Source organism: Pseudophryne corroboree, chromosome 1 (assembly GCF_028390025.1).
Source record: "Pseudophryne corroboree isolate aPseCor3 chromosome 1, aPseCor3.hap2, whole genome shotgun sequence".
Classification (NCBI taxonomy): Eukaryota; Metazoa; Chordata; class Amphibia; order Anura; family Myobatrachidae; genus Pseudophryne; species Pseudophryne corroboree.
In genome coordinates this window covers 105,121,870-105,266,048 of record NC_086444.1, presented here as the reverse complement: position 1 = coordinate 105,266,048, position 144,179 = coordinate 105,121,870, and the positions used below count along the sequence as shown (strand labels likewise).

Here is a 144,179-nt window from a genome sequence, read left to right as displayed (position 1 = left end):
CTGCTACCTCTCCACCATGGCCAAGACCAGAGAGCTGTCTAAGAACACCAGGGACAAAATTGTAGAGCTGCACAAGGCTGGGATGAGCTACTCGACAATAGGCAAGCAGCTTGGTGAGAAGAGATCAACTGTTGGTGCAATTATTAAAAAATGGAAGAAATACAAGATCACTGACAATCTCCCTTGACCTGTGGCTCCATGCAAGATCTCACCTTGTGGGGTATCAATGATCTTGAGAATGGTGAGGAATCAGCCCAGAACTACATGGGGGACCTGGTCAATGACCTCAAGAGAGCTGGGACCACAGTCACAAAGGTTACCATTAGTAAAACACTACGTTGTCATGGATTGAAATCCTGCAGCGCCCTAAAGGTCCCCCTGCTTAAGCCAGCACATGTACAGGCCCGTCTAAAGTTTGGATGATCCAGAGGATGATTGGAAGAATGTAATGTGGTCAGATGAGAGCAAAATCAAACTTTTTGGTATAAACGCCGGGGGTCTGGCTGCCCGCGGCTCCCCGTCTCTGGTGCTGCCCTCCCCAGCACTGCCCGCTGGGGGTCTGGCTGCCCGCGGCTCCCCATCTCCCCGCGACTCTCCCCCCATTCTCCTCCACTTAGGTCCCAAATCTCAGTCCCACATTTTTTCATGTCGGACTGAGATGGTCGGAAACGGGGCCAAATCCTGTCAAATTTGGCCCCGTTTCCCTCAAAAGTATGTGAATCGGCAGCTATACCGCCGATTCACGTACTATTCGACAAGTCGAATTCACAGACTTGTCGGAAAAAAACAGCTGGGATTGAATAGGTTGAATCATGATTCGACCTTAAAAAGTCGAAAACTGACGTCTTTTCGACAGACGGCAGCTTTCGACACCAATTGAATATACCCCTTAATAGGCACACCTGAAAAAAGATTCATTCATTTTGATCACCTATATCGATCATACATTGTTTGTATGTTAACTAGATAATAGTGAAACGCGTTAAGAATTTATTGTTGTCTAGCTGAACCTTGCCCTTTTTACTTACTCTATGCATTCACTAAGAAACCATTTATTTCATGCTAAGTTATAACGCCCGGGATGCTCTGCATTCATGCAGTGATACTGATTCTGAGTTGGACGAATGTTTGTATGGATGCAATTTTCGAGTTTTGAGCACACAGCACATACGCAGATGTAAATTTACAAATACGGAACCTGTCCAGATTTGTCTTTCTGTGAAATGGGCATTCCGGGTCAGGAACTGGGTAGCGACAATGCGACCACATGGCATTTTTCTGACTTGTGGGAGCATCGGGAGCATGTAGCTTGTGTTCCATGCGATTCTGAGTCCTGCACATGGAGAAGGGAAGCCTCTTTCTGTCAGATATATTGAACCTAGCATTGGCCTGGTGCAAGTGCCACTACTAAGAGTGAGTTACGGAGGTTGGCGTAGCTTCTGCTTGTACAGCACATTAGGTGTACGGAATCTCACATTAGCATACGGTACTGTAGAAAATCAGATTTCTGCATCTACCAGTAAATACAGACACTTTGCATCCGATTCACAATCACCCCCAAACGTGTGGATTGGTGAATTCACACAATGGCAGCACATTGATGTCAAAGCAGCATGGGCAATATTACACACTGTAATGGAATAGGGTATCCGGTCTTTAAGTCGACAACACTTAGGTCTACACTCATTAGGTTGACCACTATTGGTCAACATGGTCATTATGTCGACATGGTCACTAGGTCGATATGGCAAAGGTCAACACATGAAAAGGTCGACATGAGTTTTTCACTTTTTTTTTTTTTTTTCATACTTTATGATCCAAGTGGACTACGATTGGGAATAGTAACCTCCCGAAGCACGGCAAGTGTAGCAAGCCATGCAAGGGGACACGAGGGGTCATTCCGAGTTGATAGCTCGCTAGCAGTTTTTAGCAGCCATGCAAACGCTAAGCCGCTGCCCTCTGGGAGTGTATCTTAGCTTAGCAGAAGTGTGAACGAAAGGATCGCAGAGCGGCTACAAAAAAAAATTGTGCAGTTTCTGAGTAGCTTCAGACCTACTCAGCGCTTGCGATCACTTCAGACTGTTCAGTTCCTGTTTTGACGTCACAAACACGCCCTGCGTTTGCCCAGCCACGCCTGCATTTTTTCAAACACTCCCTGAAAACGGCCAGTTGACACCCAGAAACGCCCACTACATGTCAATCACTCTGCGGCCAGCAGTGCGATAGAAAAGCTTCGCTAGACCTTGTGTGAAACTACATCGGCCGTTGTGAAAGCACGTTGCGCATGCGCATTGCACCGCATACGCAGAAGTGCAGTTTTTTTGCTTCATCGCTGCGCAGCGAACATTTTAAGCTAGTGACCACGGTGCACTAATTGGTGTTCCCAGTAACTTTCCAAAGAAAACGACACCATCAAATAATTTTTTTTTATTCATGTCGACCTTTTCCATATCGACCTTTTCCAGGTCGACCTAATGACCGTGTTGACCTATTTCATGAGTCGACCTAGTCACTGCCGACCAATAGTGAGCAATCTAATGACTGTCGATCTAGTTACTGTCGACCCAACGATCCACACCCATGGAATCAGGAAGGACAGAAATGCTGTATAAAGTCTTTCATTGAATTATGCATTTATCTTAATGCTTTACATATATAAAACATAAGTTTGGGGGTTTAGCAACATTACATTTTCTAGAAAGTATTTTGGGTCACAGTATTAAGCTCAAGCAGCTGTCCTAACCTTTATTGTCACACCAAGGATACTCTGTGAATTATTTATTACTTTCCATGAATAATTACATGGGGAGGCCAGCAAAGTGCTTGAATACATTACGTCTCTCTCTCTCAAGTGTCTACGAATATATCTGGAATGTCAATATACAGTAGGCCCTATGTTGCCTTCACGTATAAAGTATATTAAAAAGAAGACACACACTTGTTTCAATGTGATATTTATAGCTTACATATTGTCAAGGTGTAAAAATAATCTGTTCCTTTTCCCTGGACATTCTGAATCCCTGATTTGATTCTGCACAGTACATTTTCCTGTTCAACATACATTTTATTTACTCAAAGCGCATTTCTTTAATTCATAAGGCTCTTCCTTTTCTTAAACCGTCATATATATGTATTCAAGTGACTGGGATTTGACGTCTCTAAAGCCCACAACTGCTAGCACCGCAGTTTACCACGACAAATATATACAAAGAGAAAAAGAGATAGAGGCAGAAGATGCTATAGGATTGTAAGAAGAGAAATCTAAAATATAACCCGCGTGAAAACACATTTGTATTGCAAATCTTTACATTAAGCTTTTCATACCATGGATGATTTTAGAGTTTAAAGACCAGTTATTGATTTATGGAATCATATTTATGAATATTAATATTTAATATATCATATATGGTATTTAATATATGGATATATTTAAATTAATATGCGTTATCATATATATCTGCAAATATATTATGTCAGGCTTACAAATTAATTGGCTGATAAATATATGCAGTCCTTATATATATATGACTTATGAAATTATGAAGTTAAGATTCCTTAAAGAGAGTTCAAGCTTGAATATTACCGCTCTTTTTATATGATTCTTTATTTACAGGCAGATCAAATCGTACAGAATAAGATATACACAGTAGTGATATATATACTAATTATAATTATATATGCTTCCTTCGTTACATAACATAAAACAACATGACATAAGTTTCACAAACAGTTTCAATTGCTAACATAAAATGTATACTTGCAAGTTAAAGATTGCCATCCCAAGAATCATTCCTTCTGCATGTTCTCCATGACTTCTCCTCCTGACTGACTTCCTTCCTTCTCCTTCTTCTTCTCCCTCTCCCTCTTCCTTCTAACTCCTAACTACAAGTCTGGTCCTTTTATCTCATATTTTACCAATTCAAACTATCATATTCTCATAGTTTCCAATGGAATAGGTAATTATAGGTTTGTCAGATTCCAAGGTGTAATAAAACAAACATTGAACTGGGCTGTCGTGTCCTGTTCACGGAGGCATGGTGTCATAAAAGTGTGGTGTCCACACTGCCTTAAGCAAGTATAGTATTGTAAAATCTGGAATGTCTTTTCATCCAAAGTTCTGTTGTATTGACAAGTTTTCCTGGGGTCGGTTACACAATGTTTTATCAATGGATGTGATCTCTTTTCATAGTAGTTAATTTATACTCCCTAGCTTTTAACCTTCACTGGACAATAGACAAACCAGTAGATTCTGATCTACTGTAAGCACACCTGTGAATTCCAATGACCAACAGAGCTCTGTCACATACCTATTATCATTTATGGCCTAATACCTTTTCTCTACAATGACTCTTGATCTTACTGTAACCTCTCTGGCCTTATTTATGACTAGAGCAGAATAAACCTGTTCCCTACACTATTTTTTACCATCTTGCTGTAAAACACAAATATACAGTATATCTATATAAACACATACACAAACCTAATCTCTTAAATCAGCTAAACATTACCTCATACATTCAAACTTATTTCATATCTATTCCTTACTATATATATCCAGTATACTGTCCACTATGGTAACATCGCCTATTTATAATGAATTATATTTTGATTCAGACAATATCCATTGCCCTAATATTATACTAAGTGCAGACAATTACCTATAAGGCAACAGTCGCCCCCTTGTGGCCATGAGAAATTCTTTTGATTGGCCACACATTAAACTAGCGTAATTGCTTCCAAATACATTTCAAAATATTCCTTCAAACATAACTTTCGTTGTAACCATAATATATACCATAAGTGTAATAATAATAACCATTATGATTTTAAAAATCTCTAAAAATTCTTAGCTTACCTAACCTTATTCTACTTTTAACTAAAGCAGACAAAACTGAGGTTTTTATTCAGTATTCATGAGGAAAACTAATTTCTACAGACATTTGGAATACCATAGCCCAATTGTAGACCTTTTTTCTGTATCTGGATCAGTACGTTTGGACATTTTTGCTGTTCTTGTATGTAGCAATTTACTGGGATAAGACTGTCATCTGCGTGGTTTGCTTGCAATTGGAGATGCCTTGCGTTTGCATTATGGCCTTGCGTTTGCAACATTTGCACCATTACTAGAAGTAGAATTCTTCGTAGCAGCTGCTCCTTTGCTTGCCATTTCGCTGTTTGAGGCAGAGGGCTGTGTACGTCGAGTGCTGTGTCTTGAACATTCAGTACTTGTGACGACCCTCAGTAATAGTAATAGTCTTTATACAGTCTTTAGCAGTTCTGTTTCCTTTGCGTTTATCCAATGCCGCAGTTGTGACCAGTGTCCATATTGCTTTTGCACAAACAGGTTGTGATTTTGAATAGAACAGGCATATATGAAACAGTCTTTTTTTTTTTTTTCTTTCTTTCTTTCTTTCCTTGCTTGTTAATAGTAGGTCTTAATTGTCTTCGGGCAATAGTACCACAAATGGCTGTGAGTAGTACACCTACTCTGTTCTGTATTTCCTCACTGAATAAATTACCATGCAGTCTTAAATCTCCTTATTCTACCTTGTACCTATTTATACATCTCAATCTTACATAAACTTATACCAGTTTAACCCATATAAAGGCGTTTTCTATCCTACCTATATTTTGACTAATAATTATTTAAAATGCTTTTGATGTGTATATAGTAACATCCTATCAATACAATAAATGAATATAATTTTGCTTCAAACAGATATTAAATATCATTTAGGAATGGCTTTAAATATATCTAATTCCATCCAATATTATTTTATATGCAGCCATGTGCATATACAGTGACCCTGTTATGCTACAAATAATTATCTTAGACTTGTGACAGTCTTTATTAAGAGAATTATTCATCCCACTTAATAATCTCGGCCCAATTTGTTATAACGTGGTATACCATCCTGTATTAGATATTTAATTACTTTTGAAGCTTTTACGAAGGAAGCATAGGTAGTATCTATTGTGTAATATATAAAAAAAACATAAAATATTTACAAGGTATATATGCAATGATATAAAATATATCTCAGACAAATGTTTACATATATGTGATTAAGGTATATGAAGGGATGAGACAGTTCTGTATAATCACAGTGATGAGATGTGCTGTACACTGTTGTGGGAGTGTACATGTAGTTTGAAAGACAAGTAATGATTACTTGTGATGAAAGGGTTAATGAAAACCTTCCCCTTTCTTGTGAAACTGGAAAACTCCTTGAGGATTTGTCCATATATCAGTCTTTAGGGATGCTATGTAGATTTTGCTGGATAGCAGCGATGAAAGGGTTAATGAAGACCTTTTCCCTTGTAAATTGGAGTCTTTTTGGAGTCTTGCACCATTCTGTATACAGGTTGCCAGGATTACTATGAATCAAACAAAAATACATACAATGACTATCACAGATATTTATACAGTGATTTAACATAGCTTGCTATGCATTCTGTCCTATCTGCTGCATGTTATCAGGTACAGAATTTACAAATGTGTCTTTTAACGATTGAATAACAAACAAACAATTGTTTCTGGCCTGTGCCAATCTTTCCTGTCACATTGTGTGTCAATGACAGCACAATTGTCGCTGCAGATATGATGCAGGTTTAATTTGGAAACTGTGGCTGTTTGAACATCAAAGCAAACAATGGCTTCATTGGATCTAACAAGTAAAGGAATGATACTACCGTATTCACTTGTGACCATACTCCCTTGTGATGCAGCCTGGTCCCAGACTGTCTTTAACCATAGCGTTTGCTGCTTGGTGTGGCTCCTTAGTTTGGAAGAATCTTGGAGCTTCTGAAAAAACCTACTTTTGTGGGGAGAGAAACTTGTTAAACTTTGCCAAATATGTATTGCAGGTCCCAGGGCTTTCTGTCTTTCCACACCTGTAATAAAATGGTTATGGCACCAGGGCATAAAAACATTTTCATCCTGGTGATCCTTTTTGTCATTGTTAATTGGTGTGTGGTTTGCAGAATGACACTCTGCATGTGGTCTCTCTGAGAGCATGCAAACATTTGCACCATCACTAGAAGTCTCTGAGTGCTCTGTGGGGGTTACATAAGTTTGGGAACTTTGTTTGTAAACATGCATTCCTGAATTAATTTCATGGATTTTCCCTTTAAACATGTTTCCAGGTGAATACATTTCAAGGTTTGCAACTCTGGTTGCCATGGGAGTTTTCACCATGGGGAACTTCCCCACCCCTGTGTGCACTGTACTGCTGCTATCAGTGTTTAAATCTGCTGACAATTCACCTTTGCCTAAGGGCATAACAAATTCTTCATTTACATTGGGAACTCTGAGAGTGTATTCAGCAGAATACTCATAATCTGAGTTACAATGATCTTCCCCCTTACTAGACACAGTATAGGGGACATCTCCTATTGCTGCTACCTCCTTTACATTAATGTGCTGTCTGATGATAGACACATCCGGCACATTGCTACTTTCTTCCTTTACCACAGAGGCTGTTCTGCTGGTGGTCTGTGTGACCATAGCAGACTCCATGCGCTGCACATTGATGCAGTCCTGCAACATGTAACTTTCCTTAATTTTAGGATCTTGACTGATTAAGTCATTTCTGACTCCTGTAGACTCTGTGTACAGAGTTTCACATACCTCAACACTATTCCTGTTTGGTGTTTCTATCTCAGCTTGCTTGCTGGATGTTATCTCTTCATCAGAGATCTTGACAATTTGATTACAAACTGTCAGGCTTTTCGCTTCTGCCCCAAACTTTTTCTGTTTATTTTTCTGTTTAAGGGACTTAAATAACGAATGCATTTTTGCATTAATGGTCAGGCACGCCTTACGAAGACGTGAACCTGATTCTTCTTTACATTTCTGTTTGGCTTCTAGAGCCGCAGTTCTGCGCATTTTTCTAAATGCTACAGAAAACTTTTGCATTTTTAAAATGCTAAATTTATATATTCTTTGTTTTTAGTACTGAAGGTATCCTCTCCTTAAGATTGACCGGTGTCTTAAGGTTAAACTCTAATACCTGGTACATTTATACATTTATTTGGAAATACTCTTTTCCACTGTGCACATTTTCTATTCTAGGCCTTTAAATTCTTTATTCTCATTTGTAACCTATTCCACTGTGATCTTGTATTTTGCCAGCAGGCTTATAGCCTTTGGTGCTGCTTCCTAATAGATATTATGTTAGTTAAAATAACGTATATTGCACTAACACATTTATCCTAGGTTATACAGAATACAAAATTGACATTACACAATGGTAATAAATTTTCATAGATACATCCCCACCGTGATTCTGCAGATTTGGTAGCCAGCTTATAGCATCTGCTACTCCTCATAAATATTATAGATCAGATAATCAGATTCAGTAATAACAAGTCCAATTCGTGGTCGCCAATATTGATTTATGGAATCATATTTATGAATATTAATATTTAATATATCATATATGGTATTTAATATATGGATATATTTAAATTAATATGCGTTATCATATATATCTGCAAATATATTATGTCAGGCTTACAAATTAATTGGCTGATAAATATATGCAGTCCTTATATATATATGACTTATGAAATTATGAAGTTAAGATTCCTTAAAGAGAGTTCAAGCTTGAATATTACCGCTCTTTTTATATGATTCTTTATTTACAGGCAGATCAAATCGTACAGAATAAGATATACACAGTAGTGATATATATACTAATTATAATTATATATGCTTCCTTCGTTACATAACATAAAACAACATGACATAAGTTTCACAAACAGTTTCAATTGCTAACATAAAATGTATACTTGCAAGTTAAAGATTGCCATCCCAAGAATCATTCCTTCTGCATGTTCTCCATGACTTCTCCTCCTGACTGACTTCCTTCCTTCTCCTTCTTCTTCTCCCTCTCCCTCTTCCTTCTAACTCCTAACTACAAGTCTGGTCCTTTTATCTCATATTTTACCAATTCAAACTATCATATTCTCATAGTTTCCAATGGAATAGGTAATTATAGGTTTGTCAGATTCCAAGGTGTAATAAAACAAACATTGAACTGGGCTGTCGTGTCCTGTTCACGGAGGCATGGTGTCATAAAAGTGTGGTGTCCACACTGCCTTAAGCAAGTATAGTATTGTAAAATCTGGAATGTCTTTTCATCCAAAGTTCTGTTGTATTGACAAGTTTTCCTGGGGTCGGTTACACAATGTTTTATCAATGGATGTGATCTCTTTTCATAGTAGTTAATTTATACTCCCTAGCTTTTAACCTTCACTGGACAATAGACAAACCAGTAGATTCTGATCTACTGTAAGCACACCTGTGAATTCCAATGACCAACAGAGCTCTGTCACATACCTATTATCATTTATGGCCTAATACCTTTTCTCTACAATGACTCTTGATCTTACTGTAACCTCTCTGGCCTTATTTATGACTAGAGCAGAATAAACCTGTTCCCTACACTATTTTTTACCATCTTGCTGTAAAACACAAATATACAGTATATCTATATAAACACATACACAAACCTAATCTCTTAAATCAGCTAAACATTACCTCATACATTCAAACTTATTTCATATCTATTCCTTACTATATATATCCAGTATACTGTCCACTATGGTAACATCGCCTATTTATAATGAATTATATTTTGATTCAGACAATATCCATTGCCCTAATATTATACTAAGTGCAGACAATTACCTATAAGGCAACACAGTAAATACCAAAACTGTGTGGGCCTTTGTCAGGGAGCAGATAAAACCAAAATACATACATTACTTTTACTTTTCAGATTAGTAAAATTTAAAAAGATATTTCCTTTGTACTCCCCATTTCCTGAGCAATTTTAAACAGAAAATGATATCCAAAGAGCAACTAAGAAAATAATATTGTAATATTTGAGCCAGGGGAGTAACTAGAAAGTTTTGGACCACCAGTAACATTCTGAAGGTGCCCCCAATGCTTCTAGTGATATGCCTCTTTATGCCTCATACTAGTGCCCTAGATCATTTTATGCACCATAGTAATATCACAAGTCATAATAAGTCCCACAGTAGTTCCCTAGTTTATAGTATATATATATTCCCACAGTCAAATGCAGGAGGCATACCCAGATTAAGGGGGGGAGGGGGGTGCAGGGCATACTATACCCCATGATAATGTCGATATTATCTTAAACCATAAATTTGCGTAATGAGTCCCGTACCGTGTACGGACTCTGCATACAAATGCCGCGCTGGGGCTACAAAGTACACGCAGCGCGTACACACGCAATTAATACACTTTAAAACCTTATACAGTTAGGCAATGTAATACACTTTAAACCCTAGCAGGGAAAAGAGGACACAACACCGATTTGTAGTTAATCACTGGGTTCCGACACCACAGAGTAATATTTCTAAAAGGGGGTTAACAATACAAATTATGCACTACAATACAACAGAGTAAATGGCTACAGTCAATGTACATACGTGGGAATATTCGCCTGCGCCTCCCGGTCCGGTCCTCCGCTATCAGGTAGATAATGTTAAGAGTCTTGTGACTGGCCAGGCAGCAACAGGCTTTTTATACAATACTTCCAAAAGCAATACAATGGATACTGTAATCCCTTTGTCCATTGGACACAGGGATGCATCTTTACAGTACAGGAGAGGTCATAGGTTGATTTGAAAAGGTGGGCGATGTTTTTCTCAACTGCTCTTGTGGGTGGTCTCCTCTGGATTCCCACCGCATACATAATATACAGTAAATACAGTTTATATCTATATTCTGCTTCTGCACATAACTATACGCAGGAACATGCGATCTTCCTCAAACCAACACCGGAATGTTACCCTTAAAATACCCTACAGCTGGATACCAGACACCACCTTATAACCTTAGTCTGTCCCCTCCTATCATGCAAAGGTGAATCCCCTTGTTCTGGAATCATTTAAACTGTTGATACTTGCTGATGTGGTGCAGGGGGACTATGTGTACAATGTGCACTATTTGGATTAAATATGTAATGTTATGATAGCCTTCCATGCGTTCACAAACTCCGCCGTAAATACCCACACCACGTGCAGGACCGCGGGAGCGACCATACGCAAATTGTGGATATGTGCACGCACGGCGGAACAAGTGCACGTGCAGTGGGCATGTGTGTGTATTTTATACGTGCTGCGTGTTCTGTAATATTTTCCGACTTTGACAGTCCACCCTTTGGCAGTCAACAATAACTGCCACTATCTAATCACTAAACAGAAAAATATCAATACAATATCTGCAAACGATTGGATGATAGGAGGAGAGTTGTAGGTGGGAAATGTATGACCTAGTGGGATAGTAAAAAGCATGTATGTATGAATCCATGTCTGAGGGGCATGTATCATCGTGCCGTATATGTTCTAGATAAGCTTCTAGGTATTGCGAAGTATACATTAAATCCTTCTTATCCCGTATTAAGGGTCTGTAAGTGGGCCAACAAACACTACCGAGCTCTTTTCGGCTTCTTGTTCCAACAAATGGGGTGCACATTTAGTTGATGATACATGGAGGGGGAACATATGTGAGTGCTAGTATATGTGGATATCACCTGTTGACTATGTGTGTCACTAACTGGAGGTTGTAGAGATGAAGATAAGACACATATTTAAATACATTCACATAACATTTTCATAATCATTCTTGGGTATGGTCGATGTCTTTCCGGATCGTTGTATCTGGGCAAAGGGGGAGACAAAGGAAAAACGGGTGAAAGAAACAGGCCATGGAATTCATTTGCAATCATGTCTTATCAAAACACTGTCTCTATGGATGGGTCGTAAATTAAATCTGCTGCTGTAACAATGCCCCCGCTCCTTAAACTCATCAAATTTGTGCCGTGCTTGCGCCGCGTTAGAATTCGAACACACCTAAATATCAAGCCAATAATTATGACGACTCCCAGGATACAAAGGAGAAACTTTCCTACACTCATAATAACATTTTGAGCCCACTCTCCTAATCCTGAGAACCAATTTTGTGGGTTCAACCATGAGACCCAGCCGGTCAGCTCATTACCCACAGCGGTCAGGGTAAGGTTGTGTCTCCTCCGGAACTCCCACTTCAACTGCAATATATCATCCATCTTTTGATCGATAATCTCTGTGGGGTCGTCAGTGCTGTTTGTAATATACGTGCAGCACTTCACACCATATTGAGTTGCCAAAGTGAAACAGTACCCACCCGTCACGGCTGTGACATAATTAAGGACCATCCTCTGCTGGATCAGTTCTGTCTTATAAGCTTGTAACTCCCTACCCGTATACCTGAAGGTGTCGTCATACATCTCAGTGATATTATCTATCAAGTTTGCTAGCGCATGGATATACCTATAATTTATAATTCCTCTGGCAGTACGGGTGATGTCTAATGCGAGAAGGAATTGAATCCCGGTGGATTCGTGGATCAAATCAGAGGCTACGTGCTCTGTCCTCTCTATGAGGTGTCTCTTGACGATGTGTTCATAGTGAGTATGAGTATAAGGAGCCTGAGCACTGCGGTGAACATCTTTCATCTTATCATGGGTTATGGTCATGACCTCTAGCAACACTCTTCCAACATAACACAATCCCTCTGAGTTCGTGGCAAGCCACTTATACGCCTTCCTCCCACATATGAAATAGGCATCATCGGGGAGAACATATGGGACAGAATATGACATTACCATATTACAAACTTTCCAAGTGAAAAACCCAATCCCTAGTTCTCCCATCTGTTCAGTACAAGTATCAGGCTGGATGATATAAGCACAGTACCCTGGTGATACTTCTCCAACCCACATGGTCTTGCTTCCTCGAGTATACCTATACTGAAAATACCTTCCACTGTTGGCTATTTGGCGTACAAGTTCAGAGTCTATGGGTATCCTATCAGCTCTGTGCGAAAAGGCCATGGTCTGGTTATTCCATGTCACCTCCCAATTTCCTGGTTTTCGGTAATTGGAAATGTTGAAACACACTAAGGATCTATCTACATGATACTGGTGGAGCTTCAAACTAGGGGGCCTAGAAATATTAAATTTCTTGTCCACCGGTCTCCCACCCCGTAATTCGAGTACCTCATCTATTGCTAAATGGTACGGTACTAATCCTGACTTGCTCTGACCTTGAGGTACTTGTGAGCACACCCAGCATTCTGTCTGGTTTAAGACCTTACCCACTAGTGAGTGGTAATCACTCAATGGATGACGGTCCATGTTGATATTAAGGCTGGACTGACATCTCTGGATGCACCCGTCCTCGACTATGTTCTCACAATTCCTACAAATGCAATTTTCTTCAGCCTATAACCCTTCACAGTGCCTCCGAGCTCCCTGACTACCAGATCGCTTTCTGATACTCGCCTTTGCTCGAGTGATGTGTTGCTCTTGAGATTCTACAAATCCATCCTCGCCAACAGAACTCATTCCAGATCCTTTCTCGACCTCTCTGGGACCCTCACCAAAACAGACTGTCCTGGCCAACAACAGGATTAACAGGAAAACCCGGATTGCAGTCTCTTGGGGTAAGTCCATCTTGTTAAAGGAAGAGACGGGAAACAAGAAGGGGGAGATAGGGAAGGAGAGAAGGAGGGTAGTGGGAGATGGAGAAAATAATAATAAAAAGAAAAACTGGTGCGACAACCGCCTCTGGTCTTGTTGTTCTCCGCGCTCAGGTGCTGTGACAACAGTCCTGCCTCTCAACCTTCCCGGGACAGACACTCCAGTGATACGATGTTCTCTACACTCTGCTCTTTGTCACGGGTTCTCTCTGGGTCAGCGACCTTCTTACAGTGGGATGAGTGGACCCAAGTCTCTCTTTCGGCAACCTTTAATGCTGTCGTGCTGGTTAGTAAGACTTGGTACGGTCCTTCCCACCTGTCAATGAGGCAACCTGAGCGTAGAAAATTTCGAATCATTACATAATCCCCAGGTTCAATGTCATGACAATTACTGTTCGGTAGGTCAGGAATCACCAGCTTTAGATTTCTGTTTTGATTCCTCAGCTGCTGGCTCATCTTAACCAAATATTTTACAGTCACTGCGTTATTGCATTTCAAATCATCCTGGGGGTCTATCATTACATGGGGTTGTCGACCAAAAATTATCTCAAAGGGTGATAGGTTAAGGGGGGACCTGGGTGTGGTTCTGATGCTGTACAATACTAGTGGCAAAGCTTCTGGCCACAACAATCCAGTTTCAGCCATCACTTTGCTCAGCTTGTTCTTAATAGTGCTGTTTACTCTTTCCACCTTCGCACTCGCCTGTGGGTGGTACGGAGTATGCAGCTTGCTATTAATTCCCATCAGTTTGCACATAACCTGAAAGACTTCACCTGTAAAATGGGTACCCCTATCGCTTTCAATTATTCTAGGGATACCATATCTACACACAAATTCTGCACAATTTTCTTTGCAGTGAACGTAGCAGTATTTGTGGCAGCAGGGAACGCTTCTACCCAATTGGAAAACACATAAATACAGACTAACACATATTTTAAATTCCTACAGGGTGGTAACTGTATGAAATCAATTTGTATTACCTGAAAAGGGCCGTCTGTCAGAGGGATATGGGATGGTTCTGTTGGTATTGACTTTCCAATATTCTTCCTCAAGCAAGTAAGACATGTCATTGCTCTCTTACCCGCATGAGAAGAGAATCCTGGCGCACACCAGTAGGCTCTCACCAGCTTACACATACCCTCTTTACCCAGATGAGTCAGACCGTGTGCCGCCTCAGCTAAGCTTGGAAGATATGCTCTGGGGGCCACTGGCTTACCCTGTCCACCTGTCCAGAGTCCTGAGGACTCCTGGCCATACCCCTTTGACCTCCAGACCGCCTTTTCCTGTGGAGAACACAAATTTGCATTTCAATTAATTTTTGTGTGTTGATTGTGTTGAATGTCATCAGTGATGTGATATCTGTTTGTATGGGGGTTCTGGCTGCTGATTTAGCAGCTTTGTCTGCCCGGCTGTTACCAAGTGAGATTGGATCTTGGTTGTAAGTGTGTGCTTTGCACTTGATAACAGCCATTCTGTCTGGTTCTTGTATCACTGTTAGAAACCTTTTTATGTGGGATGCATGCGCTACAGGTGTGCCAGCTGCCATCATGAAATTTCTGAGGCGCCATAGGGCCCCGAAATCATGCACTACTCCAAAGGCATACCTAGAATCTGTGTATATATTGGCTGACTTACCCTTGGCCAATTCACACGCTCTGGTTAGGGCGGCCAGCTCAGCAACTTGTGCTGAGTGCGGTGGGCACAGGGGTTCAGCTTCTATGATACCTCTGTCATCTACGACTGCGTATCCAGTGCACAGGTCTCCCGAGTCCGTCTGTCTGTGGCAACTACCGTCAGTGTAAAAAGTAAAATCTACGCCTTCCAGTGGGTTGTCACTAATGTCAGGTCTTGCAGTGAAAGTCTGGTTCAGGTATTCCATACAATCATGCGTGTCAGTGTCTGCACTAAATCCTCCTTCACCATCATTCTCATCCTCCACCCTTTGTGCCTGTCCAGGCACACCTGGCAGATAAGTTGCAGGATTTAGTGCGCTGCATCTCTTTATGGTGATGTTTACAGGGGCCATGAGTGCTAATTCCCACTTTGTAAACCGTGCCGATGAGAAATGTCTGGTTTGGGCGGAGTTCAGTAAGGCTGACACTGCATGAGGTGTATGGATTGTCAGGTTGTGTCCTAACACTACATCTTCGCTTTTACTTACTAGCAAAGCTATCGCTGCAACACTTCGCAAGCATGTGGGGAGAGACCGCGCTACGGTGTCCAACTGTGCACTGTAGTAAGCTACCGGCCTGCTGGCATCACCATGTCTCTGGGTTAGGACACCTGCCGCACACCCAGCACTTTCCGTACCGTACAATTCAAAGGGTTTCCCATAATCTGGCATGCCTAATGCAGGTGCCTGTGATAGGCACTGTTTGAGTCTCTCAAATGCCAGTTCGGACTCATCTGTGTGCGAGATCCGATCTGGCTTGTTCGAAGAGACCATTTCTTGCAAAGGTAAAGCCAGTATGGAGAACCCTGGGATCCAGTTTCGGCAGTACCCACACATTCCAAGAAAGGTGCGGATCTGTTACTGGGTTTGTGGCAGAGTCATGTCGCGAATCGCCTGTATTCTATCAGCGGTGAGGTGTCTAAGTCCTTGCGTCAAACAATGTCCCAAATATTTTACCCTGGTCTGTCAAAGCTGCAACTTATCCTTTGAAACTTTGTTTCCCGTATTGGAAAGGTGAAACAGAAGCTGTTTCGTGTCTTTCAAGGACGATTCGAGTGAATCAGAACACAGCAGTAAGTCATCTACATACTGTATTAATACTGATCCGCTCTCAGGTTCAAAGGATTGTAAACAGTCATGCAAAGCCTGGGAGAAAATACTTGGGCTATCAATGAAACCTTGGGGTAGGCGAGTCCAGGTGTACTGTACTCCCCTGTATGTAAATGCAAACAGGTATTGGCTGTCAGGGTGCAGAGGGACCGAAAAGAAGGCAGAACAGAGGTCAATGACAGTGAAAAATTTTGCAGTAGGGGGAATTTGCAGGAGGATGACAGCTGGATTTGGCACTACGGGGAATTGGCTCTCAACTATCTTGTTTATCCCCCTTAGATCCTGCACTAGCCTGTAACCCCTCACCCCACTCTTTTTCACAGGGAAGATGGGACTATTGGCAGTGCTGGACGTCCTGACTAGGATACCCTGTTGTAGCAAGCGCTCTATGACTGGGTATACTCCTAATTCCACCTCTGGCTTCAGAGGATACTGAGGGATTTTTGGAGCTATCCTACCATCTTTTATTTGCACTACTACTGGAGCTACATTCGCCATCAATCCAGTGTCTTGTCCATCTTTGGGTCAGAGGGATCCCGGTATTTGTGAGATCATTTCCTCTACCTTTGATGGACACCTGTCTTTAACAGCAGAGTGTGACATTAGCCTTTGTGGGGTGTCTAACATATCCTGCACTTCCTGAACGTGATTCTCGGGTATATCCAAAAAGACACCCTCAGGAGTACAATATATGACACACCTCATTTTACACAATAAATCTCTCCCTAGTAGATTAGTCGGAGCCGATGCAGCTAGCAAAAAGGAATGCTTGGTCTGCAAAGGCCCTATCGTAATCTCCGCAGGTCTACTCAAAGGGTAGTGTTGCACTACTCCTGTTACTCCCATTGCCGAAATTGTTTTACCCGTGGTTTTCATACCTACCGTCGAATTTAACACTGACCTGGCCGCCCCTGTATCTACAAGAAAAGGTAATGATCTACCAGCTACATCAACTGTGACCTCAGGTTCACTACCAAGGCTAGCAATCAACTTCACTGGCTGCAGACTACAGGTGTGGCCCAACCCCTATTGCATATTGTGACCCTTCCGCAGTGCACTGGCAGCTACAATATGTGAGGGGGGTAACTGAGAATTTTCGGAGGTCTGCCAGTCCCTCCTAGGTGGGTACCTCCTTGTTTCCCCTGCATGTGGCTCATAACTTCTCCTATGCGATCCCTGATCCCAATTATGTTTATTATAGTGTGGTTCATATCCTGGTCTAGGGGGTCGGTATACCTTATGTGTGTTTGTATGCTTACAATTCCGTGCAAAATGTCCTTCCTTCTGACAGTTATAGCATACTACTACACGTGACTTACCATCAGGGGTCTGGGGTTTTGGCTGATGCGGTTTTGTTGTAAGAGCATTTATACTTACTGTCATCAGCTTATCCCCCTGTGACTCCCTGTGCTTAATGACGTTCCGATCGTGCTCGATAGGTGGATTCTCTTCATGCAGCCACGAGATACCTCTCCAGTTAGGTAGAGTGGTTTGTACCCTTGTTCTTAATGTCTCTTTTAAACCGTCCATTAATACTGACACAGCTACCTCCCTGTGATGGACATTGTCCTTAATGTCCTCGATCCCAGTGTATCTAGCCATTTCCTGCAGTGCTCGGTGGAAATATTCAGATGCCATTTCACCTTCTTTTTGTCTTATAGAAAAGATTTTATTCCATTTGACAACAGTAGGGAAATATACTCCTAATTGCAGATTGATTTGTCGTACATTCTCCTGAGTGTACTCATCAGTGAGAGGTACTTCTGCACCTAATTTACAATCAGTAATGAATTTTGCGGGGTCAATATTGGAAGGTAAACATACTCGTAGCACTGTTCGCCAATCTTTGTTTGTGGGTTCGGTGGCGTTACCTAACTCTTTTATGAACCTCTGGCATGCGACTAGATCCTTTCTGGGATCGGGAAATTCTGACATAATTGCCCTCAATTCTGTCTGGGACCAGGGACAATGCATAGCAATGTTCCTGATGGGAGTGACGCCCTGAGCGTCAGTCTTCCCATTGGGGACTGCGATCACCCTGACAGGATTTAATTCAATTACGTCGTTTTGAGTTGACTTCACAATCTGAGGTGCTATTGTTTCTGCATAATGTATGGTACCGTACTTACCTGTGGACACGACCTCACTTATCCCTCCGCTAGGGGGCCTTACTACTGCTCTTACTGGTTGGGCCGTGCCCACCTGAGTATTCTGTATGGTGGCTGCTAGAGAGAGTGCCGATATCGTGCTGGGCTCATCTTCTTGCTCACAGTCCTGAGGAAAGTTTAAAATGGGATACAACTTGCAAGGGTTAGCGTTAGTACATTTATCATCTATACTCTTATCGGATACCAATATGCCAGTCTGTAGCCATTTTCTCCCCCACAATATACGGTGGTAGTGGTGCGGTTGCCATCATTTTCCTGCTAGGTTTGGAACCTGCTGCGTGAGCTAATTCTCTTTGCATATCGCCCTCTTGCTGCCATAAGTTTAAACAATTTGTGTGTCTGACCCTTTGTTTTCGGGATTTTATCAGACATATCCTAATCCTTAAATTCTGCAATACCTCTGGTTCAAAACTGCCTACCTTAGGGAATGGTTCCCTATCTCCCGCAGTCATACGTTCCCATTCATTGCACAAAACCTCTGTGTGTGGTCCATACTTCTCACACATTATGAACCTCGCTGACCCCCTGGGCCGCGGTATGTCAACCTGAACCCTGGCTGAACGTCCCTTACTTGAGCACTGGCCCCCATATTTTGTAGGTATTGTCCTTTCGGCTAATCCCACAAAAAAAACAAAATACTCAATATAAGGCAACGGTGAAAGCTCTCCGAGCGCTCTTCACCCGCTCACCGCCCACGTTGGCCAGTACTACCATACACTGTCAATAGCGAAGGCAATGTACCCAACTTAGGGCCCTATGTAACCTCTATTTACTGGAAGTTTCTGGGAATAACTTACCCTTTCCAGTAAATATCAGTTGTTGGAGATTTCCTGAGAGAGACCAGCGAAAACTCCCTAAACCTTTATTATACACAAATCACGCTTGCGTATGCTATTTACAGCGCTAATGATACCGCGATATTATGCAAAGTTAGTAAAAAGGGTATCACGTTGCGCTAAATATTGCACCCACGAACGCGCGGTCCAATCGCACAGCGTATAGGTACTTGTTACTTATCCGCCGTACGACCACTGGAATCGATTTTCAGGCTGAGAAACCTCAGCCGGAGCGTATAAAAAAAAACTAAATGGGTAACCTTCGCTAACCCCCTGGGCCACGGTACTCTAAACCTCGCTGACCTCCTGGGCCGCGGTACTCTGCTGCCTTGCTCCTTTGTACTTCAATCTATATTAACGTGAGTCAGCTGCCTCACGCCACCAAGTCTCCACTCACTTGATGTACCACTCGACGGGATCCCGAATTCCCTGGGTCCACTAAACCTTTATTACGTTTGCTCACTCACGTTCGTTCACTCAAATACACTTTGGTTTTTTCTGTACAGAAAATTATCTTTCATTCAGATAAACAGCTTTAGTACCAGAGGCAATACAGTAAAAATGGTTTTATTTAAACTAAATCTTGGAAACCGAGCAATTTGTGCTAATGTAGCATGGCTACTGTCCCGCCCCTAAACTGAACAATGCTATTGTGTAATTTGTACTTAGCGGTCGTACCCTTACGCACGTTGCGTAAACACGCGACCGTGTGTATGTCTTTACGTTGCGTACGCAGTCCCGTCCTTTGTCCGAGACACGTGTACAGAAACCGTACGTCCGCAATAGTACAAATCCCACACTTCTATAAATGTAAGCGATATTACCTATAATCGCTCACTTAACACAACACGGTTTCTTTCTGTATAAACCTTTTTAACTAGGCCAAACTGTGTTTGTGTTTTACGTTTACTTCCTTAATATTCATTCTATATTTTAATTAAATAGCAACAAATTTCTCCGCACAGGTTTAAATTAATCTAGTAATCAGTACTTATGGCAACAATGTGAGCAGGTATACAGAGTACAGGTGTACGCTTGTGTTGTGTGCGCATTTGGCGCCAAACAGAAATTCACAGACTTTTTAAATAGCTTTGCGTATTTACTTTACGAGTCCCACCAGCATCCCTACAAACCATGCAGAGCAGACGCCATCTAGTCAGCAATAAAATAGGGTTTCCAGTGTATCCTGCGGCCAGAAAAAGGTTTACGTAGGATACCTGTCCGCCCTTTGCTGATAGATAAAGTCTGCTTTAACCTGCTAGGCTGCGGGTATGTGGAAAAACCGGACGATGCCCCAATTGATAATGTCGATATTATCTTAAACCATAAAGCTATACCTTTAAACACACGTTTACCATGGAGCCGCTACGGCCGCTAAACTTAATATTCACTCTACGTACCTTTTACGCTATTTGCGTAATGAGTCCCGTACCGTGTACGGACTCTGCGTACAAACGCCGCGCTGGGGGTACAAAGTACACGCAGCGCGTACACACTCAATTAATACACTTTAATACCTTATACAGTTAGGCAATGTAATACACTTTAAACCCTAGCAGGGAAAAGAGGACACAACACCGATTTGTAGTTAATCACTGGGTTCCGACACCACAGAGTAATATTACTGAAAGGGGGTTAACAATACAAATTATGCACTACAATACAACAGAGTAAATGGCTACAGTCAATGTACATACGTGAGAAGATTCGCATGCGCCTCCCGGTCCGGTCCTCCGCTATCAGGTAGATAACGTTAAGAGTCTTGTGACCGGCCAGGCAGCAACAGGCTTTTTATACAATACTTCCAAAAGCAATACAATGGATACTGTAATCCCTTTGTCCATTGGACACAGGGATGCATCTTTACAGTACAGGAGAGGTCATAGGTTGATTTGAAAAGGTGGGCGATGTCTTTCTCAACTGCTCTTGTGGGTGGTCTCCTCTGGATTCCCGCCGCATACATAATATACAGTAAATACAGTTTATATCTATATTCTGCTTCTGCACATAACTATATGCAGGAACATGTGATCTTCCTCAAACCAACACCGGAATGTTACCCTTAAAATACCCTACAGCTGGATACCAGACACCACCTTATAACCTTAGTCTGTCCCCTCCTATCATGCAAAGGTGAATCCCCTTGTTCTGGAATCATTTAAACTGTTGATACTTGCTGATGTGGTGCAGGGGGACTATGTGTACAATGTGCACTATTTGGATTAAATATGTAATGTTTTGATAGCCCTCCATGCGTTCACAAACTCCGCCGTAAATACCCACACCACGCGCAGGACCGCGGGAGCGACCATACGCAAATTGCGGATATGTGCACGCACGGCGGAACAAGTGCACGCGCAGTGGGCATGTGTGTGTATTTTATACGTGCTGCGTGTTCTGTAATATTTTTCGACTTTGACACCCAGGCCCCCTCTGTCAGGGGGCCCCCTGGCTGGAGCACAATGACATCACTAGCTCTCTTTCTTGTGCAGCAGTAGAACCAGGCAGTCAGAATGTGAGCAAGACAGTATGTAGTGCAGGCAGAGACACGGGAGTATCAGGTTTCATGAGCTACAGTAGGGATGGAGCTTCCCAACCAGAGGAGAGCTAGAAGGGGGGAAAGAGCTGTAGGTAACTAAGGGATCCCAGCTCCTCCTAATCCCAGCATGTATCCTGTATAACCTGTTATCTAATGAGAGCATTTGGGTCTAGAGCAAGACACACACAGAGAGTCCTCCTGAGTCCTGTCCCAGTGTGTAAGTAGTACAGAGGCAGTATGTGTATTTTAAGGTTATTTAAGTTGTCTCTGTTCCACTACCAGAAAACTTTATAAAATAGTTGTCTCTCAATAAGGTGGAGCTATAAACAGTAACCAGACATTATTAAACTATTAGTTTAAATCTACTGTAATATACATCATTGGCTTAATTGTAATATATACAATCCATACCTTCCAACATGACCCATTACAGCAGAGACAATGTGCTCTCTGCCTGGTCTTCCCTCTTAATTTCGGATTGCAATCACCTGTCTTGAAATATCTTTCTTATCAATAGGTGAAACAGGTGACGCCTATTATGTATTAAGAGGGAAGTCCAGGTAGACAGCATTTTTGGGGTTATGTTGAGAGGTATGCACAATCGAATAAACAATCCCAATTCACCAGGGCCCCCTGTCTTAAGTGCCCCAGGGCCCCCAAAGGCTTAATCCGGCCCTGGCAGGAGGGGTTTCCAGTTCCCTGGAGCCATCAGCATACATGCTCTGAGGTCAATGGAACGCTTATAGCATCTCTCCAAGCAGCATCACTACAGTGCTTATTTCATCAATAATGCCAATGTGAGCAGTGAGCCAGACGCAGGAGAGGAGGGCCCCTTAGTATCTGACACCAGCCCCCTTCCCCTGCCTCACTATATTTAGGATACAGATTTTTTACTCAAATTACCCTCTTGCAGTTTTTATGCCATACATTGTTTTATGACTGCTTCTTTCCCTTTGAGCTATGTATTAATAGCATCAGATACAGTTGTGTATATGCATTACAGTGGGAGATAACACAGCCAGGGCCGAATTTAGGGGTCAGGCTGCCCCTAGGCACATTATCGACCCCCCCCCCCCTCTTTCATTATGTCATTGCCTAAATTCCGGGTGCCTGTCCGGATGCCTCAAGCTCACCAAAGCAGCCCCAACCTCCCCCTACTTCTAACTCATGGACCACAATTTGCTGTCCATTGTCTTACCCCCATCATTTGCTAAATATATATTATATAATATATATTTATATATGAGCAAACTTGTAGTTTTTCGCACACGTTTGGTCAAGAAATTATTGGGTACAAGTCCAATATAGTTCAATAACCACATAAACTTTAACCACAGAGAGAGGCAAAGTATAGTGGACAGCACACCATTCAGAAGTGAAAAAAGCTCTTTAATCCATCAAAAAGTTAAAACCAGTGGTGCAAGTGTGCGGGTACGGTCGGGTACGGCGTACTCTTAAGAATTTGGCAGCGGGTATGCCGTACCGCCACCCACACACATTTCAGCGCACCAGTGACGCGCCCCGCCATTACTACCGCCTCCCACTTTAGGGAGAGAGGAGATCGCAGCATGAGCCTCTCCTCTCCTGCCTGACACAGTGACAGTCTGGCGGCCGCGGCGTGCACTGAAACGCCGGTTCGTGAGGCAATCAGAGCTCACGGACCGGCAGCCTATCAGGAGCTGCCGCTGCCGGACTGCGAGCCTTGATTGGCTCCTGGACCCGCACCAGATCTAAAATACGGGCCGCCGCAGAAGACTGAGGGCAGGAGGGGCACATGCTGTGCTCTCCTCTACCCAGCAGCAGAAGAAGAAGACAGTGTGGTGAGTTGCACTGCTGGGGTATATCTGGCACTCTGGGGGCATGTGTATCTGGCAAAGTGGGAGCATATCTGGCACTGTGGGGGCATATCTGGCACTCTGGGGGCATGTGTATCTGGCAAAGTAGGGGCATATCTGGCACTGTGGGGGCATATCTGGCACTCTGGGGGCATGTGTATCTGGCAAAGTAGGGGCATATCTGGCACTCTGGGGGCATATATGGCACTCTGGGGGGAATATCTGGCACTCTGGGGGGAATATCTGGCACTCTGTGGGCATGTATATCTGGCACTGTGGGGCATATCTGGGACTGTGGGGGCATATCTGGCACTCCGGGGGCATGTGTATCTGGCAAAGTAGGGGCATATCTGGCACTCTGGGGGGAATATCTGGCACTCTGTGGGCATGTATATCTGGCACTGAGGGGCATATCTGGCACTGGGAGCATATCTGGCACTCTGGTGGGAATATCTGGCACTCTGGGGGCATGTATATCTGGCACGGGTGGTCTTCAGTATGCCGAATGTCGGGATCCCGGTGCACAGTATACCGGCGCCGGAATCCTGACACCCGGCATACCGACAGCTATTCTCCCTCGTGGGGGTCCACGACCCCCCTGGAGGGAGAATAAAATAGTGTGGCGCGCGTAGCATACCACCGTGCCCGCAGCGTGGCAAGCGCAGCGAGCCCGCAAGGGGCTCCTTTGCACTCTCCACGCTGTCGGTATGCCGGCGGTCGGGCTCCCGGCGCAGGTATGCTGGTCGCCGGGATCCCGAGCGCCGGCATACCGTACTACACCCTCTGGCACTGTGGGGCATATCTGGCACTCTGGTGGGAATATCTGGCACTCTGGGGGCATGTATATCTGCGGTCAAGCTCTGTCCCTGCGATGACACTCCGCAGCATCATCTGGGTATTTTTCGGAAAAAATACCCTGATGTCCTGCTGCGCATGCGCCGCCCCCGCCGACATCACCGCCGCCCGGTCGCCCCCCCTCCCCCCGTCGCGACTACCCCCACGCGCCGCGGACCCCCCCAGCAGATCAATATACTTACCAGTCCAGGGAGCCGGTCCGCGCTGCTCCTGCTGGGCTGCCGGATCCTGTGTGCTGCGGTGAACCCCGGTGCAGTAAAGTGCGCTGCCGCTTTGCAGCGTCACTTTACTGCACCGGGATCACATTGCAGCACATGGGGGATCCGGCGCCTGGCAGCGCTCCCCGGAGCAGCGGACACAGGCTCCCTGGACAGGTGAGTATGGTTTGGGGTATTTTTTTTTTTGTTTTTTTTTCTTTTTACACTCTGATCAGCTTGTGTGTCCATCGGACACACATAGCTGATCACTCTGCCGGGTCCCGCTCAGCTATCTCTGCCAGGGGCAGAAAAAGCTGGGCAAATGCCTCCCTATTGCTGTGCTGCCCTGTGATCTCGGGCGAGATTATCACAGGGCACACTGCAGTATTTTTTCACATTTTTTTTTAAAGTAACTTTGCCCACATCACATTTCCCATTATAAGTAAGGGGAATGTGATGTGGCTTACTAAAAGAAAAAAGTGAATTAAAGGGTTTGAAGCAGTTTTTCATGAAAACTGCTTCAAATGCCCTTTAATACATTCAGGTGATACTAAAATAATGTGAAAACACCCCTTTTTACATTATTTTAGTAAAAATAATGTTGATAAATAGATCCCTAAGTCTGTAGATTTGCAGAATTGTATTGGCATTGTAATTGGTTGCTTTGTTTTGGAGTTATGTTGTGAAACAACTGCCTGCCATTTACAATGCATCACCACTGTGCTCTGGAATATGTGACAATTGGTGAACTCTCCCTCTGCGCCTGCTGGGTGCCCTGCAACATGTGAACTAATAGGTGGTCTGGAAACTGTGACAGTTATTTGCAGCCACCCACTGGGATTTTTGGAGATTCGACTCTTAACGGGTGAAAAGAAGTAAAAGATTCTGCCCAGCAAACCTTTGGTCAGTTAAACAGCTAGTGGTGATGATGATGATGATGATGATGATGATGATGATGATGATGATGATGATGAAATGCAAACATAGGCCCTCATTCCGAGTATATCGCTAGCTGCTTTCAGTCGCAGCGTGGCGATTAGGTGAAAAAGCGGCATTTCTGCGCATGCGTATGGGGCGCAGTGCGCACGCACGACGTACTTTCACACAAAACTATGCAGTTTCAGACAAGGGCGAGCGACACTTTTCAGTCGCAGTGCTGATCGGTGAGTGATTGACAGGAAGTGGGTGTTTCTGGGCGGAAACTGAGCTTTTCGGGGAGTGTGTGTAAAAACGCAGGCGTGCCCGAGAAAAACGCAGGAGTGGCTGGGGAAACAAGGGAGTGGCCGGTCGAACGCAGGGCGTGTTTGTGACAGCAAAACAGGAACTCAACAGTCTGAAGTGATTGCTAGCTAGGAGTAAGTTTCGAGCTGCTCAGAAACTGCACACTCTTTTTTTGTAGCAGTTCTGCGAACCTTTCGTTCGCACTTCTGCTAAGCTAAGATACACTCCCAGAGGGCGGCGGCTTAGCGTTTGCACTGCTGCTAAAAGCAGCTAGCGAGCGATTAACTCGGAATAAGGGCCATAGTTCAAATGTTGACATTACTGTTATGATTAGATGTTGACATTGTGAACATGTCAACCTTATGGCAGTGTTGACATGTTACATGTACTGTACTCTGTCCACAACACACAGTACACGTCGATATATTGTGTGTCAACATTTTAACTGCCATCATAACTTGTGTATCCCCATAAGATATCTAGCATAAGCATAGACACATGTTTACACTCACTATCACTCCACAGAGGCACCATTGTTACTGTGGGTGTGGTATGGAGGGTCGACAGTAACCAGGTCGACAGTGTCTAGATTGACAACTATTGGTCGACAGTCTAGGTCGACAGGTCAAAAAGTCGACATACTTTTTTAATGTTTTTTGGTGTTGTTTTCTCCGTACAGTGGCCCTCATTCCGAGTTGTTCGCTCGCTAGCTGCTTTTAGCAGCCGTGCAAACGCTAAGCCGCCACCCTCTGGAAGTGTATTTTAGCTTAGCAGAAGTGCGCGGCAACAAAAAAAGATTGTGCAGTTTCTGAGCAGCCCCAGACCTACTCAGCGCTTGCAATCACTTCAGACTATTTAGTTCCTGATTTCACGTCACGAACACGCCCTGCGTTCGGCCAGCCATGCTTGCATTTCCCCAGCCACGCCTGCATTTGTATCTGACACGCCTGCGTTTTTCCACACACTCCCCGAAAACGGTCAGTTACCTCCCAGAAACACCCACTTCCTGTCAATCACTCTGCGGCCAGCAGTGCGACTAAAAAGCTTCGCTAGACCTTGTGTGAAACTACATCGGCCGTTGTGAAAGTACGACGCACATGCGCATTGCGCCGCATACGCAGAAGTGCTGCTTTTTTGCCTAAACACTGCGCTGCGAAAACTGCTAGCGAACAACTCGGAATGACCACCGGTAACTGGGAACCCCAATTAGTGCACCGTGTCCCCTGGCATGGCTTGCTTCGCTCGTCATGCTTCGGGCAAGGTGCCTCGCTGCGCTCGGCACAGGTTACCATTCTCAATCGTGGTCTGCGTGGATCGTTAAGTATGAAAAAGTTCAAAAGAAAAAAATGTGAAAAACTCATGTTGACCTTTTGACCTAGAACATGTCGACCTAGAGACCCTGTCAACCTTGAAACCATGTCAACCTAGTTACTGTCGACCAATAGTGGTCGACCTAGACACTGTCGACCTAGAGACCGGATATCGTTACGAAAAGTAGAGAACAGTATCCAGTACTTATCTCTGGAAATGTAAGTAACTGCTACATTGTGTTCCACTGGTGAGCTGGTAACATAATTACAGTGACAACACTGAGCTGCTGCGCTGTAAGGAGGTTTGGTAAGAGAGGATGTAGCAGCGTGATGACACAGAGGGTGTCTCATCCCCACCCTACATCACTCACCGTGACCACACTGTATCCGTGCTGCTGCCGATGCTGCTGGAGCTGGTGCGCTGACACGAGGGAGCCGCGCTGCGTGCACTAGTCCCACTAGTCCCTGACTGTGAGTGTGTAGCCGCAGCCTGCACCGTCCCAGCTCCCACACTGCACCATCAGCATGCGGCTCTGTCTCCCCGGCATCCTGCCTGTCCTCTGCGGGCTCCTGTCTGTGGCTTCCCCGGGCATCACCCCCAACACGGCAGGTAAGTGTCCCCCCTAACCACGCATACATACTGGCTACCGACCTTGCGGGGAGCACTGACCTTGACGGGGGGAGGTAACTAGCTGCTGCTGTGTGAGGACTGCTACTGGGACATAGAGCTCTTACTGGGGGGAACACTATGGGCAATATGGAATTTACTGACATGACCTCGCAAATACACTATAATAATTAATAATATTAATAATAATATCTCTCTCTCTATCATGTTTCTCTTTTTGATATGACTCTATCTATCATGTTTCTCTTTGATTTCTATTTTATTATTATTATTATTATTATTATTATTACTGCTACTAGTTATTTATATAGCTCACACATATTCCGCAGCGAGTTTTCAGAGAATATTTAACCATTCACATCAGTCCCTGATCAAGCTTACAAGTTGAGCTTACAATCTACACATGTACACGCACACACATTCACACTAGGGTTAATTTTGTTGGGGGCCAATTAATCTATCAGTATATTTTTGGGGAGAATATACAACTTCACACAGTATCTATCTATATCTAATCTTTCTCTTTTTGATACAGTATCTATCTATCTATCTATCTCTAATCTTCCTCTTTGTGCTATAACTATCATCTATCTATCATGTTTCTCTTTTTGCTATCTAGCTATCTATCTATCTATCTATCTATTTTTAGCTAACATATCTATCCTATACCGTATTAGGTACAGTATGTATGTATTTATCTTAGCAATGTCATAAGGAAACAGCTGCCTGAATTACCAAGGGAGAATCAGGTAATTATAGAGCTGACAGAGGTAGATTGATTTGCTCACCATACTGGGGGAAGGGCAGACCAGAGGTCGGTTCTAACTCATGCTGCGATTCCCCGATCCAATCCACAGACCGGAAACAGCTGATCCACCAGGGAATGATGTACACATGATGGGAAAGCTCCATGTTTACTGTGTTCACTGTTGAAATGGTAAAACTTCCACAACATCAGCTATCCGCTAGAAAAGCGGTATATTGTAGAAAAGCTAGAAAACGCTAGAAAAGGTGTATATTGTAGCAGCTGCTGGAACACAAGGTCATTCAAGATCTTAAGACTGGTGACTAAGCAAAGCATACTTCATATCTGTCTGAAATTACTGTTCCCTCTGAACTAATCCCTACATTATGTAGGGGTGAGATTCTGACTTTAGTAGTAATATCAGGGAAAGACAACTAAAAGTACAGATGGAGCCATGCTAATCGTGGCTCCGTCTGTGCCTGGGCACTGCAATAGTAGCATCTCTGTGCATTCCCGTAGCGTGGCTAGGCGCTGGATCACCTAGCCGCGCCGGGAGTGCACGTTTGTGATGGAGCTGCTTTAGATGAGCGCTACTCCAGAGAAATAGTCTTAAGTATAATTACCATTGAATAACTTGTTTATATGGGCCATTCTTTTGTAAAAATGTGCAGTTCCAGTCTCATGTAGTGGCATACAGCAGTTGGAACTTACTATGGTTTACACTAGGGCGCTTGTAGGACACAGCAGTTGGAACTTACTAAGGTCTACACTAGACGCATGTAGTGGCACACAGCAGTTGGAACTTACTAAGGTTACACTAGGACACATGTAGTATACAGCAGTTGGAACTTACTAAGGTTTACACAATGACGCATGTAGTGGTACACAGCAGTTGGAACTTACTAAGGTTTACACAATGACGCATGTAGTGGTACACAGCAGTTGGAACTTACTAAGGTTTACACTAGGGCGCTTGTAGGACACAGCAGTTGGAACTTACTAAGGTCTACACTAGACGCATGTAGTGGCACACAGCAGTTGGAACTTACTAAGGTTACACTAGGACACATGTAGGACACAGCAGTTGGAACTTACTAAGGTTACACTAGTACACATGTAGGACACAGCAGTTGGAACTTACTATGGTTACACTAGGACACATGTAGGATACAGCAGTTGGAATTTACTAAGGTTTGCACAAGGACACATGTAGGACACAGCAGTTGGAACTTACTAAGGTTACACTAGGACACATGTAGGACACAGCAGTTGGAACTTACTAAGGTTACACTAGTACACATGTAGGATACAGCAGTTGGAACTTACTAAGGTTTACACAAGGACACATGTAGTGGCAGGGAAGCAGTTTCCTGGCTCTCAGTATCCTGACCAGGGCCCGGAATACCCACTCGGGGGGTGGTGCATGCCACCCCCAGAGCGGGAATAAATTAGTGTGGCGAGTTAAGCGCGCCACCGTGCCCGAAGCGTGGCAAGCACAGGGAGCACGCGAGGGGACACACTGCGCTCTCCGTTGGGATCCTGTCTATCGGGATTCCGGCATCGGTCTTATGACCGTCGGGATCCCATACTGAATCCTAGTGGCACACAGCAGTTGGAACTAAGGTTTATACTAGGACACAGTAAAGTTCAGCAGTAAGATTTTCTTCTACGACTGTTTTTTGGAAAATTCTAATTCACACTGTCTGACTTTATAGAATCTTGTATCATAGGTTTATACAAAAGGAAGCCCAGGTGGCATTTGAGGCCACAGTCCCACCATCATTTTGTTGGACAGTTCTTTCCCATGTGATAGGCAATGTACCCTGGCATTTTTTAAAACAAACATATTAGCTGAATTTTTCTACAGTTGGCAAAAATGGGATCTGGTCAGGATCCTGGTGTTTGGGTTCCCAGCAGTCGGAATACCGACGCCGGAATACTGACACTGTTCGGAATGCCCATGCTGGCATCCCAAAATGGATTGAAATGCTGGCGCCAGGTTCCCAAACGCCGGAATCCCAATCAAGGTCTGCTGAGACTCCACTCTGGTAAGTTGTTGGGAGGGGGTTATGTTTAGGCTGCGTGGGGTGGGTTAAGGTTTAAGATGCAGGGGGGGTTAGGCTGAGGGGAAGGATAGGGTTAGGCTACTTGGTGGGAGGGTTAGGGGTAGGTTTTGGCTGTGGTGAGTGGGAATTACGGTTAGGCACCACCACGGAGGGTTAGGCTGTGGGGGGGAGGGGAGGGGGAGCTAGGGTCAGGCTGTTGGAAAGGACGGTTTGGGGTAGTTTAGTTACCTAATGGCTGTCAGGATCGTGAGCGTCTGGATACCACTGTTGGTATTTTGACTGTCAACATTCCAGGCGCCGGGATACTGGCACCATCCCGGAAAAAATGTTGCATGTGTGTAAAGTACAAATTGCAGTATGTAGCTACATAAAAAATGTGTTCAGCTCTATTTGAGATGCGCCCAGGTAGAATAAGAATCAACATGGTAAATAAACCAAAATTCCAAAACTATATACTGTATATATATAGAGAGAGAGAGAGAGAGAGAGTATACATCGCCACTTGTGAGATGTCTTCTAGCAACAGTATGGGTTATCAAAATTAGTCTATTGGATAGACACTCCCTAAATTTAAGGGCATCAGCTAACCTCTAAAAGTACAGCAATGCTAAGTTATTGTGCAAGTGGAACATAAAACAGGTGGCTAGAGGTATCAGCAACTGAAAATATTGAGGTCATAGAAAAATAGGTTAAAAAGTGGATCAGGTACCCAAGTAAAATTACAACATAGATATTTGATTTCTACAAAAGCAGGATATAAAATATGATAAGACAAATATTTTACATGTAGACACCTAAATATATATATATATATATATATATATATATATATACACACACACACACATAAAAATGTACAATGTATAAGTTATAGGAAATTCTAAAAACTTACATAAAGTTCTAAAGAATAGGAACAACATATAAAGGAATCTAGAGGTAGCTTAACTGATGAAATCTGCATAGACAAAACATGCTAGGCATTCCCTATTGCCCTCCTGCATTGCAGATAAGCTACCTCTAGACAGATAGATGGATAGATGGATAGATGGATGGATAGATGGATAGATGGATAGATAGATAGATAGATAGATAGATACGTACATATCGCTAGCCGGCTCCCTCTCACTTCAATGGGCAGCGTTCACCTGCGCACATGGCTCCTATTAAAGAGAGAGCATGTGTCCGCTACGCTACAGAACGCTATGCCATGGTTTGTATGCCAGGATGCGTACACATCCCGGCAAAAAAACACATCTTTATGCAGTGGTGCAAGTAGAAATATTTTCTTAGGGGTACTGAGTGCCGAAAAATGGGCGTGGTCATATGTTGTGAGGGGGCGTGACAACATGCTGCTAGTGGGAGTGGCTACATGACACTAGCGGTGTGGCCGCACGACAGACCCTTTTTTGGGGGGAATCTGGAGGCAAGGCTGAAAATATATAGTAATCCCTCCAGTATAATAGAAATATATAGTGATACCTCCAGTATTATAGAAATATATAGTAATACCCCCAATTTAATAACAATACATTATAACAGGAAAATACAGCCACTGTCGCACTCCCAGTAACTCTGACAAAGTGGGAGGAGCAGTCATGCTGCCAAGCACCATGGTCTTGTTACTTTGTGGCACATTATAATTGTGGTAATGGCAAAGTGTGTGGGTAATGGCAAATTCTTAAGGGTACTCCGTACCCAAGCGTACCCACATACTTGCACCGCTGTCTTTATGCCAGAGTCTGAAGCTGGCCGCAGGTTACAGGAGAGGCATTGGAAGATGCCTCCATAGGCATAAAACAATTTACGCCATCTAAGGATGGCAGTAAACCAGTGGGGCCAAACTCCAAAAGCTAGTGTAGTACAAAGGCGTCAGCTCATAGTACCCACAGAGAATAATGGGGACTGCAGTCTGCAATGCTAATTAGCCTTCTACAGGAGATTTCTCCTGCAATAGGCTTTTAGTACATAGCACAAATTCATGAAATTAGGCAGAAACCATATTTTCTACATAATTTTATGGGGGTAAAAAAGGCTGATAAATAGGCAGTGCTATTTCTAGACAATTTGTCTCCCATTGCAAACAGTTAATGCCCTTTCACCATATTATGCCCCCTGCACCATATTACACCACACACCGCAAGGCCCATAATACATTAAGGCCCTACATTAAAGCTTCTAATTACTTTTAAATTACCTGCTTGTTGCCAGGGGTTTCATGCTCTGGGTTCCATGCTTGTTGCCAGGGGTTTCATGCTCTGGGTTCCATGCTTGTTGCCAGGGGTTTCATGCTCTGGGTTCCATGCTCGTTGCCAGGGGTTTCATGCTCTGGGTTCCATGCTCGTTGCCAGGGGTTTCATGCTCTGGGTTCCATGCTCGTTGCCAGGCATTCCACACTCATTGCAAGTGGTTTCATGCTCCGACTCTGGGTGTCATGCTCGTTGCCAGGGGTTTATAATGCTTGTTGCCAGGGGTAATGCTTGTTGCCAGGGGTAATGCTCATTGCTAGGGGTGTATACTCACTGGCACCAGGCCCCAGCACTGCTATACTGCTCCCCCTCCTCCTGCCAATCGTACGCCACTCGAGGGGTGGAGTTTCACAAAATGACATCACAACACCACAGCGTCATTTCTTGAAACTCCACCCCCAGAGAGGAGTACTATGGGAGGTAGGAAGGGGAGCAGGATAGGAGCTGACAGGTGCCGCGGCGGGTCCCCCGTAGAATCCCACAGCTCGCCCGCCACTAGAAACAGCACTGTAAAAAGTCCCCATAGTTTGCCACAGCAGTGCTCTTGTCTCTGTGACTATGAGCAGTGCACAGCTCACCTTCAACAAGTTGAGTCCAGTCCTACAGACAACTTAACTTTCTGCTTCTCCTTTATGCCATCCAGCATTGTGACTCTTTTGCAGGGGTGTATTTATAGGACCAAGCGCCCCAGGGAAAGTAAGGGACTGGCGCCACCCCCTTATCTTCCATATTTTCCCTCACCCCCTACCACCATTGCAGACTTCAGGTGGGCCCAAAACACTATACAGTACAGTCTGCAGGTGGGCACCATCAGTCAGTGTGAATGGGCATGTGGTGACAGCAGTTTGCAGATGAGCCCAGGATGCTCATGCTTTGCAGAGTTGGCACTGTGCCTGGCGCTGGGAGGGATCTCAGGGATGCTCACCCCTATCCTCACTGTCCACCACTCTGCCTTCACCCTCATATAGTACAGACCCCCCAAGCCATGAACTCAGCCGATTACCTCCATACTGAAGACCCCCAGTATGGCCATTAGTGAACATGATTCCGCCCAGTCCCCCACATTTGGGAACTCACCACTGGCCTCGCACTCCCTGGGATAGTCCTGGCAGCAGTCCACGCTGCAGCAGCAGTAGGTGTTGCAGTAACGTGATCCCTGTCTGGCTGATGCCAGTACATGTGTTATTCCTTCCCAGACAGCATCTGGTATGTCTGTGCCAGGCACAGAGACACCTCCCACCACAGACATGAATAGCCCATATGGTGCAGAGGAGCGGCCACAGCTGCACCCTGGGACATACAGCAGTGTCAGGAGGTGATGGTGTGTAATATAGGGAGGATGGAGGGGGATAATCTGGGCTGTAGAAAGCTGTGTCTCCATAGCCACGCTGCAGCCCAGCACACAGCAGCGTGAGCTGGGCTGCCACTGCTGACAGGTAATAGGGCGGGGGGGGGGGGGGGGGGGGCTGATTAGTACCAGCTCCCCCAACCTGGTGGACCTGGGGGATAATGCCAACTGGGGAGGCCAGTCCTGGTCTATATTTTCAATCCCAGTATTTGAGATTGGGGGGGTTGTGCCAGGCAACGTCTGCTGAATCATTATCTGGCTGATGCCAAAATCCAGGGTTCGGCCACCCTAATGCACGCAGCTGGGGTAACAATATATATGTAACAGTACTCCCGTTACAAGAGCCTCTGCCAACCAGGATTAAAATGTGCCGCAGTCGGTGATGGAAGGCAGGCTGGAGGCGGTATACAGGGCGGAGAATACAGTTAGCAGGGTCCATGGGTCAGGGCAGACCCACCTGGCAGCAGTTTACGTTGGTTCCCAAGTGCTCGCTGTCACCAACTTCATCTCTGTCTGGGAGGACTCGTATATAGCCGAGAGGGGGCTCTGTGCTGCGCCTGTTTGGAGCCCAGGACTCTGATTGTTTAGTCCTTGGTCACCAGCCTTTTCCACTACTATATGATTCATCATTCTACCCTTTGGTCGCAGGTGACAACACCGGGTGGTGCCCCCCTTCATCAGCCATCCCTGGCAAGTGTCACCTTGGCCAAGGGTAGGTACGCCCCTGCTCTCATGCTCTTACACTTGTTACAAGTCCTCCCTCATTGATGCTGGGAGGAGGCGTCCAATCAAGCCAGGTAGTGGGGACCTCTCTGCAGAGTGTTTAGGTGAGGTCAAGTAAGCAAGGGTCTCTATTCAGCGGGCTTAGGTAGAGGTAGGAGGGCAGGCAAGCATGGGCTTCTCTGCAGTGGGATTGGTTGGAGTGAAGAGGGCAGGCAAGAAGGGACTTCTCTGCAGTGGGATTGGTTAGAGTAAAGAGGGCAGGCAAGCAGGGGCCTCTCTGCAGTGGGATTGGTTGGAGTGAAGAGGGCAGGCAAGAAGGGACTTCTCTGCAGTGGGATTGGTTAGAGTAAAGAGGGCAGGCAAGCAGGGGCCTCTCTGCAGTGGGATTGCTTGGAGTGAAGAGGGCAGGCAAGCAGGGGCTTCTCTGCAGTGGGATTGGTTGGAGTGAAGAGGGCAGGCCAAGCAGGGCCTTCTCTGCAATGGAATTGGTTGGACTGAAGAGGGCAGGCAAGTAGGGACCTCTCTGCAGTGGGATTGGTTGGAGTGAAGAGGGCAGGTAAGCAGGGGCCTCTCTGCAGTAGGATTGGTTGGTGTGAAGAGGACAGGCAAGCAGGGGCTTCTCTGCAGTGGGATTGGTTGGAGTGAAGAGGGCAGGCAAGCAGGGTCCTCTCTGCAGTGAGATTGGTTGGACTGAAGAGGACAAGCAGGGGCTTCTCTGCAGTGGAAGTGATTGAAGTGAAGAGTGTGGACAAGCAGGGGCCTCTCTGCTGCAGGATTGGTTCGAGTGAAGAAGGCAGGAAAGCAGGGGCTTCTCTACAGTGGGATTTGATTGAAGGAGAGGGTAGGAAGTGGGAAATTCCATCTGTGGCATGACTGGGTGCAGGGGGGATGGTGGGAGTCGTAGTTACTGCACCCCCTGTACCCACGGTAGCTACCTCCTTGATTGCAGGTAACCAGGAAGGAGGAAAGCTCCAGGAACCAACCCCATCTGAAGATTACACAGGTTCCCACAGTAAAATTCCAGAAACTTTTGCATTTTAATGAAGGTTTCCATACTAGTATATGGTAATTGTGGACAATATCAGGGCTGCCAGGTAAGCAGGAGAATCCTGTGATGTCTCCTGCATTACCTGTGCAAAGAAACGGTCTGATTCTTCAATTTTGCAAATGTAAGTGAAATATGAGTATTTTCACTTACATTAAGGGCATACTTGCCTACTTTTGAATAATAATTTCAGGGGGATTGTGAAAGTTACAATTATAAGAGCGGATGTGTCCTGCTACATCTGAGAGGCGTGTCATGAAAATGACATATCCAAATGTAAATGAGCTCCAACGTTAGTAAGATCTACTTGTTGAAGAAAAGAGACTGATATTTTGCAGGCTTTGTTTATGTATTGTGTTTAACAAGAGGTGCCATATACTTTATGTGGCCACAAGAAACCTTATTTAAAATGCATGTAGCTGTAGGTTACCACTCTTATCGTAATGCTCTGGACACTGCCAAACAAACATATTTTCAATCTCTCCTCTCTGCTCAAGCCTCTAACCCTAAGTGACTTTTTAATACATTTAAATCACTTCTTGTCCCTCCCTCATCCAACCAACCCACCAGCCACTGTCAGTGCGCAAGATCTTGCTTCCTATTTCAAGGACAAGATTGATAATATCTGAAATTAAATGGTTTGCTCTTCCTCAGCAAGTGACCTGCTCAATTCCCTTCCTGAACCCTCTAACACCTTCTGTTCATTTGATCTTACAAATGAAGATGAAGTATCTGTACTCTTTGCATCTGCCTACTCTACTACCTCTCCTCTTGACTCTATACCCTCACAAATTAGTAAAGCTCTGTCTACTGTGCTCATCCCAACCTTAACTAAAATCTGTAATATCTCTCTGTCTACTGGTATCTTTCCTTTTCTGTACAAGCATGCAGTGATTACTCCCGTTCTGAAAAAACAAAACCCTGACCCTAACTCTCTCTCAAACTACTGTTCCATCTCTCAGCTACCATGCCCCACCAAGCTACTTGAGAGACTTGCATACACTCGCCTCACACGCTTTCTTAACTCCCACAGCTTACTGGACCCACTTCAGTCAGGATTTTGCGCCCAACACTCCACAGAGACAGCACTGACTAAAGTACTGAATAATTTGGTCACTGCTAAATCTAAAGGCCATTACTCACTACCTGTCCTTGATCTCTCTGCTGCTTTTGACACTGTTGACCACTCTCTTCTCATACAAGCACTACAATCCCTAGGTCTTCAGGACACAGCCCTATCTTAATTCTCATCCTACCTATCTAATCGCTCCTTCAGTGTTCGTTTCTCTGATTCCGCCTCCTCTTCGCTACCTCTCTCAGTTGGAGTATTGCAAGGCTCAGCCCTAGGTCCTCTGCTTTTCTCTATCTATACCACATCTCTTGGCAAACTAATCAACTCTTTCGGATTTCAGTACTATCTGTATGTGGATGATACTCAAATCTACTTATCCTCCCCAGATGTATCACCATCTGCGTTGGGCCATTGTCACTGAATGCCTTTCTGCCATTTCATCTTGGATGACATCTCGCTACCTCAAACTTAATATTTCCAAAACAGAATTAATTATATTTCCACCGGCCAATAGTAGTTACCAACCTGATATCTCTATCACTGTTGAGAACTCGCCAATCATCCCTACCCCACAAGCTCGCAGCCTAGGTGACATTCTCGACTCTGAACTGTCCTTTGTTCCCCACATTCAATCTGTCTCAAGATCTTGTTACATACATCTAAGAAACATATCCAAAATACGACTGTATATTACACAAGACACAGCAAAAACTCTAATCCATCATCTCCCGCATTGATTATTGTAACAGTCTCCTGACCGGTCTTCCCAAACATAGGCTCTCACCACTACAATCCATTTTGAATGCAGCTGTGAGGCTAATCTTCCTCACTAGACGTTCATTGTCTGCAGATCCGCTTTGTCAGTCCCTCCATTGGTTACCAGTATTCTACCGTATTAAATATAAAATACTTTTACTTAAATACAATGCTATTAACCAAACTGCACCAACATACATCTCTTCACTCATCTCAATATATCTCCCTTCCTGACCTCTCCGCACAAGATCTGCGTCTCTCATCCACACGCATTACTTGTTTACACTCAAAATGACAGGACTTTATCCGGGCTTCACCCAATCTGTGGAATGCCCTCTAACGCACAATAAGGTTTGCCTCTAGTCTCCAAACCTTTAAACGTTCCCTGAAAACTTACCTCTTCAGACAAGCCTATCAAATTCCAGACCCACCCACATAACCATCAGTGCTTCCCTATCTAATTACATCCTCTCTGTACAGTCCACATAACATCACATATTTTGTCTTTCTTTACTCTCCCACCCTCCTGACACTTGGCCAACATTGCGGGGTGATCATATCATACAACCCATTATGAAGCTAGCAATCTGGTGGACCATTATGCAATAGGTAGCATCTATCCTTGTGTATCAATGCTTATTTCCCCATAGATTGTAAGCTTGCGAGTAGGGCCTTCCTACCTCTATGTCTGTCTGTTTCTACCCAGTTTTGTTTTATTACTGTTGTTCTAATTGTAAAGCGCAACGGAATATGCTGCGCTATATAAGAAACTGTTAATAAATAAATAAATAATCATTGTGCCATATAACTATTGCAGCGCAATGGTACTGATGATCCCATTTCAATGTATGAATCTATGATTTATTCCCCCCCCCCCAAGAATGTAACAGCTGCATATATTGGGGATAAGGTGAAATCAGGGAGATTGATGGTCTATTTAGGGAGTCAGGGAGATTGCTACTATTCAGGGAGTTTCCTGCAGGGTGAGGGATGCTGGGTAACTATGATTAAAGGATGATGAATGGGCCCCTAAATGTGAAATGGTTTGTCTAATATTAGTCTGTTTTATAAGTCAATGAAATATATGAAAATAATAGAGTTAAAATCAAATACAACACAGCCCCACTATTCTATGGAACAATTAAAATACATGAGATTCATACACAACACAGAGAGCATATTAATTATATTGTCACATGTCAGACTGGTAAAGGCAGTGATCGGCACCAGGTGCTGTCCCTTCATGGCAGTGCATCGCTCACCTAAACCGTCAGGTATTTTCCAAGCCATAATAATAAGTTGGACTGTTTGTTTTCTTCATGTGGATCTGGCACCGCAGGACTTGTCTGAGATCAGCTGACCCAATGCTCAACCAATTCCAGTGATCTCCTGCACATGATTCCTGTGCCCTATCAGCAGCCACGATGCCCTATATATCTCTCCCTGGCCACTACTCATTACCAGTATGATTTATGCTGTAGTCTGTCTGCTAGTTCTTGTCTGCAGTATCCAGAGTCTGGCTCCATAGTTCCATATGTTCCATCAGCTGCTGTGTGTTTCTCGCTAGCCAGTTCTGTTGACTTATCCGTAGCCTCCTGTGCATTGTTGAATGCTTAACGTTACAGCCTGCTGTACTGTACCTCATCCAGGACTCCTGTGTATTTCTCCAGTGCCAGCCAATCCTACTGAGCACTATCCATAAGTCTCATTGGGATCAGTACGAGATCCCGGCGGTCGTAATACCGACACCGCTATCCCGGTCGGCAGAATCCTGACAGGGGGGCGAGCGCAACGAAGCACCTTGCGAGCTCGTCACACTCTGCACATTGATTTGTTCTCCCTCTATGGGTGTCGTGGACACCCACAGAGGGAGAATATGTCGGGATTGTGCCGGTCGGGATCCCGGTGTCGGTATTACGACCGTCGGGATCTCGTCCGGCAGGATCTTGACCGCATACCGTCTCATAGTATTGTTTAGTGCTTCAATTCCTGCCAGTCCTGCTTAACATTATTCAGGACTCCTGTGTAAAGCTGTGTATTTCTCCAGTGCAGGTCAGTCCTATCCTGGTGTGCGGAGTGTGAGCTTTGTGCCTGTAATTAGGCAGGTCAGTCCTATCCTGGTGTGCGGAATGTGAGCTTTGTGCCTGTAAGTAGGCAGGTCAGTCCTATCCTGGTGTGCGGAGTGTGAGCTTTGTACCTGTAATTAGGCAGGTCAGTCCTATCCTGGTGTGCGGAATGTGAGCTTTGTGCCTGTAAGTAGGCAGGTCAGTCCTATCCTGGTGTGCGGAATGTGAGCTTTGTGCCTGTAAGTAGGCAGGTCAGTCCTATCCTGGTGTGCGGAATGTGAGCTCTGTGGATGTAATTAGGCAGGTCAGTCCTACCTGGTGTGCGGAATGTGAGTTCTGCGGCTGTAATTAGGCAGGTCAGTCCTATCTTGGTGTATAGAATATGAGCTTTGTGCCTGTAATTAGGCAGGTCAGTTCTATCCAGGTGTGCTGAGTGTGAGCTTTGTGGCTGTAATTAAGCAGGTCAGTCCTATCCTGGAGTGCGGAATGTGAGCTCTGTGGATGTAATTTGGCAGGTCAGTCCTATACTGGTGTGCGGAATGTGAGCTCTGTGGATGTAATTGGGCAGGTCAGTCCTATCCTGGTGTGCGGAATGTGAGCTCTGTGGATGTAATTGGGCAGGTCAGTCCTATCCTGGTGTGCGGAATGTGAGCTCTGTGGATGTAATTAGGCAGGTCAGTCCTATCCTGGTGTGCGGAATGTGAGCTCTGTGGATGTAATTGGGCAGGTCAGTCCTATCCTGGTGTGCGGAATGTGAGCTCTGTGGATGTAATTAGGCAGGTCAGTCCTATCCTGGTGTGCGGAATGTGAGCTCTGTGGCTGTAATTAGGCAGGTCAGTCCTATCCTGGTGTGCGGAATGTGAGCCTTATGGCTGTAATTAGGCAGGTCAGTCCTATCCTGGTGTGCGGAATATGAGCTTTGTGGATGTAAGTAGGCAGGTCAGTCCTATCCTGGTGTGCGGAATATGAGCTTTGTGGATGTAATTAGACAGGTCAGCCCTATACTGGTGTCAGAATATGAGCTTTGTGCCTGTAATTAGGCAGGTCAGTCCTATCCTGGTGTGCGGAATGTGAGCCTTATGGCTGTAATTAGGCAGGTCAGTCCTATCCTGGTGTGCGGAATATGAGCTTTGTGGATGTAAGTAGGCAGGTCAGTCCTATCCTGGTGTGCGGAATGTGAGCTCTGTGGATGTAATTAGGCAGGTCAGCCCTATACTGGTGTCGGAATGTGAGCTTTGTGGATGTAATTAGGCAGGTCAGTCCTATCCTGGTGTGCGGAGTGTGAGCTCTGTGGATGTAATTAGGCAGGTCAGTCCTATCCTGGTGTGCGGAATGTAAGCCTTATGGCTGTAGGTAGACAGGTCAGTCCTATCCAGGTGTGCGGAATATGAGCTTTGTGGATGTAAATAGGCAGGTCAGTCTTATCCTGGTGTGAGGAATGTGAACTTTGTGGATGTAATTAGGCAGGTCAGTCCTATCCTGGTGTGCGGAATATGAGCTTTGTGCCTGTAATTAGGCAGGTCAGCCCTATCCTGGTGTGCGGAATGTGATTTCTGCTGCGGGGTACACTGGGCTCCACAAGGATAGACATTGGGGGTGTAGAGTAGGATCTTGATCCGAGGCACCAACAGGTTCAAAAGCTTTGACTGTTCCCAAGATGCATAGCGCCGCCTCCCCTATAACCCCACCTCCCTGCACAGGAGCTCAGTTTTGTAGTTGGTGCCGCAGATAGTAGGCACTTAACAGAGGGGCTGCTCCTAGCAGCCCTAAAAAAGAGCTTTTTAAGAAGAAAAGTGAAGACTTCAAGGGCTGCAGCAGTGTGTAGATGTCAGGAGACATTCACTGCTGCAGCTCCATCTCTCCCTAGTGGCGCTGTACACTCCCGCGCCCTGGTTGCCGGGTAACTACAGCGGGAGGCTCCGGTTTTCTTCCTGTCAGGCACACACGGCTGGGGCTCTCCGGGATTGCGTGGCCGCGCTTCGGGAGGTGGTGAGTGGGTCCCGCTTGCAGGATTCGTGCTGTATCGCGATCCGGCGCGGTCGGTGGGAGGCGGGCCGTGAGCGCTGGCGGTGGACACTGTGGCATACAGGCGATCCCACTAGATCACCAGGGCATGGGTGCAGGTCAGGTTTTCTCTCTAAACCTTTTTACATGTAGCCCGCAGTACCAGGTGGTTTTGCCAGCATAGGGGATAAGGCTTAGACCTGGAACCCCTCCCCCAGCCCCAGGGCGTCATTTACAGTAAATGTTCCCGCCCGGGAGCTGCATACCTGTCTCTCCTTCACTCCCTGTCAGTGTTTGGGCGCCATTTCTCTCAGCTACACTGTTCCTGGGACTGCTTGGGCAAATCCTCCTATGTAAAGCCGCCTGATAGTCAGCTCTGTGACTTTACAAGACACTTAAGTATTCTACATGTCGTTTAGACAGTGATAGTTAAGAAAGAGTGCATTTAGTCAGGGTTCTCTGGTACAAGTACCCTGTGATACACATCCAGTTCTTACTGTGCAGTGTTATATCTATTGACTACATAGCTATATATAAGCTAGTCCAGTGCAGTATTATTGTTGATAATAACCTCTGCATTGTACAACTGTGACTATATGTGTGTGCATTAGCTTGCTGGGTGAATTTAATTTTGTGTCTCTCACTCAACTTGCTATCCCTATATTCTATAACCTGAGGGGGCTTGGTGCGTCAGGTTTATAATACTGTAATATAGGATATTCACAAGATATTCTATAATTGTATTTTCTCTTACGTCCTAGAGGATGCTGGGGACTCTGTAAGGACCATGGAGTATAGACGGGCTCCGCAGGAGACATGGGCACTCTAAAGACTTTAGAATGGGTGTGCACTGGCTCCTCCCTCTATGCCCCTCCTCCAGACCTCAGTTAGATCCTGTGCCCAGAGGAGACTGGGTGCACTCCAGGGGAGCTCTCCTAAGTTTCTCTGAAAAATACTTTTGTTAGGTTTTTAATTTTCACGGAGCGCTGCTGGCAACAGGCTCCCTGCATCGTGGGACTGAGGGGAGAGAAGCAGACCTACTTAAATGATAGGCTCGGCTTCTTAGGCTACTGGACATCATTAGCTCCAGAGGGTCGGAACGCAGGTCTCACCCTCGCCGTTCGTCCCAGAGCCGCACCGCCGTCCTCACAGAGCCGGAAGATTGAAGCCGGGTGAGTATTAAGAAGAAAGAAAACTTCAAAGGCGGCAGAAGACTTCAGATCTTCACTGAAGATGCGCGCCATTGCTCCCACACATACACACACAGCGGGCACTGTAAGGGTGCAGGGCGCAGGGGGGGCGCCCTGAGCAGCAATATTAACCTCAAGGGACACTGGCATAGAGATTAGATACGGCGGAGGCGGTATATTAAAAATCCCCCGCCAGTATAAATAATTTGAGTGGGGCCGATGCCCGCCGCTGAGGGGGCGGAGCTTGATCCTCCAGCACTAACCAGCGTCATTTTCTCCACAGCACACTGCAGAGAAGCTGGCTCCCCAGACTCTCCCCTGCTAAACACGGTTACAGAGGGCAAAAAAAGAGGAGGGGGGGGGGCACATTTAATTGGCGCAGTGAGTGTAATTATATATATTTATATAAAAGCCCTGTACTGCTGGGATTTTATTCCAGTGTCCGCTGGCACTGGGTGTGTGCTGGCATAATCTCTCTGTCTCTCCAAAGGGCCTTATTGGGGGACTGTCTCCATATAGATATATCCCTGAGTGTGTGGGGGTGTCGGTACGTGTGTGTTGGCATGTCTGAAGCGGAAGGCTCATCTAAGGAGGAGGTGGAGCAGATGATTGTGGTGTCTCCGTCAGCAACGTCGACACCTGATTGGTTGGATATGTGGAATGTTTTAAATGCAAATATGTAATAAAGACACAAGAGATTGGACAAAGCAGGGTCCAGGGATAGAACAGGGAGCCAATCCATGGCTATGACTGTGTCACAGGGCCCTTCGGGTTCTCAGAAACGTCCACTGTCCCAAGTAGCAGACACTGATACCGATACGGATTCTGACTCCAGCGTCGACTACGATGAGGCGAGGTTACACCCAAGGGTGGCCAAAAGTATTCATTATATGATTATTGCAATAAAAGGTGTTTTGCATATCACAAATGACCCCTCTGTCCCTGACACAAGGGTATGCATGTTTAAGGAAAAAAAGCCTGAGGTAACCTTTCCCCCATCTCATGAGCTGAATGAGTTATTTGAAAAAGCTTGGGAAACTCCAGACAAGAAACTGCAGATTCCCAGAGAATTCTTATGGCGTATCCTTTCCCGGCACAGGACAGGTTACGGTGGGAATCCTCACACAAGGTGGACAAGGCTTTAACGCGCTTGTCCAAAAAGGTGGCGCTATCGTCTCCAGACACGGCGGCCCTCAAGGATCCTGCTGATCGCAGACAGGAGACTATCTTAAAATCAATTTGTCACAACTGAGGGCCTGAGCTGACTGGAGGCAGCCTCAGTTGTAGGGGCTGAGGTGTAGTGAAACCTGGGAGGTTGTATCAGACCCCTGGTCATGTAAGTTACACGTAGGAAGATTGCCCGAAAGCGTGACCACGACAACCAAGGTAAAAGTCAATGATATTTATTAGACAGACTCCATGCAACACAGCAGTGATAAAAAGAGAGACGTAAAATCAGCAGTAATATAACAGTTCCTGGGTACTACAGGATGGCAAAGGCCACAGGGCTCTGATAGTATGGGTACAGTTCTTATTGTCCTCAAGATGGAAAGTCCTTACCAGGCCCGATTGTAGTAGTGGAAATAGCCCAGGTTCATACCAGCTGATGTTCCATGGGAAGCTGGACTGCTGCAGATGAAGTGGCTGCTGTGAGTACTGGTTGGAACCAGACAGATGTAGACACGGAGTGGGTGCTGGATGGAACCAGCCAAATGATAAATGAAGCTTGAGAGCGATGAAATGTAAATGATATATGGAGCTTGAGAGCGGTGAAATAATAGTACCGGTGGATAATGGAAATCTGCAGAAATGGTACCGGCACTTTAAGAAGAGTTGATCTCTGCTGGAAGCTGGAATGCTGGAAGCAGGTGAATCTGTAATTGGAGATGGAAGAGTCACAGAGGACTGGAGAGTCAGGCTGCACCGCAGGTGGTAGACTGGAGCGGGTCTCTTTAGTGGAAGCTTGGAGACAGGAGCTGGAACCTGGAAAACAACCACAGGAGAGAGACAGACTGGAACTAGGTTTGACAACCAAAGCACTGACGCCTTCCTTGCTCAGGCACAGGATACTTATACCTGCAGCAAGGAAGGGATTGGCTAGGCAATTATGCAGATTCCATGGAGCAGCGGATTGGTGGAGATTGAACATGTGACAGAATCCAACATGGCTGCGCCCATGTTGGTATTTGGAGGGAAAGTCAGTTTGGTAATCCATGTGGAACTTAGCAGCAATGGCGGCGCCGGCCGCAGAGGACAGGAGACGCCAGACTGATGACTGCAAACTAGAACCACGCGGACGACAGCGGAGGCCGCGGCTGGCATGAGGCGCCACTCTGTTAACCTGTATAATGAAACACAGGAAAGGCGGCGGAGGCCGCGGAGGACGGGAGACGCCACTCAGAAGGCAAACATGGCGCCGCTGTGACAGCGTCTCAGAGTGACAGGAGAGGGATGCAGAATGTGGCCATCAGCACTACAGATGAAATCCGGCCCTGGAACGCTGAGCCAGCCTCAGGAGACATCTAAAAGGCAAGTAATGGTGTCCAGATACCCGAATCGTGACACAATTTATACACATACGGGTGCCTTGCTCAGACCGGCAATAGCGTCTGCTTGGGTTTGTAGCGCTGTAGCAGCGTGGACAGATACCTTGTCAGCTGACATTGATACCCTAGATAGGGATACCATTTTATTGACCTTAGGTCACATTAAAGACGCAGTCCTATATATGAGAGACACTCAGAGAGACGTTGGGCTGCTAGGTTCGGGAGCCAACGCCATGGCGATTTCTGCTAGGCGAGCCCTGTGGACCCGCCAGTGGACGGGTGATGCCGACTCAAAGAGACATATGGAAGTTTTGCCTTACAAGGGTGAGGTTTTATTTGGGGAAGGTCTTGCGGACCTGGTTTCCACAGCTACCGCTGGTAAATCTACTTTTTTACCTTATGTTCCCCCACAGCAAAAGAAAACACCACAATATCAGATGCAGTCCTTTCGGTCGCATAAGTCCAGAAGAGGTCGGGGCTCTTCCTTCCTCGCCAGAGGTAAGGGTAGAGGGAAAAGAATGCCTGCTACGGCTAGTTCCCAGGAGCAGAAGTCCTCCCCGGCTTCTACTAAATCCACCGCATGACGCTGGGGCTCCACTGAGGGAAAGGGCAACACTATATACAGTAAATTTCTTAAGGGACCTTCAAATAGCGCAATTAGTACACGGCAGCCTGAAGATAACCACAATTTCCAAAAGGTACCCCTCCAAAAGCACCCAAAAATTCAAAACAAAGAAAACTGGATAATGGAAAAGGATATTCCCTCAGGATCCTACCTTGAGAAAGACCCGCAGCATCGCGGGTAGAAACGCGTCGGTATTTAAAGGACAGATTACGGATTCCAAGGTGTCTGTTGGTGAAACATCTGGACAGCCGAGACTTTTACCTATTATTTCAGTTCCAGTAGTCTTTTCCGGAGAGACGTTTTGGTAACTGATATACCAACTGCTATTTTTGAGAACTATCTAACACCAGTTCTCTTACATGCTGGTAATTATTCTGGCTGTCTACTTTCAACAGTTCCTTTGGGAGAATTTTTATGTAATTTTATGGATTTGTGTGATATGTGTTAGTGTGCACTATTAAATTGTGATTATACTACACATGAATTGTTTTTTCCTTTTGCATATTGCTCTGCATCTATGAGAAATCAATAAGGAAAGACGGACTTCATTTGTCATCTGGATTCCACCTGTAAATTAAGGAATGTATTATTCTTTTTCCATTATATCTATTATATGGGTTTAATATGATGAGCGCCTCAGGGAATATCCTTTTCTGTTATCCAGTTTTCTCCACTGAGGGAGTCCGCCCCGGTGGGGGCACGTCTTTCGACTTTTCAGCCACGTCTGGGTTCAATCAGACGTGGATCCTTGGGCGATGGAAATTGTATCCCAAGGATACAAGCTGGAATTCGAAGAGGTGCCTCCGCGCCGATTTTTAAAATCGGCTTTACCAGCTTCTCCCCCAGAGAGGGAGATAGTTTTAGCTGCAATTCAAAAGCTGTATCAACAGCAAGTGATTGTCAAGGCTCCCCTAGTTCAATAAGGGAAGGGGTACTATTCAACCCTATTTGTGATTCCAAAACCGGATGGCTCAGTCAGGCCCATTCTAAATCTAAAATCCCTAAACCTGTACTTGAAAAAGTTCAAATTCAAGATGGAATCGCTCCGGGCGGTTATCTCCAGCCTGGAAGGGGGGGATTTTATGGTGTCACTAGACATAAAGGATGCATACCTTCATGTCCCTATATATCCCCCTCATCAGGCGTACCTGAGATTCGCTGTACAGGACTGTCATTACCAGTTTCAGATGTTGCCGTTTCCACGGGCCCGAGGCTTTTCACCAAGGTAATGGCGGAAATGATGTTGCTCCTGCGCAGGCAGGGAGTCACAATTATCCCGTACTTGGGCGATCTCCTGATAAAAGCGAGAACGAGAGATCAGTTGCTGAAAAGCGTGTCGCTCTCCCTGAGAGTGATGCAGCAACATGGCTGGATTCTGAATCTACCAAAGTCACAGTTGCTTCCAACGACTCGGCTATCTTTCTTAGGCATGATTCTGGACACGGAACAAAAGAGGGTATTTCTCCCAATGGAAAAAGCACAGGAACTCCAGAACATGGTCAGAGACCTGTTAAAACCGAAAAGAGTGTCAGTCCATCAATGCACTTGAGTACTGGGAAAAATGGTGGCGACCTACGAGGCCATCCCCTTCGGCAGGTTTCATGCAAGGACATTTCAGTGGGACCTTCTGGACAATTGGTCCGGGTCCCATCTTCAAATTCATCAGAAAATAAGCTTGTCCCCCAGGGCCAAGGTGTCTCTCCTGTGGTGGCTGCAGAGTGCTCACCTTCTAAAGGGTTGCAGGTTCGGCATTCAAGATTGGGTTCTGGTGACCACGGACGCGAGCCTCCGAGGATGGGGAGCAGTCACACAAGAAAGAAATTTTCAGGGGACATGGTCAAGCCAGGAAGCTTGTCTACACATCAACATACTGGAATTAAGGGCCATATACAACGGCCTACGACAAGCGGAGAATCTTCTTCGCGACCTACCGGTTCTGATTCAATCCGACGTCACAGCCGTGGCTCATGTAAACCGCCAAGGTGGGACAAGGAGCAGAGTGGCAATGGCGGAAGCCACAAGGATTCTGCGCTGGGCGGAAAATCACGTAAGCGCTCTGTCAGCAGTCTTCATTCCGGGAGTGGACAACTGGGAAGCAGACTTCCTCAGCAGACACGATCTCCATCCAGGAGAGTGGGGACTTCATCAAGAAGTTTTGCAGAGATAACAAGTCTTTGGGGACTTCCTCAAATAGACATGATGGCGTCACGCCTCAACAGGAAGCTTCGGAGGTATTGTGCCAGGTCAAGGGACCCTCAGGCAGTAGCGGTAGACGCCCTGGTGACACCATGGGTGTTTCAGTCGGTCTATGTATTCCCTCCTCTTCCTCTCATCTCCAAAATATTGAGAATCATAAGAAGAAAAAAAGTGCAAACAATACTCATTGTTCCAGATTGGCCTCGAAGGGCCTGGTATTCAGATCTTCAGGAAATGCTTACAGAAGATCCATGGCCTCTTCCTCTCAGGGAGGACCTGTTGCAGCAGGGGCCCTGCGTGTTCCAAGACTTACCGAAGTTACGTTTGACGGCATGGCGGTTGAACTCCGAATCCTAGCTGGGAAAGGTATTCCGGAGGAAGTCATCCCTACTCTGATAAGGGCTAGGAAGGAGGTGACGGCGAAACATTATCACCGTATCTAGAGGAAGTATGTTTCTTGGTGTGAAGCCAAGAATGCTCCTACGGAAGATTTCCACCTGGGCCGTTTTCTCCACTTTCTACAGACAGGAGTGGATATGGGCCTGAAGTTAAATTCCATTAAGGTACAGATTTCGGCCCTATCTATATTCTTTCAGAAGGAATTGGCTTCTCTCCCAGAAGTCCAGACTTTTGTAAAGGGAGTGCTGCACATCCAGCCTCCTTTTGTGCCCCTAGTGGCACCATGGGACCTTAACGTGGTGTTACAGTTCCTTAAGTCAGGAAAGTGGTCATGTTGTTAGCCTTGGCATCTGCGAGGCGGGTGTCCGAATTGGCGGCTTTGTCTCACAAAAGCCCCTATCTGATTTTCCATGTGGATAGAGCAGAGTTGAGGACTCGTCCTCAATTTCTATCTAAGGTGGTTTCATCGTTTCATATGAACCAACCTATTGTGGTGCCTGTGGCTACAGGGGACTGGGAGGATTCCAAGTCTCTTGATGTAGTCAGGGCCTTAAAGGTTTATGTAGCCATGACGGCTCGGGTTAGGAAAACAGAGACACTGTTTGTCCTGTATGCAGCCAACAAGGTTGACGCCCCTGCTTCTAAGCAGACTATTGCCCGCTGGATCTGTAACATGATTCAGCAGGCTCATTCTACGACTGGATTGCCGGTACCAAATTCGGTAAAGGCCCATTCCACTAGGAAGGTGGGCTCTTCTTGGGCGGCTGCCCGAGGCGTATCGGCATTACAGCTGTGCCGAGCAGCTACTTGGTTGGGTTCAAACACTTTTGCTAAATTCTACAAGTTTGATACCCTGGCTGATGAGGACCTCATGTTTGCTCAGTCGGTGCTGCAGAGTCATCCGCACTCTCCCGCCCGGTCTGGAGCTTTGGTATAATCCCCATGGTCCTTACGGAGTCCCCAGCATCCTCTAGGACATAAGAGAAAATAAGATTTTAAACCTACCGGTAAATCTTTTTCTCCTAGTCCGTAGAGGATGCTGGGTGCCCGTCCCAGTGCAGACTAAATTCTGCAAGACTTGTATATAGTTTTTGCTTACATAAGGGTTATGATACAGTTTTGATCAGTCTCGGGCTGATGCTGTTTTGTTTCATACTATTAACTGGTTCATATATTCCATGTTATATGGTGTGGGCTGGTTTGAATCTTGCTCTTAGATTAACAAAAATCCTTTGCTCGTACTGTCCGTCTCCTCTGGGCACAGTTTCTCTAACTGAGGTCTGGAGGAGAGGCATAGAGGGAGGAGGAAGTGCACACCCATTCTAAAGTCTTTAGAGTGCCCATGTCTCCTGCGGAGCCCGTCTATACCCCATGGTCCTTACGGAGTCCCCAGCATCCTCTACGGACTAGGAGAAAAAGATTTACCATTAGGTTTAAAATCTTATTTTTCTCTGTGATTTTAGTCATCATATCTCTCCTATATCCCTGCTTGTTCTGACTACACTGTGCAGGGGTTTGGGCAAGAGGTACTGTGTTACCTGATATTGCAAGTTATATCGTGTCTGCTTCTGAGGGTAACGGTTCTGGGGCTGAACACACTACCGGTGTTGCTGACGCCACAGATCCCTATGAGGAAAATATAGCAGCTGAGGGCTCTGGTTCTGGGGGCTCTTTGCCCCCCAGTGGGACTGTGGCATTGGGGGTCCATAATGACCCGCCGTGGGCTACTTTCTCCACACTTCTGAATACGCTAGTTACTAAACTAACGCCCCCTATGGGACCGTCAATGCCGGTTCAACCATATGTGGTCCCCGCAGCTAACCCGCCGTGGACAGATAACTTGTCTGCTCAATTGAAGAAATTGAACCAGTCTTTGACTACTAAAAAGTCTGACCCTCGCTCGCCTAAGACCAAGGGGTCCTCTAAGCGAGCTATTACCTCCTCACAATCCACTGCTGTCACTGACACCTCGTCTGATGAAGATGACGCTTACACTGACCCCACAGATTCTGACACAGATGCTGCTGATGGGAAGGGTAGTTCACAAGTGGATGTTCCTGATCTTTTGGAGGCTATTAAGTTGATTCTACAGATTATGGATGATCTCGAGCCATCAGTCCCTCCTAAGAAACCAGACAGGTTCAAGCGTCAGAAGGTGGTTAAACAAGTTTTACCTCATTCTGATCACCTGGTGGATATACCTCAGGAATCCTGGGAAAATCCAGGGAAGAAGTTTGTGCCTCACAAAAAGATGCTGGCTCGCTATCCCCTCGCGCCAGAGCTGTCAAAAAATTGGGAGATGCCTCCTCCAGTGGATTCGCATGTGGCTAGAATGGTGGTTCCCACAGCTCTACCAGTCACTACCGTCGCGTCTCTGAAAGAGCCTACAGATAAACGTGTGGAGGGTTGTCTGAAAGCGATTTACACCCTCACGGGTGCTGCGCAAAGGCCCACTATTGCAGCGACATGGGCTGCAGAAGCTATTGAAGCGTGGGCCCTAGAGTTCGGAAGCTGAAATCTCTTCTGACCATGCTAGACAGTGCTTGTCATATATTGTCACAGCTTCTCACTATATTAAAGAGGCGGCTTCTGATGCCGGTATTCTAGCAGCCAAGGCTTCTACTACGTCAGTCCTGGCCCGCCGGATATTGTGGCTGAGATCCTGGTCCGTGGATCTGGATTCTAGAAAATCCTTGGAGGTACTCCCTTTTAAGGGAAATATTCTGTTTGGGGAGGACTTAAATAAGATAGTGGCTGATTTGGCTACTGCCAAAACTGCCTGTCTGCCAAGTACCGCTCCTTCTGTGCCGAAGGCTAAAAGTACTTCCTTTCGTCCTTCAGGTAAAGCAAAAGGTCAGGCGTACCACAAGCAGGCCCGCACTTCCAAACCTGGTAAGCCGAAGCCCAAAAGAGCCTTGGCTGCCCGTCAGCCAGCTTCCAAGACCGATAAGCCTACCGCATGACGGGGCGAGCCTCCCCCTGGGGGACCCCAGGGTGGGGGTCCGGCTTCTAGGGTATACCCAGGAATGGTTGAAGACCACTTCAGATGCCTGGGTACGGGAAGTGATCACTCGAGGTTACGCCATAGCCTTCAAATACCGCCCCCCTCGCCGATTTTGCCTGACAGACATCCCTTCGGATCAGGTGAAGGCAAAGACTCTACATTCGGTGGTACAGAGCCTCCTGGACACAGGAGTGGTAGTACAGGTGCCTCTTGCTCAGAGGGGCCAGGGGTACTATTCTCCGCTGTTTCTAGTCTCGAAACCGAATGGGTCCTCCCGACCCATTCTCAACCTCAAGGCATTGAACAAGTTTGTGAGAATCTCCAAATTATATATGGAAACCCTTCGCTCTATTGTTCTGGCCTTGGAACCTGGGGCTTATATGGTCTCCCTGGATATACAGGATGCTTACCTGCATATTCCTATAGCAGTGTCGCATCAGCAATACCTGAGGTTTGCGGTTGGCTACCTCCATTATCAGTTTCGGGTATTACCTTTTGGTTTAACCACGGCTCCGCGAGTCTTCACCAAAGTTATGGCGGTGATGGCGGCGGAACTCTGCCATCAAGGGGTCAGGATCCTACCGTATTTCCCCAGAAATTCTCCTATGTCAATTGGATCTGACTGTCCGGTTTCTGCAAGCTCATCAATTGGAAGAAGTCCTCCCTGGTCCCTGCTCAGAGCATGGTGCACCTGGGAGCGCTATTGGACATTCACAACCAGCGGTTGTTCTTGTCTCAGGAGAAAGTCCTGAAGCTTCAGGACAAGATTTGTTGCTTCCTCTCTCGTCCGCAAGTGTCAATACATTCAGCGATGCAAGTGCTGGGCCTCATGGTGTCAGCATTCGACATGGTGGAGTACGCTCAATTCCATTCTTGCCCCCTCCAGAGGCTGATTCTGGTCAAGTGGGACGGCCTGCCTCACCGGATCAGGTCTCATATGATCTCACTGACTCCGGAGGTCCGTCTGTCACTGTACTGGTGGCTCCAGGACCAACGATTGTGCAGGGCCAGTCCCTTCTGGATATCCGACTGGGTCCTGTTGACAACGGATGCCAGTCTAAGGGGTTGGGGTGCGGTGTTGGAGCAACACTCCCTTCAGGAGTCTCTCCTCCCGATCAACAATCAGGAATTGCGGGCGGTCTTCAACTCTTTGAACCTGGCCCAGCATTTAATACAAAACCGTCCTGTTCAAGTACAGTCGGACAACGCCACAACAGTGGCTTACATAAACCATCAAGGCGGCACTCGCAGCCGCTTGGCAATGAAGGAAGTTTCACGGATTCTTCAATGGGCGGTGTCAGGATTCTGTAACTTTGTCTGTCCCCGGAGGGGACACTAGTGGGTCAGTGTAGGAGTGATAGAGGAAACGGGGAGACTGACAAAGTTCCGCGCATGTGCGCTTGATATTTATTATCACACAGGGATAACGGATGACAGGAACAATGAATAATAACTTAATCCGATGAATATTTCAAAAGTCACTGGTAACAAATGAGCAATGAAGATGAACTTGTAACTTGATATAAATGATAAGGCAATAATGAAATCGGATGCAGCAAACGAAACTCCGATATATAACAAATAGCAATCAAAGCACACAGTCTCTGTAGAAGCACACGTCTTTAAGCCAAGCAAGGCCCTAGCAGGAGACAGTTCTAACACAGCAAGTTGTTAAGTGCTGAATGCAATGCACAATGCTAGATGCTGGTAATCAGGTGCACAGGCTGAGTAATGGGAGAACACCTGAAGAAAGTCTCTTACTGCAAGTTGTTGTGGCAAACTGTGGCTGGAGTTCATAGCAAACTGAAGTATGACAACAAGGAAACCACTGGAAACAGGAACACAGGAACCAGGAGAACTTGTACACCGAATGTGACTCGTAGGAAAGCTGGAATGGATGCTAGTACTTGTAGTTCCACAGGAACACTGGAACAGGGAAACAACTTGGAAATGCCAGAAATAGGAGACAGCTGGAAACAGGGGATTGCAGACTGGAACTGGAAACGGAACTGGAATGGAACTGCTGGAACCTGTAGTTCCACAGGTCCAATACACTGGGGAATCTCTGCAGACAGAGGACTGAAGACAGGAGACGCCTGTTCAAAGGATGTGACGCGTTGTCCAAGGCGATGAGACTGAGCCAGGAACTGGAGTTTATACCCCTTGGTGTGTGATGATTGGATGTTGCATCTCTGTGAGAACACACCCCGCTGGATTGGGTGTTGAGATCAGCTGTGAGTTAGCTAAAGCACTGTGTACTCCAGGCTGCAGTAGACTGAAAACTGGAACAGAACTGAACTGCTGGAACCTGTAGTTCCACAGTAAGTGATGCGATGGAGAATGCAGATTCCTGACAGGCGGAATGCCATCTACAGGCCATATCGGCAATATTCATTCCGGGAGTCCTGAATTGGGAAGCGGACTTTCTTAGTCGTCAGGACGTACACGCCGGAGAGTGGGGCCTCCATCCAGATGTGTTTCAACTCATAGTGCAAAGGTGGGGCCTTTCAGATGTGGATCTGATGCCGTCTCGACACAATCACAAGGTTCTGGTCTTTGGAGCAAGGACAAGGGATCCTCAAGCAGCATTCATGGATGCGCTGGCAGTGCCATGGAACTTTCGGCTTCTGTATGTGTTCCCTCCAGTGTCACTCCTGCCCAGGGTAATTCGGAAGTTCAAACAAGGAGGAATCCTGCTTCTCATAGCTCCAGCGTGGCCCAGACGGCATTGGTTCTCAGACCTGCAAGGCCTATCGTCAGAGCGTCCGATTCTACTTCCACAACGCCCAGATCTCCTCGTTCAGGGCCCCTGTGTCTACCAGGACCTGGCCCCGACTGTCTTTGACGGCGTGGCTCTTGAAGCCTCCGTCTTGAGGGCTAAAGGTTTTTCTGAGGCGGTCATTAAAACTATGTTGCGGGCCCGGAAACAGGATTCTGCTCAGATTTACCATAGGGTCTGGCATTCTTACTTTGTTTGGTGCGCATCTAACAATTATGACGCTTCCAAGTTTAGTACAGCCAAACTTTTGTCTTTTCTTCAGCAGGGCCTAGATTTAGGCCTGCGTCTGGCCTCCCTCAAGGTTCATATTTCTGCCTTGTCGGTGCGATTTCAGAGAAAAATTGCGACCTTGCCTGATACCTTTACTCAGGGTGTGTTGTGTATCCAACCTCCCTATGTCCCGCCTGTGGCTCCTTGGAACTTGTCGGTGGTGTTGGAGGCGTTGCAAGAGTTTTCGTTTGAACCTCTGTGCTCAGCTGACCTTAAGTGGCTTTCCCTTAAGGTGGTGGTTTTGCAGGCTATTGCCTCCGCTAGAAGAGTGTCGGATTTGGGTGCCTTGTCCTGTAGTTCCCCATCTCTGATTTTTTACCGTGACCAGGCGGTTCTTCGAACTCGTCCCGGATATTTAATCAGGAGATTGTGGTTCCGGCCCTGGTCTCTCCTGACTTGTCTCCCAAAGAGCGCTCTTTGGATGTGGTACGGGCTCTCCGTGTCTATGTGAAGAGAACTGCTTCTATTGGGACATCTGATTCTCTCTTTGTTCAGTTTGGTTTTCACAAACGTGGCTGGCCTGCTCACAAGCAGACTTTGGCCAGATGGATTAGAATGGTGATTGCACATGCTTATGTGAAGGCTGGTCTGTCAGCTCCTGCTCACATTACGGGCCATTCTACTCGGTCTGTTGGACCTTCTTGGGCGGCCCGCCGTGGTGCGACCCTTGAACAATTGTGCAAGGTGGCTACGTGGTCCTCAGTGAACACGTTCATAAGGTTCTATGCCTTCAATACTGCCGCTTCCCCGGATGCTTCCTTTGGACGCCGGGTTTTTGTGCCCGCAACAGTGCGTCCCCTCCCATAAGGAACTGCTTTAGGACATCCCCAATGTCTATCCTTGTGGAGCCCAGTGTACCCCGCAGCAGAAAACGAGTTTTATGGTAAGAACTTACCTTTGTTAAAACTCTTTCTGCGAGGTACACTGGGCTCCACAAGGCGCCCACCCTGACGCACTTAGCTTCTTTGGGTTGATATGGCATTAGCCGCTGACACTTCTCCTGTCGTGAGAATGTGGTGTATGTGGCTACTAACTGTTGTCGTCTCTTTTCCTGCTACTGCATTGGGCTGGTTAACTAAAAACGGAGCTCCTGAGCAGGGAGGCGGGGTGATATAGGAGGCGGCGCTATGCATCTTGGGAACAGTCAAAGCTTTTGAGCCTGTTGGTGCCTCGGATCAAGATCCTACTCTACACCCCCAATGTCTATCCTTGTGGAGCCCAGTGTACCTCGCAGAAAGAGTTTTAACAAAGGTAAGTTCTTACCATAAAACTTGTTTTCTGTGGCTGTAATTAGGCAGGTCAGTCCTATCCTGGTGTGCGGAATGTGAGCTTTGTGCCTGTAATTAGGCAGGTCGGTCCTATCCTGATGCACAAAATGTGATTTCTGTGGCTGTAATTAGGCAGGTCAGTCCTATCCTGGTGTGCGGAATGTGAGCTTTGTGGATGTAATTAGGCAGGTCAGTCCTATCCTGGTGTGCGGAATGTGAGCTTTGTGGATGTAATTAGGCAGGTCGGTCCTATCCTGATGCACAAAATGTGATTTCTGTGGCTGTAATTAGGCAGGTCAGTCCTATCCCGGTGTGCGGAGTGTGAGCTCTGTGGCTGTAATTAGGCAGGTCAGTCCTATCCTGGTGTGCGGAATGTGAGCTTTGTGGATGTAAGTAAGCAGGTCAGTCCTCTCCTGGTGTGCGTATTGTGAGCTTTGTGGATGTAAGGGGTCGTTCCGACCCGATCGCTCGCTGCGTTAAGCCGCCATTTAGGGGGCACGGTCCGGCCAACGCAGGCGTGGCCGGACCTTTGGGGGGGGGCATGGCGGCTGCGTGACGTCACATGCAGCCGCTGGACCGGGGCAGCGAGAAGGTTCTCCCGGCTAGCCTCAGGAGCTCTGCTGGCCGGGAGTTACTCCTGAAATGCAAAAGCATCGCCGCTGTGCAATGCTTTTTAATTTCTGAGTGGGGGGGAGGGGGGGGGCGGCACTGACATGTGGGGGGCCTAGCCCTGTGCTGTGCATCCCCCCGCATTTCTCAGTACCGATTGTAGCTGTGCAAAATTTAGCACAGGTACGATCAACTCGGAATGACCCCCGTAATGCCATACTAAGATGTTATTTTCCGAACCACATGGAGAAATTGAGAAATAATCTGTAGAAGCTCACGGAGGACTGTGTAAATTAATCAGGCTTTTATAGCTGAAACATAATATTGATTTCCCAGGCTGGGGCTGGAGGTTAAATTCTGAACACAACTAGTATTACAGGAACATGAAATGGAATGAATCCAATTTAATGCTTTGTGAATCCTCACCTAGGTCCGGATCTGACAGCAGAGGTGCCTGTGGAAAATGATGATGGCGATGTGGACAGTTCCGTAGTAAAACACAGCTTATCCATTCCAGGTAAAATGTACTTTTCTATCAATGTAATCCAGGTATCAGATATAGCTCTGATTGTACTGTGATTGCTGTCACAGCTAGTTTGTATAAGTTGTTTTTTATAATGAATAATGTAGACTTTCCACAGGCAGTAATTGCGCAATCTTTAAATATCTGAACACAAAAGAGCCCAAGGGCTATGTTTTAAGTGTAAGTATTAAATTTAATCTCAATGAACCCAGACTGTAAAATATAAGAACTGGTATATACTGTTGTTATGCATGTACATAAATAATATCAAACTCAGCCTTTATATAAGCTAATAGCAAGTTACTATGGAATACCTCCCAAGTTTTGCTTCCCCATGGTCCCTGGGAGGCACGCACGACCCTAAAACGGGGCATGGCTTTGGGTGGGATGGGCGTGGCCTCTGCTGAGTGGGCGTGACATTGCAGCAATTTGGGGGCGTGCCCAGCGCTCCCCGAAAACTGGACAGCTCCGGATCACCTCCCTAGACTAATAGATATTGTGCCTGTGAGCACGGCATCTATTCAGGCATGACTGGCTCTTTTGCAGAGCAGTGGATGATCAAAGCCTCCTGAATTTACCGTCCCGCCCGCGGGACACTGAGCTCACAGGTGGGACAGGCAGTGTCCGGTTAGCAAGACTGTCGCACTGGAATCGGGACAGTTGGGAGGTATGCTATGGGGTAAAGTAATAGGGTGTGAGAGTCAGGTGAGAGATTTTGTGAGAGTTCCCCTGTTTTTTTTTTGTTTTTTTTAAGTGGCAGTCAATTACATGCCAAAACCAGGTTGAGTTTGCCATGTAAATGATTGGCACTTTTAAAAAAAAAAAAACAGGAGAAAGCTTACAAAATATTTGACTTTCTGATACACCCTATTACATTCCCCCTTATATTTCTTTATTATCACCTCCTATTTGAAATTACAATATATATGCGAAAAGCCCTCGCTGACTGACTGACTCATCACTAATTCTCTTACTTCCAGATATGTTAGGAAGCTGAAATGTAACATAGGTATTCTTCAGGGGGGAAATAGTAAAACGACGTAATTAATTAGAATTTTAACAACCTCCCCTAAGGGCATGTACAGGGGGTTTACATAATGATGTCATTACCTAGCGTGGCTTGCGTTGAGTGAACGATAACGCCCAAACGGACAATCGGATCAAAATTTGGATTGCACTTCGAGTACGTGGAATTTAATAAACTACAAAAATAGCCCTGTCACTTTTTACCGTATCTGCTACGGGTGCTCCTCAGGTAACGCCAAGAACCATGGATTAATATTTACTTACTTTAAGACGTCTCAAATTTACATCTCTATAGATTTACCAAATTATTAACACTCATGTATATGAACAACCGTGAAAATCAGACACTGCCATGCGAAGAAACGGGTAGAACAGCTAGGTGATAACCAATAACACTATTTATTTCTATCTTTCTTTGTCAGGCTTATCGTCCCAAGGAATGCAAAAGAATGTAATTATTGATAGCACAGTTCCTGTGAAGCTGGAATGTAATCTACTGAATGACTTCAAAGGTTCCCAGATTAATAATGTCTCATGGAGACATGGAGAGGAACAAATAAGGAGCAATCTTTACATGTACAATAATACAGATAATCAATGGCACACTTCTTATGAGTGAGTATTTAATGTGCACTATGGGGGATTTTCAATTGTGGCTAATTGACACAGGGAAAGTCTATTCAATTAAATAGCCTTTTTTTCATGCATCTAAAATCAGGGTTTAAGGTGCTTAAATTTCCGGGTAAACTGTGGAATCAATGGTTTTTTCCCGTGCGCGAACTACCAATTTTGAATTTGTTTTTTTACAAAATTTACCTTGCAGCTCATGGAGCTACGAGGTTCAGTCCAACATCAGGCATTCATGCGTGGGGTAATCCCTGCTAATTGAATTGCTCCAGCATGGCAAATAGCCGCATAGTAAATCCCAGGGCTTATTGAATATACCCCTATATCTCTGTTGCATCAAATTAACAATATTCTTATGAATTACAGCATACACATAGATTCCCCAGAAACACTAGGGTTTATGTTTTCCAGAAGCCAGTTAAACTACCTGTATATTTTTGGATTGTGGGAGAAAAATGGAGCATCCTGAGGAAACCCACACAAGCATGGGGGAAAACATACAAACTCTAAAACAGTTAGTGCCTTGTGGGACTCAAACCAAAGACCTCTGTTCTGTGAGGAAGCAAGCCAACCATTGCACCACCGTGCTTAGCATTACATTCAAATGGGAACTAGGCTAAACCTAATTAAATGAAGGAAAAGTACAACGTTTAGTGTTACCCTGTATGGGCATAGCTCCGCACCGTCAGTCTCCATAGCAGCATTTACGGGGTGGGGGTGCAGGTATATCCTCTCTAGGCCACCTCTCTGCCCAACTGCTGCCATTGTACGATGTGTGACGGCTACAAGGTCCCCGAGGGGACCTGCAGCCAACCACCTACCTACCCTCCAGTATTTCCATGGTTCACTGGGGGTCATTCAGATCTGATCGATGCTGTTCGTTTTTGCACAGTGGGCGATCAGATCTGAGCTGCGCGTGCGTATGCACCGCAATGTGCAGGCGCAACGGGTGGCTGCAAAGGGGATCACCGGTCAGCAACAGGTTTGTGCGAAGGATCTATTCGCATGGGCGTTCGCAAGGAGATTGACAGGGAGAGGGCGTTTGTGGGCGTCAACTGACCGTTTTCAGGGAGTGTCTGGAGAAACGCAGGCGTGAACAAGCATTTGAAGGGAGGGTGTCTGACGTCAAACCTGGGGCCGGACAAGCTGATGTGATCGCAGCGGCTGAGTAAGTCCTGGGCTGCGCAGAGACTGCACAAAATCTGTTTGTACATCTCTGCTACACATGCGATCGCACACTTGCACAGCAAAAATACCCTCCCCCTGTAGGCGGCGACTATCTGATCGCAGGGCTGCAAAAATCACTGCCCAGCGATCAGATCTGAATGACCCCCCCCCCCCCTGTACACTGCATCTTCTTTCACACAAAGAGGATGATTCTGAGTTGGGAGCTAAGCAAAAATAGAATAAGAAACTGTGCACCGGGGCAAACCATGTGGCAATGGCAGGGATGCAAATACAGGGTACAGTAAGTACTGGCTGCTTTTGCATGTAGCCCACAGCTGCTGGACACTTTTATTGTAACACTGCTACTTAGATTTGAGTTTGAATATACCATACCCAAATCTAAAGGTGCATACACAGTAGGCAATGTGCTCCTCTAGCGACATCCTAGTGTGTCCCCCTCCCGTCTCGGGCCACCCAACGTGGCCATACACACTGGGGGTAATTCCAAGTTGATCGCAGCAGGAAATTTTTTAGCAGTTGGGCAAAACCTTGGGGGTCATTCCGAGTTGTTCGCTCTGTATTTTTCTTCACATTGCAGCGATTTTCCGCTAACTGCGCATGCGCAATGTCCGCACTGCGACTGCGCCAAGTAAATTTGCTATGCAGTTAGGTATTTTACTCACGTTTTTTCTTCGTTCTGGTGATCGTAATGTGATTGACAGGAAGTGGGTGTTTCTGGGCGGAAACTGGCCGTTTTATAAGTGTGTGCGAAAAAACGCTACCGTTTCTGGGAAAAACGCGGGAGTGGCCGGAGAAACGGAGGAGTGTCTGGGCGAACGCTGGGTGTGTTTGTGACGTCAAACCAGGAACGACAAGCACTGAACTGATCGCAGATGCCGAGTAAGTCTGGAGCTACTCAGAAACTGCTAAGAGAGGCCTAATCGCAATATTGCGAATCCGTCGGTCGCAATTTTGATAAGCTAAGATTCACTCCCAGTAGGCGGCGGCTTAGCGTGTGCAAAGCTGCTAATAGCAGCTTGCGAGCGAACAACTCGGAATGAGGGCCCATGTGCACTGCAGGGGTGGCAGATATAACATGTGCAGAGAGAGTTAGTTTTGGGTGGGTTATTTTGTTTCTGTGCAGGGTAAATACTGGCTGCTTTATTTTTACACTGCAAATTAGATTGCAGATTGAACACACCACACCCAAATCTAACTCTCTCTGCACATGTTATATCTGCCTCCCCTGCAGTGCACAAGGTTTTGCCCAATTGCTAACAGAATTCCTGCGGCGATCAACTTGGAATTACCCCCACTGTGCGATATCGCTAGCGATATCGCACAGTGACGTCATGCAGCGTTGAACGATGAGTCCAAATTGAACTGCATGCGCGGCTGACACCGAGGGTCATTGACGACCCGCACTCTGCGCATCGGCTGTCGTCGGCAGCATACACACTGAGCGATATAGTGAGCGATATCGCTCAGGAGGGGGAAAATAAGAATTTACTTACCGATAATTCTATTTCTCATAGTCCGTAGTGGATGCTGGGGACTCCGTAAGGACCATGGGGAATAGCGGCTCCGCAGGAGACTGGGCACAAAAGTAAAAGCTTTAGGACTACCTGGTGTGCACTGGCTCCTCCCTCTATGACCCTCCTCCAAGCCTCAGTTAGGATACTGTGCCCGGACGAGCGTACACAATAAGGAAGGATTTTGAATCCCGGGTAAGACTCATACCAGCCACACCAATCACACCGTACAACCTGTGATCTGAACCCAGTTAACAGCATGATAACAGAGGAGCCTCTGAAAAGATGGCTCACAACAATAATAACCCGATTTTGGTAACAATAACTATGTACAAGTATTGCAGACAATCCGCACTTGGGATGGGCGCCCAGCATCCACTACGGACTACGAGAAATAGAATTATCGGTAAGTAAATTCTTATTTTCTCTAACGTCCTAAGTGGATGCTGGGGACTCCGTAAGGACCATGGGGATTATACCAAAGCTCCCAAACGGGCGGCAGAGTGCGGATGACTCTGCAGCACCGAATGAGAGAACTGCAGGTCCTCCTCAGCCAGGGTATCAAATTTGTAGAATTTAGCAAACGTGTTTGCCCCTGACCAAGTAGCTGCTCGGCAAAGTTGTAAAGCCGAGACCCCTCGGGCAGCCGCCCAAGATGAGCCCACCTTCCTTGTGGAATGGGCATTTACAGATTTTGGCTGTGGCAGGCCTGCCACAGAATGTGCAAGCTGAATTGTACTACAAATCCAGCGAGCAATAGTCTGCTTAGAAGCAGGAGCACCCAGCTTGTTGGGTGCATACAGGATAACAGCGAGTCAGATTTTCTGACTCCAGCCGTCCTGGAAACATATATTTTCAGGGCCCTGACAACGTCTAGCAACTTGGAGTCCTCCAAGTCCCTAGTAGCCGCAGGCACCACCATAGGTTGGTTCAGGTGAAACGCTGAAACCACCTTAGGGAGAAACTGAGGACGAGTCCTCAATTCCGCCCTGTCCGAATGGAAAATCAGATAAGGGCTTTTACAGGATAAAGCTGCCAATTCTGACGCGCGCCTGGCACAGGCCAGGGCCAACAGCATGACCACTTTCCATGTGAGATATTTTAACTCCACAGATTTAAGTGGTTCAAACCAATGTGACTTTTGGAACCCAAAAAACTACATTGAGATCCCAAGGTGCCACTGGAGGCACAAAAGGAGGCTGTATATGCAGTACCCCTTTTACAAACGTCTGAACTTCAGGGACTGAAGCTAGTTCTTTTTGGAAGAAAATTGACAGGGCCGAAATTTGAACCTTAATGGACCCCAATTTCAGGCCCATAGACACTCCTGTTTGCAGGAAATGTAGTAATTGACCCATTTGAATTTCCTCCGTCGGGCCTTACTGGCCTCGCACCACGCAACATATTTTCGCCAAATGCGGTGATAATGTTTTTCAGTTACATCCTTCCTGGCTTTGATCAGGATAGGGATGACTTCATCCGGAATGCCTTTTTCCTTCAGGATCCGGCGCTCAACCGCCATGCCGTCAAACGCAGTCGCGGTAAGTCTTGGAACAGACAGGGTCCTTGCTGGAGCAGGTCCCTTCTTAGAGGTAGAGGCCACGGATCCTCCGTGAGCATCTCTTGAAGTTCCGGTTACCAAGTCCTTCTTGGCCAATCCGGAGCCACTAATACAGTGCTTACTCCTCTCCATCTTATAATTCTCAGTACCTTGGGTATGAGATGGCAGAGGAGGGAACACATACACTGACTGGTACACCCATGGTGTTACCAGAGCGTCTACAGCTATTGCCTGAGGGTCCCTTGACCTGGCGCAATACCTGTCGAGTTTTTCCCAACGGTTTATAATCATGTGGAAGACTTCTGGGTGAAGTCCCCACTCTCCCGGGTGGAGGTCGTATCTGCTGAGGAAGTCTGCTTCCCAGTTGTCCACTCCCGGAATGAATACTGCTGACAGTGCTATCACATGATTTTCCGCCCAGCGAAGAATCCTTGCAGCTTCTGCCATTGCCCTCCTGCTTCTTGTGCCACCCTGTCTGTTTACGTGGGTGACTGCTGTCAAAGTCAGAAAAATATCTCTATACACACTGTCATATTTGCACCTCATACACGTCCGCACTGCGCATGCGTACGCTCTCCCGTGCGTGCGCATACTCACAGTCGCGGGCACCCGCAGGCGCACGGTATGCGTATTTACGGTAGAGTTTATGTGATCGTAGCGTGCGACTCAATCGTTACATATTTTAACTATATAATGTATTTTGTAGATCATGGTCCCTTTGATAGATTCTGAAAGTTTAGTTAATATAGCATGTTCCTGGACAGGGGGATCCCTCTTTGTATTGTACGAAGGGTCTAACAGGAGTCATACAGTGGTGTTTAGTACCCATCGGAAGAGTATTTAATTAGCAATATTCCGGTGTTGGTTTGGAGCGGATTAATCGCTTGTGCGAATAGTTATGGACATAAGAAGTTTATGTCCATTTACTATTATTTGCTCTTACTTAGCCATGCGGCGGGAAACCCAGTTTCCCTCCCACCTGAGCTGTTGGAAATCGTCACAGCCCACCTGTATGAATCAACCTATGACCTTTTGTTATAGTGCGAGGAGGAATTCCTGTGTCCAATGAACAATGAGATTGTAGGGACCATTGAATTGTATTGTGTGTGGGGCATAAATAGACAAGCCGATCACATCCAGCTCACTCTTCAACGGTTATCATTGCTGAAAATCGGGAGCTGGATGTCCAGAGGCGCATGCGATCGTTTCCCCTTGTGCGTAAGTGTTTCTCCGCAATCATATTGTTCTTACTGTTATTGTGGGCCATTTCTCTCTCTTCTCCTCTTTCTCTCTTATTTTCCCTTAAAACATAATTGTATTGTATTGTATTTCCTGTGTAGTTATCTGGTTAGGTAGTCTATGTTATATTGTAGTGTATGACTTGTATTGTGTTAATTCTTTTGCAAGTATATCATTCATAATATATATATATTAGGCGTTGGACCCTAAGCCCAGGTATCTGTGTATTTCTTGTAGTGTTAAGTATTCACAGAGTGTCGGTGACGCTCAAACAGCTTTTAAGTTAATAAGGTTACACTAGGTTGCATCTACACCCTATCTCTACACTAAGGCTTTACAGCATATTACATTGTTTATGGTTTAGATATAAAGGTTTAACATTGTGAGCGTCAGCGCCGCTGGTGATCTCCTCGTGGTCCCGAGCGTCCGCTACGCTATAGCGAATCATTACGTTAGACGGCAGCCAATAGCGTGCCTGCCTGTGATCTCTTGGCCGTGAGCGAACGTGACGCTTGAGCGTCTCGACTACGGCTAAGCGATTGCTACGCAACGAGCGTACCCTTACGGTACTCCATACGTGAATAACGTACAGTGTTCTTAGACCTCATAAAGGGTTTTATATAAGATAAATATTTAGCTTTATCAATTGGCGGCTCGCCCGTCCTTCACATATCTGCACTAGGTAATTTCAGCAGACATTATCCAGCAGCAAAGGGCGGGAGGTCATATTCCTCGTAGTGCTGTTTGGATAAGCGTCTGCTTCACTTAGTAAAGGGTGCTGAAGGAATCCGGGACCGGAGGTAAGAACAAAACGATAGTGTCTTTTTAAAACTGTTTATTTCTGTCTTGCGTACACACGCACGCATATCTGCATTTCTTTTCATTCGTGTATTTTCATATATCACTCTCCTGTTTGCCATTGTATAATTGATAAACGTACTAAGAGAGATTTGCCGCTATTTCATAGTTAAAAAGTAAAGGTAATACAGTTAAGGTATAGAAATACACACAGCTCTACCTAAAGGTAAAAGGAGAGATTGGTGTGGTGTGCGGTAGATGATCGAGGATCATCTACATTGATAAATGTGTTAGTTGTGTTACGGTGGACAAAGATTGGTGTACACGTGTCTCTAACAAAGGGAGACTCGCGTACGCAAAGGCCGACGCACGCAGCGTAAATTACGCAACGGAGCGTCTGGGTACGCCCACGTAACTCAAGTCACACGATAGTGTTGATTTTTAAGTAACGCAACAGGCGATAAATAACGCAACAGGCGATAAGTAGCGCAAATCTATTTTAAATTCGAAATTTAAATTAATAGATCCTTCTCCTAATTTGTAACACATCTGGTCTAAAGAGAAATTTCTGCGCAGAAATAGAAATAGAAACAAAAGTGTATATGTGGTGAGTGAGTGTTTGTTTTTACAATTTTGAGGATTGAACCAAAAGAAATCGAGTTCTCGTGAGGTACATACGTGTAAGTGACATGCACGGTGGCTAGGGAGGCATCCTTGGTTAAACATAAAATTTGAGCATTAGAGTATAGCAGACCAGGAGGTCATACTGTAGCAGACCAGGAGGTCTAGGTACAGCAGACAAGGAAGTCCGCTATAGAGTCCACAGGCACAACACCAAAAAAAAAGGGTTGGTGCAACACCCATATAGGCCATACAAGCTCTTGCTGAAGGAATTCGCAGCCGCAATTTTCGATTCCGCTGGTCGCTCCGTACATAAGATTAGTTGCTTATGTGCTGAACGATTGTACCGCACGTAATTGTGTGCATTAGTAAACCTGACCGGTACTATTTGTGTACGAAGGTCATAAACGCTATTTGTACATTCTAACGTGATTTGTGTAATTTTTTATTTTTTCAAAAAGGGAAGTTCGCTGGTCACTCAGGAACTATCTGACAACCACACCTTTACTGGAAAGGGTTAATGCTCTGCGGATCACACTCACATGTTCCAGTAAACAAAGGTTAATAGGGGCCCTGGGTCGAGTACGCCAGCACTATATCAGTGTGATCAGGTCGTATTGGTCGGCGTGGGCGAGTGAGTGAGGTGCTCGGTAAACTTCACCGTCAACCTATCGTGAATATCTTGGTTTTTTGTAAGGTTCCGTAACACCTGCAAATTATGGGGGCCAGTTGTTCAGGAAGGGGGCGATCAACCTCGGTTCGGGTTGATTCTATAAACCGACCAGTCGGGTCGGCAAGGTACGTAATGTGTGAAAAGTACGGAAGTCACACACAAGCTTTATGTGATGAATGGGAGAGAATGACAGTACATGACGGGGAGAAATTCCCAAGAGTAGGTAGCTTCAGCACAGAAGTGTTAACGAATTTAAGGAGAAGGATATGTCTCATTAAATCAGCAAAGAGACGAATCAAGCATTATGATTATTTGCAGTTGTGGCAACAGGAGGGTGACATACAGAGAGGATTGGCTCAGGCGGCGGGATCTGGCTCGATCAGGAAACTGATAGCCACGGCCCCACCGCCACCATACATATCAGGAGAGAAATTGGTTGCGGAGAATGACGCACTAAGGTGTAACAAACAAACACTTAGCAACTGTGTAAATGTTAAAGATAATGTTAACCAATTAACCAATGCAAGTATTAACCCGTGCAAGTTGTACCCTGTTTTGAACTTTCCCCAGGAGTGTGATCAAGAGGACGAATCGGCAACAATATCAGCGCTCTCTCTAGCAGCCAACATATCAGAAACAACAGTAGGCACGGCCCAACCCATAAGATTAGTAACAAAGCCCCCTAGCGGAGGGACAGGTGAGGTCGTATCAACAGGTAAGTACGGCACCATACACTATGCTGAAACTATTTCACCACAAACTGCAGAATCTACACAGAATGATGTTGTTAGAATTAATCCTGTTAAGGTAATAGTAGTGCCAAATGGGAAAACGGACACTTCAGGAGTCACTCCTGTTAGGAACATCGCCATGTATAGCCCGTTTACCCGAATGGAATTAAGGACCATAGTGTCTGAATTCCCTGACCCTAGAAAAGATTTAGTTGCTAGCCAAAAATACATCAGAGACCTAGGAAACACTTTAGAGCCCAATAATAAAGATTGGCAAGTACTACTAAGAGCTTGTTTACCCTCCAATGTCGACGCAACTCAATTTTTAGCTGACTGTGGATTAGATCAGGATGTACCTCTTACAGATGTGTACAACAAAGATAATGTAAAAAGAATAAGTTTACAGTTAAAGGAGTATTTCCCAGCGGTAGTTAAATGGAACAAGATATTCTCCATTAAACAAAAGGAGTCAGAAACAGCTGCAGAGTATTTTCACAGAGCATTATCAGAGATGGCAAAATACACAGGCATAGAGGACATTAAAACAAACATAAACCATCGAGAAGTAGCAGTATCAGTACTGATGGATGGTTTAAAAGAGTCATTAAAGACTAGGGTACAGACCACACAACCATGTTGGCGAGGTCTGTCTGTGGCTACTTTGATAGAGGCTGCTATTGATCATGACCGGAATATCACCAGACACAGGGAGTCACAAGGTGATAAGTTAATGTCAGTAAGTATACAGGCCCTGACCACAAAACAGCCTGTGTTAATATCACCAAACCCTGTGGGTAAGTCAAACGTGGTAACATGTTATTTTTGTCACAAACAGGGACACTTTGCACGAGACTGTAGATCGAGAAATGTACCAAAATCTTATCAACCCCCTAGACAACGACACGACACACGACATTGGGATCAGGGTCCACAGAGACGGAGTTATGAGCCACATACAGGGGAAACAAAAAGATACCCCCCGAACAGAGACTGGCACGCCTCTGGTAGTTCCCAGCTAACTCCCTCACAAGTAGTTGCTGCCAGCGGGATTCAGGGAGGTCACCATACCCAATAGGGGTGTGGCCATACCTGTAATCTGCAGCCAGTAAAATTGATTGCAAGCCTTGGAAGTGAACCCGAAGTTGCAATTAATGTAGCTGGTAAATCATTAAACTTTCTTGTAGATACGGGGGCGGCCAAATCAGTGATAAACTCGACAGTGGGCATGAGAACCACTGGTAGGACAATTCCAGCCATGGGAGTAACAGGAGTAGTCCATCATTACCCTGTTAGCAAACCAGCTGAGATTACAATAGGGCCTTTACATACCAAGCATTCCTTTTTGCTGACTGCATCGGCACCGACCAATCTCCTGGGAAGAGACTTACTGTGTAAAATGGGGTGCGTCATTTATTGTACTCCTGAAGGTGTATTCTTGGACATACCTGAGAATCACGCTCAGGAAGTGCGAGACATGTTAGACTCCCCATCAAAATTAATGTCACATACCATTATGACAAATAGGACTCCCTCCCAAGTAGAAGAAATGACATCTCAGATACCAGAGTCACTTTGGACTAAAGATGGACAGGACACTGGATTAATGGCAAACGTAGCTCCGGTAGTTGTACAAGTAAAAGATGGTAGGATAGCTCCAAAAATCCCACAGTACCCTCTGAAGCCAGAGGTGGAGTTAGGAGTTTACCCAGTAATAGAGCGCTTGCTACAACAGGGCATTCTGGTAAGAACGTCCAGCACTGCCAATAGTCCCATCTTCCCTGTGAAAAAGAGTGGGGGGAGGGGTTACCGGCTAGTGCAGGATCTAAGGGGGATTAACAAAATAGTTGAGAGTCAGTTCCCCGTAGTGCCAAATCCAGCTGTCATCCTAATGCAAATCCCTCCCACTGCGAAATTTTTCACTGTTATTGACCTCTGCTCCGCTTTCTTTTCGGTACCTCTGCACCCTGACAGCCAATATTTGTTCGCATTTACATACAGAGGAGTCCAATACACATGGACTCGATTACCACAAGGATTCATAGATAGTCCAAGTATATGTTCTCAGGCTTTGCATGATTGTTTACAGTCTTTCCAACCAGAGAGTGGATCAGTATTAATACAGTACGTGGATGATCTACTACTGTGTTCTGATTCATTGGAAGCATCCCTGAAGGATACGAAACAACTCCTGTTTCATCTTTCAGACACAGGACACAAGGTTTCCAAAGACAAGTTGCAGTTATGCCAAACTAAGGTAAAATATTTAGGACACTGTCTAACACAAGGACTGAGACACCTGACCGCTGATAGAATTCAAGCAATTAGAGACATGACTCTGCCACAAACCCAGCAACAGATCAGAACATTTTTAGGAATGTGTGGGTATTGCCGTAATTGGATCCCAGGGTTTTCCATTCTAGCGTTACCCTTGCAGGAGATGGTCTCCTCAAACAAACCTGATCGGATTTCGCATACAGACGAGTCTGAGACGGCATTTGAGAGACTTAAACAGTGCCTAACGCAGGCACCAGCATTAGGTATGCCAGACTATGGGAAACCCTTTGAGCTATACGGAACAGAAAGTGCTGGTTGCGCGGCAGGCGTACTAACCCAAAAGCACGGTGATGCCAGCAGGCCAGTAGCATATTACAGCGCTCAGCTAGACACGGTAGCGCGATCCCTCCCCACATGCTTGCGTAGCGTTGCTGCGATAGCATTGCTAGTAACGAAAAGCGAAGATGTAGTGCTAGGTCACAACCTCACAATTCATACACCACATGCAGTGTCAGCCTTGCTGAATTCTGCCCAAACCAGGCACGTCTCATCAGCGCGGTTTACAAGATGGGAATTGGCACTAATGGCCCCCGTAAACATCACCATAAGGAGATGCAGTGCATTAAATCCTGCAACATATCTCCCAGGTGTGCCTGGACAGGCACAAAGGGTGGAGGATAAGAGTGGTGGGGAAGGAGGATTTAATACAAAGGAAGACACATGATTGTATGGAATATTTGACCCAAAATTTTACCGCAAGGCCTGACATCAGTGACAACCCACTGGAAGATGTAGAACTTACGTTCTACACGGACGGTAGTTGTCATAGACAGTCAGACTCGGGAGACTTGTGTACTGGATACGCAGTCGTAGATGACCAAGGCACCATAGAAGCGGAACCGCTAGGCCCACCTCACTCAGCCCAGGTTGCTGAACTGGTCGCCCTAACCAGAGCATGTGAATTGGCTAAGGGCAAATCAGCCAATATCTACACCGACTCTAGATACGCATTCGGGGTAGTCCATGATTTCGGAGCCCTATTGCGCCTCAGAAATTTCATGACGGCAGCTGGTACACCGATAGCGCATGCAGCTCACATAAAAAGGCTTCTAACAGCGATACAGGAACCCGACAGAGTGGCTGTTATCAAATGTAAAGCACACACATATAGCCAAGACCCAGTATCACTTGGTAACAGCCGAGCAGACGAAGCTGCTAAGTTAGCAGCTGGTACCCCCAGACAGACAGACACCACACAACTGATGGTATTTAATACCATCAACACACAGAAGTTGTGTGAGATGCAAAATTTGTGTTCCACACAGGAAAAGGCAGTCTGGAAGGCAAAAGGATATGGCCAGGAGTCCTCAGGACTCTGGACGGATGGACACGGTAAACCAGTGGCCCCCAGAGCATACCTTCCATGTTTAGCTGAGGCAGCTCACGGGCTGACTCATCTGGGCAAGGAAGGGATGTGCAAGTTGGTAAGAGCATATTGGTGTGCCCCAGGATTTTCATCTCATGCGAGTAAAAGAGCAATGTCATGCCTTACCTGTTTGAGAAAGAACATCGGAAAGGCAATACCTACAGAACCATCTCATATCCCACCTGCCGGCGGCCCTTTCCAGGTAATACAGATTGACTTTATACAATTACCCCCTTGTCGAAATTTGAAATATGTACTTGTTTGTATAGATGTTTTCTCAAATTGGGTCGAAGCATTTCCGGCGGCCACAAATACCGCTATGTTTACTGCTAAGAAAATTGTGCAGGAATTTGTATGTAGATACGGTATCCCTAGAATAATTGAGAGCGATAGGGGTACCCATTTTACAGGTGATGTCTTTCAAGGAATGTGTAAATTGATGGGAATTGATAGCAAGCTGCACACTCCATACCGTCCACAGGCGAGTGCGAAAGTGGAAAGAGTGAACAGCACTATTAAAAATAAACTGAGTAAAGTGATGGCAGAGACAGGATTGACATGGCCAGAAGCTTTACCCATTGTACTGTACAGCATCAGAACCACTCCCAGGTCCCCTCTTAATCTGTCTCCCTTTGAAATCTTGTTTGGTCGACAACCGCATGTTATGATTAACCCTCAGGATGATTTGAAGTGTAACAATGAAGTGACTGTAAAATACTTGATTAACATGAGTAAACAGTTAAGGAATCAAAATGATAATCTGAAGTTGGTGATTCCTGATTTACCAGATAGTAATTGTCATGACATTGAACCTGGGGATTATGTAATGATACGGAATTTTCTACGCTCAGGTTGCCTTATTGACAGATGGGAAGGACCATACCAGGTCTTATTGACTAGCACTACAGCATTGAAGGTTGCTGAGAGAGAGACTTGGGTTCATTCGTCCCACTGTAAGAAGGTTGCTGATCCAGAGAGGTCCCGTGATAAGGAACAGACGGTAGAGGTTGTATCACTGGAGTGTCTGTTCCAGGAGGATTGAGGCGGCACCTGAGCATTGAAAATCACAAGACCAAAAGCAGTTGTCGATCCCCTGTTCCCTTTTATTGTTTTTCTCCAACTTCCCATCCCTTCTCCCTCAAATTATTTTTTCCCCCTTCTCATTCTTCTCCGTTTCCTCCTACAAGATGGACTTGCCCCAAGAGACTGTGATCCGGATTTTCCTGTTGACCATGATGTTGACCAGAGCAGTCTGTTCCGGCAAGAGTACTATGGAGGTCGAGAGAGGTTCTGGAATGGGTTCTGATGATAAAGATGGAGGCGTAATTTTCCAAGAACAACTTAACCAACAAGTAAAGGCGAGTATCAGAAAACGATCCGATAGCATTGACAATAGAAGGAATTGTGAAGGATTGTTAGCTGAAGAAAACTGTATCTGTAGGCTCTGTGACAACGTAGTGGAGGATGGGTGCATTAAGAAATGCCAATCCAGTTTTAATATCCATATGGACCGGCATCCATTGAGTGACTATCACTCCTTAGTGGGTAGTGTGTTAAATAAAACAGATTGTTGGGTATGCTCTCAAGTACCTCAAGGTCATAGCAAATCAGGGCTAGTACCATTTCCTTTAACGTTAGGGGAGGTACTTGAGTTAAGTGGTGGGAGACCGGTGGACAGGAGGTTTAATATCTCCAGCCCTCCTAGTTTGAAGCTCCACCAATACCATGTGGATAGGTCCCTATTATGTTTTAACATCTCCAATCCCCGAAAGCCGGGAAATTGGTAAGTGTCATGGAGTAACCAAACCATGACCTTTTCGCATAGAGCAGATGGAATGCCTACAGATACAGAGCTTATACGCCACATAGCCAGTAGAGGAAAATCTTTCCGATATAGGTATACCTTAGGAAATAGGATTACGAGAGTTGGAGAGGTATCACCAGGATACTGTGCACATATCGTACAACCTGATACGTGTACTAAGCAGATGGAAGAATTAGGGTTAGGAGATTTCACATGGAAGGTGTGTAATATGGTTATGTCCTACTCCGTCCCATATGTTCTCCCCGATGATGTATATTTCATATGCGGGAGAAAGGCGTATAAGTGGCTTGCCCCAAACTCTGAAGGATTGTGTTATATTGGAAAAGTACTGCCTGAAGTAATGACTGTATCACATGACAAAATGAAAGACATACACCGTGTTGCCCAAACTCCTTATACTCACACCCATTACGAGCACGTAGTTAAACGGCACCTGATAGAAAGAACAGAGCATCCGGCCTCTGACATGATCCATGAATCCACCGGGATTCAGTTTCTAATCGCGTTAGACATCACTCGCACCGCCAGAGGAGTGTTGAATTATAAATACATATCTGCGCTTGCAAATTTGTTAGATAATATCACTGAAATGTATGATGACACGTTTAGGTATACTGGAAGAGAACTTCAAGCTTATAAAACAGAACTGGTACAGCATAGAATGGTTCTTAATTACCTCACAGCAGTGACAGGCGGATATTGTGTCACACTGGCAACACATTACGGCGTGAAATGTTGCACATATATTACGAATAGCACCGAGGACCCGGTCGAGGTCATAGACCAAAAGATGGACGATATTCTCCAACTGAAGTGGGAATTTCGCAGGAGACACAATCTCACTCTTGCTGCTGTAGGTAATGAGCTGACTGGTTGGGTGTCATGGTTGAACCCGCGAAATTGGTTCTCTGGTTTAGGAGACTGGGCTCAAGGAGTCATAATGGATGTTGGGAAGTTTCTCCTATGTATCTTAGGTGTTATCATAACGATTGGCTTGATATTTAGATGCGGTCAGGCTTTAACGAAGTGTAAACGAAGTACCAGGGTGATGAGTTTAAGGAGTGAGGAAACTGTAATTCCAATGGATTTGATTTATGACCCAAATGTAGAAACAATGATGTGATGAAAATGCGATTTCACGGTCCGTTTCTTTCACCTGTTTTTCCGTTTCCTCCAAGGTAAAAAGACCCACTTGGACGAGGAATTTGATGAGCCGATATACAGACAACAGATGGATTAAAGAAGAAGTTTTGACAACCTGATACACAGATTTTTGATGAACTTTGCCATAGATCCCCAGTTTCCCTAGAAATTTTAAAATTACGCTAGCCCAACACTTTTGTAAATCTATGGACATTGACAAAGCTTTTGCTCGCACCTTATGGGCAAAAGCACAAAGAAGACTGCATTCAACAGACACCGAACAAGACTCCAACCGACAAATGTTCATTTACCTGACATAGAATACCACTGCATTTACCGTAATTATGTCTTTTCTTCATCTCTACAACCTTCAGGTAATTACACACATAGTATAGGGAATACAGGCACAGATATCAGCAATCACATATTCCCCCATTCATGTATCATCAACTAAAATGTGCTCCCCATTTTGTTACAACCAAAAGCCGAAAAGAGCTCGGTAAAGTTTGACAGCCCATCCACAGACCCGTACCACGGGATAAGAAGGAATTCAAATGTATACTTCGCAATACCTCGAAGCTTGATGTACAACACGTATGGCACGATGATACATGACCCCCCCCCCAAACATGGATTCATACACACATGCTTCTACTATCTCACTAGGTCATACCCTCTTCACACCTTCTCCACTCTCCTCCCTTACCCAACCATGGAAATGTATTAACCCCTGACATATATTTTTCTCTTTTTGAAATGTTTTAGAAGGTGGCAGTTATTGTTGACTGCCAAAGGGTGGACTGTCAAAGTCAGAAAAATATCTCTATACACACTGCCATATTTGCACCTCATACACGTCCGCACTGCGCATGCGTACGCTCTCCCGTGCGTGCGCATACTCACAGTCGCGGGCACCCGCAGGCGCACGGTATGCGTATTTACGGTAGAGTTTATGTGATCGTAGCGTGCGACTCAATCGTTACATATTTTAACTATATAATGTATTTTGTAGATCATGGTCCCTTTGATAGATTCTGAAAGTTTAGTTAATATAGCATGTTCCTGGACAGGGGGATCCCTCTTTGTATTGTACGAAGGGTCTAACAGGAGTCATACAGTGGTGTTTAGTACCCATCGGAAGAGTATTTAATTAGCAATATTCCGGTGTTGGTTTGGAGCGGATTAATCGCTCGTGCGAATAGTTATGGACATAAGAAGTTTATGTCCATTTACTATTATTTGCTCTTACTTAGCCATGCGGCGGGAAACCCAGTTTCCCTCCCACCTGAGCTGTTGGAAATCGTCACAGCCCACCTGTATGAATCAACCTATGACCTTTTGTTATAGTGCGAGGAGGAATTCCTGTGTCCAATGAACAATGAGATTGTAGGGACCATTGAATTGTATTGTGTGTGGGGCATAAATAGACAGCCGATCACATCCAGCTCACTCTTCAACGGTTATCATTGCTGAAAATCGGGAGCTGGATGTCCAGAGGCGCATGCGATCGTTTCCCCTTGTGCGTAAGTGTTTCTCCGCAATCATATTGTTCTTACTGTTATTGTGGGCCATTTCTCTCTCTTCTCCTCTTTCTCTCTTATTTTCCCTTAAAACATAATTGTATTGTATTGTATTTCCTGTGTAGTTATCTGGTTAGGTAGTCTATGTTATATTGTAGTGTATGACTTGTATTGTGTTAATTCTTTTGCAAGTATATCATTCATAATATATATATATTAGGCGTTGGACCCTAAGCCCAGGTATCTGTGTATTTCTTGTAGTGTTAAGTATTCACAGAGTGTCGGTGACGCTCAAACAGCTTTTAAGTTAATAAGGTTACACTAGGTTGCATCTACACCCTATCTCTACACTAAGGCTTTACAGCATATTACATTGTTTATGGTTTAGATATAAAGGTTTAACATTGTGAGCGTCAGCGCCGCTGGTGATCTCCTCGTGGTCCCGAGCGTCCGCTACGCTATAGCGAATCATTACGTTAGACGGCAGCCAATAGCGTACCTGCCTGTGATCTCTTGGCCGTGAGCGAACGTGACGCTTGAGCGTCTCGACTACGGCTAAGCGATTGCTACGCAACGAGCGTACCCTTACGGTACTCCATACGTGAATAACGTACAGTGTTCTTAGACCTCATAAAGGGTTTTATATAAGATAAATATTTAGCTTTATCACTGCCGTGATGTTGTCCGACTGGATCAACCCCGGCTGACCTTGAAGCAGAGGTCTTGCTAAGCTTAGAGCATTGTAAATGGCCCTTAGCTTCAGGATATTTATGTGAAGTGATGTCTCCAGGCTTGACCATAAGCCCTGGAAATTCCTTCCCTGTGTGACTGCCCCCCCAGCCTCGCAGGCTGGCATCCGTGGTCACCAGGACCCAGTCCTGAATGCCGAATCTGCGGCCCTCTAGAAGATGAGCACACTGCAACCACCACAGGAGAGACACCCTTGTCCTTGGTGACAGGGTTATCCGCTGATGCATCTGAAGATGCGACCCGGACCATTTGTCCAGCAGGTCCCACTGGAAAGTTCTTGCGTGGAATCTGCCGAATGGGATTGCTTCGTAGGAAGCCACCATTTTTCCCAGAACCCTTTAATTGATGTACTGAGACTTGGCTCGGTTATAGGAGGTTCCCGACTAGCTCGGATAACTCCCTGACTTTCTCCTCCGGGAGAAACACCTTTTTCTGGACTGTGTCCAGGATCATCCCCTAGGAACAGAAGACGAGTCGTCGGAATCAGCTGCGATTTTGGAATATTGAGAATCCAATCGTGCTGCCGCAACACTACCTGAGATAGTGCTACACCGACCTCCAACTGTTCCCTGGATCTTACCCTTATCAGGGAATCGTCCAAGTAAGGGATAACTAAAATTCCCTTCCTTCGAAGGAGTATCATCATTTCGGCCATTACCTTGGTAAAGACCCGGGGTGCCGTGGACCATCCATACGGCAGCGTCTGAACTGATAGTGACAGTTCTGTACCACAAACCTGAGGTACCCTTGGTGAGAAAGGTAAATTGGGACATGAAGGTAAGCATCCTTGATGTCCCGAGACATCATGTAGTCCCCTTCTTCTGCCATCTGAGGTAACAGGCGCTTTAGAGCCCCTGACGGCCTATGAGACGTCTGGACAGGCACAAGCTGAGTAGCCGGCTGTCTCATGTCAACCACTGTCTTTTATACAGAGCTGACACTGTCACGTAATTCCTTCCAACAGTTCATCCACTCAGGTGTCGACCCCCTAGGGGGTGACATCACTATTACAGGCAATCTGCTCCGTCTCCACATCATTTTTCTCCTCATACATGTCGACACAAACGTACCGACACACAGCACACACACAGGGAATGCTCTGATAGAGGACAGGACCCCACTAGCCCTTTGGGGAGACAGAGGGAGAGTTTGCCAGCACACACCAGAGCGCTATATATATACAGGGATAACCTTATATAAGTGTTTTTCCCCTTATAGCTGCTGTATCTTTAATACTGCGCCTAATTAGTGCCCCCCTCTCTTTTTTAACCCTTTCTGTAGTGTAGTGACTGCAGGGGAGAGCCAGGGAGCTTCCCTCCAACGGAGCTGTGAGGGAAAATGGCGCCAGCCAGTGTGCTGAGGAGATAGGCTCCGCCCCCTTCTCGGCGGCCTTATCTCCCGTTTTTCTGTGAATTCTGGCAGGGGTTAAATGCATCCATATAGCCCAGGAGCTATATGTGATGTATTTTTAGCCATCTAAGGTGTTTATATTGCGTCTCAGGGCGCCCCCCCCCCAGCGCCCTGCACCCTCAGTGACCGGAGTGTGAAGTGTGCTGAGAGCAATGGCGCACAGCTGCGGTGCTGTGCGCTACCTTATTGAAGACAGGACATCTTCTGCCGCCGATTTTCCGGACCTCTTCAGTCTTCTGGCTCTGTAAGGGGGCCGGCGGCGCGGCTCTGGGACCCATCCATGGCTGGGCCTGTGATAGTCCCTCTGGAGCTAATGTCCAGTAGCCTAAGAAGCCCAATCCACTCTGCACGCAGGTGAGTTCGCTTCTTCTCCCCTTAGTCCCTCGGTGCAGTGAGCCTGTTGCCAGCAGGTCTCACTGAAAATAAAAAACCTAAAACTAAACTTTTCACTAAGCAGCTCAGGAGAGCCACCTAGTGTGCACCCTTCTCGTTCGGGCACAAAAATCTAACTGAGGCTTGGAGGAGGGTCATGGGGGGAGGAGCCAGTGCACACCAGGTAGTCCTAAAGCTTTTACTTTTGTGCCCAGTCTCCTGCGGAGCCGCTATTCCCCATGGTCCTTACGGAGTCCCCAGCATCCACTTAGGACGTTAGAGAAATTAGCGTTATCGCTTACTGTATCGCCTAGTGTGTACGGGTCTTATCTCTCCCTGCACATGTTACATCTGCCCCACCTACAGTGCAGCATGGTGTTACCCAGGTGCTCAGTTAATTGCTCTTTTTTCTTTCCTCCCATCTCACAATCTCTCCCCCCCCCCCCCCCCCCCCTCCCCTCCCCCCTGCATTTGGAGCATTCTGCCCTCATTCCTGCACATATTGTAAAGGTATACGGCAGGGCTGGCCAAACCGGTCCTCGAGATCTACCAACAGTTCATGTTTTCCAGGCCTCCTGGAGATCTGTAGAATTGTCTGTTAGGAATGAATGCAGCACATCTTAATTAGTAATGACTACACATGTGCTCCAGCTAGGTGGTCTGGAAAATGTGTACTGTTGGTAGATCTCGAAGACCGGTTTGGCCAGCCCTGGTATACGGTATACCTCACAATTAACAGCTAATTAACAAACTATAAGGTCCCCCGAGATCTGCTCCAGTTGTAGGCCCTGGATACAGTAAAAATTGCTTTTAAAAAGATTTACAAAGGAGAATGTTATATAATCCCTTTCTCTTGCCTACTAATTACTTTCAACTTTCCCTGCTGTATTTGCTGTGTTTTATTAATATTTCATTACGTTCTTAAATATAATACATGTATATGCTTTTAAATTCTAGCTCTAACACTTCCAATTAACTCCAAATAAAAACTGCAGTGTAGTGTGCGGCCACTCACTCCGTGTATAGGGCTGCAGGCAGAGACAGATTGTCCTCGGCTGCTCTGATTGGGGATTACACACAGTCAGAGCGGCCGGGCAGCATTCTCTCTGCCCAAAGGCCCCTACAATTGTGGGGCCCTGGGCAGCTGTCCGCTGTGCCAATGCGTTAAAACAGTAATGATCTTATATACCCTGAACTCATGTTTTCGTCTAAAATTGACCTTAAAACAACATTTAAAGGATCGTTTTGCTCAGGTGACCTTTTTGGGGACTAAGGAGGAGATGCATGAAGCCTTCTAAAAAGTGGATAAGTGGAGAAGTTGCCCATAGCAACCAATCAGCTTGGAGGTAGCATTTATCAAGTACATTCTATAAAAATCATAGGTAGAGGCTGACTAGTTGTTAAGGGGAACTTCTCCGTTTGTCCACTTCTCCACTCTTTGGCTGGCTTCATACATCTTCTTTGAGCCTATTAGTTGAAAATGTGACAGTAATGACTACACCTGTGTACCAGCTATGTGATCTGGAAAATATGAACTGCTAGTATCCCTCAAGGGCAGGATTAGTACACCTGCCCCTGAATGATGTGCTCTCTGATTTGCTACCACACTGCCCCAGTACTGAACTGCTAAAGCAGGGTACACAATGGGGGTAATTCCAAGTTGATCGCAGCAGGAATTCTGTTAGCAATTGGGCAAAACCATGTGCACTGCAGGGGAGGCAGATATAACATGTGCAGAGAGAGATAGATTTGGGTGTGGTGTGTTCAATCTGCAATCTAATTTGCAGTGTAAAAATAAAGCAGCCAGTATTTACCCTGCACAGAAATAAAATAACCCACCCAAATCTAACTCTCTCTGCAAATGTTATATCTGCCCCCCCTGCAGTGCACATGGTTTTGCCCAACTGCTAAAAAATTTCCTGCTGCGATCCACTTGGAATTACCCCCAATAGACGGTATGCTCCATGAGTGATATCGTCAGTGTTTGCCCTTGAATACTCGAGCAAACGAGATATCGCTAACGATATCATTCAGTGACGTCATCCTGCCACCACCCCGAACATGCAGTTTCTGACGATATCATCTGATTGACCTGCATGTTAGCATGATAGGCGATATCCAGGGTTGTAACTACCGTGGGTGCAAAGGGTGCAGCTGCTACGGGGACTGTTCCCAGGACCCACTGCACCCTGCCACTGGGTATCTCTGAAGCCCGCCATTCCACCTTCACCCCCGCCCACGGGAAAACGACCACCGCTGATAACACCCACCTGGGATGTGGCAGGGGGTGGGGATGTCCTACCTGGCAGGCTCCGAGTACCAGCAGCAGAACAGTGCACTGCCACGATTTGCGGGGAATTAGGGGGCTGGGCCTAATGCCATGAAGCCCCGTACCCATCAATAACCTCTGCTGTAGCAGGTAATGTATCTCCCCCATCTCTCTACCCTCGCTCTCTCGCCCTGACACTTTTTCTCTCCCTCACTCCCTTCCTGACACTGTCTCCCTGACACTCTGTCACTGTCTCTCCCTCTCTCCCTGACACTGTTTCTCCCTACCTCTATCTCCCTGTCATGCTCTGACACTGTCTCTCTCCCTTGCACTGTCTTCCTCCCTCTCTTCCTCCTTGACACTATCTCGCTCTCTCACTCTCTCCCCCTGACACTCTTTCTGATACTCTCTCTCCCCCCCCCCCCCCCCCCTCTGGCACTCTATCTGGTCTCTCTCCCTCTCCCCCTGACACTGTCTACTCCTCTCTCTCTTTCCTGACACTGTCTCTCTGTCCATCCCTAACATTCTCTCTCTCCCTGGCACTCTTTCTCCTTCCCTCTCTCTCTCTCTCTCTCTCTCTCTCTCCCCCTGACACTGTCTTTCTCCCTGGCACTGTCTCACCCTCCCTGATAGTATGTCTCTCTCTCCCTGACCCTCTCTCTCTGTTTCTCTCTCTGTCTTGTTCTCTCTCTCGTCTATCTCTCCCTGACACTCTCACTCTCTCTTGCCCCCCCTCTCTTTCGCTCTCCCTCTCTCCCTGACACTCTCTTTCCCTCTGACATTCTCTCCCTGATGCCCCCCTCTCTTCCCCTCTCACCCTTTTTTCCTTTCTTTCTCCCTGACACCCTCTCTCTTGCTCCTTTCTCTCTTTCTCATACAACCTCTATTTCCATGAAACTATCTCTCTCTCTTTCTCTCTCTCTCTCTCTCTCCCTGACCCTTCTCTCTCCCTCTCTTTCTTGCTCCTTTCCTGACACACTTGTTGCCTCTCTCACCTGGGGGGGGCGGCGCTTTCAAGATTTTGCAGTGGGGCCTTCAAAGTTCTAGTTACGCCCCTTGCGATATTGTTAATGACCTGCGGGAGCACACAGCATTGAAAAACTAGTGCATACACACTGGACGATATTACAAGCGATATCGCTCAGAAGAGTGTAATTGAGCGATATTGCTAAAAACATTGCCTAGTGTGTACCCAGCTTTAGTATCGTGAAAGATTAATTATGAAAGTGTTGTCTCATAACACTCGTTGCAGCTTCCTTATCCAAACCACAGCACTCAGCTGCGGACAATGCACTCAGTACTGGAGACAATGGAGTCGGTTGCTGCCGGCTCTAGTAGTGAAGGGGGCACCCTGACCATCTCCATTATCTCTGGTCCACTTCAGCCACTGTACGCCAAGGTCAGCCACTTACAGTGTAGGAGCAGCTCTGTAGTATGTACAGCAGTATCTCATTTTGTAATCTCTGTGGAAGGGGGGGGGGGGCAGGGTTTCCCGCAAGTGTCCTGCAATGTGCCTGCTCCCTGAAAGCCCTGCTGCCCAGCTTCTGCAACCTCAGCCAACCAACACCCCAACCATCCCGTTCCCCTCTGGATATCCAGTCTCTAGGTCAACCACACTTAGGTCGACAATGTCTAGGTCGACCGCTATTGGTCGACATGCATAAGTTCGACATGGTTTCTAGGTTGATATGGACACTAGGTCGACATGACAAAAAGTCGACATGAGTTTTTAAAAATAATTTTTTACAAACTTTTTTAGACTTAATTATCCATGTGGACTACGATTAAGATTAGTAACCTGTGCCGAGCGTAGCGGTAGCGAAGCTCGTGAGCCATGTGAGGGGACACAGTGCACTAATTGGGGAAGAAAAAAAAAAAAACACATGTCGACCTTTTGTCATGTCGACCTTGTACATGTCAACCTAATGCTTGTGTCAACCTATTTCAGGTGTCGACTTAGTTACTGTTGACCAATAGTGGACGACCTAGTTACTGTCTACCTAAGTCTGTTCGACTCTATGATCCATACCCCCTCTCTGCTACAGGAGAGGAGCAAGTGGCAGTGATGGCTGCAGTGTCTGGAGCTACTGGTGAGACTAGGAGAGGGGACTAATGGGGGAGAGTGCTGGGGCGGTGACATAGTGCAGGCTGTGGTAGTAGTGAGGTAGCACATAAATATTTCAGTGTTTGGGACAATAGCTTTGTGTGTTTATCTATGTGGCTGAGTGTGTGTTTGTGTATAAATGGCTGTGTGTTTATGTATATGTGGCGTGTGTTTGTGTATATGAGGCTGTGTGTGTATATGTTCATGTTTCTACGTGGCTGTGTGTGTATATGTGTGTGTGTGTGTATGTGTGTATATATGTGACCCTCTGTGTGTATATGTGTCTGTGAGTATGTGCATTTGTCAGAGGCGTAACTAGGGTTCTTGGAGCCCAGGGCAAGATGTAAAATGTCGTGTGTGTGTGTCCCCCCCCCCCAAAAAAAAACATAGCAAAAGAAGCATGTGCGCGCGCGCGCCAGTTACATTGCCCCACAGTACCAGATACAATGCCCCACAGTACCAGTTACATTGCCCCACAGTACCAGTTACATTGCCCCACAGTACCAGTTACATTGCCCCACAGTGCCAGTTACATTGCCCCACAGTGCCAGATACAATGCCCCCCAGTGCCGGATACAATGCCCCCCAGTGCCGGATACAATGCCCCCCAGTGCCGGATACAATGCCCCCCAGTGCCGGATACAATGCCCCCCAGTGCCGGATACATTGCCCCACAGTGCCAGTTACATTGCCCCACAGTGCCAGTTACATTGCCCCACAGTGCCAGTTACATTGCCCCACAGTGCCAGTTACATTGCCCCACAGTGCCGGACACATGCCCCACAGTGCCAATTGCATTGCCCCCCAGTGCCAGATACAATGCCCCACAGTGCCGGATACATGCCCCACAGTGCCAATTACATTGCCCCACAGTGCCAGTTACACTGCCCCACAGTGCCAGTTACACTGCCCCACAGTGCCAGTTACACTGCCCCACAGTGCCAGTTACATTGCCCCACAGTGCCAGTTACATTGCACCACAGTGCCAGATACAATGCCCCACAGTGCCAGATACATGCCCCACAGTGCTAGTTACATTGTCCCACAGTGCCAGATACAATGCCCCACAGTGCCAGATACATGCCCCACAGTGCCAGTTACATTGCCCCACAGTGCCAGATACAATGCCTCACAGTACCAGATACAATGCCCCACAGTGCCAGTTACATTGTCCCACAGTGCCAGATACATTGCCCCACAGTGCCCTATACAATGCCCCACTGTGCCAGATACAATGCCCCACTGTGCCAGATACAATGCCCCACAGTGCCAGTTACATTGTCCCACAGTGCCAGATACAATGCCCCACAGTGCCGGATACATGCCCCACAGTGCCAGTTACATTGCCCCACAGTGCCAGTTACATTGCCCCACAGTGCCAGTTACATTGCCCCACAGTGCCAGTTACATTGCCCCACAGTGCCAGATACAATGCCCCACAGTGCCAGATACATGCCCCACAGTGCTAGTTACATTGTCCCACAGTGCCAGATACAATGCCCCACAGTGCCAGATACATGCCCCACAGTGCCAGTTACATTGCCCCACAGTGCCAGATACAATGCCTCACAGTACCAGATACAATGCCCCACAGTGCCAGTTACATTGTCCCACAGTGCCAGTTACATTGCCCCACAGTGCCAGTTACATTGCCCCACAGTGCCAGTTACATTGCCCCACTGTGCCAGATACAATGCCCCACTGTGCCAGATACAATGCCCCACTGTGCCAGATACAATGCCCCACTGTGCCAGATACAATGCCCCACAGTGCCAGATACAGTGCCCCACAGTGCCAGATACAGTGCCCCACAGTGCCAGATACAGTGCCCCACAGTGCCCCACAGTGCCGATACAATGCCCCACAGTGCCAGTTACAATGCCCCACAGTGCCAGTTACAATGCCCCACAGTGCCAGTTACAATGCCCCACAGTGCCAGTTACAATGCCCCACAGTGCCAGTTACATTGCCCCACAGTGCCAGTTACATTGCCCCACAGTGCCAGTTACATTGCCCCACAGTGCCAATTACATTGTCCCACAGTGCCGGATACAATGCCCCACTGTGCCTGATACATGCCTCACTGTGCCTGATACATGCCCCACACTGTGCCTGATACATGCCCCACACTGTGCCTGATACATGCCCCACACTGTGCCTGATACATGCCCCACACTGTGCCTGATACATGCCCCACTCTGCTCTCTCTCCCCACCCCCTCCCTCTCCTCCCCCCCGGTCACTTACCGAGTCACCGGCGCGGCGGCGCCGCTTGTTCTATGTGAGGGGAGGAGAGCGCCTCTCCTTCCGCTCACCGCTCCAGGACAGGTCTCCGGCGGCTGTGTGGCGCCGATTCGCTAGCCAATCAGAGCTCGCGGACCGGCAGCCAATCAGGAGCCGGTCCGCAAGGTCTGATTGGCTAACGCCGCCGGAGGCCGGACACAGCAGCGCTGCTAGCCTTTCAGCGGCGGTGAGGGGAGGGAGAGATGGTGCGCTCTCCTCCCCTCACATTTCGGCTTTCGACGTGACGGGGGCGAGTGCCCGCCGGCGGCGCCCCCCTCTCCTGGGCCTGCCAAGGCGCCCAGGGCACGTGCCCCACTCACCCTACCCTAGATACGCCTCTGGTATTTGTGGCTGTTTGCGTTTATATGGCTATGTTTGTGTATGTGTTGCGCTATATAAAAAACTGTTAATAATAAATGTGTGTGTGTGTATGTGGCTTTGTATTTGGCTGAGAGTGTATTTGTGGCTGTATATTTGTCACTTTCCCAGGACCGTGTGACTCCCCTTTCACATCGCACTGAAAACCCGGTATCGACACGGCATATTGCCGTGTCGAAACGGGTCCGTGTGCGATGTGAAAGGTCCTTTGTTGAAATAGCGGGTCGCCTGACCCGGTAATTCAACCCGGTAAAAAAGAAGGGTCTTACCGGATTGATTACCGGGTCAGGTGCAGTGTGAATGGTAGCCGTTCCGATGCGAATCGGCTCCCATTCACAGCATAGGCAGAGGCGGCGCAGGAGATGAGCTCATCTCCCGGCGCCGCCTCCACCCCCGCCCCTGCTGCTGCTGCGCCCTCCGCTGCTATGGCAACCGACCCAGTATATTTCCGGGTCGGAAAGCCAGCAGAGGAGCGCAAATGCCGGATCCCACCCGGTAAGTACACATTTCTCTTACCGGGTAGGATCCGGCATTTGCGATCTGAATGCAGCATTAATCTGAACCTGGCTGCTGGGGTGTTGGTGGTGAGAGTGAGGTGAGGTGAGGGGGCACCATCGAATGTTTTGCCTCTGGGCGTCTGATATCAACTTACACCACTGACCGGACTGATAAGTAGAGTGATAGTAATGCAGACATCTGGCCTAGGACCAGGAAAGGAGATACTTTCTGAAAGAAAAGGCATCTGCTACAGGTGGGGGCTGGACAGTACAAATGTGTTACAGAGGTGAGGTGGAGGGTGTCCTAATGTGTTACAGGGGAGGGATGGAGGTAAGAAATGTGCTACAGGAAGGGGCATGGGGAGGAGCTTGGCATGCCCTCTATGTGTCATGGCCACACATCCTTCAAGCATGGTTACACGCCCTGCAGGACCACCACAGTCTCGAGAAGGAAAACCTGCAAAGAGGTTAATTCTATATTTCTCTTACGTCCTAGAGGATGCCGGGGACTCCAAAAGGACCATGGGGTATAGACGGGATCCGCAGGAGCTTGGGCACACTGAAAAGACTTAAACTGGGTGTGAACTGGCTCCTCCCTCTATGCCCCTCCTCCAGACCTCAGTTAGACTTTGTGCCCAGGACTGACTGGACACTCACTAGGGGAGCTCTCCTGAGTTTCTCTTGAAAAGACTTTTGTTAGGTTTTTTATTTTCAGGGAGACCTGCTGGCTACAGGCCCTCTGCAGCGTGGGAGCGAGGGGAGAGAAGCAGACCTACTTCTTCTTAGTTTAAGGGCGCTGCTTCTCGGCTACTGGACACCATTAGCTCCAGAGGCTTCGATCACTTGGTGCGCCTAGCTGCTTGTTCCCGGAGCTGCGCCGTCACCCCCCTCACTGAAGCCAGAAGAAAGAAGTCGGGTGAGTATGAGAAGAGCAGAAGACTTCAGGACGGCAGAAGACTTCAGTAACCAGGTACAGCGCAGTGGTAATGCTGCACTCCATGCTCCCACACACTGTCACTAACGGCACTCACAGGGTGCAGGGCGCTGGGGGGGGGCTGTTACTGGGGTCCAGGAGCCGGCAGAAGCCTTTTTGGTGCCTCGGCACCGTTTCTCAGAACCTCGCCGGCATTTTCACATTTTCTAATTTGGCTGGCTGAAGCGCGCCGGGAAGGGGCGGAGCTTAGCCCCGTGGCTCACAGCGCCATTTTCTCCTCCAACACGCGGCTGAAGGAGATGCTGGCCCGGGACCTCCACAGCTCCTCTCAAGTAACGGGGAGCTAATCGAAGGGGGGGGGGGGGCGCGCAGTTGTGGTGCATTTTTATTATAACAAGCAGCGCTGGTAACATATATCCCTTGACGGGATATTGGGGCGCTGGGGTGTGAGCTGGCATACTCCCTCTGTGTCCTCTGTCTGGGCTTCATTGTGTGCCTGTCCCCTAGCTGAGACATTTTGTGTGTGTCCGTGTGTCGATAATAAGTGTCGGCATGTCTGAGACTGAATGTTATTCACCGGAGGAGGTTGTTGGGGGAGCGGATGCGGGACTAGATTTGGGCCTGTCAGCACAGCCGACACCTGTTTTACTCACATTGCTAAGTACAATCAATACGAATGTAGCTTCTTTATCAAAGAGATTGGATAAGTCTGAGTCACAGAGGCAGGTGTGGAAAAAGTCCATAGAGGAGGCTTTGTCTCAGGTGCAGAACCCGTCGGAGTCGCAAAAGCGGCCATTTACTCAAGTGGTAGATACTGCTACCGACACAGACTCTGATTCCAAGGTCGATTTCACTGAGGCTGCTTTGCATCCACGTTTAGTAAAGAGTATTCAGTACATGATTGTGGCTATAAAACATGTTTTACGCATTTCTGATGAACCTGCGGTACAGGAAACACGGATTTGCTTGTTTAAGGGAAAAAACCTGAGGTGAAGTTTCCTCCCTCTCATGAAATGAATACTCTTTGTGAAAAGGCTTGGGAGTCGCCGGACAAGAGGTGGCAGATTCCCAAGAGGATTTACATGGCGTATCCTTTCCCCTCTGATGACAGGGAAAAATGGGAGTCATCTCCAAATGTTGACAAAGCTCTATCTCGTTTGTCTAAGAAAGTGGCGCTTTCGTCTCCTGACACGGCAGCTCTCAAGGATCCCACGGATCGCAAGCTGGACACGTCTCTGAAGTCCATTTTCGCTAATTCGGGTGCATTGCTCAGACCTGCGGTGGCGTCGGTATGGGTGAGTAGTGCTATCGCTAAATGGCTGAGAATTTAGCTAATGATATGGATACCCTTGATAAAGATAATGTTCTTTTGACTCTTGGTTACATCAAGGACACTGCAGATTATCTGAAGGATGCGGCGAGGGATGTTTGTCTCTTGGGATCAAGAGCCAATGCCATGTCGATATCGGCCATGAGGGCGTTTGGATCCATCATTGGAATGCTGATGCTGACTCCAAGAGAGCTATGGAAGCTTTACCCTTCAAAGGTAATGTCTTGTTTGGGGACGGCTTGGCGGACCTAGTCTCTACCGCGACGGCGGGTAAGTCCTCTTTTCTTCCTTATTTTCCCACACAACACAAAAAGGCACCACATCAGCAGATGCAGTCCTTTCGTCCCAATAAATACAGGTGTGGGAGAGGTTTGTAATTCCTCGCTTCTAAGGGTAGAGGAAGGGGAAGGAAGTCGCCTGCCGTGTCCGGCGCCCAGGACCAAAATTCCTCCCCTGCCTCTACCAAGTCCACCGCATGACGCTGGGGCTTCCCTGGGGGAGTCCGGACCGGTGGGGGGCCGTCTGCGAGTCTTCAGTCAGGTCTGGATTCAATCAGACCTGGATCCTTGGGTCCTAGAGATTGTGTGTCAGGGATACAAGCTGGAGTTTCGGGAGGTGCCCCCTCACCGTTTTTTTATTTCGGCCTTACCAGTGTCTCCTCCGGACAGGGAGGTGGTGCTGGCAGCGATACAAAAATTGTGTCAACAGAGGGTCATTGCTCCCGTTCCCCCGTCACAACGGGGGGAGGGGTTCTACTCGAGCCTATTTGTTGTGCCGAAACCGGACAGTTCGGTCAGACCGATTCTGAATCTAAAATCCCTCAATCCATACTTGAAAGTTTTCAAGTTCAAGATGGAATCTCTTCGAGTGGTAATTTCCAGCCTAGAAGGGGGGGATTTTATGGCGTCAGTCGACATAAAGGATGCCTACTTACACGTCCCGATATATCCTTCGCATCAGGCCTTCCTCAGGTTTGCGATACAGGATTCTCATTACCAATTTCAGACGTTGCCATTTGGGCTTTCCACGGCCCGAGGATTTTCACCAATGTCATGGCAGAAATGATGGTTCTCTTTCGCAAGTGAGGGGTTACAATTATCCCGTACTTGGACGATCTCCTGATAAAGGCGAGGTCCAAGGAACGGTTCCTGAGGAGTGTAAATTTGGTGCTGTCGGTGCTGCGACAGCAAGGTTGGGTCCTCAATTTGCCGAAATCTCAGTTGATTCCGACCACTCGACTGTCCTTTCTGGGCATGATTCTGGACACGGAGTTACGGAGAGTATTTCTTCCAGAATAAAAAGCTCTGGAACTGCAGTCGATGGTCAGGGAACTTCTGAGGCCGACGAGTGTGTCAATCCATCACTGTACTCGGGTTCTGGGGAAAATGGTTGCGGCGTACGAAGCCATTCCGTTTGGCAGGTTTCATGCCCGGGTGTTTCAGTGGGACCTACTGAGCAAATGGTCCGGGTCTCACCTGCACATGCACCGGAAGATAAGTCTATCTCCCAGAGCCAGAATTTCTCTGCTGTGGTGGCTGCAAAGTTCTCACCTCCTAGAAGGTCGCCGGTTCGGTATCCTGGACTGGGTACTTCTGACAACAGATGCAAGTCTCCGGGGCTGGGGTGCAGTCACCCAAGGAAGAAACTTCCAGGGGAGATGGTCGCTCCAGGAAGCGTGTCTCCACATAAATGTTCTCGAGTTAAGAGCCATTTACAATGGCCTGCTACAAGCAAGAAGCCTTCTTCAGGGTCGACCTGTCCTGGTACAGTCAGACAACATCACAGCGGTGGCACATATAAACCGTCAAGGCGGAACAAGGAGCAGAGCGGCAATGGCGGAGGCCACAAGAATCCTTCGCTGGGCGGAACAACACGTGAGCGCCCCGTCGGCAGTCTTCCTTCCGGGAGTGGACAACTGGGAAGCAGATTTCCTCAGCAGACACGATCTCCATCCGGGAGAGTGGGCTCTTCACCAAGAGGTATTTGCAGAGGTGAAAAAGCATTGGGGAATTCCGTTAATCGACATGATGGCGTCTCGTCTCAACAAGAAGCTCCCGAGGTATTGTTCCAGGTCAAGAGACCCCCAAGCCAGTGCAGTGGACGCCCTGGTGTCTCCCTGAGTGTTCCAGTCGGTGTATGTGTTCCCTCCACTTCCTCTCATTCCAAAGGTACTGGGGATTATTCGACGAGCAAGGGTTCAGGCGATTCTCGTCGTTCCAGATTGGACAAGAAGGGACTGGTACCTGGATCTTCAGGAGTTACTGGTGGAAGATCCTTGGCCGCTTCCTCTAAGAGAGGACCTGTTGTTCAGGGTCCATGCGTGTTTCCAGACTTACCACGGCTGCTTTTGACGGCATGGAAGTTGAGCGCCAGATCTTAGCTCGTAAGGGTATTCCAGGGGAGGTCATTCCCACTCTCATTAAGGCTAGGAAGGAGGTTACGGCGAAACATTATCACCGTATTTGGAGAAAGTATGTTTCCTAGTGTGAGACTAAAATGGCTCCTGCGGAAGATTTTCACTTGGGTCGTTTTCTCCACATTTTGCAGGCAGGTGTAGATGCAGGCCTGAAATTAGGCTCCATCAAAGTGCAGATTTCGGCTTTGTCTATTTTCTTTCAAAAGGAATTAGCTGTCCTCCCAGAGGTTCAGACTTTTGTGAAAGGAGTAATGCATATCAATCCTCCGTTTGTGGCTCCATGGGATCTTGAGGTGGTCTTACAGTTTCTCATGTCTTCCTGGTTTGAACCTTTGCGTAAGGTTGAGTTGAAGTTTCTCACTTGGAAGGTAGTCATGCTGTTGGCGTTGGCGTCTGCCAGGCGAGTGTCAGAGTTGGCGGCCTTATCTTATAAGAGCCCGTACTTGATTTTTCATTCGGATAGGGCAGAATTGAGGACTCGTCAACAATTTCTGCCGAAGGTGGTTTCTTCGTTTCACATTAACCAACCTATTGTGGTGCTGGTGGCTACGGATGCTGTGGCGGTTCCAAAGTCTCTAGATGGTGTGAGAGCTTTGAAGATCTACGTCGCCAGAACGGCTTTTGCCAGGAAAACTGAGGCGATGTTTGTCCTATATGCTTCCAACAAGATTGGTCATCCGGCTTCAAAAGAGACTATTGCACGCTGGATTTGTAGTACGATTCAGCAGGCTCATTCTTCAGCCGGGCTACCAGTGCCGAAGTCGGTAAAAGCCCATTCTACCAGGAAAGTGGGCTCATCTCGGGCGGCTGCCTGAGGTGTCTCGGCTTTACAGCTTTGCGGAGCGGCTACCTGGTCGGGTTCAAACACTTTTGCGAAGTTCTATAAGTTTGATACCCTGGATGATGAGGACCTTGCGTTTGCTCAGTCGGTGCTGCAGAGTCGTCCGCACTCTCCCGCCCGGGCTGGAGCTTTGGTATAAACCCCATGGTCCTTTTGGAGTCCCCAGCATCCTCTAGGACGTAAGAGAAAATCGGATTTTAGTACCTACCGGTAAATCCTTTTCTCCTAGTCCGTAGAGGATGCTGGGCGCCCATCCCAGTGCGGACTGTTACTTGCAGTGTATTCTTGCTGGTTAAATTAGTTTATACACGGGTTGTGTGTTTATTGTTTTCAGCTTGTTGCTGTTGTTAATTCATACTGTAATCTGGTTTACTGTTACTCCGGTTGTACGGTATGTTTGTGGTGTGGGCTGGTATGTTTGTAGCCTTTAGTTTAAACAAAAATCCTTTCCTCGAAATGTTCGTCTCTCCTGGGCACAGTTCCTATAACTGAGGTCTGGAGGAGGGGCATAGAGGGAGGATCCTGCGGATCCCGTCTATACCCCATGGTCCTTTTGGAGTCCCCAGCATCCTCTACGGACTAGGAGAAAAGGATTTACCGGTAGGTACTAAAATCCTATTATTTTGCCATTTTTAAGCAACTTAACATTTAGGCACAAGCTTCAGATATGATTCCTGAACCAAAACGGGTTGTACACCTCTAGTTAATAGGATTGTCTTTAAGGGGCCTCTTCATCTTTGGGGGGCGGGTGGCAGCTGTTCCCGCGATCCCTAACACTGCTACAGAAGTAGAAGTGTTACCACTGGTAGGTCTGCCCAGAGTGCATGCGTGACCTGAGTAAACACATGCGCACGGCCGCAGAACTCGCAGCGGAGTAGGAATCCGTGGTGCAGATGGCGTTAATTCCCACAGTCTGAATAGTAGACAGCTCCTAGTAATGAATGGGCATGTTACAAAAAATATGTGTAAACCAGAATTTCTGCCTGTGTAATGAGCCCATAACGAATCATGAATACACCCCTTAAAAACATGCCGTCGTCTGCAAAAGCGTTCGCACACTTGCAGAGCTAAAATACACTCCCCCATAGGCGGCGACTATCTGATCGCAGCGCTGCAAAAATTTGGTAGCGAGCGATCAACTCGGAATGACCCCCAATAATGGGATGTACAGTACAGTAGAAGAGAGAGAAAGAGAGAAGAATAAAAGAGGGCAGTAAAACAGTCATAAAAGGACAAAACCTGACAAATACTTATTTTGCACAGTTTAGGAGATTGTTGTGAATGTTTAAACCAGACGGAATAATACCCGTTCTATGCATCCCCAAAACTGTACAGGACACCAAGTTCTGCTCCATCAGTATATACATTACAGTAATTTCGTTATAGTGATAAAATATGATGAATTTGCCATTTTAATATAATGTTGATATTCTATTCACAGATTTGTAGTAACAGACCTGAACCAGACTGGAAACTACAGCTGTGTTTTCAGTTCTAAAACAGAAGTAAAAGGAACGTTTCAAATACATGGTAAGAACAGAATATCGGAGTACTACAGCCAGCTCTGTTATTGGCTGTCATTCAGGATTATTTATTCCTATTATTTTGGGGTGAGTCCGTTTAGAAAGTTCCCCAATATGGTCTGTCTTATCATTTAATGGGGTCTATTCATGAAGCAGTGAAACATGTGGAGAAGTGAGCCAGTGGAGAAGTTGCCCATGGCAGCCAATCAGCATTGAAATAACATTTATAATTTGCACACTATAGAGTTGTATGGCACAGCTGATTAGTTGCCATGGGCAACTTCTCCACATGCTCACTTCTCCAACCTTTTCGCTGCTTCATGAATAGACCCCAATGTTATTGTCTGTTCTATTAAAGATAAGCGCTATGACATACTGTACGTTCTAATATAGCTTTTTAAATGGAGAATGCTGACATGGTCGCACTGTTAACTTTTAGCATGCTGACTTGTTCAGAATGTTGACGGCGTTCATGTCGACACAGAGGATATCGGCACTGATATTATGTTGACATTGTTCGAATGCTGACATATTGGTTTTCCTGTGATTCTGTCACTAACCTTAACAATAACCCTAATGCTTACTCTAACTGTAACCCTATCTGTAACACTAGCATTCATGGAACTGTCGACATCAACAATTCTGATGTCAGTATTATGTCAATGTCGATATTTTTAAGGTGTTGACAGTACTGGTGTGTACATTTTAAATGTGTCGACATCATCAATGTTGAACTCCAGCTGTTGAAAATGTGAATCTCAACATTGTGGATGGAGACATGGGGTCAATGTACTAAGCCTTGGAGAGAGCTATAGTGGACGGAGATGACGTACCAGCCAATCAGCTCCTAACTGTCATATTTCAAACACAGCCGGTAACATGACAATTGGGAGCTGATTGTCTGGTACTTTATCTCCATCCACTTTATCTCTCTCCAAGGCTAAATAAGTAGACCCTTACTGCATACTCCAGGTCTAAACCAGTCAGAATGATGAGTATAGCGCACACGCCTTGTTGCAGAAAACTAGTGCGAGCTGTCGTACAATTTATGGTTATACTAATAGGATAAGGACTGTATGAAAGTTTCTTAGTTTACATATTATTTGCTTAGAATTAGAAATATAATATAATGAGAATAATCAGGGCCAGTTGGATAAATCGCAGGTTCCTCTTCGTGTTATAATAATGACTCGTCCTGCCAAAAAAGTGGCGAACCTCTGGTCCTATTAAGGGGCAATAAAATATATGAAGAGAGCGCTTACCAATTGGAACATTTATTAAACATAGTAACAATTTAAAAAAAGTATCACATTGCATTTGTATAAAAAACCCTTAATATTGCACCGATATTATCAATTACTGGATAAATATCAGAATAGACATAGCCTTGAAAAGGATTATATATTGCTGCTAGTAATTAGCTTATTCCACCAACAAGTGTACAGGACAACGCTGTGCTCCACCTCTTATTAAACCTTCTGGGCTGCTGAAAATAAAAGCCCCCAACGTCTCTATACAGATATATTGTAGTGTCCACTGTTCTCTAGACTCTGTCCATCACATAGAACATGTAAGAAGTAGTTATACTACCAGAACATATAGCTTGCTCTCCGAGATATATTGTAGCAAGTATCAGATGGGAACTACCTGGTCCCAGTGCGGTGCAGAGTCCATTTAGTAACAAGAGTCCATTTTCGTGGTCATTCCGAGTTGATCGCTAGCTGCATTTGTTCGCTGTGCAGCGATGAGGCAAAAAAAGGCACTTCTGTGCCTGCGTATGCGGCGCAATGCGCACGCGTGACGTACTTTTACAACGGCCGATGTAGTTTCACACAGGGTCTAGCGAAGCTTTTCAGTCGCACTGCTGGCCGCAGAGTGATTGACATGAAGTGGGCGTTTCTGGGTGTCAACTGACCGTTTTCAGGGAGTGTTCGAAAAAACGCAGGCGTGCCAGGAAAAACGCAGGCGTGCCAGGAAAAACGCAGACGTGGCTGGGCGAACGCAGGGCTTGTTTGTGACGTCAAAACAGGAACTGATCAGTCTGAAGTGATCGCAAGCGCTGAGTAGGTATTGAGCTACTCTAAAACTGCACAAAAAAACTTTGCCGCCGCTCTGCGATCCTTTCGTTTGCACATCTGCTAAGCTAAAATACACTCCCAGTGGGAGGCAGCATAGCGTTTGCACGGCTGCTAAAAACAGCTAGCGAGCGATCAACTCGGAATGACCACCTTAGTAACAAGAAGGGGGTTGCCTGGGCCAAAGCACACCTTACTATTCCATCTGTCTCTCCCTTTTATTCCTCAATCTGTCCAGCTCTCCAACCAGTAACTAATCCAGCAGCTTTTCCATCGATCTATTGTGCCGCTGCTTTTAAAAGGACGCACATTTATACAACAAGCAAGGCTGAAAATGAAAACAAACATCCATCAACCTTTTCTTAAATGTATGCAGTATATTTGATAAAACGTTTGTGGAAATACAGGACTCATCTGAGGCAGGCGTTAATTCATCTTCACAGTGGGAAAACATAAATCTTTACTGACGCACACCTTAAACAGCCATCATATTAATTACCTGTCTCAAGCACACATAATCTATGCTAATTATACCTGAAATTACAATTTCCTGTAAGAGAGGCTTCCAATCAGCATTTACATCTAGCTAAAGGGGTTTTTGTGGTTTAAATGGCAAATTGCCTAAAAGCCCCCTTCACTATAAGTAGAATTTGGAGAGGGTCCCTCTGATGTTCATTGTGTATACCAGTGTCTCAGCACTCACGTGTAGTATATAGCCAGCCAGGGCACTGCTATATACATTCAGCAATGGTTGTCTCTTTAGAGGGACTGTCACTAATATCCAGTTACAAGTGTCCTCATATGGGTAGCATTTACAGATTTACCGACGGACACAATACCGACGGTCATAATCCGGACAGCCATTGACTGACAGTCAAAATAACTACACGTCATAATATCGACATTCATTATGTCGACATGTTCAAAATGCAGACATAGTCAGAATACCGACATTTGAAATGCCGTCTTCTCAAAATGCGAATATGCGTTTTTAAGGAATTTTTGCCCCAAAACAGACTTGTTCATACCTTACCATCCCTGTGGACCTGGAGTGGGAATATAATAGTGTGCCGAGTGCAGCGAGGCAGCGTGCCCGTAGCATGACGAGCAAAGCGAGCCATGCTAGGGGACGCGGTACACTTAGACGGTGTCCATGTCGACCTATGTCGACATTGACACAGAAACCCCCAGAAAAACTCATGTTGGTATTTTGACATGTCAGCATTTCAAAGGTCGGTATTCTGACTATGGGGTCTATTCAATTAATGTCGGAACTGCCGTCTAGTCGGAAAGACGGCAGTTTCCGACTTTTTAAGTGGAATCACGATTCGACCTGTTCAATGAAGCTGCCATTTTTCTGACTTGTCGACAATTCCGACTTGTCGGAAAACACATGGATCCACGGCTAAATCCGACAGGTTTTTGGTCTGTTTTCGACAATGTCAATACGACTCTAAAAAAAGTCGGATTGACATTGTCGAAAATGGGCAAAATCTGTCGGATTTGGCCTCAAATTGAATACTGAACTGTCGGATCCTTTCAGTCGGAAAGGATCCAGCATCAATTGAATAGACCCCTGTGTCGGCATTTTGAACATATCGGCATAACGAATATCGGTATTTTGACCGTGTCTGTATTTTGACTGTCGGTCAATGGCTGTTGGGATTATGACTGTCAGTATTGTGTCCGTCGATAAATCATACTGAACCCCCTCATACAGCTAGCCTCAATACGCCATGCAGCATAAAATACCTGGCGTTGGTCAAAACACAGTGCGACTAGGACGCCCCAGGAGACTGCAGATTAATTTGATATGTGACACTTGTACATTAAATGTGTCTGTGTGCAACAGAGAAGCTAACCAGATTCCAGAGTCTGCTAATAATGGCTTTGTTGCAGTAGTATCGGCATTACGTACAAACATGACTTAGGCCCAAGTGTCGGTACAGGTGAGAGTAATATTACAGCTGGCAAGAGTCAGGCAGTAGAGTAGTCTAGTAGACGTAGACAGCCCGGTACACAGTGATATCGGCAGTACAGGTGAGCCCACAAGAGAGTTATTAAATGCTGTTGTTTACTTGCGCCTTTCCAGACACGACTAAGAGAAGCTGCAGCAGTGTGCGCTGGCGAGGGCGTATATTCCCTAACTTGTGGGTGTTATTGCTGAAGGTTTCCATGGCAAACAACCTTTGCCAGTTTATGAAAATGGCAGACATGAACTAGGAAAGAGCGGTACCCAGCCATGGGCCAGAACACTCATCCTGACATGTGACTACATGTAACTACATGTGACAACGGCAGTGCCAGGTTTTCAGGAGAGGAATGAATAGCAGCAGGAAGCCACAAACTGAGCAAAGCCCAACTGTAATAGGCTCTGATATGTGGGCACTGGTACAATTTCATCAGTATAGCCGCTAGATTTAAAGTAGCTATTAGTTTTGGTGCAAAGCTAGATTGGTTTTTGCTTAAAACAAATTGCCGCTTTAAATCTAGCAGCTATATCACCAAAATCACCCCAGTGCCTGCAAATTACATTTGGACCTGAGAGTTGTATAGTGGACGGAATAGGGTTCTCCAGCAGCACCGAGCAGTGACGTGAGGTTTCTGATTCTGGAAGACTGTATGGCCAAATGCACCTCCATATGTCAGAGTTCATACCACCAAGTCTCCTCCAAATCAGAGCATTCATGTAATATGAGTTTTTTCATTCTAGTTCCTGCTGTCCATGGTGTGAGCAAGTCGTTAGTCAGTTATAACGGAGATTCCATAGTCATGAAATGTGACAGCTCAGCCTACAAGCCTGTGGAATGGATTTGGTACCGAGTTACCGAGGACCGGCAGGTATGGTGTAACCGCCGCTGCGTTCCAGTTCTCATACGCAGCCCGCTCCAGTTTTACAGTTAAATCCTACAATATTTACATTAAAATGTCTCCTGCCACATCTATTGGGTCAACAATGAATAGTGATTTGGATTATTATATATCATATTTCTTGATACAAAATGATTTAGGGGGATCTGTATCAAGCCTAAAGGCCCATACACCCTGGGCGATTTTGAGCTCAAAGTAGCTCACTTACGGCATTTTGAGCTACTTTGAGCTCAAACTCGGCCACTGTGTACGAGCGGGCGATGAGCGTTGATCGCTGATGGGCGCTACCGCATTATCGCTGGCCGCCACCATCCGTCGGCCTGTTTTACAAGACGAGTGAACCACTTTCCACAGTCTCTTACTGTGGAAAGTGGTTCACCCCCGTAAACATCGATAGACCAGGGTGAAAATCGTTCAGTGTGTATGCACCTTTACAACGATATTCAATTACCCCGACAGCAAGTCGTATGTAATGTATCGCCGCCGGGGGCTATCTAATTAGCCCCAAGGAGCCAGCGCGTACCGCGGCTTATCGGGGATTTTGTTTCACCTGCCTCCGGCAGGCAAAGCAAAATCCCTGATAACAGCCCTGTTTTCATCCAAAAACGGGGCAATTTCACCCGCAAACACACAGGTTTCACTGAACCTGTATGTTTACAGGTGTAAATGCACTTGTTACCGGCCGAGCTAATCAAATACCCTGACAGCAGCACCCGAAGAAACATTGGGTTTTTTTACTCCCGATGTCTCTTTGGGGCAAATTGAATATCCCTTAGAGAGAGAAAAAGTACCAGCAAATTAGCTCCTAACTGCCATTTCCCAGGCTGTTTTTTTTTAAATGACAGGAGCTGATTGGTTGGTACTTTAGCTCTCTCCACCGTGTCTCTCTCCAAGGTGTGATGCATCCCCCCCATAGAGCCTTGTATTTCATAGGGATATGTGAAATGATAGCCTAGGCCACGCTAGCTATTTTAGTTGACTGTTGTTGTGGGATTAATCTCTGCAGTTTATTATAAATCATTTTTCACAAGGAAGCCTGCCATGTGTTATTGAATTGCAGTATTACTGTTGCATGGGCTTGATTGCATCAATCACATAAATAAGGTTTCATGTTTCTGTGTGACCAGTATCATGAAATGGAACCATTACTAAAGGCAACAGAAGACCAGCAAACCAAAATTGCTTGTGACTAATTGCATCAGGGACGTGTAGACAAGAGATGCAGAGACTCTCATGTCATACTCCCTGTCAAACTACTGATATTTTATATAAAAGCGATTAGAATAATACAAAGAGGATATTTATAACATAAACATCTTCTTTGTTTGTTGTAATCCTTTTTGTAGGTAACACTCACCAGCTTTGTGGAGATCCCTGGAGCTGCAGGGAGACGAGAGATGAGGCAGCAACAGCTCTGCCTCGGTCCTACAGTCAGACACTGCTTTACAGAGTTGGGGGCGTGGCCACATTATGGGCAGTACCGCTGCACAGAAAGGGAGCTAACAGAGGCATGACTCTGAGTGTGGGGGCGGGCCTTGTGCACTGATGGACACTTGGATGTGTCATGTGACCAGGAAGTGCACTGTAGCTGGAGCTCAGTCAGCAGCAACAAGAGAAGATGCAGGTAGGAGACTCAATGTACACTGTAGCTTAGTATAGTGAGTGGAGAGTTACAGTGAGTAAGAGGGGAGACCCATATGTGCCTCCCCAGCCATTCATCTCACTGCATGTCACTGCATTGCAACGAGTAGCAGGTAGAATATTTCTCCAATGCAGTTTGTCGAATGCAATTTTGTTGCACCACAAAAATGTTATAACAGTATCGTAAGGTTATATTCACACATTACGGCGCCAGATATTATTGTGCTGTGTACTTTGGGCCACATTCAGATGTATGCAAACCCAAAGGTAAGTATGCATCTCCGATTAGTGGCGTTGCTAACCTTTCTGACACCATGAATGCATACGCGCCTAAGACCTGAGCCGACAAAAGGGGCATGGCCTCTATGTAAGGGGCGTGGCTTTACAGGAGGGCCGTGGCTTCACGTCTGAACCCTGTTTCCGGTTCTCCAGGGGTCCTGAAGATGTGGGTTGCTCCCGGAGACTGCTGAGGCTGCAGTGCCGGGTCCTACACTGTGACAGGTGCTGCACCACAGTTCCCAGTGGGTATTTACAGATGTAAATGCAATAGAGGGAAAACATATTCACCAGTGTAGTGATAGCACTGGTGTTACCGAACCATAAAGATACATTTTGTTCAGTTCATCATGGGTTTCTATTCTGTAGCTCACAAAGAATTTCTTCTGCTGTCTTAAAGGTGGCGCTAAATTTCACTTTGTCAGCAAAATATAAACATCACCAAGAAAAAAGAAATGAAACAAAGCTGCACATAGCAGACCTGTCTGAGGGCGACAGCGGGACTTACGTCTGCAAGGCTATTTTTAAGACCGGAGAAAGTGAAGGACAAGTTCATCTCAATGTCCTCAGTTATATGGTTCCACTTAGGGTCTTCCTCGCCATAGCTGCTGAGGTTGCAGTCCTTGTAGCTGTTATTTTAGGCTATGAGATGTTCAGCAAGAGGAAACAGGGCAAAGAAGGTAAGAGATCCCCACCTTACACTTACGCTACATTTGCTTATAATGATTATTACCACAAGCTGGTGATACAGTATTTAGCTGCACATTTTATTTGTGATGAATGAAGTCCAGGCAAAGGTAATACAATATTATACATACTTAAGCTACAGTACTGTAATGCATGTAATGTCACTCATCATTATTGCGTTTTAGTGTAAATACTTTATATACAGTAACTTGTAATAAGTTTTATCAAGATTTCGACAAATTAAAAATGGAGGTGTTGCCTATATCAACCAATCAGGTTCTAGCTATCATTTATCTACTGCATTGTTCAAAATGATAGCTACAATATAATTGGTTGCTATGGGCAACATCTCCACATTCCCATTTTGGTATTTTTGCTATATATACAGTACTTCTGCAAAAGCAAGCAAGTTTCCGAGCTGTGCAAGGGTTTTTAGGTGGTCATTCCGAGTTGTTCGCTCGCTAGCAGTTTTTAGCAGCCGTGCAAATGCTATGCCGCCGCCCACTGGGAGTGTATTTTAGCTTAGGGATCGCAGAGCGGCCACAAATTTTTTTTTGTGAAGTTTCTGAGTAGCTCTAAACCTACTCAGCGCTTGCGATCACTTCAGACCGCTCAGTTCCTGTTTTGACGTCACAAACACGCCCTGCGTTCACCCAGCCACGCCTGTGTTTTCTATGGCACGCCTGCGTTTTTCCGAACACTCCCTAAAAACGGTCAGTTTACACTCAGAAACGCCCACTTCATATCAATCACTCTGCGGCCAGCAGTGCGACTGAAAGGCTTCGCTAGACCCTGTGTGAAACTACATCGTTCGTTGTAATAGTACGTCGTGCGTGCGCATTGTGCCGCATGCGCAGAAGTGCCGATTTTTTGCTTCATCGCTGCACAGCGAACGAATGCAGCTAGCGATCAACTCGGAATGACCCCCTTAAGTTTCCTGACAGCAGTGTGTAAAGTAAAATTGTTTTGATAAGTGCATGGTTTAGTACAGAGGTAAGCAACCACTGGCACTCCAGCTGCTGTGAAGCTACATATACCAGCATGCCTTGCCGCAGTTTTAGCATGGCTCAACAGCATAGCTTTATCAGGGTATCCTGAAATCTGTAGTTCTACAGCACCTTGGATGCCACAGGTTGCCCATTCCTGGTTTAGTACAGATGTGTCCCACTACAGCTTTGCTGCATATAGCAGCCTTCTGTGTCGGGATCACAGTACGAATGCAGCGCGGCATGCTGTATGCGTATGCATTGCTGCCGACTCCCATTACACTGTGGAGGTAATTCAGACCTGATCATAGCAGCAACTTTGGGGGTCATTCTGACCTGATCGCACGCTGCCGTTCATCGCAGCGGGCAGGTCACAAGTGCGCATGCGCCAACGCCGCAGTGCGCCAGCGCATGGCTGACAGCCGATGGTCGTTGTTGTCTAGCGATCGCCTCTGCCGGATTGACAGGCAGGGGGGGTCGTTGGGTGGGAAAGGGCGGCATGGCGGCGTTTGGCCGCCGTTTTGTGGGAGCGGTTCGGCCAACGCAGGCGTGGCCGGACCGTGCGGGAGGCGGGCCGCAGCGGCTGCGTGACGTCACATACAGCCGCTGCGAACCGGGCAGCGACGAGTAGCTTCCGTCCAGCACACAAAGGCTGCACTGGCCGGGAGCTACTCCTGAAGTACAAAAGCGTTGCTGCTGTGCGATTCTTTTGTACTTCTACGACGGGGCAGGGACTGACATGCGGGGCGGACTAGCCCTGTGCTGGACATCTCCCCCACATGTCAGTGTGCCTGATCATAGCTAAATTTAGCACAGCTACGATCAACTCTGAATCACCCCCTTTGTTAGCAGTTGGGCAAAACCATGTGCACTGCAGGTGTGGCAGATATAACATGTGCAGAGAGAGTTAGATTTGGGTGGGTTATTTTGTTTCTGTGCAGTGTAAATAGTGGCTGCTTTATTTTTACACTGCAATTTAGATTTCAGTTTGAACTCACCCCACCCAAATCTAACTCTCTCTGCACGTTATATCTGCCCCACCTGCAGTACTCATGGTATTGCCCATTAGCTAACAAATCTGCTGCTGTGATCAGGTCTGAATTAGGCCCAAAGTACACAAGTGTGAGTTGCACAGGAACAGGAATGGGCAAAGGGCCTAATTGAGATCTGATCGCAGCAGCAAGTTGGTTAGCAAATGAGCAAAACCTTATGCACTGCGGTGGGGGGGGGGGGGGGGGATATAACATGTGCAGAGAGAGTTAGATTTGGGTGGGTTGTGTTCATACTGAAATCTAAATTGCAGTGTAAAAATAAAGCAGCCAGTATTTACCCTGCACAGAAACAATATAACCCACCCAAATCTAATGCTGGGTACACACTGGCAGATATATTGGCCAATCAATTGGTCGGCCAATGTATCTTTTGCCGATCTGCAGGTGTGTACAAGCAATATGCCTGTGAAAGACGTCTTTAGGGCCCCATACACTACAACGATATGTCTGAGGCTGAAGTCGGATGTAATTTCCCTTGAACTCCCCCGGGACCTTCCCGGGAGTGATTCCATACGATTTGGTACTTTTGTGCTATTTTTGCATAAGATTGATAAAGCCGCTATAAATCACATGTGATATATCGTACGGCATACAATTGTACCATAAGATATATCTGATGGGCTGGATAAAGGGCTACGGGGGCTGGGAGTGTCCTGAGAATGCCAGTCACACTTCCCTGTGATACATCACATGCGATATATCTCATGCATAAAAAACACACTTTTTTCATCCAATTCCGATATATCATAAGTGCAGCACTAACGACCTAGGGGCTCCTATCCAATGCTCACGGGACCGCGCATCAGATCGGATTGGATGTTAAACACCTACAATTTGACACTTTTCATAAGATACATCAGCCCAAAAGGTCAAAATCGCATGAAATCGGGCAAAATCGTTGTAGTGTATGGGGCCCTTTTCACATATTTATTGGTGCATCTTTCTGTGTGTATGAACAACCCCCATCTGCAGATAGATTGAACAGCAGATATATCTTTAAGATATATTGCTGCATCTTTCTGTATGAACAACCACCACCGGCAGATATATCTGCTGATCAATTGAACTGCAGATATACTGTATCTGCCAGTGTGTACCCCGCTTAACTCTCTCTGCACATGTTATATCTGCCCCCCCCATGCAGTGCATATGGTTTTGCCCATTAGCTAACAAATTTGCTGCTGCGATCAGATCTGAATTAGGCCCTAGGCCCATTGGGGGTAATTCAGATCTGATTGCATGCACTGCAATGCGCAGGCGCGTTGCACGGGTACAAAGCGGATGGATCCGTTCGCACGGGCAATCGCAAGGAGATTGACAGGAAGAGAGCATTTGTGGATGGCAACTGACCGTTTTCAGGGAGTGTCTGGAAAAATGCAGGCGTGTCTATGCGTTTGCAGGGAGGGTTCCTGACGTTAGTTGCGGTCCCAGACAGGCTGATGTGATCACAGCGGCTGAGTAAGTCCTGGGCTGCGCAGAGACTGCACAAAATGTGTTTGTACAGCTCTGCTACACATGCGATCGCACACTTGCACAGCTAAAATACACTCCCCTGTAGGCGGTGACTATCTGATCGCAGCAGTGCAAAAATCACTTGCTAGAGATCAGGTATGAATTAGGCCCATAGTTCACTTTGGTTTTAATAACACAGAGGTAAATGAAAAGTCCTTGAAAAATATTTCAAGTAATCAGATCATAACTATAAAGCAAGGACATCCAAGGTGGTGCTGTCTGAGTGACTACCTCTGACTCCTGCTACTCCTCAGAGAGGGAAATTAGGGAAGTAATAAGTTACTGCGAAGATGTTGTAGGAGGAGCGTTGGGGGTTCATGGATAACTGGGCTGATTTCTCTCTCACCTACATGCATACCTTTCACAGAATATATTCTTCCTCTATGGGTGTTGTGGACACCCATAGAGGGAGAAAAGCTGTGTCGCCGGTATTCCAGCGGTGGCATTTCACCCCTTGTCGCGATTCCGGCGTCAGCATTGTGACCGCCGGGATCCCAACAGGCAGTGTTGTGATTGCTTCCTCCTCCCACAGCATGAACATAAACTCTCAGCATGTATTAAAAGAGGGATTTTTCCATTCCTTTTACATTTATATGAAACGCACAAAAGGTTTTGATCAGCGGTCATATCAAACTATATTAATGCAATAATGATAAATATGGCAGATGACTGGAGGCAGGAATGGCTTTTATCATTTTAAAGTACTGAAATATCAAAAAAGTATAACACATTGCAATATATGTATCACAGAATAGATAGAAGAAAGTCTAAACATAACATAGATAGACCAATCAGTGGGATTACAATAAACGGAGCGGTATGAAGAAAATCATAATAAGGTTTTTTGTAATGAACATCTTCTGCCAAGAACTCTACAGGATTTTCATGAAGTCGGTTATCAAAATGTCAACATTCGCAGTAACGACAGCAGAAGGCCAACATTGATTATGTCAAAATAGTTAAAATTTCATTAATGGCGACACCTGCAAAATGTGAACATTTTCATTAGGATTTGGGTTAGTTATTGTTAGGGTTACCGTAAGGCAGGCATGTCCAAACTGCGGCCCTCCAGCTGTTGAGAAACTACACATCCCAGCATGCCCTGACACAGCTTTAGCATTCTCTGACAGCAAAACTGTGTCAGGGCATGCTGGAATATGTAGTTTAACAACAGCTGGAGGGCCGCAGTTTGGACATGCCTGCCGTAAGGGTTAGGGTTACTGTAAGGGTTAGGGCATGGGGTAGCATTAGGGATAGAATTAGGCCAAAAACAGATTGTCGACATTTCAACAATGTTGACATTACATCTGTGTCAGCATGGTTAATTCACGGTTATTCATTGTCAACATTACAACCATGAATGCCGACACAGTATACCCTCACCCCTATAAAGATGACTATGACTTTTTCTGAGTGAGTAAAATTGTTGCGTTTCATGGTTATTCTGATTTGTGCAGTAAAAAACATATATCCCCTGAGGTCTGATTGCCGCTAGCCCGCTGTAGTAATGAGCCGGCATTCATTTATTTCTGTGTTTCCTCTACAGATGTTAGAAAAGACGATGAACAATTGGAACAAACGGCGCAGTTGTAAGGGCTCGTTCCCAATGGTTTCCACATTACTTTATTTGCCTTTTTCTTTATTTTTTTAACAATTATATTTACTGCAAATTTGTCACTGTTTCATACTACAGAAAATCTGTGGACAGCAGCAGTGCCGACGAAAGCAGCACCAGACAGAGGAAGGTATAATAACATTTAAAGGGTACCAGGATGGCAGGTGAACAGTAAATATGTCGACCACATATAGTCGACATGCATTATGTTGACAGGTACAAAAGGTTGACAGGGTTCAAATGTGGCCATGGCAGTGGTCGACACACATACGGTCGAAACAAGTTTTTATTTTTTTTTCACGTTTTTTATACCACGTGGATTACAATTGGGAATAGGAAACCAGTGCCAAGTGCAGCGGTTGCTGGACATGTTTCCACTAATTTGCCTTTTACATAGTTTAACATGCAAAATGACACCCAAAATAAAAAAAGCAATGTCGACCATTTCTGTGTTGACATATTCACCATGTTGACCTGTGTCTACCTTTTACACAAAAAGAAGAAGAAAAGCGCTGGTATATGGTTAAAAAAAAATTATATATATATATAAAATCAACTTTTATTCTCTCAAACAAGACATATTGTCTACACAATCAGTACAATAAAATTTATAGAGAAGAGCATCAGCCTGCCGGCATTCCCTATAATTATACTTATTACACAATTAAAAAAATGATACATAAAAAATTATTCAGCAGTATATATAACAATGTGCTGTTCTATTGTCAGGATGAATTACTACCAGAGATAAGTCCAATTCTGAACTGATATATTGTATAATATGTAGCAAAAACATGCAATATGGGTAGCAATTTATCTTTCACAATTAGATAAATGGCAACAGTTCCCAGAAAGATATTGGTCTGAGGAAGCCGCTGATAACTGTCCAGGCGGGGAAACGCGTTACCATACTAATTCCATCTATTGGGAAGAGTACAGACCGGCGGTGTAGAGCACACAGGACCGCGGCACAGATAGATCAGCTTGCAGCCGGTCCGTGGAACGAAGAGCACTCAGCCGCCGCTGCAGCCGGAGCGCCCCAGCCGCCAGTTACCTTACTGGAAACTACTAATACAGGTAGCAGAAGATTGTCCCTAATAGCGCTATCACCCCTCTCACATTAGTTACTGCAGTAACTGAATACTACCATTATTGGCAACGGTGAACATTGTCCTACAAAAGGATATTGTGGAGAGTGGAACACTTATATCTATAATAATATTCCTCTGGATATGGCCATTTCCAAAGGACACCAGCACCAGTGGCCGCAAAGAAAGTGAGAGACAGCTTTATTCAATGAAAGTGGTAAATACATTTGGGCCCTCATTCCGAGTTGTTCGCTCGCAAGCGGATTTTAGCAGATTTGCTCATGCTAAGCCGCCGCCTACTGGGAGTGAATCTTAGCATCTTAAAATTGCGAACGATGTATTCGCAATATTGCGATTACACACCTCGTAGCAGTTTCTGAGTAGCTCCAGACTTACTCGGCATCTGCGATCATTTCACTGCTTGACGTTCCTGGTTTGACGTCACAAACACACCCAGCGTTCGCCCAGACACTCCTCCGTTTCTCCGGCCACTCCTGCGTTTTTTCCGGAAACGGTAGCGTTTTTTCCCACACGCCCATAAAACGGCCTGTTTCCGCCCAGTAACACCCATTTCCTGTCAATCACATTACGATCGCCAGAACGATGAAAATGCCGTGAGTAAAATTCCTAAGTGCATAGCAAATTTACTTGGCGCAGTCGCAGTGCGGACATTGCGCATTAAGCGGAAAATCGCAGCGATGCGAAGATTTTTACCGAGCGAACAACTCGGAATGAGGGCCTTGGTTTGCACATACATAAAAAAATCCGCTGACTCCCACATCATTCTGGGAACTTTTGCCAATTATCTAATTGTGAAAGATAAATTGCTACCCATATTGCATGTTTTTGCTACATATTATACAATATATCAGTTCAGGATTGGACTTATCTCTGGTAGTAATTCATCCTGACAATAGAACAGCACATTGTTATATATACTGCTGAATAATTTTTTATATATAATTTTTTTAATTGTGTAATAAGTATAATTATAGGGAATGCCGGCTGGCTGATGCTCTTCTCTATAAATTTTATTGTACTGATTGTGTAGACAATGGGGATCATTCCGAGTTGATTGGTAGCTGCTGTTGTTCGCAGCGCAGCGATCAGGCTAAAAATTGGCATTTCTGCGCATGCGTATGCACCGCAATGCGCAGGCGCGTCGTACGGGTACAATGAGCATCGTGGGTTTGCACACAGTCTAACTAAGATTCCAGTCACGTGGCCGAACACAGGAAGATTGGCATGAAGTGGGCGTTTCTGGGTGGAAACTGACCGTTTTCAGGGAGTGCTTAGAAAAACGAGGCGTGTCTAGAAAAACTCAGGCGTCGCTTGGCGAACGCTGCGCGGGTGTGTGACGTCAAAAGCCAACCCACCAACGTTAGAATCAACGCACATGAAGAGTAACTACAGGGCTGGTCTTGTTTTGCACAAAAAGATTTTGCAGGCGCTCTGCTGCACAAGCGTTCGCACTTCTGAAAAGCGAAAATACACTCCACCTGTGGACGGCGACAATGCGTTTGCACGGCTGCTAAAAACTACTGGCGAGCAATCAACTCGAAATGACCCCTAATATGTCTTGTTTGAGAGAATAAAATCTGATCGCACGACCAAACTCATTCTGTGGGAGATGTATCCAACTTTCGAGAGTGATAAAGTGTAGAGAGATAAAGTACCAACCAATCAGCTCATGTCTGTCATACTTGAATTAAGGCTCTTCTGTTTATTTATTTTAGACATTTCTGTCTGTTTTTGCCGGCCCCCATTATTAATATGTGAATAATTAAATACATAATGCATATGGTGGGTGTCTGGAGTTACAGCAGGAAAACACCAGTACTGTATATCAATAAAAAGGGGCTTATTCTGAGTGTGCGCCCGTTGAATATTCACTGGAAACTGTTAAGTGGCTCCCCAGGCTGAAATAATTACCCACCCCTGCTGCAGGAGCATGCAGTGGGGAGTTGCTGAGGAAAGCACAACAGCTGTCAATGATCCAGAGCATAAAATAAATACAACAAATAAAAAAAAATCAGCGCTAAAAGAGTATTCAATAAACGTATATAAATAATAGTGAGTATAGCTTGTGGATAAAAATTAAATACATATATTTAATATAAATTCTGCTATAAATGCTTAACTATCATTATAAAATGGAGTAAATAAATGCACTGGGTATATGAAGCTTAACCACCATAATCAGAACCTAATAAAATGTCCCTAATATGATTGGTGGTGACAAGTGTCCAATCAGTCCTTTAGTAAGAGGTAGACCGCCATACAAACGTCTGCTGGTTGTCCCTTTAACTGGCATGTAGTAATGAAGTCCTGATCCTGGTCCAGAATTTAAGTAAAAGGTTGTGGTAATGGCATCATGGTTAGCTAGGAGTTTCTTGACGCGTTTCGCTGAAGTATCACCAGGAACCTGAAAAGCAGGACTGACCCACCTAAAGCAGGATGGTTGGGGGGTATCCGCCCCTGCCTGTAGGTACTGAAAGAACTCTGGTGTTATACAAACAACAATGCATATACATTCCATAAATTATTAATGGGAAACAATTCTATTATAACAGTTTAATAATCGTGCACTCCTGCATAGTACATCCCAACCTCACTCCGGGCTCATTTATTTCCCATGATACACTGTATGCTTTTGCATATTGCGCAGGTGCACCAAACATACGTATCTAGAGTTTTGTGTTTTGCTGACATAAGCTATGTACAGTAAGCAGTAGCGGATCTTGCCATGGGCAAGCAGGACTTTTGCCCGGGGCGCCCCCTTCCGGAGGGTGCCGGAACCATCCGGAGGGCGCCACACCATGGCAAGATTCGCTGCTGCTGTGCCCCCCGCTGCCCGCTGTCCGCTGTGAAGGGAAACTAGACGCTACGCGTCTAATTTCCCTTTGTGGAGAGGACCTTTACTGTAATGATGTGCGATGCGCGTTGACGTCATCGTGCACCGCACATCATTTCAGCGGCGCCATAGTGTACAGGGGGCGTAACTGACCACGCCCCCTGTATGAAGCCACGCCCCCATGTCATGCCCGGGGCGCAAAAAGTGCTCGAACTGGCCCTGACAGTAAGGGCATGTTCATGTAACTGCGACGTTATTCCCGCAGTTATGTCGGTGCAATGCTATGTAGTGATGATGATGACTGTCGGCAACACTAACCACTGTATCCACAAGGCTTCTTTCATACTGATCCTTCCAGCTCATAGTAGCTACATCCTCAGCATCATGTCCATGTCATATTAAGTTGTTGCCATCTACTCGCATTGCGTAACCGTTATTTCCATTTGGACTGCTGGAGGAAAGAATATTTCTGTTTGACTTTTAGAGCGTTAAACAACAGTGTTTGGATTTCATTACATTTAATACTGAAAATGCTACATTCTTATTAGTATCTGTCATTGCACTGTTATCTCTTGTGTATATGACGGTTTATTATATTGTGTACAAATAGGGTAATGTGATTTATACTAACACTGTCCAGCCACTACAATAACCTTGGGCATTTGTATGCTCTGAGCTGTACACATATGTCCAGCTCATATGTATCTGACCCAACCTACAGTATACCCTGTACACATCTTTTGTCTATTCTGCATATTGGGGGTCATTCCGACCCGGTCGCACGCAGCAGTTTATCGCTGCGGTGCAAACGGGTGCGGAATGCACATGCGCGGCGGCCGCAGTGCGCGTGCTTGGCGTTGCCCGGCGACAGGGGTCGCCAGGTTATGTCACGGCTTAAGAAGAAAGCGGTCGCAGGACGGACCACAAAGAGATTGACAGGGAGAGGGCGGTGCAGGGCGGATCCGGACCGTTTGGAGCCGTTTTTGGGGAGTGGTGAGTAAAACGCAGGCGTGCCCAGGAGAACGGAGGGCGGAGGAGTGACGTCAAAGCCGGCCCCATCATCGCTGGATCCATCGCACAGGGTAAGTAAGTTTAGGCCTTGTCTTGCTTTTTGTGAACATTTTTTAGCTTAGCAGGGCTGCACAAGCGATGGCAGCTCTGCTAAGCTAAAATACACTCGCCCACAGGTGTGGCTAGTTGATCGCAGCAGCAGCAAAAAGTTGCTGGCTGCGATCAACTCGGAATGACCACCATAGGGCGTAATGCAGGTTCAGTTGCAATAGTCCGAAAATCGTGAATGAGCGACTGTTGTGCATGCACTACGGCCACACAGCATGTGCGTCGACTTTCACAGTGCAGTCACATCCCGACAACGGCGGGTGTTGAGGATGGAGGGTGGGGGGGCGGCAGCATTAGGGGGGAGTGGTCTGGACAATGCAGGCATGTCTGGACCTTTTATGGGGTGGCTGTGTGATGTCACACGCAGCTGCTGCGGGGGAAAAACATGGCGGTAGTGCGCCTGTCTTCGCAGCCAGGCTGTGCAGGCAGGGGTTGACCCTAACTGTTGCAGTCGCTGCGATTCCTGCATCGCTGGATAGCACTTCTCACACTAATTAGCAGAATTTGCAAACCTTACTGAATTAAGGGGGTCATTCCGACCTGATCGCACACTAGCTATTCTTTGCAGCGCTGCAATCAGGTCAAAAATCGGCAAAACTGCGCATGCGTATGCACCGCAATGCGCAGGTGCGTCGTACGGGTACAAAGCGGATCGGTGCTGGGCGATGGATTTAATGAAGAATCCATTCGCACAGCCGATCGCAAGAAGATTGACAGGAAGAGGGCGTTTATGGGTGTCAACTGACCGTTTTCTAGGAGTGTTTGGATAAACGCAGGTATGTCCAAGCGTTTGCAGGACGGGTGTCTGACGTCAATTCCGGGCAAGAACAGGCTGAAGTGATCGCAGCGGCTGAGTAAGTTCAGAAACTGCACAAAACTTTTTTGTACTGCTCGGCTGCACGGGCGTTCGCGCACTTGCAAAATGAAAATACGCTTCCCCATAGGTGGAGACTATCTGATCGCAGCGCTGCAAATAATAGCTAGCGAGCGATCAACTCGGAATGACCCCCTAAGCCCTAAGTCCATAGTCACTACACAAATACATCCAGTGAAGCCATCACAAAGGGGACTATTTGTCATTTCATTTTTGTGGGACTTCCCCATATAAGACCTGGGCGGTCATTCCGACCTGGTTGCACGAAGGCTATTTTTTGCACTGCTGCGACCAGGTAATCGCCGCCTACAGGGGAGGGGGTTAGGGCTGTGCAGAGGTGCAATCGCTTGTGCTGAGAGCTGCACAAACAAAAAGTTTGTGCAATCTCTGCACAGCTCAGGACTTACCCGCTGCGATGATCCGGCCTGGAGCTGACATCAGGAACTCTCCTCTACAACGGCTGGTCATGCCTATCTTTTTCCGGACACTCCTCGAAAATGGTGAGTTGCCGCCCAGGTCCGCCTTCTGCCTGTCAATCTTTTTTCGTTCGCCGCTGTGAACGGCTTCTTCGCAAGGTCCGTGGCGACGCCCGTCACCGGCGACTGATGTGCCTGCGCATTGCCGCCCACGTGCATGCGCAGTTCAGACCCGTTTGCATGGCTGCGAGAAATTGCAGCGTGCGAATGGGTCGAAATGACCCCGTTGGTTTTTGAGGGGTACCTGCAAATTTTAAGCTTCCCTCTAGTGTATGTACAACGACCTGTAGCAGATATCTGAGATATTTGCTGTGGTCCCTCGTATTTGACCATAAAGATCCCCTGTTTTTGAGTGCAAAAGCAGCCCCCATAGGTTTCTCTGTTGGCTGCTTTATTGACGGATTTACCCAGCTCTGGAATAGCTAGGCCTGCTAGATAGTACCATCTTTAGATGGCGTTGGAGCCTATGGATTACTTTCTGCAACATTACCGGGAAAGGGATCTCTCCCTGGCAATGGGTGCCCACACATGTGTGATCTGTAGGTCCCAAAGAAGTAGTGATGTGATCACATTAGAGATCACTTTGCTTCTAACACGTCACAAGAGCGAGCTCCTTGCAGAACTCCTGCTCCCACAGGTATTTAATGGTAGATCCTGGAGTTCCATCATTTCTTATTGCCGAGATAAGCGTAATAAAGAAATTATAATTATTGGGTTTTGAATATGATCATAAATAGACCCACTTGAGCATTGATGTAGGACATGTTATTAGTTGTACAGGCTGCTTATTCTCTCCTCCAACAGCCATGATTGGCAACATCTGTTTAGTTAGTAAAGTTCTATACGTATAATGGGGGTCATTCCAAGTTGATCGCTCGCTAGCAGTTTTCTGCAGCCGTGCAAACGCTATGCCGCCGCCCACTGGGAGTGTATTTTAGCTTAGCAGAAGTGCGAACGAAAGGATCGCAGAGCGGCTACAAACAAAAATTGTGCAGGTTTAGAGCAGCTCCAGATCTACTCAGCGCTTGTGATCACTTCAGACTGTTCAGTTCCGGATTTGACGTCACAAACACGCCCTGCGTTCGCCCAGCCACACCTGCGTTTTTCCTGGCACGCCTGCGTTTTTCCGAACACTCCCGAAAAACGGTCAGTTGACACCCAGAAACGCCCACTTCATGTCAATCACTCTGCGGCCAGCAGTGTGACTGAAAAGCTTCGCTAGACCTTGTGTAAAAATACATCGGCTGTTGTGAAAGTACGTCGGGTGTGCGCACTGCGCTGCGAACATTTTTATCTAGCAATCAACTCGGAATGACCCCCAATGTGTGTTGGGAGTGCAGTATAAGAGATGTGGATGGGCGACTGCTTTACTGTATACTGTACTTGTCATATGAGCCAAGCAGTGGAATTTATTGGGGGATAGCCTGGGGGGCAGACCACCATCTCATGGAGCACTGAGCATGCCCCCAGAGTGATGGAAACAGGAGGGTGATGCAAACCCATGCCCCCTTGCCTTTGTGGCGCATACATATCTAGGTGTACTGTAACAGCTATCTAGGGTGCCAGGGATTAGAGTGTGCCTAAATCACTGAATGTGAGTCTTTATTTTCACCATGGTGTCCTCACACAGGTAAGCTTCTTACCTGAGATCTACCGCCTTATTCTCCTCCATGTTTGTAATAAACTGGGAGTGTAACGCTGGCATATAATGTCAGAGCCCAGCATCACACTCCCAAGGAGAGAACATTTCACCATCTTGTCGCTCCACAAATGGTATAAACCGTGAAGGAGGTGGTGGGGGTGAATGCAGCGCCCCTAGTGGTGGCTTCCAATAGTGCTTGTGCCTATGGTGCCTCTGATGCATGTGTACAAGTTTATAAGATGTTCATTAGAAGAGTGTTAGCTAATCACACTGCCATCATCACCAGTGTAATACAGACAGGGTCTGTTCAGTTGATTCGTCAAGTCGGAAAAATGTCATTTTCCGACTTTCTTTAGGTTGAATCTGGATTCGATCTATTCAAGTCAGTTGCTGTTTTTCTGACTTGTTCGAAAACACGTGGATCTGCGGCTAATCCACGGATTTTGCCGGGTTTGTAGGCATTTTCGACAGGTTTTTGGCCTGTTTTGATGTGACTTTAAAAAAAGTCGGATCGGCATTATCGAAAATGGGCTAAACCTGTCGGAAATGCCCGGAAATTGAATAGTGCAGTGTTGGATCCTTCCATCGGAGAGGATCTGACACCAATTGAATAGACTGCATAGGAGGAAGGGTGACTCAAGAATTGGATACTAAGGTGATCTGGGGGCTCGGAATGGAGCTGTGTTACAAGAGAGATGAGGAATTATAATAAGTGGCAGCATTGATAATGGACTGAGACGTTTCCTCCCCATTCACACTGAGATATTTTACTATGATTACACAAAGACTTCATTAACCAGTTTTATCTACAGATGGGTCCACGTTTATCTTGACCTTTAATAGGATTAATTGAGACTGGGCAGTCAGACTTAATCCCCTGCTGTAATGACTTAATCCCCTGCTGTATTGTTCTCTGTATTGTATTGCAGCTGAGAACAATAGATGAAGGGTTTATGTTAATAAATCATGTTGTGCCTAGGCGCAGCAAACTATCCAAGATAACTGTAGTCCCATCTGTATTTCTGTCCCTTATTCTTATTAGATAAATGAAAGAAAATTGATGTCAAGATTAACTTTATATTATCCTTTAGTAATATTGTAATCTATTATCTTTGTAATAATGAAACACCCATGTGTACAATCTCTAATTGTGACAGTCTGTGTATGGAATGGATAAAGGGCCTGATTCTGATGTGCTTGGAGGGGATGTAGTTATTATCCCGGCGGTCAGAATATTGACGCCAGGATTCCGACTGCCGAGAATGCCAACAGCTGCACCAGGGCTATTCCCACTCTTGCTGCCAGCATTCTGCCGAATGGGATCCCGGTGTCCATCCCCAACACCCTTGGAGTTTCTATCGCTGGTGCTTACATGGAAGCAGCAGTGCCTGCACTAATAAATTAGTGCAGCAGGGGGCAGCAGCCTCTTACACATACAACAGAGAGGCCAGGAAATATCCTCCCACAGAGATCCTGGCTTTGTCCCTCCACTACAGTGGTGGCAACATATCTTCATTATGGGAAATGGAGGTCGTTGCCACCCCTCCCCCAAACAATAGCAGACTGTCAATCACTAACAGTCTGCTGCCAACCTGCATGCTGCATCTCAGACCCATGCTGCACATGCCCAGACTGGGTCCGGCCCATGCACTTAGTACTAAAAATCTGTACTTTGCAACATGTGCCGCTAGTCCGTCGGGACCTGAATCAGGCCCAGTGTCATAAAGACAGTAATGTGATTGGGAGATAACAAGTGTAATTAGTGAGTAATATTCTGAGCCATGAGCATGAGGAGAAGTTAGAGCTATGAAATGGGAATTCTGGGTTTGAATCTTGAAAGGTGGCAGAGCTGGCCATAGGCATAGGCAAACTAGGCAATTGCCTAGGGCATTTGATATGCCTAGGGGCATCAGCAGCTTCTGCTGATTAAAATGATATGCGGCATGCCTATATTCTGTGTGTAGCATTTCATATGCAGATACAGCCACAGTCTTCTCACACAGTATATCCTGCATGTCCGTTTAATCAGCAGAAGCTACTTGTGCATCCTAGCCACATAGCAATGCAAATAAGATGCATTTTCATTAAAAAAAAGGTATGCCCGGCGTTAGCATTGAGACAAGATTTATGAGGACACATCTGTATCCAGGCAGAGGCAGAGGTCACAGTGTTAGTGGCAGTGTGAGTGCTGTGTGTGAGTGGGTTGGTTGTGCAGTAGTGTTCAGAATATGTGTAAGGAGCATTATGTGTGTCATGTAAAAATGCATCAATAATGTGCAACATATGTGTAAGGGGCACTATGTGTGTCATGTGTATAAGGGCATTAATAATGTGCGGCATATGTGTAACAGGGTACTACTGTATGTGTGTTATTATGTGTATAGGGGCACTAATGTGTAGCAAATGTGTAGGGGTCACTATGTGTGTCATGTGTATAAGGGGATTAATAATGTGCGACATATGTATAAGGGACATTATGTGTAAAAGGGCATTAATAAAGGTTGTCATAATGTGTAAGGCGCATTATGTTTATAAGGACATTAATAATGTGTCTCATATGTGTAAGGGGCATGACTGTGTGGAATTGTGTGTATAAATGCATTACTAATGTGTGGCATTATGTGTATAAGGTGCATTATATATATATATATATATATATATATATATATATATATATATATATGTGGCGTTGCGTATAGAAAGGGCACTACTGTGTCGTCTAATGTGAATAAAGAGCAATAGGTTGTGGTGTAATGTGAATAAGGAGCAATTCAGTGTGATGTAATGTGAATAAGGAGCTCTACTGTGAGGTGTAACGTTTATAAGGTAAAGTGATACTACTGTGGGATGTAATATGAATTATGGACACTATCGCATGATCAAATGTGAATAAAGTTGCAGTACTGTGTGGCGTAATTGGAATTGGGGTTACTATTGTGTGGCCATGCCCCTTGCCAGCAAAAACACCCCCCTTTTTGGGCTGTGCGCCAAATGTGCGAACTGTTCCTATTTAAATTATAGGGGGTACAAACACCAAAATAAGGACTGCTATGGGTGAGGGGTGATGGTGCTGGGAAAGAGGTGCAAAGTCAGAGGTGGAGCCAGCAGCGGTGCTAGGGGGCACCAGCCAAAATCTTGCCTAGGGCATCATATTGGTTAGGGCCGGCTCTGAAAGGTGGAATAATAGAATGTCACTCAAGCAGTAAGGAAGACGTTGCACGTTATGTACAAGACATGACAGGCATTCTGCATATTCTATTGCTCAGTATCACTGTACCAAAAGGTGGCGAGGAAGCTATCAATGTAGCCGACATTAACTCTTCCTTATCCACTCCCTCATCTTATGTTTCTTTGTGTCTTCCCTATACAGTGACAGCAGGTGAGCCGCAGCGTTCCACATCCACCTTCATCAACGTGCACTTTACAGTCATCAGAACTGAATCCCGTTCCTACCGGCGTCACGTCATTAATCCCTGTCTATTTTCTGATGCATTTTTCTGTATGGCCACGTAGTCCACATTGCTGGCGAACCTTGCGGCCTATCGCAAGGACTTGTGAAATTCAGGCAGGGGAATCCATCCCCTATAACGTTGCAGGGAAGCAGATCGCTTTAAATGCTGTTTTTCAACCAAAGACAAGAGGAATATTAAATACAATTGTTTGAACATAAAAATAAATGGAGGTGTCTTTTAAATGAACGCTGTATGCAATGACGGGTTCCTATATAGAGCAGTCTGTGTGAAAGGATTGCCTATACGCTATACATGTTATGGGTTAGAGCTGTACACAATAATAGTTTCACAGGGTGGAGATGTGCAATATTATGCAGCAAACTTAAGGTGGGTACACGCTGATAGATATATCTGCCGATCAATTGTTTGGCAGATATAGCTATGGACGGATCGGGCAGTGTGCTGTGCATACACCCTGCACCGATCCGTCGGGGACTGACGTCATGAAGTGGGCGGGCGTGTACACACGCCCACCCAGTTCAGCTGTCAATCACCGCTGGCTGCCGCAGCATGTGTACGGGCGGTCGACCGCACGCCCATACACTCACAGTGATGCGCCAATATATCGGTAGATATATTGGCCGTCGGCTGTGCTGCGGGGCCGACACAATGTCTGTGAACGACAGAGTTCACAGACATATCGCCGGTACACACTGCCCGACGGACCCGCGATATAGCGGCCGTTCAAGAGAACGGCCGATACATCGCCCAGTGTGTACCCAGCTTTAGACTTGGGCTATCTGTGTATTACATAGGCTACTTTGCATATAAAAAAATTTCCACAGTACACACAGCATTGGAGGTGAATGCTGGGACAGACCACTGAATTGCCTTGTACTCATCCCTTCTTCCAAACATCCACTATATGGTAATGGCTTCTATACAGTGGGTGCAGTCACCATTCCAGCACTGCCTGGTTGGGCCATAGACTCATGAAACGTAACTATACCATACCTCCCAACATGACCCTCTCCAGGAGGGACAGAATGCTCTGCTCCTGGGCTTCCCTCTTAATGTATGATTGCCATCACCTGCGTGAAACACCTTTCTTATCCAGTAACCTGTTTAACACAGATCTCAGCAATAATACATTAACAGGAAAGCCCAGGAGCAGAGCAATTTGTCCCTCCTGGAGAGGGTCATGTTGGGAGGTATGCTATACATCACTTCGTCCTGTAGCAGGGAATGAAATCTATTCATACTGTATATGTCATTTGTGTTAGATGTTGTCTACAGTATGTCTGTATTGCTGGATGCTGCATATCAATTGGTTGTACGCAGTCACCTGGTTGGCAGTGCCCTAGGAATTGTTCATTAGGAATACATACTCCTGTAAATGTATATCTACTTTTAAAAAGCAATAATGTGAAAATAAGACTATTCAGTGATACTGTATTTTATGTGTTGGTAGAGTTGCCAGAGACTATGGGGGTCATTCCGAGTTGATCGCTCGCTAGCAACTTTTTGCAGCGCTGCGATCAGATAGTCGCCGCCTATGGGGGAGTGTATTTTCGCTTTGCAAGTGTGCAAACGCTTTTGCAGCCGCTCCGCACAAAAAGGTTAGTTGCAGTTTCTGAGGGATCACCTCAGACTTTTTGGTCCCAGAATTGACATCAGACACCCGCCCTGCAAACGCTTGGACACGCCTGCGTTTTTCCAAACACTCCCAGAAAACGGTCAGTTGACACCCATAAACGCCCTCTTCCTGTCAATCACCTTGCGATCGGATGTGCAAATGGATTCTTCGTTAAATCCATCGCCCAGCACTGATCCTCTTTGTACCGTATGACGCGCCTGTGCATTGTGGTACATACGCATGCCCAGTTTTGCAGAGTTTTAACCTGATCGCAGCGCTGCAAAAAGTTGCTAGTGAGCGATCAACTCGGAATGACCCCCTATAATGGTAACATTATGTCTACAAATTCCAGAGATTACAGAACCCTTCTCCCTATGTTACCTTAACACTATATCCTAATGTATCGTATTATCACAATGGTATACTGTATCTTGTTACATTGTAGGCTCAACGTTTAACACCTGTCTGTTAAGTGACCCTTGTATTATTAAAAAGTCTATAAAATGAATGAATTATAATTTCAAAGCTGTGAAAATGTATGTATGTATATAGATAGATAGATAGATAGATAGATAGATAGATAGATAGATAGATAGATAGATAGGAGATATTTATTTCTTGCAGATTCTATCAATTTAGCCATGTGCATATGTGCTAACACTCTAAAGACAAACACGTCACTTGTTTTTTGCTTTCAGTGAAACAATAAATTGGTTAATGCACCATGGCTGGGTTTCTAGGTAGCCACAAAGACCCCATGGCTATGAAAGATATGACAGGAGCTTATGGGGGTAATTCCAAGTTGATCGCAGCAGGAAATTTTTTAGCAGTTGGGCAAAACCAGTTGTTCGCAGCGGATCATCGCATCGCAAACGGCATGAAAACCACAAACTGCGCATGCGCAAAAGTGGAAATACGCATGCGCAAAGCATAGCGATATGACACTTGTGAGAATTACTACAAAGAAAACTGCTCGTAATACACAAACGAAAACGGGGAGTGACGGAGGCGTGGCAGAGGCACGGCTTCGCAATCCTACGACATGGGCGTGAAAGTGGGCGGCTAGTGTGGGAGTATGCATCCAGCAGTAGGCGTGTTTTTGGCAAAAATGCGTATCCTATGTTAAAAGTACATAACAAATTTTCGCTATCTTCACGCAGCAGAAGAGTGAGTCTGCAGCTACTCAGCACTTGCAAAGTACTGTTACAAGTGTGTGTCTGCTCTAATTAGCAATTAATTAGCAACTGAATTCACCTGTTGAGCATTTACTTGCAAAACACTGCTCTTACAAAATAATACAAGCAGCAATTATATGACCACTTCATATTTGTTTTGTTAGGCCAAACAAATCTGACACACTCACAAATAATGCACTGTATTTTTTGAACCAATAAAAATTAACTGATGTTAAATGCATGTTTAAATTATTTGTTTTATAATCTCAAATGTGACTAAACTAACTAATAAACTACATCAGCTAAATCTTCTCAACATAGACATTTTCCTTTGTACATACCAAATAACATGAGCACCATAATGCAGCCTACATTTAATGTGACTTATTTAAAAAAAAAAAAAACAATTATTTTAACTTAACAATATGTGTCCATATCTAATACTATGGCATGTTGCCCCTAGTAACCCAAGTTTTTTTGTTTTTTGTTTTTTTGTATATGTTAATTTAAGTGTTGTGCAGGGCATACAGATTTAAAATTACACTATGCAATGTTTGTCTTAATATTCTGATTGTTCCCTTGTTCCACAAATGTCAATATGCCATGTTCAAGTTTACAGGGCACAGTTTTCATGAGTGCCTAACCTTTAATAAAACACACAAACAATTGTAAAGTAATTTTTTTTTACTTCAAATAAAGTTCAAAATCAACACAACATGGCTACAAATGAGCATCACATACAGAGATGGACATAGCAGCAAGCAGATGGCATTGGGCAAATGCACATAGCAGAACCCAGTACTATGGTAACCCCTTATTCTGCCAGAATTTGTTTTTTTCAATTAAGTAAGTGAACCCCCAGCCAGACTAAACTTTTAGGGGAACTGAGGTAGATTCCGGAACAAACACACAAACATACACAGCACGCTAGGAAGAGGAAGATGGCTCAGGTGTAGGCACAAATAACTCACAGGCTACAATTTAAAGAAAACATTTCACTTTGAGGGAGTTCTACATTCTGGACACACAAGCCAAAATCAAAAAATACATTGAGGCAACATGTAAAACATGGGTGCTGCCCATCTGGAGAGACCTCACTTTCTCTTTTTTTCCCCCGCCTGATGATGTTCTTCTTGGCTTGGTCTGCGGAGCGACCTTCGAGGGCCCTGCCCAGTGGGATGTTCTTCCTGGGCAGGGGGAGGGGAGGGAGCCGATGTGGCTGGCTCTCTGCCACTGTGGGCAAGGGAGACAGCGATGTCCTGGAGCCCTTGCCGAATGGAATTGGCAAGTTCATGGAATATGCAATGGGAGAGAACAGAAGGCTCTTGTGTGGGCGCACTCTTAAATAGAGGAAGATACTTGAAAATATTAAGGAGAATATTTTAAGATATAACTTTTAATAATAAAGTTAAAACAAGATGAACTTCCCACAAATCTTGTAAAATAACCGGAGATTATTGAGAAAATAAAAATGTTCTGGTCTCTTAATTCATAAGAGTATGGAAAGGGTTGTAGACATAGAGTAGTCATACCCCCATTTCCCCTGACCAGTACAGTAATTCTGTATTAATGGAACCGGGGGTTTTAGTCAAAACACAGTTTCAAAATAATTAGGCTGGAACTAGCTGGAATGGTAATCAGTGGTCACCACTCAAGGAATTATACACCTGAGTATTATTTGCATGCCATAGCCCTATTTGCGGGCAGGAATTGTGAGCAGGAAGTTATGGTCAGTTGATATAGATATTGAAAGCAATATATGAAAGAGAAAATAGAATTAGTGGTGATACTGCTGTTGGTGTATGTTGGTCACATAAGAGAGGAAATTAATTCCTAACCTACCACACCAGGTATTCACAGGCAGTCACCTCTCCTGATACTAACCTGGCCCAACGCTGTTTGGCTTCCAAGATCGGACGAGATCGGGCACTGACAGCGTGGTATGGTCGTAGGGATTTATGTGTACACCAATGAGAGTGCACCTATATAAGAAATTGAAATTGAAAGATGATAGAAAAGGGAATTGCGGATGAGATAAGTACGTGAAAATATGTGGATCTGCTTTCCACGTTAGACCCGGTTTAAGAGATTCCACTGGTGTGGTACTCTATCCCGAGAATCGTGAATGAGAGTCCACGAAAATTGGTGAAAAAAAAGGATTACAAAGATATTAAGGTTAGTATCTGTAATTGGATGATGCAAAGGTTAAGCTGTAATTAGGAGGTATAAGAGATACAGGTGGGGCTGAGCCCAATAACCGACCTCAGACGTTCTTAGGCGTCAAAAAATTGTAACCTTAGGCAAATAATGGTTTTTTGTTAACCTTGAGCGATAGAGTGTATATAAGGTTATTTATGAAGATACAGATAATATAACCCCTAAAGAGTAAATAAACATACAAATAAACATAAAAGTGAAAAAAATAAAATTGAAACTGAAGATGAAAATGAAAATGAAAAAGTAAGCTGTATTGGGTAATATGACCCGGTACCGGCAGCATAAAACGAACTGCTCGGTGTACTGTACCATGCAAAATGATGATATTGTTAATACAAATAATGTATCCCTTAAAGATAAGTGATATATGAGATACACATAAACAGAATCTGATGTAAATAATATAACCCCTAATAGAGGAAGCTATATGAGTTGATATAACCCAGTTGTTATGACACAGAAATTGAAATAATTAGTATTCTGCACAGGACAAGACTAGGATCCTGTTGCAGACATGAGGAATACTGATAGCAAATTGATAGGACATAAACAATTTGTCCCTATCCATAGAAGACAATGTCAGAGCAGACAAAAAAATAATAAACTGACCAAAACAAATGCTGGCATAAAACCAATGATATTAGGTGACTCACAGAATGGCCTCAGATACATAGGAGGCTGAGTGCTGGCTAGTCTAACGAAAGTGATCCTTACAACAAGGGTAATCACAGTGATTTTAGAGGAGCTTACGAATCTCCAGTGAGTTAGTTATGATCCGTTAGGATGGCGCCATGATGTGACTGTGTGGACGGAGTTCCCCGCAGAAAACGCGTTTCACCCTTAGGGCTTGTTCACTTCCTGGTTCCGTACAGTAGGGTGGGTTGGAATGCTATTAAAGGGCGGCAGGTGGCGTAATTAACCAATGAGAGAGAGCCGCGTATTACCGCTGTACTTAGCGGTTGCTAGGTAACGAGATAGCGGAGGTGCAGCCGGAGTTGAAGGTCTGATTGGAGGACGCGATCTCGCGATAATATGGACGCCATCTTGATTATGGGAAAAAGGAAAAAGGGCAAAAGGGCAAAAGCGGAGGAGACACAGGTGAAAACAATGTGTCAAGCGCCGCTGGCTGGATGTCAGCCTAGCGGAAGTGGGCAGAAAATTAGTATATACATACACATGTGTTGGTTATACTGCCTAATAACATGTTTATATAGATAGATTTTGTGACTGAATCGATATTTGAATGGAGGAAGAGAATGTGTGATACCCGGGATAAATGGGATGTGAATGGAGAGTGATTAGTAAATAAGAATGGGGGGGGGGGGGGGGCAGATGAGATGGGTGAAGGGGCAATAGAAGTTCATGGAAGGAGGAGGCGAGTTGATCTTGTCCCTGCCTGATCTCTGCCAGACCTTGGCAGAGTTGAGCTACACCTTGCTCCACACTGGTTCTGTGCTCAGTGAGCCGGACAGGTATCTGGCTTACCTCCCGGAGCATCCTGTCCTGAAAAGCATTCAGGCTCTCACCATACCTGGCTATTTCAGTCAGGATTTCCGGGATAGCAGAGGGTTGGGTGAAGGGGGCCAGTTGGAATCTGGATGGGTGGGATTTGTGGTCCCACACTGCCAGACACACTACGTCCCTCCACCTCAGCCTCAGCCACATAACCCTCCTGTGACTCTACCTGCTCACCCCCCTGTGCTGTGTTATGTGCAAAGCAAATAGAAGAATGAGTGGAAAAAGAGTAGATAAAAACAATGAGACTTTTGTTTACATTAAAAAATATTTAAAAAAAAACTGTGTGTAAACTTACCTGTCAAGTCATGTGCATGGAGTATTTCAGGCAGGTCCGTGTCCATATAAGACACCCCAACCCCCTCCTCGTAGCTCACACAGTCCATCGCTATCTCCTCCAGATCTGTGTATTCCACAGTGGCAGCTGGTCCTCCCCCTGTTGCCCTCGAGGCATTCCACTCCGCAGACCTCTTGCCCTTCAGGCGGGATTTGAAGTCGGCCCAACTACATATGTGGTGAAAAACAGGGGCAAGGTAGTGTTAAATTTTGGAAACCTGCTTTAATATATAGTACACATGCTATGGTTGCTATAGGCAACATCACATCTAAGTTACTTTTTAATAATACTTGGCACAGAAAATGGACTGGCAATATACACTTACCGTCTTCGAACTTCCTGCGAGGTGCGGACTATTGAGCCGACTTCATTAATAGAATTAGTGATGTCCCTACAAATTCTGTCTTTGGTTGCAGCACCCATGTTTTTGGGTCCTCGCTGTATATTTTGCATGGCCTGTGTGACCAAAATCCGTAACTCCCTCTTAGTGAATGCGGGCTGTCTCTTTTTTTCTCTGGAAGTAGCCTGTGAGCTATCATCCTGACCTTCATCACCATCTTCCTCTTCACTAGCTGCTTGTGTAGTTTGTGTTTGAGCTGCTAGTCCAGAATCACCCTCAGTTTCCCCACTAGCTATGTCTGGCAGGGGATTCACTCCTAACTCCTGGGTAGCAGAAGGAGTTTGTATAGTCCTGGTATTTCTGAGTCTGCATTTGCAAAATCAAGCATCTGCCTCCGCAGTGCTAATCTTCTCTGTGTTAGTGCTGCCATCTGCTTCTGCACCTCGTCCATCTCTGCTGCCGTCTGCTCACGAGTAGCCATGTTGCTGGTAGCATGTGTGTATGCACGAGTGTTCAGGTATTTATAGCTGCTTGCGTTTTCCGGTGCGGAATTCCGTGCAGGTGTATATTTTGCTAATTGGTCCAGTAATTGCTGCACTGGCTATGTGAACGCCCTGCATGCACCTGTGTGTGGGTGTATGCGTAAAATTACTGAAGCACGGTGGACATTTCTGAACACATTTCTGAGTGAGTTTAGAGAATATTTTATATTGTTTCAGTAGTTTTATTTATATAATATTCTCCTTTCCATATATGTTGTGGAAGATTATTGTATCCAATGGTTTTTTGTAAAAACAAAATGTTATTTTTTTAAGATATATGTGAAGACTAACCTGTTTTTGATGAGAAGCCATATCTGAATGTGTGTGTGTGTGTGTGTGTCCGCGGGTGCGAATCTCCGCCCATGAGAACTGTACAAACTGTCCTGCACATCAATGTACACATATCAATAAAGTTGATTACAGATGACACCATACATTTCCAACCAATCACATGCAACCAAAAACTATAAATATAAGCCCATATATGGAAAACGCCATTACCATGATGCGCGCAGCAGCATTCATGCGCCGCGAGCTGCGCGTACTAGTGGCAGTGATGGACCGCCGCGTAGGCCGCGCAGGGTACTTTGTCCCAAACAGGGTAAAGCACGAGGCCTACGCGGAGGTCCGCCGCTTATTGCGGACCCGCGTCTGCAGCCGGAGGTCCGTGATACAGCTCGAGAGGCGCTGGAGCGATCTCCGCAGGCGTACGCTGGACCTGTTGGCGGAGCTGCGACAACAAATCCGGACCCTACGTGGGCACAGTAAGTAACATTTCAGTACATGACAGATTTTAAGCATAACCTTTGCATACTTTCACTAAGTGAGAGTGTGAAAATTAGCACACTTACAATAAACTTGTAGAATAAACATGAGTGTGTGTGGGTAGGGCAAGCAGTACTGACTGTATATCAAGGTGCTTCTGCAAAAGTGAATGTTGTTGTGCATAATTGCTACACAGGCTGACAACTGAACCCAATAACCTGCTCAGTGGGTTTTTTTTTTAAAATGTGGATGGTTTTGAGAACTGGTGATGTTGCCTATATCAAACAATCAGATTCTATATATTATCTGATAGAAGCAGCTTAATAAAGTGTATGTATAATATGATTGGTTGCTATGGGCAACATCACCAGTACAAACATTTTACAAACTTAGTAATGTTACCCCTGTCTCTTTAACATGGGACAGAACAGAGTAATAGGATAATGCTGATGTTATAAATGTATATGCTAAAACCTAAATATTACATATGTCATTCTAGGGCGAGCACAATGGCAAGGTGCTGCTGCTGGTGCTGGGAGCCCACAACAGGCCACTTCTCAAGCCCCATCCCCTTCTGTCTCCCCCTCCCCCTCTCCAGCCCACTCCCCCTCTCCAGTCCAAACCCCCTCTCCAGCCCAAACCCCCTCTCCAGCCCAATCCCCCTCTCCAGCCCACACCCCCTCTCCAGCCCAATCACCCTCTCCAGCCCACTCCCCCTCTCCAGCCACCACCCCCTCTCCAGCCACCTCACCCTCTCTTTCCCAAACCCCCTCTCCAGCCCAATCCCACTCTCTTGCCCAATCCCCCTCTCCAGCCCAATTCCCCTCTCCAGCCCAATCCCCCTCTCCAGCCAACACCCCCTCTCCAGCCCAATCCCACTCTCTTTCCCAATTCCCCTCTCTGCCCCCCTCCCCCTCTGTGTCCCAAAAAAACACTCCACCAGCCTCACCCTATCATTCCCAAACCCCCTCTGTAAGGACCTCCCCCTTCCATCCACTCACAGAATTAGACCCTCCTTCCCCCATCCTGCCTCCTTCCCCCATCCTGCACCCATCCCCCATCCAGCCAACCTCACCCATCCAGCCTCCATCCCCCAGCCAGACACCTTCGCCCCCAACAGAATGGGCAGCAGAGGCCCCGGAGCAACTTGAGGAAGGTGGCCAAGTGGCAGAGGAGAGTAAGTTCACACACATTCCTTATTTTTTAAAGTAAAAAAAAAAAAAATACTCAAATAAATGCAGTGTTTTACTGTGGGCAATCTTTTGTCAAGGTTAAATGCTTGTCTTCTTCATCATGGTATGGATGATGCCTTTACATTTGTGTGCGGAACATTATATGTACAGTGTCTACATCTGGTTGACAATCACTATGTCGACAGGTTTGGCTGCACAACAGGGTTTGTATGTGATACATTATATGCAAAACATTTAGACCTGCGTGGTACTTTTTGTGTGGTTTTTCTTTTACGATTGTGCTTGGGCATTGCAATATTTTCTCAAAAAAGTCGCAGGAGTCACTTTGTTAGGCAGGCTAAGGACACAGTGATTTGTGTTGTGAAAGTTACACTCCTACTATTTCAGATTTAGCCATTTAGAAAGCTGTTTGACCTTATGTTGTAAGGCAGTCTTTCATGGAGTGTGGGCATGCTACGATATGTGGTCCTTCAGAAGATGTGGATATGCAGTGTGATGATGCAGGGCCAAAAAAAAAAAAAAACACTCCAGATGTGAATGAATCCCTGCATGAGGCAACATTTACTAAGATGGTATTACTATTTGTGTTGGAATTTTGTCCATAGCAACCAAGCAGATCATACTTTTCAAAAATGTATCACCTTCAACAAGATAATATGTTGATTTTGATTGGTTGCTATGGGTAACATTCCATCTACAATATAACTCCCATATTACTGTATGGACCCCATGGTGTGGTACACTTTGTTTAAGTAAAAAATAAAAAACCTTGCTGAGCAAGCTTGTGTGTTGTTCTGCTAATGTTTTAACATTAAAACATCCATGATGTAGTTACTTGGCTATTAAAGCAGGCCTGTCCAATCTGCGGCCCTCCAGCTGTTGAAAAACTACACATCCCAGCATGGCCAGACACAGCTTTTGCATTCTCTGTCCGCAAAACTGGGTCAAGGCATGCTGGGATATGTATTTTTGAAACAGCTGGAGGTCCGCAGTTTGGACATGCCTGCATTAAAGTGTGCTTTGTGCCTTGTTTGTATAATAGGTAATGTGATGAAGTTATTAATGTTTATTTTGCATCTTAATTTCAGATGTTGCGGTTGGAGATCCCACAAGTTTGGCCCAAATTCTGGCCAGCATGCGCCAGCAGCTCCAACATTTACTGGCAACAGTTGATGTGATGCAAAAATTTGTTTAACAAAAAAAAATTAATACAAAAAAACTTACAAAAAAAAATAAAAAAAAATATAAACATTTTTGTTTCAAGATAATCGGGTGTTGTGTTTATTTATGCAATAAACGAACTGCAGATTGCCTAGCAGAAATTGGTTCACTTAAACATTTCTGACATATAACTTAAGAATGTGAATTTAAAATTTATACCGAAAATATACAATAAAAATAGTTAGGAGCTTATTGTTTTTAAAAACATGTTAACACATTTATTCACACACTACACGTCTACAACAAAAAAAAAAAAAAACATTTGCCACATCTATATTAAAAATAACTTATTTAGAATGTTAATGGCAAATTATGCCTACAAAGTGTTCGACAGGTATTATTTGGAGACTTAATTGGTCATGACCATTAACAATCATTACACAAATTGGATTCGTAATTGAGGAAGGCTTGTGGAGCCTTATTTAACTTAAAAGTGAAAAAAAACCCATTGCTGTGCGTTTTTTAACCAAAAGCGTGTGCAATTTTAAGAAAAATGTGTAAATCTACTAAAAGTTAGTATTTTTACGATGAGGTTTGTGTTAATGCGATGGTTTCGCATTACTGCGATGTCATTTGGCATACGCCCACTTTATGTAATACTGCGGACGAATTAGCAAAAGTACGCTGGAGGCGGATATTCGCAAGTTTGCAACATGTTCGCAATTTTGCGCATACCTTGTGCAAACGAAAAAAATAGCGAACAACTCGGAATGACCTCCCATGTGCACTGCAGGGGAGGCAGATATAACGTGCAGAGAGAGTTAGATTTGGGTGAGGTGTGTTCAATCTGCAATCTAATTTGCAGTGTAAAAATAAAGCAGCCAGTATTTACCCTACACAGAAATAAAATAACCCACCCAAATCTAACTCTCTGCACATGTTATATCTGCCCCCCTGCAGTGCACATGGGCCCTCATTCCGAGTTGTTCGCTCGCAAGGCGATTTTAGCAGTATTGCACACGCTAAGCCGCCGCCTACTGGGAGTGAATCTTAGCTTCTTAAATTTGCGAACGAAAGATTCGCAATATTGCGATTACACATCTCGTAGCAGTTTCAGAGTAGCTTCAGACTTACTCGGCATCTGCGATCAGTTCAGTGCTTATCGTTCCTGGTTTGACGTCACAAACACACCCAGCGTTCGGACAGACACTCCTCCGTTTCTCCAGCCACTCCCGCGTTTTTTCCGGAAACGGTAGCGTTTTTTCCCACACGCCCATAAAACGGCCTGTTTCCGCCCAGTAACACCCATTTCCTGTCAATCACACTACGATCGCCTGAGCGAAGAAAAAGCCGTGAGTAAAAATCCAAACTTCATAGCAAATTTACTTGGCGCAGTCGCAGTGCGGACATTGCGCATGCGCACTAAGCGGAAAAACGCTGCGATGCGAAGAAATTTTCCGAGCGAACGACTCGGAATGACCTCCATGGTTTTGTCCAACTGCTAAAAAATGTCCTGCTGCGATCAACTTGGAATTACCCCCTATGTGCAATCAGTGCTATTTCCATTATGACCACGTGACACAGCCCCAACTGTGTATCACACAGTGCAACCATATGAGCTTGCAGGTGGTCAGGTGTGGTATCATATGTGTGCAGTCATCATACAGTATTCTGTAGACAGTGATGAATTGTTCACATGTTAGAATATTGACATATTGGGGGTCATTCCGAATTGATCGCTCGCTAGCAGTTTTTAGCAGCCGTGCAAACGCTATGCCGCCGCCCACTGGGAGTGCATTTTAGCTTAGCAGAAGTGCGAAAGTTTTTATCGCAGAGCGCCTGCCAACATTTTTGTGTAGTTTCAGAGTAGCTCAAAACCTACTCAGCGCTTGCGATCACTTCAGACTATTCAGTTCCGAATTTGTCGTCACACACCCGCCCAGCGTTCGCCCAGCCACGACTGTGTTTTCCTTGGCATGCCTGCGTTTTTCCGAACACTCCCTGAAAACGGTCAGTTGCCACCCAGAAATGCCCACTTCATGTCAATCACTCTGCGGCCAGCAGTGCGACTGAAATGCATCGCTAGACCCTATGCAAAACTGCATCGTTCGTTGTGCCCGTACGTCGCATGTGCGCATTGCGCTGCATACGCATGCGCAGAACTGCCGTTTTTTAGCCTGATCGCTGCGCTACGAACAAATGCAGCTAGCGATCAACTCAGAATGACCCAATTGTCCCCGGTGGCTCTGCAGTGACTAACCTGCTCCTGATGGCTGCAGCGGCTCCAGCAGCATCGTCCGGGTCATGGTGATCATGTGACTGTGACTCCCGAGTCAGACTTACCTTGCTCCAGCGATCAGGTGAGTATTTCTCTCCTAAACCTATCTCTAGCGCCTAACCCTGTACCCCCCCTCCCAACTCCCCCTCCCTCCACAGCCTGACCTTAACCCAACCATCACCCCCCCCCCCATCCTCCTCCGCAGCCTAACCCAAACCTTTCTGCCTGCAGCCTAACCGTAATGTCAACATTCTGACAATGTTGACATACAGTATAACCTGTCGACATTCTCAGATTGTTAACAAGCTGCCTGTCAACATTTTGACAAAATCGACCTCATGACTATCGACATGGTTTCGACATTGTCAATGTCAACCTTTTAACTACATCCCAGGTGGTGGGCACTGAATCACTATCTTCAGTGGGAATATTGAAACCTTATACTGTCGAAGATATGCAGCGTTTGCAAATTTGCGCATTTTTCCTTGTTTACTATTGTATGCAGCATTACTGTACATCCTGAAGAATAGTTTTCTATTGTGAATTTGTTTATATATTAATACTAGCTCTTCTACCCGTTCTTCGCACGGGTGTTTCTGATTTTCACGGTTGTACATATAAATGAGTGTTAATAATTTGGTAAATCTATAGAGATGTAAATTTGAGACGTCTTAATGTAAGTAAATATTAATCCATGGTTCTTGGTGTTACCCAATGAGCACCCATAGCAGATACGGTAAAAAGTGACAGGACCATTTTTGTAGTTTATTAACTTCTACACACTGGAGGTGCAATCCAAATTTTGTTCCGATTGTCCAGTTGGCCGTTATCGTTCATGCAACGCAAGCCACGCATTGGTGATGACGTCATTATGTCACCCCTCTATACGTAGTTTACCTTTTTCCCATCTGAAGAATACCTATGTTAAATTTCAGCTTACTAACATATCGAGAAGTAAGAGAATAAGGGGGACATGTACTAAGCAGTGATAAAAGTGGAAAAGTGAGGCAGTGGAGAAGTTGCCCATGGCAACCAATCAGCTGCTCTGTATACTTTAATAGTATGCAAATTATAAATGTTACGTCAATGCTGATTGGTTGCCATGGGCAACTTCTCTACTGGCTAACTTCTACACTTTTATCACTGCTTAGTACATGTTCTCCTTAGTGATGAGTCAGTCAGTCTGTGAGTGAGGGCTTCGCATTTATATATATATAGATTGATGTATAGTAATAATCCAAAAAGTAATTTTATGCAAATCAAACTATGAGATAGCTTATATCTGTTGATGTCAGCACATAAGGTGGTGGAGGAAGAGGTATGGTATTTCCATCCCAGTGAAAAGAAACTTGGACTCAGGGGTCCCTAATGTATTAGCCTGTGAGGCTCAGGAACCGACACTATAGCAGAGATTTAGCATGTAGATTTAATGTGGCAATAAAAAATAAACAAAAAAAACAGGTTGGTTTTTGCTTTTTAAATCATTGCCACTTTAAATCTGCGGCCTGAATGGTATTGTGCTGGTTCCTGCAACTCACAGGCTATTACAGATGGGACAGGAAAGTGAAAGTCCCCTGAGGCGGTCATTTGTCTCAGCTGTCATATTTATTAGTTTACTAAACTGCTTATGTTTTATCTTGTTGCCCATGCCACAGCAAACAGCACCCAGCTGATAGGAAAGTCTAATGCCATCTCAAAATCAATGCCCTGTGAGTAATTGCTGGGAGCTGCCAATCAAAGAATGCCTCCAATTTTGCCTTAACACCCCCTCCTGTAGGACTTGGAAGTGCTGTTTGTACATAGCAGGCTCTGGTACTGTAATGCTGGCACTTGGGTGCCTCATAATAATAATAATTGTAGCATTATGACCCGTCACAGAATGCCATATAGCAGTAAATTCACCATGACGGAAGCGACTTGCTTTTGCCTTTCAAAAACTGCTGGATGGGTATGTTAGGTCGACATGCATCAGGTCAATATAAGCAGGTCAACAGGGTTGCAATGTCAAAATGCTTAGCATGTCAACAGTGACCATGCCTCCATTTATCATGTCTACACGGATGTTATGCCGACATGATAGAATGTCAACCTAACATACAGTATCTGGTAATACCAGTAGTAACGTACCTGTTCCCGTCAGCAGCAATGTCTCCAGAGACGACATCTGGGTCCCGGCGGTGGCGTATGCACTACTTCTAGCACAGACCTGTAATGAGCGACACTTCCTGTCTGTACTTCTCTCTTCACCATAATCTTTAACCCTAGTGCCTGAACCTATCCCCCTTCCCCCCTGCAGCCTCACCCCAACCCTAACTGCCGGCATCAACATATCACATGGCGACATTTCAGATGTCAACACTGTGAACATGTCGACATGAAGGATTTTGATATGGTACCTGTTGACATTGGACTATGTCGAAATCTAGTGTCAACATGGTTACTGTCCACCATCGGACCGGGTGCCCTGCTGAACAGGGACTACGACATGGACTAATTGCTAATGTATCAAAAATTGCATAATTTGGGAAAATTGTCACCCAGATAATTTTTATGGACACCTAGGACACACACAGCAATTACACCTACTTCCTATCCTGTAATCTGCATGCAAATTCCAATTCCAGGCATTAAGCGTCTAGGTAGCCTTATAGATATAATCCAGGCTTGCCTTTTACAGGTCAGTCAGAGGTAGAACAGCATTCAGAATACATTATATTGTATGGTTAATTCATTATACAGTGGCAACAATAAGTCGTGTGAACCATTTGGAATTACCTGGATTTCAGCATAAACTGGTCATAAACTGTGATCTGTTCTTCATCTACTGCAAAGCTGGGCACACACTAGACAATATATCAGCTGTTCGGGGTACCAATATATATCGTGAGCCAGTCGGCGGGTGTATGCAAACGATATGTCTGTGAATGACGTTCACAGACGTATTGCTTTGGCTGTGCAGCACAGCGGATAGGTGATATAGCTTCAGATAGATCGGCACATCTGGCTGTGTGTACAAGGGATCTGTCAACCGCCCATACACTTGCTGCAGGAACTGATGTCACAGCTGGGCAGGAAAATTCAAATACCCAGCTGGATGACAGGACTGAAATAACGAGCGCCCATTCGGTCAGTGTATATGCTTACCTGCTATCGTCCGCTCTGCGCAAGGCCGGGTCCACTGACATCTTTGTCCAGTCTGATGTGGATTTAAATCTGGGGCTCTAAGCAAGATACCAATTTTGGGCCCTCCTTCCTCAAACAATACATAGCACTATAGCTTCATTATAATTGCTTACTTTGGCTGATATTCATGCAAGTGAATGATTATTAGCGGTCTGCACGCACAGCAATCGCACTGCAAGGTGCCATTGCAATCTCACACGCAGCGAGGGTGTGTGTGTGTGTGTGTGTGTGTGTGTGTGTGTGTGTGTGTGTGTGTGTCAACCTCTATAACTAAAGAAAAGAGAGGGAGCAAACGGGAGACAGACAGTGTGTCAGGGAGAGGGAGATAAAGGGAGCAAGAGAGAAAGTGTGTTAGGGAGAGAGAGAGGGAGGGGGAACAATCAGGAAAGAGAGAGAGAGAAATCAGGGAGAGAAATAAAGGCACAAAGAGAAGGAGAGAAAGGGAGAAAAAGAGGGTGTGAGGGAGCAGAGGAAGAGAGAGGGGACCAGGAGAGACGAGAAAGGGTGTCGGGGAGTGAGAGAGAGAGGGCAAGGGGAGCAAGAGAGGGTGTCAGGGAGGAAAAGAGACAGAGAGGGAACCAAAGATAAGTAGAGAGAGGGTGGAGCAAGAGAGAGGGAGAGAGGATGTCAGGGAGAAAGAGACAGGAAGAGAGAGAATGTGTCGGAGGGGAGCGAGCGGGAGAGAGATAGGGCTGTAGAGAGAGAGAGAGTCAGGTTTGAGAGATGGTTTCTTCAGGATGGGTGACGGTGACACAAGTACATATTTGAAGCAGTGGACTGAGCAGGCACAGAGGTTGAGGAGATGAATGAGGTGGATGCAGGCAGCAGGAGCGAGGGAGCAGGGGAGATGAAAGGAGTAGGGTCAAGCGGACAGTTGGGGAGATGGATATAAGAAGACCAACTTCAAGGGGGAAGGAATAGGGAGAACAGATTCCGGGGGGGGGGGGGGGGAGGGGGGGGAATTTAACAATGCAAAAGGAGGATGCTGGGGATACTTAATATAAGTAGTTCTAATAGTGGAACTGGAAACTGAAATAAAGCTTCTAAAAAGATAAATGTCCCAAACCTATTCTCCAATAAGCAGCCCTAACGTCAAACCCTAAAAGTTTTATTTTTGCAGCTAATAGTAGCAGTCAAGGGGGGGTCATTCAGACCCGATCGCAAGCTGCTTTTTTTCGCAGCTGTGCGATCGGGTCTGAACAGCGCATGTGTATGAACCGCAATGCACAGACGCTTCGGCCGCCGTCGACAGGGATCGCTGTGCAGCGACAGAACTTACGAAGAAAGCGATCGTAAGAAGATTGACAGGTAGAAGGCATTCGTGGGCGGCAAACTCACCATTTCCAGGGCGTGTCCGGAAAAACGCAGGCCTGCCCAGCCATTCGGGAGGAGGATTCCTGGCATCAGCACCGGCCCGGATCATTGCACTGGAAGAGTAAGTCCTGGGCTGTGCAGAAACTGCAGAAACTTTTGTTTGTGCTGCTCACTGCACAGCCGATCGCACCGCTGCACAGCGATTACCCTCTTCCCCTGTAGGCAGCGACTACCTGGTCGTAGCAGTGCAAAAAAACGCCTGCGTGCAACCAGGTCTGAATTAGGCCCAAAGTTTACACTGCTTGATGCACTGAGGCAGCTGATTACTCTTTCCATAGAATGTTTCGTTTTTAGAGTTTGATAAATAGCACAACCACAAATTCTCACTGCATTGTACTGATTGTAGTGGACTGTAGGGAGCTCTGATTCTTACAGTAACACTGTATATATCTGATATATACCCCTTTCACATCTCCGATGCCGGATCCCACCCGGGAATTGGAAACGGGTCCTTCCCAGGTAGGATCCGTCATTGGAGACTCTCCTACTCCTTTCGCTGGCTTCCAGACCCGACAATATGCCGAGTCAGTTGCCATAGCGGCGGGGGCGGAGGTGGAGGCGGCGCTGGGAGATGAGCTCATCTCCGCGCCGCCTCTCCCTATCTAGTAAACGGGTCCCAGGTCGCATTGACCCGGGAATCCGTTTATGCAGCCACTGACCCGGTATTCAACCCGGGAATAACACTGCTTATAACCCGGATTGAATTACTGGGTCAGGCGACCCGGGAATTCGGACTTGGCGCTTTCACACCGCACACTGACCCGTGTCGACCCGGGTAGATACTGGGTTATTTGTGCGGTGTGAAAGGGGTAATATTTCCTGCAATGTAGCCTTAATAAATAGCTGTTCTTCTTAATTTAGTGGTAATTAGGTTGAATCTGCCCAGAAGTTATATTTTCACCAACCTTCGGTTGATTTGTCAAGGTTGTTAATAGCTCTCTTATGTAATGCTATTTATTTTTGTTTAGTACTGTAGTTCTTTACTTTTCCTAGAAATTTTGTTATTCAATAATATCCAAAGACCAGAGAAAATAAATGAATTTACATATAAGCCAGACAGTGCTTTGTTCTCTAGTGTCCATATTTATTCTGTCTGCAAGTTTCCGTAGTAACACATTTTAAGACAATATAATAGTTCTGTTAACATTTCAATGCCTTATTACTGGAATTTTCTTTTTATTATATCCCAACACAGTGTTATAAACTAAGCCATTACTGCACCTCTGGGAAAATGTTTTCAGTACACATAATAATACAACTCATCAAGTGGATGTATTATACAGTAACTGCACTTTTAGCTGTTTTTTATGTACAATTATCTACTTTGGAACACTTACAATATATACAGTATGGATGAAATGCAGAATAATCCAAATTATCTTCCCCAGAAGGTATATGCTCTAGATATAAAAGAAGAAAAGAAGTAGGGGCACAGTTATGAGCAATGAAGGTGGTCATTCCGAGTTGTTCGCAGGCTGCCGTTTTTCGCTGTGCTGCAATCAGGTGAAAACTGTGCATGGTACGCAGCGCGCATGCGCTAAGTTATTTAACACAAAACTTAGTAGATTTGCTGGTGTTCGAGCGACGCTTTTAAGTCGCACTGCTGCTCGGTGAGTGATTGACAGGAAAGGAGCATTTCTGGGTGGTAACTGAGCGTTTTCCGGGAGTGTGCTAAACAACGCAGGCGTGCCAGGTAAAAACGCAGGAGTGGCTGGAGAAATGGGGGAGTGGCTGGCCGAACGCAGGGCGTGTTTGTGACGTCAAACCAGAAACTAAACGGTCTGAGGTGATCGCAATCTAGGTGTAGGTCTGGAGCTACTCAGAAACTGCAAGGAAATATTTAATAGCAGAATTGCTAATCTTTCGTTCGCAATTCTGCTAAGCTAAAATACACTCCCAGAGGGCGGCGGCCTAGCGTGTGCAATGCTGCTAAAAGCAGCTAGCGAGCGAACAACTCGGAATGAGGGACGAAGTCTGTAGGACAGTGGTTCTCAAGCTTTTTTGCATCACGGCCCCCTAAAGTATCAGAATTGTTTTAAGGGCACCACAAGGACAAAGGCTTCTTATTGAGACATTTAGAAATAAATATTAAATTAATTAACTTGTGTTTATATGTCACCCTTTGGTTCAATTGTGTGGTGAGGGACAGGATTAGCTTCTGTTTGTCCATATATTTTATGATTGGCAGCCGCCAGCACTGGTTTTGCCTATTACATTGACCATAAATAATTTGAGTTTGTCCTGGACCACCAACCCAGGGCACCGCTGCATGTGTCTCAAAGCACCCCAGGGTGCGATGGCACACAGTTTGAGAACCAGTGGTGTAGGACATTGCCCTGATGATGTAAGACACAGTGACATCACCTGTTGCTTCCAGTAGCAGCAGCTCACAGCGTGGAGATGCACAATTGCAGTGGCCTAATTGACTTGTTACATGCCTAAAATGTTATGATATAAAACTGTTTTACAATTAGATGCATTCACGTTGCTAAGGTTATAATCCAAATGATTACGTTGTAATTTTCTAACAAACCTTTAAAATAGTTTTCTGAGTCTTAATTGCTTACCTGAATATAGGTAATGTTAATTAAATGGTGGGTGCTATTGGCCAATACAGCAATAGAAACATACTTCAGGAGCATTCACTTTATGCTGCTACTTCCCTTTGAAGTAACCGCTACACTGCACAGCGGAGAAACCGGTCAGGGGCTTATTCTATCACCGGCACCTCCATTTTGATACTACATACACTTGCTAAGGAGTATTAATCGGATTGCCTGCATACCACTCACCTGCAGTCGCTGCCCCTGCAGTTTGTGACCGGAAGTGTGTGACCAGCCTTGTGCACTATATTAAACCAGTGCGGTAAGAGCTTAAAGGGGTTTCTCTGGCTTTGTTTATATGACCGCAGATTAACAGAACTGTTGTCTAGATCAGGGGTTCCCAACCGCGGTCCTCAAGTACCCCCAACAGTTCATGTTTTCCAGGTCTCCTCACAGGATTGCAAGTGAAATAATTTGCTCCACCTGTGGGTCTTTTAAAATGTGTCAGTGAGTAATGAATACACCTGTGTACCTGCTAGGTGACCTGGAAAACACGAACTGTTGGAGGTACTTGAAGACCAAGGTTGGGTACCTCTGGTCTAAATCATCAGGAGAGCTATGTACAGAAAAGTGTCTGGATGAGAGATAGACAGTGTCTAGTAAGACAGTCAATTGATAGACACCATGGGGGAAATTCAAATGTTTGAAAAGTCGGTTGGTGTCTGTTTTCTTCCTGTCTATTAGATAGGAAAACACAAACACCCAACTGACTTTTCAAACATCTGAATTCCCCCCCTTCCCCATATGTTAGACAGACATTAGGTCAACAGGGTCAAAAGGTCAACATGAAAAAGTAGACAGTACAAAAGGTCACCAGGGTCAAAAGGTAGACAGGGTCAAAAGGTCAACATGAAAATGATCGACATAAGGATGGTAGGTACTATTTTTTTTTTAAATGTTACATGTTTTTGGACTTTTTCATACCTTCTCCATGTCGGCATAGAGTTGGTTATAAACCTTGTAGCAAGCGCAGCGAGCCACTGAGCATACCGGCGCCGGGATCCCGTCCACTGGAATGCCGGCAGCGGGGTGAGCGCAAAAGAGCCCCTTGGAGGATCGCTGTTCTCGCCACGCTACAGGCACGGTGGCGTGCTATGCATGCCACACTATGTATTCTCCCTCCAGGGGTGTTGTGGACACCCCAAGAGGGAGAATAGTTGTTGGTATCCCGGCGGTCGGGATCCAGGCGCCAGTATGCAGAGCGCCAAGATCCCGACAGCCGGGAGATCAAGTGCCTCCCATTTTTCCTATCTAATAGGAAAAAACAGACACCCAAACAACTTTTCAAACAATTGAATCCCCCCCGTGGTGTCTATCTATTGACTGATTAACTAGACACTGTCTATTATACCACACCCCTACAGAAATAGGGGGAGGTTGAGCAAGGCGCAGTGAGGACTGGCTTCCAAAACTCTGCATTTTAAATATGTTATATATGGATGATGCCTGTTGAATATTTGAGAGAAACTATGAGACAGCTTCCAACTGTCATGTGTTCAGCTCCTGTCATGTGTTCTATTCCTGTCATGTGTTCAGTTGGAAGCTGATTGGCTTCACAAACAGTTTTATCACTCATTGAAAAATGGGCTCCTCTATTGGATATAAGTGGACCATTAATTGTCCACAACAAGAATTTGATATTTATAGACCAACAGCACCAACCTGAGAGCAGCTTTATTCAGCTGGAATCCACTCATTGAATTTGCGGCAAACCCTAATTGCTCCCATTTTCATACAAATCATATATCTGCTCTGGACTTGTATCTCCGCCTTTAATGTTTTAAAAAAAAATTATATGTGTAATATATTGATGTATGTATTGCTTCTAATAAAATTAAAATTGTATTAACATCGAATATTTTGAGCTTCTAAGTGATAATGTAACAAACACTGATACTGAAGTAGCTAAAATGTGTTAATAAAAATGGAGTATAAGCATATATATATATATATATATATATACTGTATATATATAATGTATATATATAATTCATATTGAATGGATGTTTTTATATGTATATTTTCTAATTCATATATTTATACTGTCGTGATGGAGGGAGCTGGGCTATGTAACAGATGTATTTTGGCAAAGATTGTGATAATTTAGCCAGTAGTTTGGGGGTTTGTTGTGGAAAGGGCATGGGCCAGTCGTGGAATGTTCTGGATGTGACACCAGTACACTGGCCATATTGGCATAAGCCCACAGCAGGAAATAACTGCCTCGTGCTGACAGTTGGAGGAGGAAGGTCACTGAGGGGTCATATATATAAGGGACATCCATAGTCACACAGACTAGACTGCAGTTCACTCTGCGAGCGCTCACATTCCTCTAGCTGCCTGTGCTGTTGGCTGCCAAAAAGAATTGTGCTGTAATTGGCAGCAGCACCAGGAGCTTTGGGATAGTTCTGCCAGAGCAGGGCAGGGGGAGCGCAGCACACACTGTTGGGGGAGACTGGCGGTGCTGCTACCTGACAAAGCACTGATATGCTGGTCCTCTGGGTAGCTGCAATGATGGCGAAAGCTGCTACTAATACCCCTTTCACACCAGAAATGCAGGGACAAAACCCGGGAATTCTGCCACGGGCTCATGCAGGGACATTCCCGGGTTGGCACCTTTCACACCAGCATTTTTTGCCGAGACATCCCGGGTCTGCACCTTTCATACTGAACCCGTGATGGCCCTGCATTTTCTGAAAATGGGCGTCTCAGAAAAACCACAAGACCAGGAAGTGCCCTGAATAACCAATCAGCATCAGCAGAGGCAATCCGGGAAGGTGGGACATGTCCCTGCACCATTCACACTGTCCAGGTTCCAGGGACGATCCCGGGACCAACCCTGGTCGATTGCAGGGTTGAAATGCAGGGACAGAAATCCCGGGATTTTGTCCCTGTACCCTTTCACACCAAGAAATTTCCCGGGTTGATGCGCGTTCATGTTTTTTAACCCTGGAAATTTATGGCTGTGTGAAAGGGGTATTACAGATAAGGAGCTGAATATGTCCCTGTTGGGACTGAAGGAGGCAAGGTGCACAGTTCCCAGTGGCAGAGGAGGATTTACCACAAGGCAACCAAAGTGGCTGCTTAGAGGCCTGTTGGTATCAGGGAGCCCTGTTGGACCAAGGGGGCCCACTGACAAGGCTGTATAAGGGGCATTTCTGACGGACCACAACCTTCACCAAAATTGTCCGAGAGCTGGGCTGGCTGAATATTCCCAGCAGGCTGTCAGTGATTAGACAGCTGTTGGGTGCGGGCTCCAGCGCGTGCCTGTGTCTCCAGTACTGCAGTACTGTGCGTGTGACCAGTCTTGCTTAGAAAGAAGAGCCAGGATGTGCACAGAAAAAAACATGAGGTCTTCCAGTGTACTTTATTACAGTATTTTTTAAATTTTATATAACATCTGACTTCAAATTCCAGTCAGGTGGGAGTGGGGAATGGGGGGATGGACAGTGTTATTTTAAGTATTGTGTCTAACATCCCCCTACTAGAATCATGGGTGGGGAGGAGGCACACACTGACTGGTGATACAGTATATCAATATGCTATAATACTCTGTCTTAGTAAGGGGGGGCACTCATATAATGCAGTAAACACTAATGTAAGTGGGAGTAATAATAAGTATTATAAGGTATGGGTGCCTGCATTATATATCAGTGCCCCCCCCCCCCCCCCAAACATACACATACTGATTGCAGCATGTCACTTATCCCCTATTAGCAGGTCCCCCGTCCTTATAATAGTCATTATTGCACCCCTCAGTCAGTGACTATATGTCAGTGCCTTTAGTGTGGCTCCATTATACAAGGTCTGACAATTAAGTTAGTGAACCTGCCACCGTGCAGTAGTGGATTTACCACTAGGCAACAAAAGCAGCCGCAAGGGACTGGCAGGTCTCAGGGGAATCGCCGACAGATAATGGAGTCGGGAGGGCATTTCTGATTTCTGCTGAAAATGTCAGAGTGCTGGTCTGGCTGAATACTCCTGTTAGGCTGCCAGTGACTAGGTAGCTGCCAGGTGTGATTTTCAGGCCAGCACAGACAGTGTAATGGTTAGCATTACTGCCTTACAGCACTCAGGTCATGGGTTCAATTCCCACCATGGCCCTAACTGTGTGGACTTTATATATTCTCCATGTTCTTGTGTGGGTTTCTTCCGGGTACTCCAGTTTCCTCCCACAATCCACAAATATACAGATACTGTGGGTTAATTGGCTCCCAACAAACCTAATCCTAGCGTGAATGTGTACATGTGGTAGGGAATATAGGGGTCTATTTACTAATCCTTGGATGCAGACAAAGTCGCTGGAGATAAAGTACCAGCCAATCGGCTCCTAGCTGTCATTTTCCAAACACAACATGTGACATGTCAGTTAGGAGCCGATTGGCTGTTACTTTATCTTCAGCGACTTTATCTCCATCCAAGGCTTAGTAAATAGATCTCATAGATTGTAACGCCACTGGGGCAGGGACTGATGTGAATGGCCAAATATTCTCTGTAAAGTGCTGCGGAAGATGTGTGCGCTATATAAATAACTGGTAATAAATAATCAATACAACTAATATCCGGGGACCTGTCTGCTACAATTGGTGGGCGGAGGGGGGCACACTGAGGATTGTTTCAGGAATGGGGGCTCAAAATCGGTGCCTTGCTTAGGGCCCCATGAGGTCTAAATCCACCTCTGCCCAGTGGTGAAGGCTAGGACTCAGCTGCAGCAGGGAGAGTCAGCCAATCTCATGGCGGCTCTGAGAGACAAGCTAAGGGAGTGTCATCAGGATGCAGAGACTGAGCTACAGTGAGGAGATTGTATTATACACTCCCAACAACTATACAGCAGCACGTATAGGAAATCAAAGGCAAACTGACACTCTATGCACTGCAGCCGAGTTTAAATGTACCAATAGAATAAGAGGGCTAAAGCATACTTGCCTACTCTCCCGGAATGGCTCCCGAAAATCGGGGGACCCTCCCGGCCCGCCGGAAGAGCAGGCAAGTCTCCCGATTTCAGGGGTCCCCCCTGTCCGGCCGCCCACTTAGCGAGTAAAGTGGGCGGTCCGGGCAGGCGATGATGCGATTCTTGTTGAATTGTATCATCATAGCCAAGCCCCCTGCTGTATAATGCTGGCAATAGCAGGCATTACACAGCAGAGGGCTTGGCTTACATGACGCAATCCCGAAGCCACGCTCCCGCTCTGCCTCCGCCACACCCCTGTCCCGCCTCTGGCCCGCCCCCCTCTACACGCACGTCACTGCCCGCCCCCCTGCTGAGCCGACCTGGCTGCTCTCTCCCGGAGAGAGCAGCCTTAAAGTCGGCAAGTATGGGCTAAAGACAGTAGACATATAAGTAATCATTGCTTTTGCAGCAGACATATAAAAGTTAAGCTAAGTGAATAGAGTATATTGTACCTGCAAAAGACATAATAATACCTGTCTGGGAGTGCATCAAGTTTAGTAGAAATAGCTGCACCAACAGTGACATTGCCATATATTGCTAAAACTCTCTGTTAGTTGCAGTTTGAAGTGCAGCCCATTGAAGCCTAAAAGTATGTGGCTTATTTATCAACAAGTGATAAAACTTGTGAATGATAAAACTCATTGCATATGATAAATGGTGCTCCAGCCAATCAGCTCTCAACTGTCATGTGTTGGGGGAGGTGGGGGTGACAGTTGGGAGCTGATTGGCAGGAGTACCATTTATCAAACGCAATGAGTTTGTATTCACAACAAGTTTTATCACTCATTGATAGATGGCATAGGCGTGCGCACGGGGGGTGCCTGGTGCGCACAGGCACCCCCTAATGGCCGGCACCCCCCGCACGTCTCGCGCCTGTGATCCGTTGTGCTGCTGATGTGAAGCCGCCAGCGGCTCTGCAGTCGCACATCTAAGCAGAGCCGCCTGCGGTAGCGCCGGAGCGGGTGCACTGCGGGCTGCGGCGCGGGCACTGTAGTCAGCGTATGTATGATAGCCCCTAAGAAATATGGCGGCCGCTCCGGGAGGAGGGCTGCTGCGCATGCCCGGCTGCAGCAGCTCCTCCTCCCATGGTCCTTTGCGGAGTCAGTGAGACTCCAGGCACTGCGCCACCACTGAGCCCGGACTCTGCTACCCTCCACCACAAAATGCAGGGGCGGACCAGCGCATGATGACGGCTATTTTTGATAAAAGTAAGGCAGCTTACATGTATTCAAAAGTGTCTGTGTGTGTGTGTATATTATATATATATACATATACACACTCAGTGTGTGTGTGTGTATGTATATATATATATATATATATATATATATATTTATGTATAGATGCTAAGTGGATGGTGGCACTTACAGGACTTTACAGCATGCTGTGTTCCTCTGCTGAGTTGTCAACATTTCAATTTATTCAATACATTTTCGTCAGGACAATAATTTTCATTATGAATAAATTGAAACGTTGACAACTCATACTTTAAAGTCCTGCAAGTGCCGCCATCCACTTAGCATCTATTGTTTCTACCAGAGGGCAGCAAGGCCAGTTGTGAATAGGGAGGCCAATCCCGAGATTGGGAGTGGGATCTGCGGGATCCCGGCCCAAAAAACACCAGGGTTTGAATCCTGGGATTAGCGCTTCCAATCACGGGATTATACTGCGTATGCGCAGTTCCCTGCTCCACTTCCCCCAGCAGCTTCTTTTCCGAGTGTGTGTAACCCTTTTTTTTATATATATATATGTGTATACTAGCCCATTAGGCGGTGCTAGACACGCCCAGTAGGCGGTGCTAGGCACGCCACTCCAGTCGTGCACCCCCTAATAAAATGTGCTGCGCACGCCTATGATAGATGGGACCCTGGGTGTATTACTGACCATAGTAGAGGTGTTGTCAGGCACTAAATTCTAGCATACTGTATGCTGACCACTGGCGTATCTATAATGGGTGCACCCGTTTTTTTTAATGCTCACCCCTCCGGAGTCCCGTGCCGACATCACCGTCACTGTT

At 45.9% G+C, this 144,179-nt stretch overlaps 1 protein-coding gene and 1 pseudogene across 1 annotated transcript; one reads left to right on the top strand and one right to left on the bottom strand.

The window, feature by feature from the left end:
• The first annotated feature begins 27,595 nt into the window (after nucleotides 1–27,595).
• EMB (embigin) lies at nucleotides 27,596–118,035 on the top strand. The gene is made up of 9 exons (XM_063961856.1): nucleotides 27,596–27,911; nucleotides 57,317–57,403; nucleotides 58,858–59,050; nucleotides 92,597–92,685; nucleotides 97,467–97,594; nucleotides 99,942–100,221; nucleotides 105,325–105,367; nucleotides 105,472–105,523; nucleotides 116,817–118,035. Exons 1-9 carry the CDS (start codon nucleotides 27,827–27,829, stop codon nucleotides 116,817–116,819), a joined length of 960 nt encoding a protein of 319 aa, XP_063817926.1. The 5' UTR covers nucleotides 27,596–27,826; the 3' UTR covers nucleotides 116,820–118,035.
• Nucleotides 118,036–121,544: 3,509 nt separating this feature from the next.
• LOC134934343 (5S ribosomal RNA) lies at nucleotides 121,545–121,663 on the bottom strand (annotated as a pseudogene).
• Between the last annotated feature and the right edge of the window lie 22,516 nt (nucleotides 121,664–144,179).

Coding starts and splice junctions, on each gene's coding strand:
- EMB (XM_063961856.1), top strand. CDS start 27,827: ATGCGGCTCTGTCTCCCCGGCATCCTGCCTGTCCTCTGCGGGCTCCTG. Junction 57,404..58,857: donor ACACAGCTTATCCATTCCAG/GTAAAATGTACT, acceptor TTTCTTTGTCAG/GCTTATCGTCCCAAGGAATG. Junction 59,051..92,596: donor CAATGGCACACTTCTTATGA/GTGAGTATTTAA, acceptor TTCTATTCACAG/ATTTGTAGTAACAGACCTGA.